This window comes from Lacerta agilis, chromosome 3 (assembly GCF_009819535.1).
Source record: "Lacerta agilis isolate rLacAgi1 chromosome 3, rLacAgi1.pri, whole genome shotgun sequence".
In the NCBI taxonomy this organism is placed as follows: domain Eukaryota; kingdom Metazoa; phylum Chordata; class Lepidosauria; order Squamata; family Lacertidae; genus Lacerta; species Lacerta agilis.
In genome coordinates this window covers 63,372,115-63,499,383 of record NC_046314.1, presented here as the reverse complement: position 1 = coordinate 63,499,383, position 127,269 = coordinate 63,372,115, and the positions used below count along the sequence as shown (strand labels likewise).

Here is a 127,269-nt window from a genome sequence, read left to right as displayed (position 1 = left end):
ACAAAAGCTTCTGCCGGGCCAATCAAGCTGCTCGACATGTATGTCTAAACCAAAGCATGGACACCTACACCATGGTGGACAAGCAGACTCTGGAGCTTTGTACTTTTGAGGAAGGCAACCAAATGGACAACATGTTGGTCCAGACCAACAAACCCTATAAATGCAACTTGTGTGATAAAACGTTCTCCACGCCTAATGAAGTCGTCAAACATTCGTGCCAAAGTCAGAACTCTGTCTTTACTCTAGACGAGGATAGATCCATTTTGCTAGGTGGTGGGGATGCTGAAACCACAGAGAGTGATCATTCGGTCTTAGACTCTATCAAAAAAGAACAGGAAGCAGTGTTGTTAGACTGACTCTGAGGCTCATATCTTATTTTTTTTTAAAGAAAACAGTTTGTCTTACTCATTTTTACTAAACCGATCCTCCTCCCCTCCCCACAACCATAACTACACTGACATGGAAGGAAGCCCGGCTCTGTCTCTTTTTCCAGCAAAAGTATAAAATTAATAAAGGGTGTTGTATCACATTATAACAATTGATTTTAACGAAGAAGAAAATGTATAAGGGTAACTCAGCTAACTATGTGAATAATGCTAAAATGCATCTGTAACATACTCTAAGCAAGTTCTAAGACTGTTTCTATATATATACTTGAATGCAGTGAGATGCAATGTGAGAAGAAGACAGAAAGGAAATTAAACATGTTTATTAAACTACAATATTTTCTCTCAACAAATAGCATTTTGAGGGAAAACCGAAGATACAAAATTCTCACGGTTACACACCTATAAGCTGTGTAAAGTTGTCATTTTACAAAAACTTGGAAATTCCCTTAATGAACCAAGAACACTATTTTAATCCACATGATTATTGTCAAGTGTTTGTTTCCAGGTAACTTCATTGACATTATGTCCATTAAAAATGTATTATTAAGGCTTGACTCCAAGCGCAGTGACTTGGTAGTCAACCCCACTAACTGCAGTGGGACTTAAAACTTCCAGATAAATGTGTTTAGGACCAGATTTTGCTAAAATAGCAGTAATAATGTGATGGCAATCGTTTTATATGCATAAAAATGTATGTATGTGTGTGTATGTACTTCAGGTAAATGCAGGTAAAATGTGTGCATGCACCCTTTCCAAACTGGCCACTGCTTGTAACGTCTCACAAATTGGTCCTTTTTAAAAGCATATTTACATTTAAATTGGTACAGGGTGTATGCATTTTTTTTATCCTGCTGACTAGTAATTGATAATGATGAACAGTGCTATCACCCCAAACTTGAAGGAAATCAGAGATCAGAAGAATTGTACATAGTGAGCCCTGTGCTAAATGTGGGAATAATAGATTTGAGCCTTTATAGTGGTAATTGAAAAAGGAAAAACGTTTCTTTATTTTATCAAAGCAGCAATCTGAGTTTATGTGATTAACATGTAGGAATTAAGGGAAAGGAAATCTGGTCTTAAATAATATTTAGCTACTGGCATCCTCTTGTAACATAGCAATGGTATAATGATGAAACTGTATCATGGTTGGTTTTTAAGTAACAGTGCAACATTGAGTGGAGAGCTATATATTCTTTATGTTCCTTCAATTTGGGCACCAAAGTATGCAAAAATAAATAAATAAAGGGGACACAGTGTACATTCAAGTTTCTGCTCTGGATAGTACCGTATACAAATTCAAAATCAAGTTGCTAATTTTTATCTTTTTAATATATAAATATAATAATATTCTCCAATAGTATAAATAACCTGAGAGGAGAGGAGGGAGTCCATTGAAAGGTCAATTGTCCTGGTTGGAAAGTTTCAAGAAACAGAGGCATTCCACCAGAAATGGGGGCAGTGTGTGTTTTGATGGGGGGAGAGAGAGGCAGATACAAATCTGCTTTTGTATACATGTTTTATTTGAGTATCATCCTATTTTGTGTCTAGTTACGTTTTCCAGTTTGTAAGTTTTTATACATTATTTTATGGAATAAAAAGGTATAAAATAAAATTTGATTTTTGTTAAGTCAAAGGTGATTGAATGTGAGCTGATCATATGCACTACTAGTACAGTACATGCTGTGCAGATCTTATAAATTGACTCAACATGCAGCACGAGGCTGTTTGGGGGCCAAAGCAGCAGGAACAACTGATGTGGGAAATGTGTGTGTTTGCGAGGGGAAAAGTCTATGCAGTTCGTGATCATGGGCCTCTTATGTCCCCAAATTAAGGCCTGTCACTGCACAGCCACTCTGGAAAGGGACAAACAGAATGTAACTGTTCTGTCATGGGCCTGTGCTTGCGTCAGATCAAGTGTGTGAATGGATAGAATTGAACTATAAGGCTTTTTCTTAAATTGAAGGACTAGAGGTAAGCATGTTCTTAAATAGTTATCAGATTTCATGGCTGCAGCTCAGAGTCCAGAAAGAAAAAACATGTAGTCACCATGTTCAAAGTTCCTGATCTAGGAAGCTGCATGTGAAGACCCATACACAGTGTGTGTCCCCACTGTTCCTACCCTTTACTCCATTATTGTTTGCTTGGACCCCAGAAATTTAAAAAGCACACTGTCTCTCACTCGTGAGAGCCCCACTCCAGAAAATGTCAGAGCTAGCCTATGTTTGAGGTACTAAAGTGGACTATACCAATTCAGACTACATGTGTTGCATGTTTAAACCAAGCTCCCTAAAGGTAAAAACCTGGTACAACAGGGAATAAGGGGCTAGTCCAGCCCCTTCCTTGCTGTGATATTTATAGGAAATAATTTACAAAGTGGTGCAATAAAATACACGTTTTGCCACCTGCAATTTCAAGTACTACAGGTTGGCTGTCCACTGTTAGGAGCTACTTAGAACCACACAGCCTCACTGAAGTCAATGGCACATATTACTTATACTTGCTGCCTGTTAAATTCCAGGCTCAATTTAATTTAAAGTGCTGGCATTAAGCTTCACAGCTCTATAGATTTTGGGGCCAGGCTACTTAGAAAGATCACCTGTACCTCTAGGTACCTAAGCTTTAAATCAGCTCTGGTTCACTGGTGAAAAGTTAATTTGGTACCGTGATGGCTGTATATCTGGAATGCCTTCCACAGGCTAATTTGAATTCCTACGCCTTTTGATGCACTCTAAAAGATCGACTAGAAGTCTATTAAATAAAAACTCAGAAGTTAAGTCCCACTGCTTTCAAAGGGTCTTACACATAGATATATGCAAATGATTGCTACCTAAGGGTTAAATTCAGTGAAGAGCCATGGAAAGGTACTTGTAGACTTCCCCAACCCTTCTTTTCCCATCCCCAAACCTGTTGACGGTTCAAGGCACTTGGTGAATGGGGTGGCTTGTGGCACAGTGAAGCTTGTGGAGGCGGTGAGATCTAAAAATCAAATGGGGTACTTAAGAGACACTTGGGGGGGTGGATTGGGATCAGGGACTGACCACATTCTGAATTTTTCTCTAAATTCAACCCTAAATCACCATTTTAGCTGGATTGGGTCAGTGTATGTTTACCTTTTGGTCAGTGATATGATTATTCTAATTGTCAAGTAATTGCCCTTTTGGCATGTTCATAAAGCTTGCATATTGTACTGAGCATCTCTTGTCAAGTCTATTGAGATGATGGGCTTGAGAGCATCCTGATCAGGTTTGCAGATGACACCAAATTGGGAGGGGTGGCTAATACCCCAGAGGACAGGATCACACCTCAAAATGACCTTAACAGATTAGACAACTGGGCCAAAGCAAACAAGATGAATTTTAACAAGGAGAAATGTGAAGTACTACACTTGGGCAAAAAAAAATGAAAGGCACAAATACAGGATGGGTGACACCTGGGTTGAGAGCAGTACATGTGAAAAGGATCTAGGAGTCTTGGTAGACCACAAACTTGACATGAGTCAACAGTGTGATGCAGCAGCTAAAAAAGCCAATGCAATTCTGGGCTGCATCAATAGGAGTATAGCGTCTAGATCAAGGGAAGTAATAGTACCACTATATTCTGCTCTGGTCAGACCTCACCTGGAATACTGTGTCCAGTTCTGGGCACCACAGTTCAAGAAGGATACTGACAAGCTGGAACGAGTCCAGAAGAGGGCAACCAAAATGGTCAAAGGCCTGGAAACGATGCCTTATGAGGAACGGCTTAGGGAGCTGGGTATGTTTAGCCTGGAGAAGAGACGGTTAAGGGGTGATATGATAGCCATGTTCAAATATATTAAAGGATGTCATATAGAGGAGGGAGAAAGGTTGTTTTCTGCTGCCCCAGAGAAGCGGACACGGGGCAAGGGATTCAAACTACAAGAAAGAAGATTCCACCTAAACATTAGGAAGAACTTCCTGACAGTGAGTGCTGTTTGGCAGTGGAATTTGCTACCAAGGAGTGTGGTGGAGTCTCCTTCTTTGGAGGTCTTTAAGCAGAGGCTTGACAGCCATCTGTCAGGAATGCTTTGATGGTGTTTCCTGCTTGGCAGGGGGTCGGACTGGATGGCCCTTGTGGTCTCTTCCAACTCTACGATTCTATGAAATAGCAGTGTTTGTTATGTGATACCCCACCACAGTTTCTATTGCAAAAGATGTCTGCATGCATAAGGGCAGGATCATGGGCATGCCAAACTCAAATCCAATTCTTGGTTTATGCTGCATTAATCTAATCTCATTTAATATTTGCTTTGTACTAGTAGGCAGTAAGGACTTGGCTCTCCAAAATCCTCTAGGAGTGACCAGCTATTTGAATGACCGTGGATTAAAGAGGAGGAACTAAACTGCACAGAGTGCAAATGCTATTGGGACAGATATTATCAAGACAAATATTAACGCAAAACAGAAATGTTTCCATTTCTAGATGTTCACATTCTAAGAAACTAAGCTGCTGCACTGTCCAGTAATGTGGATGGGTTACAACTGCTACACCATTGCACAATTGGTGCAAACACACCAGATGCTCTTCTGCAAGTCTTCAGAATTGCTGAACGTCCTCCATTGGTAGCAATTTTCATAAATGAAACAACTGCACAGAATCTTACTGTAGCTGCATTAGTGTGGATCATATGGTGGATTGCTTCAACAATGCTTGCTGCCAGTGTATATTTAGCAAGGGTTTATTTCATGGTTATTTGCAACAATATCATGAATTCTTTATATGTAATAAAAATGTAGATTATCACCTAACCCTAAATATATGTACATAAAAGCATGTTCCACTGATCTATGAAATTTATTTCAGAGTAACTGTTTAGGATTGCAAAAAAGCAAGTTGTACTAAAACTCCACAACCACAATTTAGTCTTAAACCAAAAGGTTTTGGTATTTCCAAGATGCCCAGGCTACAATTTGGCATTTAAGTAGTAGGGAATCCCATAGCTTTATGTACACCTGAAAATGCCTTTGCAAGTGGTTCTTGTCACAAGCCAAAGTCTGATTTTCCCTTACCCAGTTGGTGTGTTCCACCATTTCTTGGGATCAATGGAGTAATGGTGTTATTTCATGGAATGCTAGTTCCCTGGCTAGAAGTTCTCAAAAGTTGCTCTGCTCAGGTACAAATCCCTTCAGTGTGATGACAAAGAGACTACAAAGAACAGCAATTATAATAATGACAAAGGACACAGTGAGCATGAATTGTGTTTGTATTTTATTTAGTCCATGAAAATCTACCTTAGAAACAACATATAAAATCAAAGTATCGGTTAATCCAATACATTGGATTAAGAAGAAACTGCAAAAGCTTGAGAGTTGTGGCACAAGCTAAAAGTTTGCAGCCTCCTATTGAGTATTTCTGAGGCCAAAGCAATACACTGTAACAAAGCAGTATCTGTGTATGGAGACATGCTCCCTGCACCATGGAAAAAATCTATTGGTGCTTTTGGTTTTTGGAGACGGGTCAGTTAAAAGCAGAAATATTGGTAATATGATTTGTGTTCTTTGCATTGCTTAGAAAGGCCCTAGATCAGTATTTTTTAAAAAACAAAAACCAAGCAAGAACTAAGCGCTTGTTTCCCAACTTCTAGCCAGGTAATTTACATTGTGATTACTAGGTTTTATTTAAATGTTTAGGTAACTTTACATATTTATTAACAGCCTTAGAGCTATAAAGATTAGAACCAGGATAACATAGGCCATGCCATTGTTTTATTATTATTATTATTTAGCTTGTTGCAGCTACTGCAATATGGCTTTCCATACACACGTTACAATTCACAGCGGGTTTTCCATTTGCTTAGCACTAAAACAGGGCTGTGAAATTCACAGACCATGTTTCGTGGCCTGCCGGGTGTGAGATAAACTTCTTTCAGGGTCCCCTTCGGCTATGAACGGTTCATCAAGCATCTACTAAACCCATGACTGGTAGGCCACATGAAGTTCAGGGACAATGACTTTGACAGACTTGTTGTAAAGCACGCAATGAAAGTGATCAAAATAGCATTTGGCAATCAGAACAAACTTTCTAATTTATACTCTAACTGGGGAAGCTGCCACTAAGGTGGGGGAGAACCAAAGACTCCCCCAAATAATTTTGGAACACACCATGTTACTGAATGTTTTACACATTTGTACACATTGTAGACACGCACATGGAATACATCTAACCAATCCACAAACAAGCTCCTACCTGTATTTATTCTTCTTCTTCTTGGAGGCCCATTGAGCTTTAACCTTCAATACTTTTAAAGTTTCCATTTTGCACTGAATAAACTAAACTTTCTTACAAATTCATTCATATCAAATCACACTAAGTCCAGAAGGAGGCACATGCTAACTTGTGTACATACATACACCATCTACTTTTCAGGGAGACAGATTGCTGCGGTGCTATTCACCAGCTCACTGTTTTGCTTAGTAAAGAGGCTTCATGGACTAGCACCCACTAGGAGTGAAAGGGTTACTGGTTTTGATTATTCTCTCCTACCCTGTCTTACAAATATAAGACACATTTATCCCAAACTTGATCCAAACTGAACAAGCAAACTGCTCACAAAAGAGGTGTAATGGGGGTGGGGTGGAGGCCACCTTTTTGGAGAAAAGTTAGCAGATACATGGAGAGCCTTCAGTTGATGGGCCTAGGAAGGTGGATTGGGAGAGAATACTTTGCCACTGTTACACCGCAATCAAGAGACGAGAGATGGAGGAGGCTTACTAGCAAGCAGCTGCCATCTGTTCTGGCAGCAGTAAAGAGATGGGGGAACCCACGCACCGCAATTTACTATTCAGTACTTCCTGGCCCAACTCATAGGCTAATTTGAAAGCTAAACAATTATCCAGGTTGCCAGTTTGGCAACTCTGTAATCCAAAAGGGTTCAATGATTATACCAAAATGATGTTATTATTTCTTGCACTGTGACACCAGTGGATCTTCATCAGCGAAGGTAGTAACTGAAACTGAAAGAACGGCTGTAGATACCATACATGTTTAAAGAATGGCCACTCGCCTTTCTTATCCACCTATTTAAAATTACTTCAGAGTTATATTTTGAAATAAACTGATGTATTAGTGTTTCACTTTTCTGATGTTCAAAGAAACCCTGTTTCTTTATACCTTTTTAAGAGGGTTTATAAAAAGCATTGTTCCATTTTTAATTTTCATAAATTCTTCATACTTCATCACAGAACTGCAAATTTTGCAATACATTGAGAACATTGCATATTATTATTTTGCATTTTATTAGCAGAGCTGTTCCGGGTAAGTTAGATGAATTTTTAAAAAACTCACAACTTTCCATATTCTATCTGAAGAAAGGCAGTATTGTTAGCCAAAAGTATTTCTAAGCTACATTATGCATACAGCAACCACTAGATGGTACTATTAGACCAGTGACATTTTTCTTTCTTTACTCATTGTGCAGCTCCCCAAAGGTCTTATCTGGCTCACTTAGATAATTTTCAAATAAATTACTATACATGTAGGACAATGAAGCTGCTGGGCCATGCAAGACACAGCTGAGATAGGTACGAAGGCTACAAAGTGCAATATAACTTGACCTTCTAGACACGTTTGGTGTCTAGAAGATCAAACACTAGCTGCTTTGAATATTTTAATTATCTTTCAATTATTTAGCATTTCAAGCCTGCCCAGTTTTATGCACAACCTATACTGACCAGTACTAAACTCTGCAATTCTCCATTAACAAAACAGAAGAGTGACTCCTGCTCAATGTTTCCTAAATTGTGGGGCTTTTAAAAATATTAATTAAAGCACAAAGCTCAGTATAAGCCAAATTTTTGTTTAAATCGCTTTTCAGAAATCAGTTTTCTAAATGTACACAAGCATAATGAAATATACTTTCCTACTGAGGAGACACACATATAGAGCAAACATAATCCTTTACTCATCAAAAACTTTTTGAAAATGAATTGTCTTACTTCATGACATGGATGTTCCAAAAACAGGAGAGCATTAAATGTTACACTAAAAACTGAACCATCTTTATTTTTCTTGATAGCTTCAAACCAGTTCAGCATTTGCCTAAAGTTACGATGGGATGAGTGTTTCTTAAATGGACTAAGGAAAGGCTGAGGAAAATTTGAAGGGGCCATTTATTTGTCTGGCTTCTAAAGACCCTCCACTTTCCCTCAGAATTAAACTGTGAAAGTCCGTGCAGAATTTGGAAGGCTTAAGTACACTGAAATCTTTCTTTTTAAGTACGCCTAACTCTCCATTTGAATGTAGCTGACATATTTTCAACACACAATGCCATAGTGCCATGCTTATAAAAGGCAGTGGAAAATAAAGTCCTGTTTAGTAAACCAGTAACACAACTATTCCAAAGCAAAACTATGCCTTTTGAGTATGACTTGTAGCAAATCAAGACCCAATACAACATTAAACATGGTTCTCACACCATTCTACACCATGGAAAGCCAATGCAAATGTATTCTGATCCATCAGTGGCCAACTGTAGCTCACTCACAGTTCTTCCCTATTGGTCACATATTTTGTTTCTTTACTGGGTGAGACAAGTGAGATCATTTTCTTACGTTCTCTCTTTCTTTCTTTTTCTTTCCACATATAAAGAGGAGGAAATATACATTAAAATTGGATTTTGCTTGAAGATATACACATAAATACACAAAGAATTACAATCCAGTTTTGGAAGCACTGATAAAATGGGGAGCTTAAAAGATTTCAACTTCCTTCCCAGGTTAAGGTATGGACGTCATTTCAGCAAAAGTTAACACTTTCTGCCCCCCACTCCAACTCATCAGCAAAAAATATAAAAGAATATTGTGAAGAGCAAGTGTTGACAATCTATAGTAAAAGAAGGTGGTTCAAGCTCCTGATGGTATCTCAGGATTGTCAAGTATATTTCTCAGAATGACATCAGACATCTGTTCTCTGTTCCAAATCAGTGACCTTCAACCCAATTAAACAGAATCCATTATCTTCTTCTTCTGCTGCTGCTGCTGCTTCAGGAACTGGTCCCTCCAAATATAAAGACACAGGTTTTCCAGAACTGTGGAAACAGAAGTAAAGAAAAATCAACAAAATCTTGCAGCCCGAGCTTTTTATCCAGAGTGATGGCAGTACCATCATATTATAATGGATTTTTTTCTATGCATATCATGAACCAAATCTAGTTGCCACATCAATGGAAGCAGTCAGTAGTTAAGCATGACGCTGCTATGCAGCGGCTGGCAACAGTGGCACTATGTGGGAAACTGACCAGGCTGGAGATGACCCTGTCATAAGGCCTTAAAGGCAGGACAGATGAACCGTTCACCAACCTAAGGTAGCATTAAAAAGGGGCTAACGGTGTGTTCTTCAGCTTGGAAGTTAGCAAAATCTCATGACATAAGCAGCGTAATTTATTCCTGCCTCCAGCACCCAGCTATAAGGCCAGGCTTCCTCAAACTTGGCCCTCCAGGTGCTTTGAGACTAGAAACCCCATCATCCCTGACTACTGGTCCTGCTAGCTAGGGATCATGGGAGTTGTAGGCCAAAAACATCTGGAGGGCCGAGTTTGAGGAAACCTGTATAAGGCTGAATTGTTAACTTTCCCTTGCCAGAAAAAAAGGAGAATGCAGTGGTACAAAGGTGGGGAACCTGTGACCATCCAGATGTCAGACTACAACCCTTACTTGGTATTTCACCATGCTGGCCGAAACTGAAGGAACTGAATTCCAATAATATCAGGATGACCATAGGTTCCTCTTCCCTGCAGTAGTCAGTAAGCAAAAGAAGAAGCAGGCAAGCAGTGATTAGCTTTAATCGGTGTTTTGATTTTTCCAATAGTTTGCCTGTGAGGGTATGCTCTAAGCACAGCTGAGGAATATGCAGTTGACTCCTCTTTTTACATTAAAAAAACTATTGGGAGGTAGCCAAGAACAGCCTGGGCTGCTACCTCACTAGATCTGATTGTTGTGCCTGAGAGGACTGGTTTGGCTGCAGGAGCAGCCCGAAGATGCTGACTCAGCTCCCACCTGCATATAAGGCAGTATGTGGGATGGCGGAGGAGAGGCAAGCACACACAGCAGCAAACACAGCCCCAGTCACAGCAGATCAGATTTAAGGTGGGGACAGCTAAAACAGCATTGTGAGTGGAGCAACTACATGGTACTGGTCACTGGATATATCCTAGGGCGAGGGAAAAGTCTATTTTTTAAAAAAGTTTGGGTAGTGATTAAAACTGTACAGTTAAGCCTCACAGGAACCTTATGGTAAGAAGAGATTCATACCACCTTAATAAAGGGGTAAGAGACTCAAGTTGCTTCTACAAACCTGAGTAAACTTGGGGCTCCAAATATATCCTCTTAACCTGTTGCAACATTCAGGGGGGCAACAGACTAGGACAATGCCACTTATGGCTTTAAGTTGTGTGAAGGCCTCCTCCTCTAGGTTTCACTGTTCTTTTAAAGAACATCCTTTGAAAGTGATGGCAAAATAATGGATCTTCACAGGCTCAGTTCACACATAGTGCTAGGCAAAAAAAATGGGTTAGTATGAGCAAGCAAGTGTGCTGGTGCACATTTAGAAAACCAGTTGTTTTGCTCCTTTCCCAGCCCAGCTCCCATCGTGACATTAGGTGCTAACCAGGCCATATGAAGGCAAGCATATGCACGAGGAGCCAAACTTTGTCCCATAAACAGCCTGCATATTAAGGAAACTTGTTAACTGGAACAAGGTTAAATTCTGAAGTTCAACTGAATGCAAAAACGGCTTAGATATATTTCTAAAAAAATAAGTACAGTCTCTCAAACAGGAAACTGAAAACCTATTTTTAGCCACTTGACAATAAAATAATTGACCATAATTTTTAGTTCTGATAGCAAGTTATCTAGCACAGTTATCTAGCTTTAAAAGCCACTGAAAATAGTTAATTATTCTGAATTTAAATAGTAGATACCTACATTAAACCTCAGGATTCAGTGAGCTCTAAGCTTAGCTGTGGACTCTCACTGATGGTGTAGTCTTGATTATTTACATCTTTATCTGTGTATGTCTCCACGAATCCTGTTGATTGGCTGTGGTCATCTTTGTTTTTCACAGGTGTTTGTTGTTCTATAAACTGCTGTTGGATCTGAACAGTCTGCCCAGCTTCTACATCTGTCAGCCTTGCTTGGGCCACTTCAAGTGACTCTTTGGGTAGATCTCCTGAGGCAGTATCTTCTACTGCTGGTCTCTGAATCTCTGTTGGAGTGGCTGTATCCCCTTCAGAATGTAGCTTTGGTTCACCATTTTCTTTCTGGAAATCTGTCTCTTTTTTAATTTCTTTCACAATTTCATTCGGAGATTCAGGATCTTGTGCTAGTGTTGTCACAGTGCCTGATCGTACATCTGGTTGCAACATCAGTTTCACTTTAGCATCTTCAGATTTATCAGATGCAAAAGGCATTTCTTCTGCCACTTTGAAGGCCTCTTGATTCTCTGCAGATTGAGTTAAAATTATAGTTGATGGCTGGATCTCTAGATTTTTCTCTCCTCTGCCTTTTACAGGAAGAATCTGACCAGCCTGCAAACCTTCATGAATTTCAGATTTATTTACACCCATTAGAAATGGCTCACTCTGTTGCTTTGACACAGATGGCAACTCATCTGTTTGCTCCAATGTATCAACAGCATTCTGGATAATTTTCAGCACAATTTTTGTACTCTGTGACTCTATAGTCACCGATTGAACCACATCTTTTTGGAATTCTATATGAGTTAAAGTGGGGCTTCTTTCTGGAGGTGTCTTTTTTTCACCTTCTTGACTTGATTCTAATCTCTGAAGCTTCATTTCAGGGCTGGAATCCAATACAGACTTCTGGATCAAATCATCTTTGGTGCAAGTTACTGCTGCTAAAACTGCCTCCTCTACCACTGAATTTGCTTTCCCAGACCATGACACTGTATCCTTATCAGGACCTAGAGCCCCAAGTCCTGACTGAGCAAAGCTCACCTGCTGAACTGTTTTGAACGTGGTTTCTTTTGGCTCCTCCAGGAGGGACTGCAGGTTTTCAGTTAATGTTTCTGTAACTGTGACATTCTCTGCAATAACTTGTTCTTTGACTGTTGCAGCTGTTACAGAGGATTTATGAACTCCATAACTTTGTACTTCAGGAATGTCAGTGGTGATAACCTCCTGCTGCTCAGTGAACATTTCTTGATGCACTGGAGCTGCACAAAGTACATCAGCACCAGCAAGTTCAATTTTCCCTGTTGATTTTTCTGTTTCTGTTACTAGCACCTTCTCTGACAATGCTTGCCTTCTATGAGAGCTATCTGAAATTGTGGCAGATTGTGAAAGTGGAAGGACTGTTTCCAGAGGCAACATTTCACTCTGTACACAAACGCCATTTATACCTGCTTCACTGCCTTCTGTGACAGAACTCTCTCCTTTATTTTCTGAGAAGCCATCTGATAAAGCACCAGAGTTCAAGATGTGGGTGCCTCCACCTTTGGTCTTTACTGCTTCAGTTGCTACCATTCCTGTGAATTTCGCTTCAGTTGCTAGCTCTATGTTTTCAACCTCTTTTTTCACAGGATCCACAGTTGCCTCACTTTTCACAGTCTCATCCTCTGTTAACTCGGCCTCAGTGTGTTTTGATCCCAAAGTAAGTGCATCTTCCTTTTCATTCTGCACAGATCCTTCAGTTGCAGTTACAAGTGTGACATCCTTCAGTTCATTACTTTCTGGAACGTCAACTGCAATTCCTTCTGTGCCTTCCAATTTCAAGGTATGGCTGGCATCTGCTACATCCTTCTGGATGACATCCACTGCGTTTTGATCAGGTGCTGAGACTTCAATTACTCCCCTTTCCATAGATCTCTCAGCTACAACTTGCTCTGTTGATGTATTTTTTAGGGCAGGGTCATCTTCTACTTCATTCTTTGAAGGCTCCTCAATAACAACTGCATCAAAACATTTTAATTCTAAGGAAAGGGAAACATCTTGCATTTCTCTCTGCTCAGGAGCTTCAGTCTTGTCACTAATTACAGAGGCTTTATCAGAAATTATCTCAACACATGTTGCTAGGGAATCTGAAGTATCTTCTACCTCAGAGTTGAAACTGACCTCATTCTCCACATTCTGCAGGATCTCTTTTAGTTCTGGCTGTTTGGTGGCAGCGGCTTCTGCTTCCATAATTTCTTCTGACTGTTCTGAAAAGACCTCCTTATGCACCTTCTCAGGAGGAAATTTCACTTCCACTTTTGCATCCTCCTTCTCTGCAAAGACCTTCACACCAGCCTTGATGGCTACCTTCTCTATGGGGGCTTCTGTTTTCTCTTTAAGAATAATATCACCTTCTGCTTTTTCTACAGAGGATGCCACTTTTGTCTTCTTTGTGGAGTCCTCTGCATCAAACTTCTTTGCAGCAACCTCCACTTCACTCTTTTCCTTGGCAATCTCTACAGCAGACTCTATATCCACCTTCTCTGCAGGTGTTTCCTTATCTAGCTTTTCATCTGGCTGATCTGATGAGGCCACTGTTTCTGCCTTCTCTGCAGGAACCTCTGCTTCCACCTTCGCATCTGACTTCACTGTGATGGCCTCCACACAAACAGATGCATTTGATTCTTCTGCTGCAGCTTCTGTCTTTTCTATAGGGTCCTCTACTTTCATCATCTCTGAGGGAGCCTCTGATTCCTCCTTGTTCGTGGAGGTCTGCACTTCGATCTGTGTTTTGGAAATTTCAACTTCCACCTTTTCTACATCTGCCTTCACATCTACTTTTTCTGTGCAAGCATCCGCCTCCAACTTTGCATGTGCCTTTTCTGTAGAGATCTGTGCTTCTGTGTCTTTTATATGTTCCTCCACTTCTTTTTCTGATGGGGACACTGCTTCTGCCTTTGTGGAAAGCTCCAAGTCCTCCTTTAATTCTGCTTTCTCTGCTTCTACACTCTCTGGGAGGAACTTCATTTCCACCTCTTTGACAGGGCCATCTGTTTCTACACTCTGCTTATGGGTCTCAGTCTCTGCATTCTGCTTGTGGACCTCCACTTCCACCTCTCTTGTGGGCAAGTCTTTTTCTACAGTCTCAGCATGGAGAGGTTCAAGTTTCTCATCTACCATAGAAATATTAGTTTCTGATTTCTGCAGCTGGCCCTTGGGTTCCACCTTCTCTACGTGGGTCTCAGTTACCACAGAAACCTCTTTGTCTTTGTTCTGGATGCAGGCCTCAACTACAACATTCTCTGTGCTTCCTGGTAGTAAGCCAAGTGCGGCATGTTTGGCCATACCTAGGTCACTGACTTCAGTTACTGCACTCTGCACTGGAACTTCAGTTATCTTGCTCTGGATAGGTGCCTCAAGCACAAAAACTTCAGCACAGGGAGGCTCAGCTTCTTTTATTTCATCTTGCACAGGGGCTTTTACCTCATCTGCAGTAGTTACTAATTTACCAGTAGCTTCCAGGTCAGGTATGGTGTTCACCACTTGTTCAAGTTTATGGGAGAACTGAGGCTTCTCTTCATGTGATATTTTTGCCAATTCATCAACTGCTGGACCAGTATGGTCTGTAATCCCACCTTCAACTGCATCTTTTAAATTTGTTTTGGCTTCCTTTACTATGTCACCAACATTTACTTCTGGCCCTTCTTCAGGGGTTACTGTGATAATGACAAATCCTTCCTCTTCAGCAGTTTGTTCTTCAATGATTTCTTGAACAATTTCTTGTTCAATCTTTGAATCATGATTCTCATCAGTCTTATCCAAGATAACAGTTTCTTTCGAGCTTTTCTTCACCTCTACACAAATGTCATTACTCTTCTCCAACGCTTCCTTCGGACTTTCTTTAGCTTCATCTTGACTTTGACTACTTTCACTAATCTGGCTATCAGTCTTCTCTGGTTCTTCCTTTGAGGGTGGTTCTGCCTCTTGAAATATGACAGTAGTTTCTTGCCCGATTTTCTCTATTTTCTCAGGCAGAATTCTTACTTCTGATATCCTTTTACTGATTTCCTGTGCTTCACTGGACAATTTAACTCTTTCAGCAACTTCTTGCAGAATTTCCTGTGTTTGTTTATTTAGTTCTTCTAGGCTTTGCTGACTTTCCTCTACCTCCTGCACAGGTGTTACTATTTCTGTTGTATCAGGGGACTCAGTTAACCTTGAAACAGCTGAAACCATTTCCGTTGTCTCTTCAGCACAGGATACTTCAGCTGCTTCTTCAACACCTGAAGTTTCTTCTCTAGCTGTAATTGCTTCTGAGGTTACCTCCAGGTCACTAATTAGAGTGTCACCGCTAATCTCCTTTTGAATTTCTGGCATGACTTTAGTAACCACCACCATTTCTTCCACAATTCCAGTTTCAGAGATCTGCTCAGTATGTTTCTCTTCATCTTCCTTTGCATGTTCAATGGACTCTGTCACAGCAGCTGATATCCAAGATGGTGATCTTTCTTCAATACTTGTAACTGCTCTTTCTCCTTCTACCATTGTGACAGTAACTGCATGAACTAGTCCTTCATTGGATTGCTCAATAATCAAAGTACTTTCTGACTGGTCTGAAGTTTTCTTGGTTAAATCATCTTGTTTTGCCTTTTGAGCTTCAAACTTCTCTTGTTCAGCAGCATCATACTCTGATAAAGGAACAACGGCTGGAACATCAGAGTCGTCCTCATGGATTTCAGTCATTTCTTCTCCAGCTTCCTGAACAGGAGCATGTTCTGGTATTCCATCTGACTTCTTCTTCCTACGACCAGGCATTAGTTTTTTAAATGAAACCCATGATTCTTCTTTTCCAGACTCACCATCTGAAGTATAATGTTCTAAACTTGGAACTGTGGAAGATTCTTCATTTCTCTCTTCCATTTTTGTTTTAGATTTTCTTCTTGGGGTTACTAGTCTTTTAAAGGACTCCCATGTTGAAACTCCCTCACCTTCAGATGGGCTTCCAGCTTGTTCTGGTGAAAATCCTCCTTGTCCTTGATCACTTTCTTGTGAACTAGTAATGGTCATGCTTGGTGCTGTTTCTTTATTGGGCTCACTTTCATCTATTTTCTGTCCTTCTTGAGCAAGTCTTTGTCCTACCTCTTCATCAGAAGTTGATGATTTTCTGGTTCTTTTCTTAGATGAACCTACACAAATTAATGCTTCCCATGATACAGAAGTATCAACCTTTCTCCTGGGCTCATCTGTGCTTTTTTCTAATTTCTGTTCCTCAACATTTTCTTTTATATCATCCTGCTCTTCACAAGGTGCACTTTCAGTTGAAGATAGAGTAGCAGTCTTTGCCTTCTCAAGTTCTTCTTCCTTATCACTTTCAGAAAGCCTCCTGACCCGTTTCTTAGGAGTCACCATTTTTTTAAATGATGCCCAAGGTGTAACAATGTCTCTTTTCTTCTCCATATCTGAAGTAGAACTATCTTCAGTTTCAGTGGTCTGTGCTGCATCTGTAACTTTTCCTACAGATTCTGTTGTTTCTTCAGGGGAAGAAGCAGAGCTTTCTGCTCTTGGATCTTCTGGACTTTCTGCAGAATCAGACAACTGCTGTGCTTGTTCTGCTGCTTCCCCTAGCTTAGCTTCTTCTCTTTTTCCTTTATGTTTCTTTGCTGACAACTTCTTTAAGCTTGAACTTGTAAAAAGCTTTTTTAGGGGACTGCCTTGTATCTTGGCTCTTTCTTGAGATGAAAGTAATTCAACTTCATTTGTAATGACTTCTAGAGGTTTGATCGTTGCCGAGTCTCCACTGCTCGGTTCAGTTTGCTTGAGTGGCTCATTTACTAGTTCAACTAAGCTTTCTTTGACTTTTAGCTGTTCATCAGTGGCTTGTCCTTTAATCTCAGCATCAGTTTCAATGAGCTGTTCAGGAACAAGTTTTGCTTTTTCAGTTGGTTTTGGTTCTTCCTTCTCCACAGTAGTGCTAACATCAGTGCATATCTCTGTAGGTCTCTCATCAAAATTTTCTGTTGCCAAAGGAGCCTTTGGTTCAGATATGGCTTCAACTATTTCAAAATGCTCCTCGGGCGTTTCTATAGGCATTGGAGAAGCTGGTGCCGACTGATCTGTTTTTTCTTCAAATACTTCAGTTGCCAAAGGAGCTGCTAGTTCAGATTTTTTCTCAGATGACGCAAGAGGGCTATGTTCCAGGGCCATTTGACATTCTTGTGCAGGTTCCAAGTTTTCCTCCAAGTCAATCTTATTCAAGTTTATATTGGGTTCTATGTCTACACTTTCAGCAGACATTTGTGGTGATGGCTGTTCAAAGGCAGCAACAGCTTCCTCCTTATGTGTTTCTGTTGAGACATCTATCATTTTTGTTTCTTCTCTTTCTACTACAGCATCACTGGCTTCTATACACACTTCTGCCCTCTCTTTTTCTGGTATGGGTTTTTCTTTTTCTACTTCTTCAGTGGGGGTGGCTTCCTCTTTTATCACTCCTTTTTCTTGTTCCTGCATTTCTCTCTCAGTGGCTTGCTGTTCTTCTTCTTTAGGTTTCCTGAAACTTGTCCTTTTCCTAAACCCAGCCCAACCCTGGGTAAAGAACTTTCTTAGGGGTGATGCTGTTTCAGTAGTTAATGGACTTGTTGGAGACTCTGGAGACTTGCTACCATCACTTTTAATCTCTGTCTCCTTGCTTCCTGCTTCAACAGGAATTTCTGTTACCTTTTCAGGAGAAATTTCTTCTTTTGTCTGCTCAGTCTGAGTTTCTTGCTCAGTCTTTTCTATAGGGCAGGGCACCTCACTTTGTGTTTCTTCCTCCACTGTATCTAGCCTGATTTCTTTACAATCTCCAGCTCCTTCCGATAGCACTGCTGTCTCATCTGCTTTCACATTCAGCAACTGAACAGGTTCTGCTTTCTCAGTCTTATCCTTTCTGACGGTAAATTTGAATCCAACGAACTTAAAAACTTTTTTAAATCCAACATCATTTGATGATGGAGATTCACTAGGTTCTGCCTGCTCTTCCACTTTTTCTTCTTCTGATGGCAATTGCTGATCAGCATCTTGTGCATCTTTCTGTTCCACATCTATGTTAGATTTATCGGGTGATTCTGGTGGCTTGGTCTCCATATTTTCAGCTGGCTCTTCTTTTAGAATCACATTTGCAGTTTCTCTTTGTCCAACTGTAGGAGACATTTAAAAGCAATAAATAATTAGGCATTCTGTTATCACAATTTTATTTAAATTGCATAAGAAGTAGAAATAATCACTATTCCTCTAATCCTAGGCACATTTACTTGGGAGTAAGGCTGCGGGACTTAGTTCCAAGTAAACCCATATAGGAATACACTGCACTGTTATTAAAACTCAAATGCATTGAAATTAATGAGCTTAAACATATTCAATTTTGTACAAGATTGTGGAAATTATATACAGTTGTACCTTGGTTGCCAAACGCCTTGTGACTTGAATGTTTTGGCTCCCAGAAGTGAGTGTTCTGGTTTGCAAACGTTCTTTGGAACCCAAACGTCTGGTGCGGCTTCTTATTGAGTGCAAGAAGCTCCTGCAGCCAATCAGAAGCTATGCCTTGGTTTTCGTACATTTTCAGAAATCAAACAGACTTCCGGAATGGATTCCATTCGAGAACCAAGGTACAACTGTATGTCTTTCAAAATGCATGATAAAAACATATTCCATTATTTTAAGGGTATCTATGCATACAATTAACAAAACATAATTATATATAGAAATAATGAAGTGAAATAAAATCACTTCAAAATTTGGTTGGAAGCTTCATCCTGGAAAAACTTAGGGCATCAAAAGAATTTTAAATAAATTGTGGGTATTGGAAAACAAATATTTTACTTTCAAAATGTTGATAATGTAAAGCCAACCACACCTTGTTCCCAACCTGACATTCTACTTCCAAAATTTAAGGAGTTAATTTTTTTAATAGTATCAGAGTCAAGCTAGCAGCTGAGACCATAGTCGATTTTCATTAGTTAAGAGGCTTTTCTTGTTTTATATTTTTGTAAACCACATTGAGGTTTCTTACAATAAAGCATTTTATCAATTTTATAAAACAAACAATATATTTTGGGTGTGATTCCTGGAAGACCTGCTCCATGCCTTGCAAGCCTTTTTTCCACCTGGCCTAGGAGGGAGGGGCCCTGAATGACTGACTCCAGGCGGCTGCTGAGGTACTGTTTAGGGGTTTCTTTGTTGCTATTATTGCTGTTTAATCATAATACCTAAAAATAAAGATACAAAAATTATGTTGAAATTGTTCAGTTTGGTTATGCACTTTTTGATGTGTTTTATTTACTGTTTAAGATTACTTTTGCTTTGTTTGTAATTATATAAATCTTTTCATGTTGTAAGCCGCCTTGAGCATGGTTTTAACTATGGAAAGGCAGCATACAAATAAAATTATGATGAAAAATAGACTGTGCAGCAGAAATAAGCCCAACACTTGATCTCACGACAGCACAAATGCCTAGGTAAATAGGTATGTACCAAGTTGTCAACAAAAACTCCCAAAATGAAGCTATCTGATGTATCGCTAGAGGGAGCGAATTCCACAGGCAAAGTACCACAATGTTAAATAAATGAATTATGTGAAGAACCGTCCTGAATCTCCTTCCTGAGCATCTGCTGGATTAAGAAGCAGGAGTATTTTTTGACATGTTAATTGTATAGAAAAACAAATCTGTCTGCTTTCACTGTAAAGGACTCTTTTAAAAGTGTCCCTCTATTAAAAATGCTCCATATCCTCTAACAACTAAATCACATCTGATCTGATTTGCATTACATTAAGCACATTTCCTGACCATGATCAAACCATAATAAAGCAATAATCAATGGCAACTTGCCCTTCCATACAGATGGCTTCCATCTCCAGCCATCCCCAGAATAATTCCTCAAGAGATGTAAGCATACTTTCAGAGAGCACTAACATTTTATAGTCATTATCTGCAATGCAGACCCTTCCATATCAACAGGCCAAGCAATTCAAAGTTGGACAATTTCCAGTTACCTAAGAACCTTGACTATATATAATTGTACTAGATTTGGCCAAGTACAGTACTAGGACTCTGTTTCCCAGGCTTTTAACAGGAGGAGAAATCCACGTCTACTCCAACTGCTGTAATTGGACCGGCTTAATCACAAACACCTACCACTAGCAACCTTCAAACCATCCACTAGACTCCTATGATACACTGTATGCATTCAGTTTTACTTAAAATTGCAATGAGATGAAGCTGCAGTAAGCGGCCTGAGAACGTTTGCTTGTCAAAAGAAAAGTGTCCACATTTAGGATACTTCTGTGAGAAATCTATTATCCAGTTGCACCATAACTTTACTTTGAGACTTTCTGGTGAATGCTCTGAAGACCAAAAAACAAAAACAAAAAACCACCTCTACCCGAAGAACTGTTCAGCTACAATTTGTTACCAATTTTTCAATACTTCTGTAAAGACAAGATCTACCTTGCCAGACCTTTTGAGAATTTGGATTGGAAAATCTTATTATTAGGAATACATTTTAGTTGCTGCTGTTCTTTTAAGTGGATTGATTTTATGTTGTTTTATTCCATATCATAAGCCACCTTGAAGACCACATGGTGAAAAATTAGCTACCAAACTAAGTTCAAGGTGCTGGTTTTAGTGTATAAAACCTTATACAAATTGGAATCAGGATACCAAAATACCATCTCACCCCTAATATATCCAGTTGACCTCTGCAGGTGAAGAAGGCCTCCTGCAAATACTATTTTATTATGAGCTCTGTTCAGACCCCCTATCTCTGTTGTCTTGTTTGTGCCTACTAAAGACCTTCCTCTTCCTACAAGCCTTTTAGGTCGAGTTCTTTCCCAGTCTGCATCTGTGTTCAAATTGTTTTTAATGTGTTTTTATTGCTTGTTGTCTGCCACCCTAAACTCCTTTGGGAGGAAGTGTAGGATATAATTTCTATGAATTTAAGAAGAATGTAAGTTAAAACATAAATAAATTGATCCCAGAAAGCATTAGCTGTTGAGATACACATTCCTCTTGCTACTAACATAATGATTTGTGGAAACAGCAATTGTTTGGTTAGAATTTACACAAATGCTTAGGCCTTGTTCACACACCATTTTAAACTATGGTTTAAAGGTTGGTGCTGTAAGGACTTTCAGTGGTTGCTCATGAGAAATCAGGCAAACGCAAAACTTCTAAACACTAAGTTCTTTATTGTGCAGATATTTACAGTGGAGCTAAAATAAAGATGTCCAGCTCATCCCTCTGCAGAGTCCGGGAATGTCCGTTTCCGGTTCTTTGCCCAGCATAAAAGGCGCGGGATCCTGAACCCCCGCCTCCCCCCTCTACGTCCTTCCTCCCTGCTAAAACAGGGCGACGGAAAGGGTTCCTCTCCCCTCTTCCCGCTTGGTGCAGAGGCTCTCCATCCCTGCTACAGTCCCTGCTCCCACTTCCTGTCCCCATCTCCCCCTCCCCACTGGAAGAGCGATCACTTCCTCCGCTGGGGGAAGATGACGAGCTGCTCAGCAGCTTCGGTGAGGGCGATTTCCTGACAGGCGCATAGCATGTGGATGCATGCTGCTGAATGCACAGGCATTTCACTTCTCCTCTGCTCCTGCTATCACCATGCTGCTAGGAGCTAAGCCGTGGTTTGGCTTAGGGTTATGTTTGAACCAAGGTTTGTGGCTCGTTTTCCCCAAACAAGCCACATTCCCAGCAGAGGAGCAAAACTGCTACAGCAGTTTGCAGCTTTAAACCATAGTTTAGTTGTGAAGCAGACCAAAGAGAAATAAACATAATATTTAGAAATTAATGTGGATGGTTGCAAGTTTATCAGGTGCTGCCTTATTGTTCCATTGTCATTTGACATGTCAGAAGCAAAACCATTATCTTAAAAAAGAAAAACTAATTTGTTGACAAAAATGAACAGCAGAGGGCAGTATTTCATTGCTATTTTATTTAACAAATCTCGAGGTGTATGTGAAATACTAGGTGTGTAATATAGACGAGATTGGATATAACTACATTCAATGTATTTTTTTAAAAAAAATCAAGATATGCTATGCTTATAGCTTCATAAGTAAAAGCATGCTGAAACAAAATGACTTTCAATGATGCCTATGAATAGCAATGATGCCAATAAAGTAAAATTCACTGAAAAAGTATGATTACTGCTTTTAAGAGTACTAATTCCAATTCTAGATAGGTTTACCCCCAGATCAACTTGAAAATGCTGAAAACCACTTTGTGTGTCAAGGAGTGGCTCCAAACATCCAAATATTGTACCCAAAGGCTTCTTTAGCCACAACCTGTCCTACATCAAGTCTCCTCCATAGTTCCATTCTGTGAGTGCCCAACAACACTGCTCACTATTGAAAGAAGCCCTCCATTACTTTGCAGACTACCAGTAGCTTTATGTGCAGTTACATCAAAAGGATGATGTAAACAATGTTGTTTTCAGGTCCGAAAGACATTCAAAACTATCTGTTAACCAGAGAGAACAGCGTCTCTTAGTATAACTCTGCTGTTTGTGGTTTGCTTCTCTGAAATGCCAGTTCATACTTATATATGGCAGTAATGACTCAATGAAGCCAGCATTATTGACTTCGTAATTGTGTAGTGTGAAAAGAAGTGACGAGACAGCTTAACTGAATGTCACATGTAGACATGTAATGAAATTTCAGCTAGCTTTTTTTTCTTTTTTTAAAGGTTCCTTTAAGTTTCACCTCCCCCTGTGCCCCCAATACTTGGGGGCAGAGGAAGATTTTAATCTTAAAAAAATAGGGCCTTGAAGAAGGATCAACTCCAGCACTGTAATCACAATTTTAATATATACTTTAGACACCAGCTTGAGTTTTTCAGATTTCTAAGCTAACCAGAATACCAGGAGCTGAGATTCTCTCACTCCTGTACTATACCATTAAAAAAACACCTTAATGAGGCGTTAGAATGATTTAAGCCTTCCCTGTCACTGAATGAGAAGCAGAACAAAAAGCAAAAGGCACCCTTTCTTAGTCCTCTGTTCAAGCCAGGAAGATCTGGCAAGGTACGCATGCAGGTGGTGCAAATGAGAACATGCACATTTAAAATCATGATACTGATACTCCACAGGCTGGATGAGTCATAGGAATACACATTACATCTATGGCTACTAGCTGTTGCAAGTACTTGTACTCAATCTCTCTTCACTAGAACTTCCCTTTGTATAATACACAGGCACTCATTTATTCACACAGTTGATATTGATGTGATTGGTACTATAGAGTTCATCTTACTTAGAACGTGCTGTTAGAAATTTAGGTCCAACATTCACAGTCATTTGACATACAATGTAATAAGAAAACACTTGCTTATTACTCTAAATAAATGTGTTATTAGGGGAAACTCTATAGCTTGGGCCTTAAAGCAGTTGTTACAGTATATGACGATGCCCTGATTAGGAAGATCCATTCCAACATGAATGGAATCAAGTGAGTGTCTACTGCCACAATACCTGAAGAGTGTTACACATACATTTTACTTCTAACAAACATTTCAAACTTTTTCCGTTTCCTCCACCTTCTTACTCTCCTTACAAGAAAGTATTTCTCAGGCTGTAACAGTTAAATCTGAAACACCTCATGTGCTTGCAGTCAACCATGTCAACATCTGGAGCTGGTTGACTCCCCCCCCCCGCCCCCCCAGGATTTGCTGCCCTGCCCTGGATTTTCTCCATGAATTCTCTGCATTCTGTATCCATCAGATATGTGTCATACACACCCAGGTCTCTAGTGTTCCAAAATCCTCTATCCACTGAAAGTCTCCAAACAATTTTTAAAACAAAACTTGGAAACATCTAGGACCAGAATAGTCTTTCTATTTCATAGTTAATCCCACCACCATCAGTGTCGTTGATAGTGTTTAACTGAGAGCAGATCACTGCTTTGAAATATTTGGTTTAAACCAACTGCTGTTAAAAAATTCACAGCTCTATTTTGTAACTAGTGTTACAACATATTTAATATGGAAAGAAAATTGCTCACTGTCATGAGTCTAACAACAGCTGGTCCAACTGAACAATTTAAGAATGAATTTGAACTGCCATATTTCTTCACTCCAAGTATAAGCTGGCTTTTTGTTATAGGAATTCAATTGCTGGATACAGTTACACTGAGATTAGAAAAGGATATGCAGGGCAAGCTTTAAAATGTATTTTACCTATATTAAACAAATGAACTGACCTCTGTGGTGATGTCAGTTCAACCAGCACTTTTCAACTGTAATAGAAGACATTTTGGCATATAACTGTATATGACATATGGAGTTTTAAGATGTCCCAATTTACTATCAGAATGATAATAAACATATTAGCATTCTGAATGTGTTACAGTAAAGTCAAAACAGAATTGGTCTCTTTCGGTTATCCACATGGGATGCATATACATTCCACAGCACTGATATTGTAAAAGAAAAGAAAAAGTCATAGTTCTGTTTGTTGGTGCTAGTACTATTTAATGTTTATGAGAAAAGATCAAACAAAAATGACTAATAGGCAAAACTGAGGGGAAATCTCACAGAGATGCAGTAAAACATTTGCATAAGCTGAAAATATTTATTGCACATATTGCAATAAATATACTATACTGTCCACCATCACTGTTCTTTTTTCTATAAACAATGGAATGTTTCAACAAGCATCTCAGCAGGAAAGATAAAATGAAGTTTCTAAACCCTGGCACTTCTAAGTATTGTTTTTCAGCAACTGTTCCCAACTATTCCGCAATATACTGACGAGTTTCCAAAGGTCTTTGTTTCAAAAATTAAGTTGTAAAGGAGTTTGGTGGCAGAGGGGGTTATAGCTTCCCTCTAAGCACACTAATTAATTCACTCCAATTTAATGATTTTGTGTTTATGATGAGATCCATAGTCCACTTTTTAATGAATAAGATGAAGTGAGCAGTGATCACTTGAACTTCAGAAGTTAAAACAGATGTTTGCTCCATTATTTATGTAGAAAGGTTGTGCCTGGGGTCAAGGATAATGGAAATTAAGGAAAAGGAAGTTTACTTTTAAGACATGGGAGGTTGCAAAAAAATATGAAACCTAGGATCAAATGGCTGAGAGAAAACTCACAGTGTAAATTAAGTGAAATAATATGGTAATTAAATGACATGACTAAAGAGTAAATATAAACTTACAAGTTTTTAAACTTACAAGTACAGAATTCTCTGGCATTTGAAAGATCAAAAACAAGCAAGCTTCTGTGAGTAGAGAAGATACCAGAGAATATAAAGTACCCCTGCCAATATAAAATCACTAATCCTAAAGTACTTTGTAATCTAAGAAATCCTGTTGCATTTGAAATACACTGTTCTATAAATTAAATTTCCTAATTTAAAGTGTAAACATATAGGGAAATTGACCTAACTCAACCACATCAAGATGCTTGAGTTCAACCATACTGTATTTACACAGTAAATGTAACTGCAACAGACTTATTTCTAGGTAAGTGTGCATAGAGCTGCAGCTTTAGGATTTTAATCCAAAGGCACTTCCCCACTCCTATTTAAACATAAATTACAAGGTTTTAAAAGTTATTATAGCTGCAATACTTTGCCCACTTATCTGGAAATAAGCACCACTGAACTCAATGGGATTTACCTCCAGGTAGACATGTATAGACTGTGCTGTACATGGCTTAATAAAGAACTGCTCCAATATGTGTGTCACATGCTTGAGTCCTGGACAAAAGTGCTGCTGCAAAGAGACCATCACAAAGAGACAACAGAACCATCAATACAATTCAAAACGTAAACACTTCATACCTGTTAGAGTGATAGTGCCCAGCATTTTCTCTACCCTTTGGCAACCTGGATTTTCCTCTCCTCAAAGCCAGACACTCCTTTATTTTAATTTCTCCAAGTCACAGTGCAATCAGAGGGAGGGGGGTAGGAGGGAAGCAGAGCTAACCGAAACACGCTTCAGTCCTTCAGTGTCTGATGAAAAAAGCAGACTGAAGTTGTGTTTCAGCAGACTGGTCCTTGACAGACAGCTCTCTGTGGCCCATCCCCTCCTTGGCTGCTCATTGAGTGGGCAGGTTATATTCCTAAATTTAACAATGAGATCTCCACCCTCTGACCAAATCACATCCCCTATTGTTACAAAGGGCTTTATGCAGATCACTGGAAGTCCTTTAGATCAAGGAGGGTGTAACATAACTCTCTCTCATATTTACTACATGCCTACTAAGTGAAAGGAGAAAATTTTCCAGAACCACTTTCTATACACAAAAATAAGAATATTCAGCAACCAGACTCTTTCCTCTAGCAACTTTAATCTCATATATACAGTTTAATAGCATGCTGATTTATGGTCGAAAGTTCAGTGAAGAACTTTGCAACCTTGTGTAACACCTCAAATGCTAAAGCAATTATTATGGCAATTGTCAGACTGCAGACAAGCAAATTACATGTCTAACATTTTCATTGATCCATAGCTGTGGATACAAAAAAAACCATGGCTTGGTTCAGCATTATGTGTGAACATTATGTTAAATGTGTGAATACATTTAACATGTCTCGTTTTCTCTTAAATAACTTAGGGATATCAGGATCCTGTCAGCAGAGAGGGGATTCACCATGCCATTCCTATCACAGTCATAGTCCTGATGACTAAACTCAGGAAGAAAGCTTCTCTCACATGGATCCGTAATGGAAGGGAAAGGCTGAAACCTCCTTCCTTTGCATCTTGATCCCAATCCTACCTATCCAGAGGCTGTTATTTAAAAAGGGAGAAAAAAAATGAACACTCACACATTTAGTTTTACATTTCATTTGGCACAGAGTGTGCACTGTAGAGGAAGGTGAGTAATGACAAATGAGTTGTCCTTCAGACACTATCTGACATTACTATTCTTCTCACCGAACAATCCCAATAAGTTCCAACCCAGAATTCAAATAAATAATTTGAAAACCATTGACATGACAACCTTAGCAAAAACAAAACACAAAGCCAAGACTGACAAAGGCAACGATGCAACAGCATATGTCATGACTGTTTTTTCCATGGTGAATGTATCACATTTAAAACTATAATTAACAAGTAGAAGCTGCAACAAAATATTGCAGCATAGATTGCTCAAATTCAGGTTGCCAGTCAGCTATGCTCTCTCCATGACACTCCCCTCCAAAAAAAGCAAGCCTTCAGTGGTCACTGACTATTTCAAACTACTTTTGGAGAGAGCCTTTCTCAATGAAGCTGAAGGCTGGAAGTCTCAGAACAGACAAAAGAACAGGGCCGTCTCATCCATAGGGGCTAGCGGCGCGCTGCACCGGGGCGCCCCTGCGAGCCCGCCAGCATACCGGACGCCCCCTCCCCAACCCGTCCCCGCCCCCACGGGCGGGCTGTCGGCCGGGCGCTCGTGCACCGGCGGCGCAGCCGCTGCCGCCCATGCCGGTCCCGGGCTTTGGCTGCGAGCCGGCTGCCCTCGCCTCCCGTCCTGGGAGCACTGGAAGGGCGCGCAGAGCCCCGCGCCGCTCCAGCACCATGCCCCTCATCCCCCGCTCGCCCACCCCCCCGAGGGGCGGCAAGCGTGGGAGGGAGGCGGCATGCCGGGAGCGCTGGAGGGATCGCTGCGCCACGGTGGCCGATCTCCCTAAGACGGCCCTGCAAAAGAAAGTACTTATTCACAAAGCACATAGTTAAAACTAAAATTAACTCCCAAGTGGTAGTGATGGCCACCAACTTGGATAACTTTTTTTTAAAAAAAAATTGATAACTTAATGGAAGATAAGGCTATCAATGACTACTAGCTATGATGGCTATATTTTCTACCTTCTACCTCCATGTCTTCTACCTTTCTACCTATATTTTCTATGGTTGGAGAAAGTATGCCACTGAATACTAATTGTTGAGAATCACAGGAAGGGGAAAGCTGTTGTGCTCAGGTTCCACTTGCAGACTTCCTGTTGGCATCTGGTTGTCCACTGTGAAGACATGGAGTACTGGACTAGATAGGTCTTTAGCTTGATCTTTTCGGCTCCTCTTAAGCATTTATGCACTAAGGAAGCAAGCCTTATGCTTGTGTAGTCCTCTCTCCACTGTGCTCTGCTTAATGAATTATGTCTTGGTTTACAGCAAACCAGTTTAACATTATATCTGAACTGGGAAACTATGGTTTGCACTTGCCCTGAAAACCATGATTGTAAACTAGGGATATTTCTGATTCTCATCAAGACCCTCCAGAAGTCAAAAGTATATCAGAAAGAGCAAAAAAGAAACATGTGGGCTGTAATCTGAGAATGTCCAGAAAAATACTTCCTATTTTCTGCTAGGACTAGCATCTGACAAGCAAATGTTTGATGGAAACCAGATGTGTCTCAGTGGTAAAATAGAAATATGTCTAGCTAATCTCAAGATAAAGCAGGCACACATTTTCTGCACTTTCCACACCAACAGGTCCAGTTCTTCTGTAGGAAAAAGTAATGTGAGAAGTGGCCCTTTGACTCACTGGTAAGCCCTCTCTTGTATTTCAGTGATTTAGCTAGTCTGGAATGCAGAAGAATTTACCTGCTTTGTTTAAGAAAGAGTTCAGCTGCTCCTATTACCTTGTGAACATTTTCCTTCAATGAAATGCCCAGCCCCATACACCACCACAAACCAGTCACCTCTAAATCTAAGAGACTGTATTATTTTTTGAATCCACAATGTTGATTAGTTAAGTTTTTAATTCTTACAGACTTTTTGGTGTATAACTCTTTACAGTCTTCACCTCATTTATACCACCATCATATTTACAAAAAGGAAGATGCTGTTGTTGAAGGCTATCCAGCAAGCTTGACAGATACGCAGAAATTTGGTGTCCATACTAAATTTTCAACACTCTTACACATATTTCAGCACTTGTTTTTTGCTCCCCAAACTGCAAGTTATGCTATTGTTGTGAAGACCAACATTAGTGAGTCTCCAACTTTTATTTGTTTTGGTATTAAAATCCTTACCTGAGGAGTTCCTGATACCAAACATTCCTTCTGGTCTATGGTACACTAAATTCCTAAGCTTAAAAGGTCTAGGATGCCTACTGGGCCAGGTACAAGGTGTTACTATTGCTATATAAAGCCCTTAACAACTCAGGATCAGTTTACCTGTGAGATCACTTCATCCCATATAGGCCCACTCAATTGCTTTCATCTGCGGAACTGCCACTTTTACAGGTGGCACATATCTTTTGCACATTTGTAAGAAATTGTTTTTTTTTTTTAATGTGGCAGTGCATATACTTTGGAATTCCCTGTCAACCGATATAGCTGTACAGTCGTACCTTGGTTTTGGAACAGCCTAGTTCTTGAAGGGTTTGGCTCCTGAACAATCGAAACCTGGAAGTGACTGTTCCGGTTTTTGAATGTTCTTTTGGAAGCCAAACATCTGATGGGGCTTCTGTCCACGCTTTGATTTTTTAACGCTTTGGAAGTCGAACGGACTTCCGGAACAGATTCCGTTCAACTTCCAAGGTACGACTGTACTCTTCTTGCTGTCTGCTAAAATCAATTGTGTTTAGACACATGTATTTGGGTATCTAGGAGGAAGACCTTTCATCACCTACAAACAGCCACCCAATCTTAAACAACTCACCCACAATAATACAACAGGAGGACTCAACATGGACACTGGTACCAGAGCCTGCAATAAACCCAGATGCCAACTTTGCTGCCACATAAACCTGGACAACACTATTACTGGCCCCAACAACATCAAACATACCATCTCAGGACTATTTAATTGCTCATCTTCCAACATGCAATCAAATGCCAACAGTGCCCTTCAGCTCTCTATATTAGACAAACAGGCCAAACCCTACGCCAAAGGATAAATGGACATAAATCTGATATCAGGAATCACAAGACAGAGAAACCAGTAGGAGAACACTTCAATCTCCCAGGACATTCTATACAAGATCTCAAAGTAGCTGTCTTAATACAAAGAAATTTCAGAAATAGACTGGAAAGAGAAGTGCCTGAATTGCAACTCATTACCAAACTCAAAACCACGGGAAAGACCTGGTCTGAACAAAGACATTGGATTCTTATCTCATTATACATGACAAAGTATCTTTAGCCATCTCACCCCTGACATCACCTGGAATCCCAAACAAGTGCAGCCCAATCTGAAATAGTATACCCCAGAGTCCATTTGTGGATCCATGCGGTGTTTTCACCCCCTGCTGATGCCCAGAAAAGCTATTGCAGGTGTGAAGGGCAATTATACCTAAATGAGAACCCCACCCCCGAGGATTATATTTCTGTAGCCCACTGCAATGCTTTTGCAAGCTATTTTGCTAATAAAATTGCTCTAAACTGGCTCAGCCTGGATGCTGTTATGAAACTTGCTTATAAAATACATCACTGGAGTAGCTATTCATCAAAGTTGCTTTGGTCAATTGAGCTTGTTTTCCTTGAGGATGCAGACAGTGTCCTTCAGGCTCCTGAAGCTAGAAGTACCAAAGATTGGACAGAAAACAAAACCACTTCATATATTCACAGGAAAGAATCTGTAAATGTGATTGATGCACTATTAGTTTTGGTTAAGAATGCAGAACTGACATCAAATCTCAATTACCAAGCATCACCATTGGCTTCTATAGGTCATTTCAACTGCATTTCAAATAAGTGGCTGAATTGGCAAGTATGTATTAACGATTACAGAGTAATGTGTTCTAATGAAATGGGATCATCCTGATTCTACAGATTCATTTTAATCACAGTGGAACAGTTTGTGCTACTGTGCTAAAGAAGCACCCTCTCCTTCACTCCCAAGCAAGGTAAATTTGGAAAGTTATGTCAAAACCAATGTTTTGACCATTGACCTCACAGTTTTGTTGCATATCAGCCATGACACATAAAAAGATGGAATCACAGCCAAACCAGCAGAGTATAATCTTGGATACACTCCTCAGCTGCTTGCTTAACTACAGGTTGAGGCTAAAGTGGAAAGAGATTGAATTCTTATACTGGCTTAAATAACTTGCCAGTATGATTAGAGTTAAATATTTGAGGTTTGTACCCAAATGAGGAAATCTAGACTATAAACACAGCGTCATCCCTGACATTCTCCAATCAAACTATTTAAAAGCTGTCTTAATCAGTAGGACAAAGCTGGTTTTAAGAACATCAGCTTAATTGGACTGCGGATAAGGCTGCCCTGTACATTTCCCCTTCCTGACTCACAATTGGAATTAAGAGAGCTTTGCCTACACAAAATCATTATCAAACATGTAAAAAGTGAATATGTTGTCTTAACAACTGCTTTTGTATATAGAAAGAAGGAAGTAACAGAGCATTTCCTATGAGCCCAAAACTGGATAAGCTGTAACTGCAGGGAATGTGCATATGAAAGTTTTTGAAGTTATGCCTCTATATCAAAGGGTTTCTGAAAAAACAAATACAATCTTAACAATGGAGAAGATGAAAAGCTCTTATAACATCAACAGAAACCATATATACTGTTCCCTTTATAGCAAACAAAGAATGATAAATTTAAAACAAAAGCTACTGTTAGTACTACTTATTTAAATCCTCATGTGACTTTTTGAAAACTTGTATCAGTACTAGTATCAGTCAAATACACTAGAACTAGAAATCTGCACTTAAAATCAGCTGGTCAGTCGAAATCAGTATGTCAAGTTTCACCCTGGAGATTGTCAGGTTATGGCACTGAAGTGATGGGAAAAACTATAAATAATATGGGTTGCAAACATGGTTGGCATAAAGAACAGAGGCTGAAACAAATTTGGTGAGATTCTGTACTACCATCTATAATGAATTTTTTTTAAAAAAAACTTCATTTCTGAGCTATGAGGCCTGCAGACATTTGCCTTTTAAAAGTGTGATTCTATTAATGGACAAGATAAGAAATAGGCATATAAGAGGCTGTGGCTCAGCAGCAGGAGGTGTGCTCAGGCAGAAAAAGTTTCTCACATTCAGAGGTATCTCCAAATTAAGTAAGCATGTAGTCCACTTGGGTATATTAAACCAACATAAAAACACTGAAACATTTACAGAATGAATGAGAAACTCTTAAGAGTTATTTGGGCTTTTTGACAACAGGTTTTTCTAGTAAGCTAGAAAAAGCCACAAGAAATCAAAACCTAATTATATGTGGGTGAACTTGCTGCGTGTTTTCTTTGCAACACAAACAGTTTGTTTGGGGCCTCTTTATAGGTATCAACTATTAGTAAGGGAGTGAAGAATGAAAACATAGACTATTTCAAAAACACTGGGCCTAATCCAGTTCACCTTGGATACAACACCACACACAAGATTCCCATAGGGTTCAGAAAGCCCCATTTCTTCTGAGGGTTTGCACACAGGGGCTGTTGCAAGAAATGAAAGGTCCATGCATGGATATTGTGCCCCCAACTTGACTTCTGCTCATGTGATCTACAACTTGTATATGCTCCAGAACACAAGTAACTAAAAAGGTACAGAGAAATGAGGTTGGATGAGGATATGGGAGGAGCGCATGTGCTTCCCTTTCCCTGCAAGGGCTCCTTATATAGCCTACACATGTAAGCACTTAGGTGAAGGCAGGAAAAACAGAGCCATATTGGGCAATACAGGCAACCTATGCATGTTGGTACAGTACCTGCAGTGGAACTAGATTGAACCTTTACTATTACAAAGAATCAGAAACATTACTGATTATGATTGGACCAGGTGGTGAGGGCTGCTTTATCCAGGCACCTGCTCTTCTCCAACAGGTGGTCATTACTATCAAAGCTGAAAATGCCAATCATTTGTTTGGGGGAAGGCATCCCTAATTAAGGATCTTGGGTTCAAAATGTTAAATTAATAAAGTGAAGTATTGTACTATAGGAAAGGGCTCAAGGTACCAATTTCCTGCTGTGTCTTCCACAGTCCTGGGTAAACTTCCATGTCATTATAGGCATCTACTTACCATCTGTTATGACTGCTTCTCCCTGCTCCTTTTTCAGCTCTTCTGGCTTAAGGTTGAGCTCCACTTGTTCTTCTGCAATTCCATTAATAATGGATATCTGTCCATTCTTCTGTAAAAGCTGCACAGGCCAAGGAAGAGATTGGAGAAAGAAAGAGAGCAACAACATTTGTAAGTCAAGCCTTGTGCTGGGGGGGGGGGGATCACATTTACTTTTTTTCTTCATAGAGATGAACGTGCTTTATCATTCATAAAATACATTACGTACTACACGCTGTTTCAAAATATTGTCGACCCACATTTCAGCATAAAATGCATTTTTTTAACAAAAGTGTAATGCTAGACATCTCTAAAATCTTTAAAAAGTATGAAATACAGGACAGCAGAATCAAGGACAGATCAACTTGCTCAAAATAAAACATCAGGGGTCAACTCTCAGGATGAAATTTGTAGGAAGTCCTATGTGCAGATAGTATTTATACTCTACCTTACTGGCAGTCAGACCAAATATGGGCCTTGATAGCTTTAGATAATGGTGGGGTGGGTGTCATAAACATTCCTTGTCTCTCTCAGACTTCTATACTGCCATACAAAGAATTACATGATACAAGGTAAAAAGACAGACCCTTGATCTACAAATCAAGAATGTATTTAAAAGTTTAGGCTATTCCTCAAAGAAAGCACCAGGTAAAATAAACAAGAGTACACAATAAGTCATTATCTATGATGAATCTACAATGATACAACTGTAACCATAGGCAGGACAGCTATATACAAAAAAATTAAAAACTGTCAGAATATATTGTTTATCTTCTTACTGTGGAAAAAAACCACAAAGTAAAAGTTATGACAGCATATTTACCTCTCAAAGTATTTTTGCATTAATAAGGCACAGGCTCTTATGCAAAGGTACATTCTCCCACAGCACTAACTTGGTGGGTCAATTCAATCTGTCCCACTGCATTAGCACCTCAGAGCTACTTATTTTACTTTGCACTCACATTAACTGCCTCATTTCTCAGAAAGGTCTGTTCTGCAATTTAATCCAATTATGTCAACTATATTAAAGTAGTGTTCTCAATTCCATTTGGAATTACTCAACTCAGTCAGATTCAAAACAATTGTTTTGGAATATGGCTGAGAAGCACAAAAACTTAGCTAGGAACACGCAAATGAGGAATACAGGAAATAGCACTATGTCAGTTTGACATTAGAATCATAGAATCATAGAGTTGGAAGAGACCACAAGGGCCATCCAGTCCAACCCCCTGCCAAGCAGGAAACACCATCAAAGCATTCCTGACAGATGGCTGTCAAGCCTCTGCTTAAAGACCTCCAAAGAAGGAGACTCCACCACACTCCTTGGCAGCAAATTCCACTGTCGAACAGCTCTCACTGTCCTAATGTTCAGGTGGAATCTTCTTTCTTGTAGTTTGAATCCATTGCTCCATGTCCGCTTCTCTGGAGCAGCAGAAAACAACCTTTCTCCCTCCTCTATATGACCTCCTTTTATATATTTGAACATGGCTATCATATCACCCCTTAACCTTCTGTTCTCCAGGCTAAACATACCTAGCTCCCTAAGCCGTTCCTCATAAGGCATCGTTTCCAGGCCTTTGACCATTTTGGTTGCCCTCCTCTGGACACGTTCCAGCTTGTCAGTATCCTTCTTGAACTGTGATTATTTATTCATTTATTGACATTTTCCTCTACCTTTGTTGAGGAGAGGTCATACTATATTTAATCCTCACAAAACCAAAGGCTTATCCAAAGCTTCATGGGGGAAACACAGATTTGCATAACATCATTAAAAATGCATGCTGCATGAGCCAGCAATTTATTTACTGCTCATTTGACCTCTAGTTTATGTACTCTTTAACATTTGTGTACTTGGGTAACTTGTTTTCACACCAAGGATCACTTTCTGAAATTTTCATCCTCCCAGCACAAAGAACACATTGCTAAAGGTTCTTTGCTTGATGTTTGTTTACACTGCAATAGTCTGTTCAACACTGTTTTTTGCAGCTATCCAGACAGGCAGTTATGGGAAGCAGTGCACTGGCATTTATATGCATGTGCACTAGAGTCAAAATGCAACTTCTAGAAACTTGACCAAGAACTGGAATGAGAAGAATTCTATCTAGTACATGTGCACACACTAATGAGATATATCCCCCAAAGGCAAAATAGGGATACTTGTTTTAACAGGAAAATAAAGTAAAAACAGGGGCTGACTTTGGTGAGGATGGCTGAAAGCTATGAGGTTGCTACCAGATGACGTGTTTCTTGAAAATTCACCCCAGGTTACGTGATGCCGGGGGGTCAGCTGTTTACTGAACACTGATTCTGATTTGTTTGCAGGGAGGGTATACAAGGCTGCATCATGCAAGTACAGTACTTATCCCACATTCTCCAAAGTGTTTTCCTGTCGCTTACTTTACTGGGAAAAGTCTGATTCTTTTTTTCTTTTTGCCAAATCCACTTTAATTGTACAACCTGAGTTTGCCAGTATGCAACTGAATCCCATCCACAAAACAACAGTTTGGAAATGCTCAGAGGTCCAGGGTTATTCCTTCCATATTCATACAATACATAAAAACTATGGGAGGAACCCAACTGATGCTCTTGGGCTCACAGAAGAGCTTTTAATGTAGTGATGGCATCTGTTAACAGAAGATGAGATTTTTGCCTATTCTGCCTACAGTTCCTCAAATCCTCTTCCACCTTGCACCAAGTGTATTCCACCCTATTCTTATTTCCTAAAAGGAAAACAAACAATTGGCTTTAAAACACACAAACAATGAATTGTATTCAAATAGGTTGCATCCTTCTATGAATGGAAGGGGAACTAATTTCTGCTGACTTTCCATTCCCCTTGTGATCCCCTCAACTCACCATCTCCTCAAATATAGCATTCAGAAACTCAGTATTAGCGTGCTGATGAATGCAGCAAGCTTTGCCCATTATTCTCAGAGAATCAGGCAGATATAGCTATGTCTTCCTCCACTTCTAATCACCATCATTCCCAACATTCCTCATGCCAGACCCAGGATCATTCCAAAGATTCCACATTCCAGGCCCAAATGCATTAGTGCTAATTTTGCCTCCTTGTCTTAATCCTTCTACATCCGTTCTACTACAGATTCCTAAAATAAGCCAGATCCAGCTGTCTGAACAACTGATTAAACTAAATGGCATACTGAAATATTTTTCCACACTGTTAAAACGTTTGTGTTGATAGATTACTCAGCTGCACCATACCCTGTAACATTTGAAAATCCTTAAGTGACACGGTAGTAACCATTTCAGTATTGATTATATCACCCTAGGTTATACTGTAGACTGAAAGCAGTTCACCAGCAACTGACGGAGCAAAATAACAGCAAGAGTCTTCAAACTCACACATTATTTTTAAAAGCAACAAAAAACTAGCAGAAGAGAGAGCCTTTCCACATGAGCCCGAAAATCTAACACTAATCAAATCCAACCATTTCCCATAAAAATCAATCCATTGTAAGCAAGTAGTCTCCATACTGTCACTATAAAGATTTTACTGGGAAGAAAAAAACAGAACTGCTTCAAGATCAAATGAGCCCAATCTAAACAAAATCACACATTTCCTCACTTCTTGCCAGTTTTGCTTGCTGCAGCAGGCATGAGATAGGGAAGAGGAAGAAGAAGAGGAGATCAAGAGGGGGGAAAGTTGAATACCCCCTGCTCTCTCAAAGCTCTGGCAGTGGTGGCTGGGCAGTCCTAATTCTAAATCCACACCAAATAACTATCCTAGTTTAATAGTGAACTAAAAGAGTAACCTGAATAATATATCTCCATATTAGCTACCCAGGCACAAGTGCACAGCCCCAGTGAGAAAAAGGGCAACCACACCCAATCCACTGTTTGGGAATATTATTTACTGGATTTTTATATATTGTTTAAATTTTATTACAGTTTAATCAATGATTATCTTTTATATTCAGGTAGGTAGCCATGTTGGTCTGACGCAGTCAAAATATATATAAAAATAAAAAATTGTCCAGTAGCACCTTAGAGACCAACTGTGTTTGTTCTTGGTATAAGTTTTCATGTGCATGCACACACCACAGAAGCCCTGTGCTGAAGCTTACTTTTAAATAAAAAGTTGGTGAAGAAAGGAAGGTGTGGCAGGATTATCACTACATGCTTAGGTGCATGTTCAGGTTGCTTCTGTCTGCCAGCAGTAAGCACTTTCTTCCTCCAGTGCTGGGGCTAGCTGCAGGGTGGAAAAATGGGTGAGGAGGACTGGTGGAGACATCACCACATTCTCAGGCAAATGCTGCCTCTCAGAGGCAATCATCTCCTTTGCCCCATGCTGGTGCTTGCTTTAAAAAAAAATAAAGTTGGGGGAAGAAGAAAGGAGCAGCGGGAATATCCATTATACATTTTGGTTATGTATTTGGTCAATTAATGGAACCTAAAATTACAACAATCAGCATGTGGGGGTCTTGAGATTAAACAGGGGTCGTCATAAACATTGCAACCACTGGTCTAGACCCTAGAGCAGAGATTTTCAACCTTTTTGGGTCCATGGCTCCCATGACCAACTACATTCTGCAGCTCCCCTGTGGGACTCAGGAGCCCAGTTATGTCATCCCTTGCCTGCAGAGGTGGCAGCTTCTCACCCTTTTTTGAACACCCTTGTGGAGTGTTCCCTCAGCTTCCTCTTCTTTCCCTTCTCCTTGGGAGTCCTCTGGGCAGCCACTGTTGCTGCCCCTAGTGTCTGAACAGCCCCCCTTGCCCCTGAGGTGCCTCCTCACACTGTCCCACAGGGGCCTAGGACTTGTCTGTCCATTCCCAGCAGCAAGGAATGCTGGACTGGCTGGCTGAGCACCCTGCCCACTTGCTTGCTCTCATCCCACATCAACTCCTGGCAACCAAAACCCACTGGCCAGCCCCAGAGGCACTATTTGCTTGCAGAGCTTGTAGCCAGGGCTGCTGCACAAACAGCCATACAAGCCTTTGGGAGGCAGAGACATGAGAGGGCATCAGAGGAGAGAGAGAAGGAAAGACGGACAGAGGCCAGGGTTGCTCTCAGCACCCCTGACCATCATTCAAGGCACCCCAGGGTGCCATGGCACTGGTTGAAAACCACTGCCCTAGGGGCTTTAAAAAAATTGAGTGTTTTAGAGCCTTTCAATTAAAATCCTTTAGCCACACACAGACCACTGGTTGCAAATTTATACTGTCTTGAGAAGTAAGGGCCCATCTTTTTCCAACCACTTTTAAGTCACTATCCCCAAGATATGCACATATGTTGTGAAAAGCAAATAAACAGCCTAGAGTGGTTTGAAGGTTCTGAACTTTTTTTTTTCACTCAGGAACAGTTTCATTTCAATTCTACAGTTATATGCAGTCTGAGGGCACTAAAAGAAGTAAAAGTAAAGAAAGGTAAAGGTAAAAAAGATAAAAGGACCGCTGGATGGTTAGGTCCAGTCAAAGGAGACTATGGTGTGCACACTCATTTCGCTTCAGGCCAAAGGAGCTGGCATGTGTCCGTAGAGAACTTTCCTAAAAGAAGTAGGGTGTTCTCAGTGGTGGTACCCCATGTATAGAACTCCTCAGATGTGACCATCGCAATCTAATTTTTAAAACTTTCCTTAGACCATTGGAAGAAAGCACCACTGAATTCAATTGAATGTACTCTCAAGTAAGTGGACACAGAATGACCATCTATAACTTTCACAAATAGATCTCTATAGATCCCAAAGAACTGAAAAATCTGATACCATCAAATGTTTTAAAATTATTGTGGAACGTTGGTAAAAGCATAGTTCTTCTTTCTTAGGGATTCTTTTAGAAAGGAAAACAGAGTGAAATCCACATATGCACAACTTTAATTTTGGTGGGATCAGGATTTTCTCCACAGTAGCTGGAGGACAAGACACTCATTATTTCAGAGTTGTACATGTGTAGATTTCACTCTGTCAATATTTTTGAAGAACTGTTAACCCACAAAGAAGTTTGGGGTGGGGGGGGGGGAGAGAAAATAAGTGTTTCGAAATACTCTTTATTTTTTGTGGCATTAAGAAGCATTTTTCAGAGTCTGGCAACTATGTGAAAGTTTACTTTGGAACTAGTGAGCAGGAAGTGAAGCTAGGAATCATTTGAAAAAGGTATTAAAAATAAGGTTTCATATCACAAAATGCAATAAATCTATAATCCCAAGGATATTTCTACAGCAACGTGCAGATTCCATTTCTGTATTAAGATAATGAAACAAATTAACACTTAGGGCACCTTATCCCATCTTTATTACTATAGCCTAAACTCTGATGGTAATAAATCAGGAGAGACCACTTCATATATGCCATCTAGTGCCAATTTACAAATATACAAAACTTGCACGATTAGAAACATAGGAAGCAGGGACAGATAAACATTTTGACTCAGATGGTTGCATTGTTTTTGGAGCAAACTCTCTGGGGCTGGCCACATCTGAAAATGGACAAGCATGCAATTAAACACTATCGTGACAGGCCCTGACCCAACATTGGCCAACAAATCCTCTGAAGACCTTGTTCGCCTGATTCTCAACCCAGGTGACAGAGCCTCCAACACTAGCCCTGAAAGGTGTACCTCCAAGGATACCCTAGAAGGACCCTCTGGGTAGTTTCCTGACTTACATTTAGCATAGGAACCACTGGCTGAGTTAGATGTTGAGTCACATCCAGCCCTCGAGAGCAGCAATGCCAGAAAGTCCAAGCTCAGGCAGCTGGTTGATGATGGGAGTGCACATCTGAGAGCCCAATGTCATAATGTGACTGTTGAGGAAGCAGCTGCTTGTGAGTAACAACACTCCTCTCAAGGGTAGGGACTCATACAGCAGACTCCACTTGCAGTAGGTGTTGGAGGTGGTCTGAGAGACCACGCTATACCAGGCTTCAGCTGGAACCTGCCAGTTACTGAAAACAATGCAGGTCATCTAGTTTCTTACACCTGAATCTGACTCCTTTGTCTTGCCAAGCTTTTTTCTGGATCTCCTCAGTCGTTCATTCTTGGCCAGGGGTAGGCAACCTAAGGCCCTATCGCCTTCTCAATCTGGCCCACGGACGGTCCAGGTATCAGCATGTTTTCACATGAGTAGAATGTGTCCTTTTATTTAAAATGCATCTCTGGGTTATTTGTGGGGCCTGCCTGGTGTTTTTACATGAGTAGAATGTGTGCTTTTATTTAAAATGCATCTCTGGGTTATTTGTGGGGCATAGGAATTTGTTCACACCCCCCCCCGCAAAAAAATATACGGTAATCCGGCCCACCACATGGTCTGAGGGATGGTGGACCAGCCCACAGCTGAAAAAGGTTGCTGCCCCCTGTTCTTGCCTATTGATTCTACTCCTGGGGTTATGTTTACAAGGAACAAATAAGTACGGCATACATACATCTGCTGCAACCTTTCTGTTCATAGCACAAATCCAAGGTGGTTTTAGCACTGAAAATACATTCCCCTTAGCATTGTTCAAAGATAAGTTGACCTCATACTCATGTCTGCCAGAATTGATAACTTTCCCATTTTTTTTCTTTTTAAATTAGCACTCTACATTCTTAACAAGTTTAGCTAGTGCAAAACAAGGAAACGAGGGTGTGAAGTTTTGGTTTCTTTTTCCAAGCTAATGCCTCTTTAACAGCAGGAGTACACACATGTGTGCAACCCATCTACTAGGAATCATATTTTTATCGTTTCAGTTTGTCTTTTAGTAAAATGCATTTCCAACTGAAGTGTAGAGCTGGACTTGAGTAGCACTGTTTTACCTTCAATTTTTATAATGTTTCAAATATCCTACATTACATTTCCTTTCCTGTCTAGTAAAGAATAGCACTTGCCAGGTGAACCTAATGTCAAACAAGCAATATAATATTGCACTCTCTTTTCTTTGTAAATTTATAGATGACAGCTTTGGGATTCAGGCAGGGCAATAGAATTCTACCCACTCTGTGGTATAAAAGTATTGTTTCAATAGCTTTTAAAATGAAATAGTCCATCCATTATAAGTTTTATTAATGTGTAATGTTTTATTATGTTTTTATATAGGTTGGAAGTCGCCCAGAGTGGCTGGGGCGACCCAATCAGATGGCAGGGTACAAATAAAATAATCATAAGCATAATAATTCATTTTTATAACTATATTCTCAAATATGAACTCTTAATACGATGCAAAAGTTTTACTGTATGGTATACTGTACTCTGAACATGCTAAATTCACATTTCTTACATTCAAAATGTCTCTAAGTTAGGAAAGGCCTTGTTGTAATTAGACCACAGGTGTGGTAAAACATCACTATTAATTTATCATATGGAAAATATAATGATTCTATAAGCCAAATAATATTTTAAAATGTAACACATTCTTTTAATCTTGTTTTTGAGAATTGGTATGTAGTGCTAAACATGTGATTTATGATTCTGCGGTCTCTCCCACTTTTTTCCTGTAACAAACTGCAACCTGAATGAAATTATGCACTACAGGTAATTCACAACTTTCATGCGTTTAACATGTATGATTTCAAAGTTAAGCAGTTGAAGGCTAGGTGGTTGAAACTGCACATAGTTGAAACACATGGAAGGCAGAGCTTAAAAGCTCTTTTTGTGCATCTGGTTGACACAATAAAGCCACCAGAAGTCCATGTGGAATGCTCAGACATCGCTCCATTTTTGCAGAAGGAAGCAACAGAATGCCTGACAGCTATCCAAAATTAGGCCAGGAAGAAGCAGACACACTGTCATACCCCAGACTCCACTGGTTGTGTTCGCCAGGACACAAGGTGGAGGTGGGTTTTTCCATATTTGTGCTATGGAAGCTCCCATCTGGCATAGATGAGGGATGTAAGGATTGGGCCCTTGGGAGATCTGCAGGCACAGCTGCGACTTCTATGGAGGTTAGGAGAGAAACACTGATATTCCATCCTAATCCCTCCAGACATCAACATCAAGGGGGGCAAGGGATAGGCATGAGCTCAAAGCCACATTTCTTCATCAAGATGCATGTAGACAGTCTTACTAATGTTCAGACAAAGTAATTTATTGCCTGGACCAAATAACTCTGCAAAAGAATTCATTTAAGAATGGGCAGTATGGGAGAGGTTATGGAACCAGGATTTAAAGTTTACAATATGCGATACTGTGAAAGAAAACAATATGAAAATGGTGGGCTGTTGGTGTTTAACCTCCAGTAAATTAGCTAAAATGTATAAATCAAGATCAAATGCATGCTGGAAATGTAAAGAGAAAGAGGGCACCCTTTATCACATGTAGTGGGCATGTAAAATAGTAAAAGAATTCTAGGAGATGATATATAATGAGTTGGGGAAAATGTTTAAAATAACCTTTTCTAAGAAACCAGAAGCTTTTCTTTTAGGAATTCTAGGTGCCGAAAATCCAAGTGACCAGAAGAGATCATTTATGTACATGACTAAAGCTGCCTGGACTTTGTTAGCCCAGAGATGGAAAGAAAAGACAGTCCCTACCAAGGAAGAATGACAGATAAAACTGATGGGTTATGCTGAAATGACAAAACTGACTGGAAGAATTAGGAACCAGGAAGATTTATATTTTAATAAGAAATGGGGGGAAGTATATACTGTATCTTTTAAAAAACCTATTGTAAACAATTAAAATTGTTAGTGGGATTAAATCATTAGTAGGATTGATATAACACTTGTAGCTAAAAGCTGAATTATGGATTATTTATAGACTTGATAAAATTGGAGTAATAGAGGACATGCAGGAGAAAATGCCGGCACAAGGACCTACAAAAGGGGGAAGGGAAGTCAAAGGGGATTCAATGATTATATTTTAAATGTGTTCTTTCTTGTTGTTTGTAAACCTGAAAATGCAAATATGTTTGTGTTTGTGTGAACTAATTTAGGAATGGATGGGAATTTGTAGAATTAATTCAATTATAACTTTAAAAATGCATCCACATAAGAATAATCCTTGGTACAGTGGTGCCTCGCAAAACAAAATTAATTCATTCCGCGAGTCCTTTCGTTTTGCGATAATTTCGTCTTGCGAAGAACAGTTTCCCATAGGAATGCATTGAAATTTAATTAATGCGTTCCTATGGGCAAAAATGCGAAGAGCAAGCGGCCCTTGAGGCGCCCTGGGAGGCAGTGCTGCGGTGAGCGGAAGACGGACTGGCAGAGGGGATTCCCCGCCGGGCGGGACGCGCCAAGGAGGAGAGGCGAGGCAGGCAGGTTATCCCAGCTACGTCTACCAGCCTCTCGGCGCGGGGCACTGCGCGCTGCCGCTGCCAAACGAGCCCGACACGTCTCCCGCACGGAGGGATTGGGGCGTCGGCAGCCCAGCAAGCGGCTTCCGGAGGCGCGAAGAGCTAGCGGCCCCTGAGGCGCCCCGGGAGGCGGTGCTGCGGGCAGCGGAAGACGGACTGGCAGAGGGGATTCCCCGCCGGGTGGGACGCGCCAAGGAGGAGAGGCGAGGCGGGCAGGTGATCCCAGCTACGTCCACCAGCCTCTCGGCACGGGGCACTGCGCGCTGCCGCTGCCAAAAGAGCCTGACGCGTCTCCCGCACGGAAGGATTGGGGCGCGCACCGCGTGGTCACTGCGCAGAAAATCCTCTGGGCGGGTGCGGATGTTCGGCAACCTGCCAAGTGCAGTCTGAGAAGAGGTGGGCAGCCGGATGGGAAGCAGGAGGGGGAGTGTTGTTGTCGGGCAGGCTGCTCTCCCCGCTCTCCCACCGCCGCCGCTCTCCTTGCAGCTCTCCCGCCGCCTGCTCTCCCTGCTCGCTCTCCCACCACAACAGTGGTACCGTGCAAGACGAATGCCTCGTGGATGAATGCCTCGCGGAACAAAACGCCTTCGTTTTGCGAGTCACGGCCATAGAAAAATTCGTTTTGCGAGTCACCTAAAAAATCGCAAAACCCTTTCGTCTAGCGAGTTTTTCGTCTTGCGAGGCATTCGTCTTGCGAGGTACCACTGTACATCTGAATATATTAACTATGGGTGGATTCCAGTGCTGTTTTCATTGTGCTCGTGTAACACTGGGAAACCATGTGGGTGGGGATTTTACACACCTCTGTCCTATCTTCGTATCTATTTATTGTGTTTTAAATATTTTCCAAGCTACCTCAAGAATTTTGATTAATGGGTACAAATAAATATTCCTAAATAACACCTAAATATTTAAAAAGATACATTTCCCAGTTTTGTTCAACTGTTATATTCTTTTAGGTTTACCTTGGCACTAAAAAAAAATGGGGAGGACTAGCTGTAAGGGTGGACCACAGAGAATGTGAATGCAGTAAGAATGGCACTGCATTGCCTCAGCCACATCAGAATTGCTTACTAAGAAGGCTTTTAATTATGCATCTTCTCCAAGGTCAGCTAAAAATACCACATGCACCCTTCACATACAAAGAGGAGAGATAAACAGAAAGCAGGGGTTCCCTTAATAAAATATGTTTGTGTGTCTACAAGAAAATGAGAATGCTTTGCAGAGCAAGGGTGTGGGTCAAAGCGTCATTGCAAGTACTGGAAATAACAGTACCACATTCCAAATATAATTTGCCTGTCCAAAATCTGTGTTATTTTAATCATCAGTTACAAAACAAGGGGGAAACTAAAGTGACGGCACTGACTTCACCTCTGCTACAGCCACTAAAATGGATACAGACAACAGCCTTACAAGGAGAAACCACAGACAGGGAAGAGTTTATTGATTTGGATGTATTTGGACATTCAACAAAGGAAAGCATTTTCAGTTGTTCTGTAAACCCATGACTTAACTGTGTCTCTAAACAATCCATGTATTTAAGAAAGCAAATATTTACAAGGTAGCATATAAAAGATTCAAAAGAATGAATGGAATATATTTATTTTTCTCTATTTCATAACATTTATATACTGCTTGATTATATTGGGGGTATACAATTTTTTTAAGTTCTTCCTATTCCTTTTTTAAAAAGTCAACTTTCTTTCAAAAACAATTTTCCATTATATTTTCTATATATACATTTGCACAGAAACAAAGGTCTCAAGAATTTGTTTCAACAGTCTCTTCAATAAGCACATGTATCCTGTACGCGGGTTGGGGATTAAACATGACGAATTGTTTAAAGAAAACTGCCTAAACTTCAAATACATTTCCTTAATGTCCAGAATCACCACCAATTAATAAATTATTCCATATTTGAAAAATGAAGGCAGCTTCTCTTTGACCAATTCTTTTAGGAGCTGTTTCACTTAACATGAAAAAAATATAACCTGCTACTTGTCCAATTTTAGTAAAATATTTTTGACATATAATAAGACAGCAACAGAGGATAATTGTTTTAATGGTAATAAGTTTCAATAATGATTTAAGTGACAGACCAGCTGCTGGCATTCTTGGACAAAACAAATTATCGAGACCTGGTTTGAGGACTCAATCTACCCCAATGGATGACCTCTATTGGGAGAGGGACAAAGGTAGTGCAACCTTGCTTCTTTTGCTTGATCTCTCCATGGCCTTTGATACAATCAACCATGGTATTGTCCTGGACTGGCTCTGTGAGATGGATCCCAGGGACACTGTTTTATGGTGGTTCCGGTCTCACCTTCAGGGTCAGTTCCAAAGAGTGGCACTGGAGGAATGCTCATTGGCCCCTTTGGCATTTATGTAATTGGGTGTTCCAGGGCACCATTTTGTCCTCAAGGCTATTTAACATCTATTATGAAGCCACTAGCAGCAGTCATTATGGGATATGGAGAAAAGTATCATCAGTATCCCCTGTGAATGAATGTTTTTGTGTTTGGGAGGTACTCGCATCAGTACCATATTGCACTGGCTGCCAATATGCTACCAGGTACAGTTCAAGGCCCTGCTGTTTTTAAAGTCCTAAACAACGTGGGACCAGGATATCTAAGGGACTGCTCTGCCCACTACAGTGGTACCTCGGGTTGAGAACTTAATTCATTCTGGAGGTCCGTTCTTAACCTGAAACTGTTCTTAACCTGAGGTACCACTTTAGCTAATGGGGCCTCCTGCTGCCGCCGTTCTCAACCTGAAGCAAAGTTCTTAACCCGAGGTACTATTTCTGGGTTAGCGGAGTCTGTAACCTGAAACGTCTGTAACCCGAGGTACCACTGTATATTCATACCCAGCAAGTGCTCCCTCCTCAGATGTGCACTGATGAGAGTAGAATATACCCCAGAGATGCCTTTAGTTTTTTCCAGAAGTCAGGCTTTTAGTGTTCCAGCTCTCTGAGATTAATTAGCAGCTGAAATCAAACAGCTACCTAGAATGATGTTTAGATGCCTAATAAATATATTTCTGTTTAGGAAAGCTTTCCCTTAGGTGTAATCCAGTCATTTATGGAGTTATCAGTTTTGTAACTGATGGAATGGTGTCATTGGTTTTAGTTTATATGGATGGCTTTACTGTTTTAGAGCTTGTGTTTCTGCTTTTTATTCCTTTTTTACCCTGTACACCACTTCAGCAGCTTTATGCTGTGAAGTATTCTATAAAGTAAGTATGTTCCATATCATATGAATTCAGTACTAACAGTACACATGGATAAAAACAGACATCATTTGTTCAGTAAAGTCTTGGCACACATTTCTGAATAAAGTATTCCAGTTTTAAAAGTTAAGTACTTTCCAAAGCACTTTGCTTTAGCACATGCATATATACTGAAGTTGCCTTATTCAAAATTGAGATCAATATGGATAAACAACACATTTCTATCAACACTGTATAATCATCTGTCATATGTACTGCCTGAAAACACTGCTGTGGGAGTTTCAAACCAACATTAACAGTTTTTCCCTTGGGAACTTTACTACAGTGCATAACTGTTCAAGGCTGGAAGAAGACACAATATTCCCTTGTGTATCCATTTCCAATTAAGGAAAAATTTGAAAGAAAGGCAACTACTGCCGTGGTCATAATACAACTGCCAAATGTCAGAACAAATCACAGTCAAGTTATTCAATCCCTAAAGGCAATACAATACATTCTTTAACAGTAAAGTATTCTCATTAGACATCAAAACAACCCTGGATCATTGAGTTACTTTATTTTCCAAAAAATTACCAAAAAGCACCCCAGAGAGAAAGACTCAAAAAGCTTTGAAAAACATATTTCTATTATAGTCAATTTTGTAGCACTAAAACAAGGTGGGTGAGAAACCATTTCAAGGATATATGTCAAAAATTAATTTTTTTGGGGGGGGGAACATGTTCACTCACTAGCATAGACACAATTAAGTTAGCATAGTGGAAAGCAAAGGGTCTCAAGGATGTACGATCTCAAAGGCGGAACTATAGTTTGTCCCAATGCTTCTAAAACTGAACCACTGCTATCAGCGAGTACCCAGAAATGAAGGTAAAGCCCAAGTTTCCAGCACCCAGCAGTTAGAATAATGGCCAGCATAAAATTTTCCTTCCATAATTACAACTCCACGATCTGCTGTCAACTGTCCTCCTTCCTTCTCTTCTATACTATTTTCAGCCAAAGTAACTATATTTTTTGAAAAGCTAGGTCTTGGTAATAGAGCTGTTCAAATGAATCAATGAGTTGCATACTGAGAGTAGACCCATTGAAATAAACAGACTTAAATTAGTCAAGTCCATTGATTTCATAGGGCACATAGTGTTGTTAAGTATAGTTTTACTGAACACCCACTATCTTAATGTATTCTCTTTAAGCAGGGCCATTTTAAGATACAGCATTATGTAAACTGAATTTGAGTTATGTACTGTATATCCCAACTGGCATGAAACACAAAATGTAAAAGAAGAGAGAGAGAAGCAACCTATTCAAATGGAACCTTCTCACCCCTTGCTTTTTCCTGTAAGACCAATTGCAGTTGTTAACAGTCGTCAACAGGTTTACCACACCTATCAGCCAATCACCCATTCCCACCACCCTTCTGAGTAATACCCCTCCCCACCCTCTCACTATATATAAGGGTCTGGTGACTTCTGTTTCAGTGTATCTGAAGAAGTGTGCATGCACACGAAAGCTCATACCAAGAACAAACTTAGTTGGTCTCTAAGGTGCTACTGGAAGGAATTTTGTTTGTTTGTTTGTTTGCTTGCTTCGACTACGACAGACCAACACGGCTACCTACCTGTAACTGGAACTTTTGAATAGTCAGCAGTTGCAGTTTTCCCCATCTTATACTTCACCAACAAAAAGAACTAACTATACACACAATAATCATCACTTATTACTCGGACCACAATGTAAGCTTCGTAACATATACGGTAGATAATTATTTTTATTGCTTTTCAATGATTTTTAACAAATTGTCACCAAATTAATACAAATAGTTCAAGCAGCTTTTTATTTGAACAACTTTACTAATGTAAAATACAATTTCATTTTCCACTCTGGGTTTATTTCCAAAATTATATTTACTGTAAAACGCTCCAGTCCTTAATGACTTGGTTCAGATCCTAATCTAAACCATGGCTTAGATCACGGGTGTCAAACACAAGGCCCGGGGGCCTAATCCGGCCCGCCAGACCTCGTCATGTGGCCCGCGCGCGCCTCCCTCCCTCCCGGCGCCCGCCCGCCCGCACCGATAAATAATATCCAATAAATAATATTGGATTTTTTTTTATTTAAATTGGATTTTTTAAAAATAAAATGCTTTTTGGGGAAAATATATTACCATCCAAAGGTTATTCAATCATGAAATAAAGATTAGTTTTTTAATTATGTAGAATAAGGCTGTATATGTTTAATTTTTTGGTAAATAAATTCCATTAATCCATTCACAATGTCATTTATGCTCTTCCAGAGGTTTTTGTAAAATTATTGGGCAGTTTCTTTGCCTACAAGATATTATCACAGATGCTTGGTTTACTTTTGCAGTTCTCAAAACTGAATTTGACTCAGCAGAGATCACATGCCTCTTCTTCACAGCAAAAATGTTATAAAATGAACAGAGTTGAGAAAAAGACCTTAATCCTATTGTTCTACAAACCTATGAATACAGAATCAACCCCTTCAGTGTTAAGTTTCAAGAAGTTCAGTGAACAGAATAGAAACAATATTTTTCTGATTGTTTGGAGTGGAATGGATCTAATAAATCTATTTAAATTGTTATTATTAAGGTAATGATTATTTTTCTCCTTCCTAAGTACAACAGAAAAGTTGTCCAAATATGAATGATTAACCTATTAAACTGGGGATAAAAAAACTAATATGAAAAGTTGTTATTCTAAAAATCTTCATCTACTTGCATATTAAAGTTATACCAGCAAGAATTAGTCTTTATACCAACATCTAGCAAATACATCAATCTGTCATATAATATACTATCCATCTATATATTCCCTTATGTGTCTCATTCTAGACAAATCACCAATTCTGGTGGTATTGTATTGTATGGTGAGGAAAAGTAAGAAATGTTACAACATAGAGGGGAACGATATACAAATGACGGGGAGTCATTGTTTTTAATTTTTTTTTCATTGTTTTTTTGTTTTTTTGGGGGGGTTATTGGTTATCTTTTTTGTGATTGTGTTTGTATTGTATGATTTGCATTTTCTTTGTTGTATATTTGTGTGTGAATGTATTCTTTTAAAATATTTTGAAATAAAGATTATTTAAAAAAAAAAAGAATTAGTCTTTATGTAGAAAACTGTGATTTAAATCAAGCCTTACTGACTAGTGATTTAAATCGTGATTTAAATCAGTTTGATTTAAATCAAATCCACCCTGGAGCTCACCCTATCCTTTGTACACAAAAAGAATTAAAGTTTCTACCCTCATTTAGGCAATTGTATTTTTTCAAATTCTAGTTATAACACATTAGGACCAAACTGAGTCAAAGGTGAAAGTGGAAGATCCACATGCAAATGAGAAAAGAGAGCATACAAGACCAATATTCACTGCACATCATTCACAATACACGTTCCTCAACATTAGACTCCAGGTGTTGCTGGACACCTCCAGTCAGCGGTCAATGACAATGGGAGTTGTAGTCCAGCAACATCTGAGGACTGAAGGTTGAACAATGGTTTGATTTATCATCTGAACAAGACAAATATATCCTATCGTTAAAAGTTCTGCTGAAGTAAGCTGGACTTCATTTGACATAGAACCTTGGGAATCAAACTGTACCCTTGGCAAGGATGGGTGGGATGTGACTGAGGACTATTACAGACGTTCTCCAAAATCCTGTGATAAAAGCAACTTCTGCACATGCATTCCCCCCGCCCTTTCAGTGATTTGTGAGGTGCATGTGGTGGAGTATTTTGCATTACTAAAGATCACACATAAGCCCTTGATCAACTTAGCTCTACAGTAAAGGTAGGCAACTTGTTCACCACCAGGAGTCAAAGAGCAAATATACCATGATTTGGGAGTACTGCAGAGTATCAGCGCAGGCTATTTGCACATAATAAACAGAGAAGCAGTTCACAATAAGTACACTGTAGATTACAGTCATCTTGGACATTTATATTTTGCTGCTGTTTATTAAGACCAGTAAAAAGATGAAGCAACTAGTAACTCCATCACTGCTGACTGACTCCCCTCAAATAAAATATTTAAATGTATTTGACACGTACAAAAAGTTACTCTACCCCCCCCAAACCCCCCCCCCGATGCAGTGTAGTTAATCCTTCTATTAGCAATAAAGCTGCTTAAATCAAACACCATTCAACCTAGAGAGGTGTGGAGGGGTACTGTGTTCCAAGACAATTTGAGCATTTGCGTCACCTGTTTAGAATCTAATCCTGAAGCATTCCTTCCTTGCTAGTGAAAAATGCAAAGAATTTCTACTGCCTAGAATTTATCGGTGCATTACATGGAGGCTTGTAAGTTAAATGTGGCAAGTCATTAAAAAAGTCATTAAACAGGTAATGTAAATAGTGAAGTACTGAGGAAACTGAACAATGTGTTTGCAGCCAATACATAGTCCAAGAATTGAAATCTTAGAAGATGAAACACGTGAGTCTGGTACTAAACCTGGTACTAAAGCACCAGATCACAGGAATGGACATACATACTCTGTTGCTGTCATATATGTTTTCCCTCTCACAGGATCCCCAAAAATGTACTGTATCTGACCCCTAGTTGAAGTGCTGGCACAGGGGGAAGCTCAAGGTGTGCTGTAAAAGTGCTGATCTCCTTTCCCCGTGCAGCATAGATGTGCTATTCAAGCCTCCTTTTCAAGGTAAGAGATACAGCAGAGTCAGAGATGTCCTCTTAGTCAATACCCTATAGCAGGCGCGTCCAAAACGTAGATCGTGATCTACCGGTAGATCACTGGACGCCTGCGGTAGATCACTGGTACATCACTGGCTACCCCAAAGAAGCTCAACAGGTTTGTCTCCCCTAAGAAAAGCTCAACATTTTTGCCCTGAACCCCTAGAAGACTGCTTTCCTCCTCCCAAAAAATATCTCAACAAATTTGACCTGAACCCCCCCAAACAGGGGGTAGATCACTGCCAGTTTTAAACTCTGAGTAGATCGCAGTCTCTTGGGAGTTGGCCATCCCTGCCCTATAGTTCGTTTATTGGCCTAGGAATTGAGAACACTTGCACCACATTCCTTGGTTTCCCTGTAGTAAGGATGTTTTATGGGATGAGACAGCCCAGGACATCTGTGTCTAGCGTTAAAATAACAAACGACAGGGTAGCAACCACAGCAAAAACCACTGTTTTTCCTGTGGTAGTGATCAAGTTTCAAGAGTTAACATTATTCAATGTACTTTTATATTTTTAATTTTATTAAAAAAAACAAGTATTTTTAGAAGTTCAGTGTCATGTTATTGTGCATCAATACGGGGGTGTGTGTGTGTGCGTGTGTGTGCGTGCACCTATTGCCTGTAGTCTGCATAACCTTTCTAGCTAAGTAGAAGAAACTTAACCTCCTCTTTCCAGAAGGTTTTTAAGGATGTAGTGGCATTTTTTACTGGGATACTAGCTCAATGCCTGTTTATTCCACAAATGTCTGGACTGAATAGTGTATTGATTTTTTAGTTCCCAGACAATAGGATTGCAAGGCGCTTTTGCTACTTTATGACCTCAAAACCAGTAAGAGAATATAAAGCAGTAACACCTCCCACTCTATTGACTTATATTACATAGAATTAATACAAGCCAGGATTCCTGTAAACCAGAGAAGAGAAAAATATGAAGAGAAAAATAGGGTTGCAGAGAAATCTAGTTTGTTTTACCATGATACCACACAGAATTTCTCCAAAGAAGGAAAGAGAGTGCAATATCCATGTGGTTGCCTCCCCATTTGCAAGCCATTATTTTGTTGGGAACCAGCATTCTATCTGAATCACACCATAGCAGCATACATTATCTGCAGCTATATACCATACAACTGCCAAGGCTAGCTACAGGTTTTCATGAGCCATCTTTCCCACTGCACACAAATGAACATCCTAGGCATACACACACACACACACACACACACACACACACACAAATATATATACAGACAAGGTACAAACAACTCTTTTATTCCCTGTTTCTGACTTACACATTTCAAACAGAAGAGACTCTATGTCAGGGGTAGCCAATCTGGTGCCCTCCATGTTGTGGACTAGACTTTTGATTACTGATCCAGCTGGCTGGAGCTAGGGATGGACACAGACCCATGAAAGTCTGGTCCATTCCTGTTCTCAAAGTGGATAGCGTTAAGTTCTTTTTTAAGTCTTTTTTAAAAATGCTTTACACTGAAAAGCATTTATGTGTATTGTCACTCCACTCTACACCACAATCCCCCCCCCTTTAAACCCTTCAGAATAGTGCCATGAGCAGCTAGCAGACAGGGCTCCTTGACACTGTGCACTTTCAATGCCCATAGAGCATGTCCCCCTTTGAGTGATGGGACTTGTGTGGAAAAACATGTCTGCCCCTATGTAAGTACTGGAAAACCTTTAAAACAAACCTATTGATGGTGGATCTATTGATCTAAATGGATCTGAAGTGAACCAAGAAATCCAAAGTAGTGCTAAGGAAAGCTGGGATCCAGTTGGCACCAAGTAGAAAAATACTGAAGTAAATGGGAATGAGGAGGTGGACCCTACTTACCTGCATCCAATTCCCCATTAAAAACTTCTTCCAAAAACAGCTATTTGTCACTCAAGGTGCAACCACAGCAACAAGGGGTTTGCAGCAAGAAAATAAGAACATGGGGACGGCCTTTTATTAAATCAGATCATTCATGCATCTAGATGAGTGCTGTCTACTCTGACAGGAAGAAGCTCCCCTGTATTTCTGAGTGGGTTCTCCCAGTCCTACCTGGAGATGCCACAGGGAAAAAATGGTCAGGCATTGTGTGTGCTGCAATCACAAACCAGATTCTTTTTTGAAAAAGCAAACAAACACATTGCTTTCACTTTATTAGCATATCAGCTATTTGGGACCTGGTAAAAGTAAAAGGTGAAGGACCCCTGGACGATTAAGTCCAGTCAAAGGCGACCATGGGGTGCGGCGCTCATCTCACTTCAGGCTGAGGGAGCTGGCGTTTGTCCACAGAAAGCTTTCTGAGTCATGTGGCCAGCATGACTAAACCGCTTCTGGCGCAATGGGACACAGTGATGAGTGCCAGAGTGCACGGAAACGCCATTTTGGGGCCTGACTTAGTACTAATGAGGCTTACTACCAGGTAAATTTTATTTTGCTAAGAAATTGGTTTAATATACAAAATTAAAAATAGTTTAAAACTATCCTTAAGAAATAACTATAACTTCTGCCAAATTAATGGTCAGTGTCTGTGGAAGTTTAATGAACTGGTTTGGTCACTGTATTCATTCTATAGTTTAGTCAGGTATATATTAATAATAAGCTTCAAGGATCACTAGAACTTCTTGAGAAACTGTCATTCACTTTTGTATAGTTCTATTAAACCATGACCTATTTCCAAGATTGTTTAAGCATTCCCAGCATTCTTCTCCATCGCTGAAAGGCTATATACCAGCTGCAGTTCCACAAATGTCCAGGGATGGATGGCAACAGATTATTCTGTACAAATTTAGGAATGGATATCATAGTCTACCTGAGTTTAATATTCATGATGCTTCATACAGAATGGGAGCTTCAAAAATGAATTCAAAACACACCAGCATTATCAAAATAAAACCATTTTGCATATTTTCAGTGCAATTCACACAATTTGCATTATTCAGGACTGCATTCCTGTGCACACCCCTAATGAAAAGGAGAGTTCTTGTTTGGCAAGGCCTTTTCCTGTAGAGATCCAAAAGATTGCAAAGGACTGTGGTGCTCTTCATAAGCAACACTACATTTCAGTCTCTTATTTCTAGGAGGCAACATTTGCCTTCTAAATATTTCATGCCTCTGAAGATGGGCCAAGAAGACTCCACACCTTGTACAATATATGTTCCACCATTAGGATCCTTTTTTATGTGATGACAGGTCATACTGGCAACAGAGGAAGATAGCATGGAAGACCCACTTCTTATACAGCATCATGCTACATACAAAAGCATTGCCAAGGGTGTAGCAGTCACACTACTCAGTGCTACAAAGGTTGCTTACTATCCAATACTTGAATAGACATAGAAATCAAGAGTTGTATAACTCTTAACTGTTGCACAGGTTACAAATACACCATCTTCAAAAAATATTTTTCAGTTCATAATTCTAAGCAGGATTTGCTACCTATTTAAATGGCAGGGGGGGAAAGAAGACTGACTAGAATTTTAGGGAAATGTCAGGGGCGCTATTTTAAATATTCCATTCACTCCATGCTCTGTCTCCAAAATTATGGGACTGAGTTTTAAATACACTTATAATTTCACACACATTCCTTTCTCACTACATAAGAAACAAACTGGCCCGGCCGCGCCTTGCTGTGGCTCTCCCCCCCCCCCCCCGTTCTCACCTGGTTTGCCACACGTTATCCTGATGAACTTAAGCCTGCCTCCTCTCAGTCTTTCCTTCCCGTTTTTGCCTGGTTTGCCACAGCCTATCCTGATGAACTTCTGCGTAACTCCTCTCAGTCCCCCCCCCCCCGTTTTCGTCTTCCTCCCATTCACGTGGTGTGATTTGTTCCCCTCCCCCACACTCTCCGTGGTCACTCCGAAACTGTGTTGATCTCCTACCTCCCTTCTCTCTGGTCCCCACCCCCCCCCCCCGGTTTTGCCTGGCTCTCCACAGCTTGTTCTGTTGAACTCCTGTGCTGTGATTTGTTCCGTCACCTCCACACTCTCATGTCTGTTGCTCACTGTTTTAAAATGGGAATTGGCCAAGCCTGAGGCAATGAGTTGTTATGGCAGTGGTAGCTAAAGGTTGGTTTGGCCCCTCCCCCACCAACAGCCTATTGGCTGAGACGACCTCAAGTTCTGCTCCCCCTCCCACTCTCTTCTGAAGTCTGTTGTTGTAAAGCGTGTGTTCCTTTGACGTCCACTGGAGGGTGCTGTTTTTTTGCACAAATTCATGGATTTACCTGGGGAAGGTGTGGTATTTTTGCAATCTAGGTACCTAAGAACCTTCCCATATGGCCAAGGAATTTTGCATCCAAATTTGAAGGCAACCGGTCAAGCAGTTACAGAGCAAGGCCTTCGCATCCGCGCACCCATCTTGAACATATATATATATATATATCAGGACACAAAAGCTGACTCATAGAATACATTAACAAAATCAGGCTTAACTAAACCCTGCTTACATTACATTAGCCTGCTTAATAGGATTCCTGATAACCAAAGATGATCCTATCCATTTATTTCACTGATGCTTATAAAGCATTCAAGGTGAAATTTGGTTGGTTAATAAAAGCACTGAAATTCTGTAATTTACACATGGCCAACATATGTAACACGTGCACTCAACAGATTTTTTTTTTAAATCACTATAGTCCTACAGAGAAAATATTTACACTGCTATTTCAAAAGAGGCTGGTATACATTATGCATTTCATGTCCAGGGCAGGGGAGGCAGCTCAGAGACCAGGGGCGGCAGCTGCAGCTGCCCAGGACTCCCAAGGAGAGGGGAGAGAAGAGGAACACTCCACCAGGTTGTTCAAAAAAGGGCGAGAAGCTGCCAGCTTGCAGGCAAGGGATGTCATAACTGAGCTCCTGAGCCCCACAGGGGTGCCGCAGAAATAATGTAGTCAAGGGAGCCATGGACTCAAAGTCGAAAACCTCTGACTTAAGAGTAAAGAATCCTAGCCACATACAGTGGTGTCTCGCTAGACGAAAATAATTCGTTCTGCGAGTGTCTTCGTAGAGCGATTTTTTCGTCTTGCAAAGCACCAATGCAAACCGCTAGTTTTCGCTTTAAAAAAAATTGTCTTGCGAGGCAGTCCCATTGACTTTTTCGTCTTGCGGAGCAGCCTTCCGCTAGCGAATGCCATTCGTCTAGCGAGTTTTTCGTCTAGCGAGGCATTCGTCTAGTGGGGCACCACTGTATACACTTAATGGCCTAATTGACAGTGACTAACCAGGAAGGGGGATTTTGAGATCATTGAGCTAGGCTCAATGAAAATGTCAACCCAGTTTACTGAAGCTGTGAAAAAGACAAATTCCACGTTACAGATCATTATGAAAAAGACTGAAGGTGAAATGACTGACAATATAATGCCATTATACAAATCTATAGTGCGCCTATATTTGGAATACTATGTACAGTTCTAGTCACCAAACCTCAAAGTATACTGTAGGTACGGAAAAGAGCAACCAAAATGAACCAAGAGTAACTTCCCCATGATGAAAACACTGGGGGTTTTCCACTTAGAAAAAAATACAAGTCTGGGGTGGGGGTGGGGGTGGGGGTGGGGGGAGAGATTATGAAGTGAGCAAGATTGAAGCTTTTTCTCCCTCTCACAAAAAAGTCATGAATTCTGGAAGATTCTGGACAAAGGAAAATATTTATTCACACAGTGTACACTTATAAACTATCATAGCACATAGTTAAAACAATGAAATTCACTCCAACAAGATGTGGTGATGGCAACTACTTCGGACAGTTTTAAAAGGGAATTAAGTAAATTATTGACAAATAAAGTTTACTAGTAATGATGGCTGTGTACTACTGCCAATATACCTCTGGAAGAAAAATTGGGACAGCGCTGTTCTGCTTATGTCCTACTTGCAGACTCCCCATGAGAATCTGGTTGAGCACTATGGAACAGGATGCTGGACTAGATAGGCCCTTAGTCTGATTCAGCAGTGCTCTTACTGGGTTCTTAGCTTAAATTTCCCTTACATTATTTAAAACAAGAGGAAAAATAAGGCACTGAAATTCTGTGAATACACTTGTGTTGACAAGCTTGACAAGCTGTGCACGTAAATATATACGTGCTTCCTAGGGATAGGCACATAGGGGGCATTACAAGATTGACTTTATATTTGACTCATTGTATCTATTTCAGTTGCCCAAATTAACTTCTATTGTTTTCAATTATTATGCAACTAATTAATTGTATGTAACATTCTAAAGGCAATTTTTGTGTGGGCAAAAATACAGTGGTAGAAAATCCCCCCAATATATGTTCACAATCATTTTTAACAGAATAAATGTATGTATAAATGTAAGTATAAATAAATTTGTTTGCTAAGGTTCCCAGGTCTATTATCTATTTATTGTATTTATATTCTGCCCAAATACGCAAGGTGGTTTACAATTTGAAAATATTAAAATAAATGACAGAGTGTCAAGGTAAAGATAAAGAGTAAAGTTTGAGGGGGGGCAGTCTGACCAAGGTAGGCCCTAATGTTTTTTGCCTGCTTCCCTCTTTCTCTTCTTCCTTCTCACAGGGCAATTGGTGTATAATGGCCTTGTGAGGAGAGGCGACTATTTATAAATCTGCTAGAAAGGAAACAGAAAAAGTCCTTTGTGTGAGCAATTGTGTCTCTGGCTATGTAGTCTTGAAAATCATAATATGTTTAGGATAAGGTTGCAAACTGCATGACTCAATGAAAAGGAAGAACTTCCATTAACATCTACCAATCAGAGCCCTTATATGAAAGACTTCAGCTTCTGTGCTTGCTAAAGCTTTCACTAACACAGTGGTTCTCAAACTGTGGAGTAAGCTCCCTTTGAGACGACAAGAAACCTGAAGCAGACAGAATAGAATGAATGGAATGAATGCCTCCTGTGAGAGGACCCTCCCTCATCCATTTAGCATTTAGGGAATAATATTCTCCTCCTACCCCATTCTCTCAACCAGGTTTAGGAAAAAGAACTGCTGCTTTGTTCTAATGTGTTCTTCACGTGTCCTGTACATGGTCCACTTCTAAAGCTGAATACCTCCCATTCACAGATATTCACATTTGCTGCACATACAAAACTACACATGCTCACCTGTGAAACAAATTAACTGGTGCTGCTTCAGGTAAATTCTGAAGTGGGGTCCCAGATTGAAAAAAAAATGAGTATTTCCATAAAAACATCTCTTTTGTTTTTGCATGATAATGTTGAGTTCCACATACCTGTATTTTTTTATACTGTATTTTTATATTGCGAACCACCCTGAGATCGTTGGATGAAAGGTGGTATATAAATTTAATAAAATAAAATAAATACCATTTATAAAGATAGAAAATAAAATATTCATTTTGCTATTTTCATCTTCTTTTTTGTAACTATTTCTCCAAAGACAAAAAATAAGCTATAGTTAGGTACTGTACATTAGGATGCAACAGCTTGCTGCTCCGCCAATACAACATTTGGCATACAGTATTTACAATTACTGTTTGGAGAACACATACATAGAAGATTTCATAAATACACCAAATAGTAACTTCATATAAATTCAGTAACAACGTAAACTTAAGTTTCATAATGAAGTGTTACGGAAATTAGGGGGGGGGTGTCACCTAAGCAAAGTCTCCTGCTGAGTAAACTCATTTGGGGTATGGAGTGATGCCCTTAAGGGGACCCATCTCTCTTCCATGATCCAGCAAGAGAGACCATGTACACAGGGAAATGCCTCAGCAGGTAATCTCTGGGTGCTTCAGGAAGCCACTGGGCTAATATCTCTCAGCTGGAATCCCATTGTTCTCTCCCAGATAAGTGCTCAAGGTATCCTTGCCAATACTTAACACCCATTCACATTGGCCCAGGGCTATCTCCCTGATATTGCTCTGTTTCCCCCATATGCTAATCTTGTTTTTCCTATATGTCAATCATGTATAACCCTTCCCTTTCGTGATGTAGTGATGATGTAGTAATGATGTTTCCAAACTGTATTCTGGGATATGATAGGAGTTTTTAAAAGTTCTTGTAACGCTGCTCTGGGTGTGCAGTTTGACTGTAACCTATTGCGCAATAAACCCTGTCTTGTCCCTGCTCCAGTGGCTGGACTTCTTTTATTTAATTCCGCAGAAACCAGTGGGCTTATCCCTAAGGGCCAGGTGGCTGGGCAGTTCCACACCTGGGATTTTCCGTTACAGAAGTATTAGCTATTTCTCACTAAATCTCTTTTTTTTACCATCCCACGCACTAAAAAAAGGTTTTCCCCATTGTTTTAAAACTTATTGAAGTAATATATCTCTGCAATGGGAAACTGAGAGAAATGTGATATGGTTTGCAGTCTGTTGTTCAAATAAGAAGCCTCAACACTTCAAAAGTCCCAAGTTCTTTGGCAGGCCAAAGCAACTTTTTAGACCCCAACATAGTCATTGGTTTCACAAACTTTGCAAGTACTATATAGATATTATTCTCTAGTTCCGCTACATTGATACACTATATTGGAAGATTAAATATGCAAACTATGAAAATAGACAGACTAAAGTAAAGTGCTAAATTACTTCCTTCCATATTGCTGTTCACTTGAATGCGCAAAAATAGAATCCTGGAAGCCTAAGTAGTTACATTAGCATTAATAATTAATTCTGCTATTATTACTGCAATTTGGAAAACAATGTAAATGTCTCACAAAATGTAAGTCATCTTCTGGACAAACATAACAATTGGTGTATTAGGCTGCAATACTATACACACTTGGAAGTAAGCACCAAGGAGCTTAAGTCATCAACAGGATAAGGTCTCACTTCTATGCATAGGACTGTGCTTTTAATCAACTAAGAGTTGTTGTTTTTTTAAGTTATATCCTACCCTTCATTCTAAAATCCAAAGTAAGTAACAACAATTCATACATAAAGCAATTAATGAAGAAAACAATTAAAATCACCAATGTTCTGTTTTCCTGTAATCTGTCTGTGTCCTGGAACCCAGGCATCCTTCTAGTCAAAAAGCAAATCAACAGATCTTCAGTTGGTGCCTAAAGATAAACCAAGCTGGTGCCAGTCAAGCCCCTAGGGTGACTGCAAACCACAACTATGATACTAATTCTGTGAAGGCCCTTTGGCAAGTAATAAACTCCAGGATGTCCTTTAAAGCTGGAACTACCAGCAGGGCCTTCCCAGTAGATCTCAAGTCAGGGGAAGTTCAATATGTGGAGTGGAGTTTCCTCAGAGTTGATAGCACGATCATTGATAATATCAGAATCCACCCTGTCACTCAAAAGTTATATTGCATCTTGTAAATATATTTCATCAGAATAAATTCCAGAGAACTCTGTTGTGAGGTGGATTCACGTAACTAAATAGTGCAGAATTTACCATAGGTTCTACCGAGGAGTGACTACTTTGAATATATTATTGTGGTTTAAAGGCAAATGAGGAGCAACACCATGGGATATGGGTAAACATACTCCTGCAACTTTGGCCAGGAAAGGCAGCAGCAGTAATGTGGACCGTGCTTGTCCTCTACCACCGTTCACTGTTTCAATGTGCAGTATTTTGAGGATCAATGGGTGAATGAGCTTATTGAGCTTAAGTCATCAAGCACCTGACTTTACATTATAAATCATTTTAAGAGAAAGAGCTGAAAGTAAACTTCTCTTATATTGAGAAATATGGGAACAGAACCAGTGATTCAGAACCGGTGATGTATTATGCTGAAACTGACCTGCCAACTATTTCTTAGTTTACAATGGCCTAAGAATGCTGCCAGAAGTTGTGAAATAATGACTTTAAATATTTTGTACTGATACATAGAACTACTATTTGAACTATTAGTGGATTTTCAATAAATTACGATGTAGTAACTAAAGTACTGATGCTATACACATTAAGGATGGTTTCAGTGTACAGTGGTACCTCCGGTTGTGGACGGGATCCGTTCCAGTGGTCCGGTCGGATCCTGAGGTTTCCGCAACCTGAGGACCATTTCTGCGCATGCACACGTGGCGAACCCCAGTCAAATACTTCCGGGTTTGCCACTTTCACATCCTGAAGTTTATGTAACCAGAGGGTTACGTAACCGGAGGTACTACTATACTGAAAAGTTCTACATTTCCTAGATTTAAAAGGGTGAAAGAATCTATAAGGCAGGTCTTAATTTTGAAGCCAGGATAATACAAGTACTGTACCGGTATTTCTATACAGAGTGATATCCAACTCATACACAGAGAAGTCCCACTGAAGTGAATGAATAAGTCCAATGATCTTTTGAGTATCGCCCGCCATACTTAAAATTAATAACTAGACTGTTTTAAACAACATGAGGGAGATTTAGTGGGGTGAGAGGGATGGGTAATTGCAGAGGAATTGATTAAACTTTTGCCAGTGCTACAGAAGTACAGGAACATAAGTGATGCGTGATCATTAATTACAGCAGCTCCTCATCTACGCACATTTGAGACATGCACAAGCGCGCACATCATTGCAAACCCCAAAATGGCATGAAAGGGGGCAAAAACAGTCCTAAAAGAGCATATAAATGGATAAATGGCACGAAAATAGCATCTATCAATCCCAGGAGCTTTTGCAAATGCACTCCTGGGGAGCCTTTGCACCAACCTTTGAGGCCTGTGGGGAGTTGGAGCTTGAGCAAGGAGGTTTGGAGGGAGCAACTGTGGTGGAGTTTTTGTTTTCTGAATGGTTTTTCCAAGAGTTTCCAGAGGTTCAGAGGCTGTTTGCAGCCTTTCACAATGGTGTTCCCAATATACACAATTTTATTTAAACGTGCAGTGCCTCGGAACATAACCCCCACGTAAATGGGAAATTACCTGTATGTGTATCTGCTTGCAGCATAAAATATTTATTTTACATTTCCATAATAAGAATAACACTATAAAAAACTAACCTCAATAAATCAAAGATAAGCAATACTGGTCGATTGGGGATATGTCTGCATGTACAGGCAATGACTGATTAATGTGCATCCAAATGATGCACAATCGTGCACGGCGCCAAACCAGGAAGTAAACTGGAAACGTCACTAAACAAGTCATTAAAGGGTATGTAATGGAGGTGGAGTGGAACGTGCTTATACGAACTGTGCTGAAACACACAGGGGCTGAGAAAAATGGTCAGCTGTACTTCTCTAAATTCCTGCTCAACTCCCAACATAAACTGTTTTCATTGTGCAGTACCTGAATTTATTCTGTGCACTTTTAAATGAAAAAGCGTATGTGTATCCCCTTTTATTTAATGTGTGATGCATATTTAAGGTCACTTAATACAAATTATTTATCCCTTAACCATAACCAAGTATATTAATTTTAAATGTATGAAGTATGGATTTTAACCTATGTTAGAACCAGGAAACGTAGCTATTCCAGAATAGCCACTGCAGCACTTAAGGATATTGAAATACAGTAGCTGGAAAAAACTGAAGCCTTTTACATTTGATTTTTACCTTATCCCCTTCACACACACACACACACATACACACACACACACCCTAATAACCTGCCATTGTCATTTTATATTCTATTCTTCCTCCGATAACAGATTCTCTCTCACACCCTTCCTTTCTATTACTAATTTATTTTTATCTTTATGGTTATTAATAATAAACAACTTTTAATCTCACTTTTTAATGGCGTTCAACACCTCCAACACTTTTAGAAGAGATGTCTCCTCCTCCAACTGCTACCACACCACCTCGTGCACTCTTACTCAATATGCAAGGTGCTCCTGATGCTGGCATTGGTTCAACTAAAAGGCTATGGGGCACAGTAGGCAAGTGGGGAGGCCCCGGTCAGCCTGAGGCACTGAGGTTCACCTGAAAGTGGCACAAGGCCCACTGCACTAGACAGTTATGGTCTCTCATTAGTGCATAAGGCAAAACAATTTCCTTCACTACTGGCAATATAATATGCATTCTAAGGAATGGCTCAAAATTACTGCAACTCAACCTGCTAAGTTTATATGGATCAAAAATTGGGTATAAGCATATACCCTGGGGTATGATAGGGAATTTCCAGTGTACATTCTAAAGCAGTCAGCAATATTTCGCTTTGCATCGTGTTAATTAAGCACCTTAAAGTTACATAGAAGCATAGCATACCACTTCTATGATTCCTTTGTGTGCTGCAGGGGACTGCTATCACAAACTCTCAGAATACTTGTTAGAATCCACATATACCAAAGCAAGTTCCAAAAAGACAATTCTCTTGTCTCAATTTTACCTATGCTCTAAGACAGGGGTAGGCAACCTAAGGCCCGTGGGCCAGAAGCAGCCCAATCGCCTTCTCAATCCGGCCTATGGATGGTCTAGGAATCAGCATGTTTTTACTTGAGTAGAATATGTCCTTTTATTTCAAATGCATCTCTGGGTTATTTGTGGGGCATAGGAATTTGTTCATTATTTTTTTTCAAAATATGGTCCGGCCCACCACATGGTCTGAGGGACAGTGGACCGGCCCACGGCTGAAAAAGGTTGCTGGCCCCTGTTCTAAGAAACAGCATCCAGGCCATGGTAGGGCTTTGTAGTTAGTTGCTACTATGCTTCTCAGAGATTCTCTCTGAGCTTTACTGGACAAAGTAAAAAATAAATAAATTGCAAACTGGGACTGTTTAGATGGAAACCTGCTTCTCATTATAGGCACTATGATAAGCAGGGACTTGGGACAGTTATCCCTATCCCAATGTGTGCATTTATTTTTTTCTATACAGATTAATGGCTATCTTTCATTCATTCACTCTCTCTGGAAGGCGAGAGAAAGTGTGGCACTTGGGTACAAATCTGAAGGGCAGGCAAAGTCTTCCAACCACCAACAACACTGGATGGCCTGGTTACCACTAAAAGAGTCACCATGGGAGGAGCAATACTTTTCCTCCCCAATGTCAAAAACATAGGCAGTATGTCTGATTATTCCAATCAGCCATAAACATAGAATTAGCTTATGAAATCCATCACTGCAAGATGTGATATCCTCTAGCTTTGATGGCTTTTTAAAAGGGTTAGACAAATTAATGGAGGATAAGTTATCAAAGGTTATGTTCAAAGACTGTGTAATAGCAGCTGCAAAAACAGGGATGAGGAACCTGTGGTCCTTCAGATGTTGTTGGTATGCCATCTCCCATCAGCCCAGGCCAACTTGGACAATGGTCAGGGATGATGAGAACTGTAGTCCAATGACATAAAGAGAGTGCCTGGTTTACCACTGCAATGCTAAAATAATGGGAGTGGGCCATTTATTTGATACTATGCTTGTGGGCTTCCCAGAAACATCTTGTTAGCTACCATTTGCAAAAAAAAACTCAGTGGAATCTAGGTGAACCCTTAGTCTGATTCAGCTGAATGTCTGATGAATATTATAACCAGGGGTGAAGAAGGAAATGTGCAGCCTCTTTCCCCAGAACAACCACAAACAATTATTCTGGGTTGGTAGTGGGGAAATGTTCCTGGAGGCTCCATCGGGAAAAACAGAAAGAAGGAACAGGTTTGAGAAAACAGGCCTGGCCATGTCTGGCTCTGCCGGAGACACTGACCTAAACAGTGGACAGAAGAGTATGGAAGGGATGGGAGTGGAGTTTGAGAAAGCACCAGAACTTTCCATTATTTTCGGTCAGTATAGAGTGCTTTTGTTAGCAGCTCATGCTTTTTGGTGCTTGAACATGTTAAGGAGGTGTGGTATAATTGATTTTATGTAGTCTTGAGCAGGAGTAGCCAAAACGATGCTCCCAATATGTTTTGGACTACAACACATATCACCCTGCATACCAGCCATGCTGGCTGCGACTGAGGGCAAGTTACAGTCCACAATATCTGGAGGGCACCATGTTGCCTATCCCTGGTCTAGAAGATTTCATGCAAACAACTGCATTTTAAAATTTATTATTATTGGCTAGATGTTACTTAAAATAATATATTTATGTTTCTGAATAAACATTTTCTGATTAATTCTTTCTAGACACTGGCACAGCTAATATTAAAATAATCATAGTTTATCTTTCTCCCAACAACTGGAATCACGTGGGTAAAATGCTTAAGTCCCTTCCTGGAACCTAAAGTACAAGAGGATTCGAAACATAGTAAATAATTTATGCTTTTTCACATAGCTTAAGAGATGCTGGCTTGACCTTCTTAGCAGGAATTTTTCTTTCTCAAGCTTGAAGCCAGCATTATTTTATCATCTTGGTCGGATACTTTGGTCACATTTCATGATTTCTGCAGTTACATTTCTGTAGCTGAATTATCTCACAGCAACAAACTGTGCGTACACTGTGAAATTTTACTTTGGAAAGGTGTCACCAGAAGACATATTTCTTCCAAGTTGTTAAAACTATTTGTTCCATTTTAACTTCTTTTTTAAAACACTTTTGAAAATACCACCCTCAACAGCAAACACTGTAGGACAGTAGCTATGGAAAATTCTTCCTGGGAGTTAAAAATCTTAGACTCAAGGTCACAAAAACAAAGTCACAACCAGTTCTCAAGCTTTAGAAACACCCACACATTAGATTAGGAAAACAGTGAGCTTGAAATATTCCAGCTAGAGTTTAAAATAAGTATATAAATGGTTTTTAAAGAACTTTATTGAGCTAAATCAGTGTGCTTAATAAACCTATTTTCTAAAAAGTAAAAAAAAAATACTTATTGGAATATTGGTGGGAAAATAGCATAATGCAAGAAACCATCCTTATTCTAAACAAGAAATTTTGTTTGTAAGATTACAAAATGTAACTCAAAAAAGTGCACAGAAAATGTGTATTAAGAGAGCCTTTTTTGCTTCTCTAAATTCTCTGTTGCTATTTGTATGTGTAACATTTATGAGAATATTCAGTAAAATTATTTGGTTAGTTAAGGATACAGCTTTTTACTTATAGGAATGATCTGTAGTTTTAGCAACTTCAGGCATTTATTTACAAGTATCTCGCTGCAACCAATGCATACACATTATTCATATAATATGCAACACTGAAGAATGTTCAATAACTTGTCTATTCTGAACACGTGCTGTACTTTGAAGCAGGTCGATATGAGGAGGGGGCAGGATAAAGCTATTTTTTAAAAACACTTGTCTGTGCAGAAAACACCAAGGGACTAGTCCTGGGTTTCCCGTTTGTTTTTCTACTCCCACTCCTCACTTTCGGATTACACACACCTCTCACTTTCATCCTCTGAGAAAGAAAAGAGGCTACAACTGCAGCAGCCCTGGGTACCACCAAGCCCTGGCTGACTGCAGGACTGCAGTCCTGGCACAGCACAGTCCACTCCCTGCCGTCCGGCCATAGGGTGGGGTCTTTTCCCACACCAATCTGTACGTATACACAAAAGGAAAACCAAGAGGGGAGGCTGCCTTAACTCGCTCCCCCCACCACCACCGCAATACCTTGCGCACAGGAAACTAAACTAGGCGAGATGTAAAACAGCCAAATACAATAGGGAGCTCCCAATAGCGCCCAGGGAAGAAGGCATGAGGTGATCTGCGGGGGGTGGGGGGGGCGACGCCAGGCCGCGCTCCTGGGGGGCCTGGGGGCTCCCAGAAGCGCCTCGGCGGCTACTCATCCGCCCTTCGCCTGCGCCAAGTACTTTTTTTGGCCGCCCTTCTGACAGACAAAGGGAAGAGAGGAGTTTATTACTGCGGAGGTGCCGGTTGCGCAGTTCCCCGCCTCAGGAGAGCCGAGCCGAGCGGACGCCACGCCCCACCCCGCCAAACTTCACCCATTTTTGGGGGGTGGAAGAGGACGCGGGCGGTTGGGGGGGCGAAGGGGAGGCAGGTGCCCGCCAGTCCCTTCGCAGGTGCTTAGGCACCCGTCTAAAGTTTGAGTTGACTGAGGTGGAGCGGCCTCAAAACACACAAACACACACCTCGGCCCCCCTAGCACTCTCCGAGACGCGCAGCATGGCACCGAGGCTCGTACCTTGGCGGGATCCTCTGGCTGCTCCGGCTCGGCCCCCGCCCCCGCCGCCGTGGGCGCTTCTCCCGCAGGGCTGCTGGGCTGGGATTCCTCTGCTGCAGTGGCCCCGTCCTGCGGGCTCCGCTGCTCCGCAGAGCTGCCGGCTCCCATGGCTTCGCTCTCTTCGGTGCGTGGCTGCTTCGCGACGCCGGTCTCTCACCTCCGCCGCCCAGACCCAACGCTTCCCGCCCAGGAATGATAAAAGAGATGAGAGCAATAATGAAGCTGTCCAGGCAGCTGCGCCCTTCGCCTCAGTCTCGGCCGCTCAGCACAGCGCTCAAGCTGCGACTGAAGGAAACCAGTAGCTTTCTGCAAACTCCTTTAGAGGGGGGGGGGGGAGAGGAAAGAACAAGCTCCTCTCTGGTCCTCCCGCCCGCCTCTCCCTCCTGCTCCATCACATGAGCAGAGCCTCGGACACGCCTTGCAGCATCAAACCTGGTCTCGAGAAGGGGCGGGGGAAAAGAGAGAGAGACAACATCCCGCCACCTCTGACCAAGGTGGCTGACCCCCCCCCCCGGGCCTTCTTTGCCCCCTCCCCGCCACAGAGATAGTTCTTTGACTTTTCTAAGTGCCCCTTCTAAGGAAGAGTCGCTTCCCGCTCTCGCCATCGCTTTAGATTAATAGGCCTTAATTCCATTACCGAGAGAGCTGGAGGGAAAGTGGCTCTGCAGATTACGTCTCCGTGACCTTCAGCTGACGAGGCATTTTTGATGTGCTCCCCACCTCCCACCCGAGCAAAGGCAGGCGGCCGTGCCTACTGTAGTACTCGAAGCATAAATCACCAGGGACTAGAATTGCCAAACGTCCCTTATTTCAATACTTCCCATGTAGCAAAACACAGGGTAGATCAAAGGTGGCCAGTTTCTATTTCTGCAAGTGTTCCATACCTAGGCTGCTTTGTGCTGTTGGCAAGGAACTGTATCAGTGCCGCCACCACCCTTGTCTCTTGAACCCTTGGCCGGTCAACAGGAGGGAGCTGAGGCGCCCAGAGGAAACTGTGCCCCACCTGGCACACAGGCAGGCGGGCTCTGAGCCAGAGTGAACACATTTTGTGTGCCTGGGCCTGTGCCATTGGCGGCCAACAGCAATGTAACAATACAGAAGAGACTGGTAGACCTGCAGGCCTGATTCCTATCTAGGCCCACAAGCCTGGTTTTCATGTTCATGTGTAGGTGCCCTGTCCTGTGCTATCTATGTGATAGTCTACTGCTGGCTAGTGACTTGTCTAATTAATTCTTCTGGGGTGTTTTTTTGTTGTTTTTTGGTGGGGAGCAAAGTGGAATAGCATAAGAACTGCTAGATTTGTCAGTAAAATAATTGCCATTAACCAGTAGCATTGCAAAGCCATAGAGACAGGCCTAATCTGAATCACTAGGATCGTATATTTGGAGATTTTCCAAAGATCGACAAGAAAAGTGCAGTTGCTGAAATGTACTAAAATAAAGTATGTGGACCGAGAACTCCCAGAAGTGCAAGCTGGATTTCGAAGGGGCAGAGGAACCAGAGACCAAATTGCAAACATGCGCTGGATTATGGAGAAAGCCAGAGAGTTCCAGAAAAACATCTACTTCTGCTTCATTGATTATGCAAAAGCATTTGACTGTGTCGACCACAGCAAACTATGGCAAGTTCTTAAAGAAATGGGAGTGCCGGATCACCTCATTTGCCTCCTGAGAAATCTCTATGTGGGACAAGAAGCTACAGTTAGAACTGGATATGGAACAACTGATTGGTTCAAAATTGGGAAAGGAGTACGACAAGGCTGTATATTGTCTCCCTGCTTATTTAACTTATATGCAGAATACATCATGCGAAAGGCTGGACTGGATGAATCCCCAACCGGAATTAAGATTGCCGGAAAAAATATCAACAACCTCAGATATGCTGATGATACTACCTTGATGGCAGAAAGTGAGGAAGAATTGAAGAACCTTTTAATGAGGGTGAAAGAAGAGAGCGCAAAATATGGTCTGAAGCTCAACATCAAAAAAACTAAGATCATGGCCACTGGTCCCATCACCTCCTGGCAAATAGAAGGGGAAGAAATGGAGGCAGTGAGAGATTTCACTTTCTTGGGTTCCATGATCACTGCAGATGGTGACAGCAGTCACGAAATCAGAAGACGCCTGCTTCTTGGGAGAAAAGCAATGACAAACCTAGACAGCATCTTAAAAAGCAAAGACATCACCTTGCCGACAAAAGTCCGTATAGTTAAAGCTATGGTTTTCCCAGTAGTAATGTACGGAAGTGAGAGCTGGACCATAAAGAAGGCTGATCGCTGTAGAATTGATGCTTTTGAATTATGGTGCTGGAGGAGACTCTTGAGAGTCCCGTGGACTGCAAGAAGATCAAACCTATCCATTCTCAAAGAAATCAGCCCTGAGTACTCACTAGAAGGACAGATCCTGAAGTTGAGGCTCCAGTACTTTGGCCACCTCATGAGAAGAGAAGAATCCCTAGAAAAGACCCTGATGTTGGGAAAGATGGAGGGCACAAGGAGAAGGGGACGACAGAGGATGAGATGGTTGGACAGTGCTCTTGAAGCTACTAACATGAGTTTGGCCAAACTGCGAGAGGCAGTGAAGGATAGGCGTGCCTGGCGTGCTCTGGTCCATGGGGTCACGAAGAGTCGGACACGACTGAACGACTGAACAACAACAACAACTAAAATATTGATGGCTTTTTATTTCTTCATAATATGATACTAAATCGGCAATGACTGAACTGCCTTTCAATAAAATTGAAAACAGATATTTTGTTTACTTTGAGTTATTTTTAAAAGTCCTAGCACTTTATACCCTGCAATCCAATACATGTGTATACGGGAGTAAGATGCTCTGATTCAATGGGACGTACTTTTGAGTAGACATTGTAAATATGTCACACTTGGTTTTCCCCAAAGAATACTGGGAACTGTATTTTATCTCTCATCATGGAGCTGTAATTCCCAAGACCCTTAACAAACTACAGTTCCCAGGATTCTGGGACATAATAGTTGGATTTTCTCATAGCATATAGAACAGTTTACATTTCTTTTGTCATTACGTATTAAAGTGATAGCAGTATCTGCCACTCACCCATTTTTACTAAAATGTATTTGTTCAGGGTTTTGTTTTCCAATGAAAGACTGCAGCTGCAGGGCACTCCCAGCATTAGACAAAGAGGTGGTCACCTCAGCTGGCCGTTACTAGAGACAGAAAGTGGTAGCAAAATGTTGGAGGACAAAGCTGTGCCCTTCTCTCGCTATTTTCCCCTTGTTGTAAGAAAATACTGATTTATATATATGAGACTTTAGAATTCCTGTAACACCCTAAGCAGCAGCTCTTGAGTGTTGCCACCTCAACGTTCCTGGATTTCCTAAGCAAGTCTGTTCCCCTTCACTGTGGTGGGAGATGCTGTACTACTGAAGTAAAGTTCACTCAGCTTCCGTAAGGAAAATGAAAGGGGGGGCATCTCCTTTGTCTGAGGTAGTAAACTCAGCCCAAGGTGAAATGCTTTGATAGCTAGGTGTGGGGCTGCAGCTCACACAGTGTGTTTATTCATATGCACTTATGCTAATAGTTACCTGCTCAAAGCCATGCAATAGTCATGACTAGACTAGACTGAGGAAGTGGTTACACATTTATTATGTAAGCAATCTGGACCCTAGAATGTATTTGTTCAAAGTTGAACCTGCAACTCTAAGCACACATGGAATAAGGTCCATTGATATTAGTGGTTTACTATCCTGAAAGTATGATTAAGTGAAAATGTAAAATATATGTGCATTGGTACAGTGGTGGAGGAAGCAGTAGGGCTGCCCTATCCCCGCGGCTCGCTCGGTCGCCGCGGGAGCAGCGGCGCCGACTCGGATGCACGGCTGGGGCAGCCCCACAAGCCACCGCTTGCTCAGCGGCTCGCTCGGGAGCAGCAGCACCGACTCAAATGCATCCTGCCCGGCGCTGCTGCTCCCGCGGCAACCGGGGGAGACGCTGGGCGAGTGGCGGCTTGTGAGGCTGCCCTGGCCATCCTTGGAGCAGCACGGGCGGCAGGGAGTGGCAGGAGGGGGCCGCCAAGTGTCACCCCCCAGAACACGGGGCGCCCCGCCCCCAGCGCCCCGTCCTTGCTACACCACTGCATTGGTATATTTTTAAAAATCCAGTTAAAGGTGCAGTTTCACTCACAGCTTTGCAGAGGAGCCTATCTAATCCCCCCCAACATATTTTTCTTCCACCAAATTTCAAAAGGTATTTAAAGAGTGTTGTTAGTTCTCCTAATATCTGATTAGTGAGGTTCTGTTCAATGGAAAGCTAACAAAAAAAGAAGCCAACAAAGCAAGGCCTCAACCCCTAACGCTGCATCAGAATAAATACAGATTTATTTTCATGCAAAACAGGTCCTTTATGCTATTTCCAATAGCTCAGATTAAGTTACAGTGGTGAACAAAACAGAATAAGGAACATAGGATTGTGTGTCCTGATACTGAATTAATTCAGCTTCCTTTCCCATGGTGCAGTAGTTGGCTCAATACAAGTACCTAACAAATTAATAATTGCTGTTTAAGTAAAATTTCAGCACAAATACTTGACTCACTGATAAAAGTTTAAAGCATTTTAAACTATATTTTAAACTATATATTAATAGTACAGATTTTTAATCCTTGTGGTTATTTACTTTGGGTTAATCCCATTCCTTTTTTCCTACATCTAAACCTCAGAGTCATTTCAACATTTATTTCTGCAGTTGTTTGTAAGACCAAACATTCATTGTTCCAAGGTAATCATTTCCACTAATACATTTTTTACTATCACCTTCCCACCACTCTTCACACTGTAAGAGCTAATACAGTTCCTCAGGATAGGAAATTATTATTGTACCATTACAAAGAGGATACAGGGTGGGTTGCCATGATTTAGTGATAAAACAGTTATTTGTTGGATAACTGATATGCCATCTTAATCCTATTTGTAAGCAAGTGTCACCAAAACAAAGTAAAAGTATTTAGAATCAGGGGTTAACGGGCAGTATTTTTATTCTGTGTCTTACTCAAAACATCATGTTAAATAATTGAGACAGTTAGAACAGGATAGTGAATTATTGATACTATTTTTTAAAATTGGAGGAGAGTATGTGTAAGGTTTTCTTTAAAATCTTTGTAATGTCTAATCCTTCAGTACTCATGTATGCTATACTTTTGTTTTCACCAATCTTTGATTCACAGAGTTCTCTTTTCATGGGCTATCCTGCCTTACATGCATTTCGGTTAGTAGTACTTAATCCTTGAGTCCCTTTCTTTATTAACTTCCTATTTTCTTTGTGCACTAATAATGAGTTTCAAAAGGTGAGAGAACAGCACATCAAAGTGCAAGTAGATAAATAGGCACCGCTCCGGCGGGAAGGTAAACGGCATTTCCGTGTGCTGCTCTGGTTCAGAATACTGGCCACATGACCCAGAAGCTGTACGCTGGCTCCCTCGGCCAGTAATGTGAGATGAGCACCGCAACCCCAGAGTCAGACACAACTAGACCTAATGGTCAGGGGTCCCTTTACCTTTTTAATTGACTGTGTACCAACCCTGCATCTTCCAAACATATCCTAGGAACTGCAAAGCATTCAAGTCCCTGATTATGTCTCATTTTCAGTTGTGTTTGCAAGAATGTGATTATGTGTTAAAAATGAGTTCATTTTCCTGTTATGTTCCCAACACATAACAGTACCTAAATAGCTGATAAGAGTTGTAACCAATCTGACAGCTGGGAAGCAGTCTGACAATCAGTTGCAGTGGCATAGTGTGGGTTGCCAGCACCCAGGGCTGCACGGGGGGGGGGGGGTTAATGATGATGATGGGGTATGCATGCACATTCAACTGCCTAACGGCGTCCGCATCACCCAGAACATTTTAACTACAGGATTAAGGAGAGTTGTTCTGTTGTCTGGAAAGGTCACTTCCTGGTTTGAATGGAGAAGTTGTTTTCAACAGAGCCCCGTGATGGAAGCACACAGCTGTATTGAGGCACCACCAGGTGTTGAAATTTTGCACCCCTAACAATTTTGTCCCCAGGGCAATCAATCACCCCTGTGACTCCCCCATGCAACATCACTGTTCAGCTGCACTACTCACAAGGAAGCATCCCAATGAGAAGTGGGATAACAACAGCTAAACAGTAGTGGAGCCTTTTATATTCACCAGGTTCATTTGCTGAGGTTTAGTGTGCTGAGAAACGGGTGACACAGGGAGAGTGGTTAATGGACCAGCTTCCTGCACTGCTCTCTTCCAAGATCAGACCAAGGAAATGTAACTATGGGGAACCTGTAGCCCTCCTGATATTTCTGGATTAGAGCACCAATCAGCCCCTGACCATGGGCCATTGTAACTGAGGCTGATGGGAGTTGCACTATTATAGCATCTGGAAGGTTTCAGGTTCCCCACTCAGATGCAATGTATGCTATGCAACAATTGCTTGTCTTAAAAAGTAATGCCAAAGGCAGCTCTGAAACTAATGGCCGAAACATTAGCACGCAAATACATTCTTGTGCTGTTGGTTTCTTGCCACTGAACTTCCAAACAGACTTCCAAATCAATGTTTCAAAACATGGTAAAACGTAATACAAATACAACACCAACATAAAACATCAAGGTGATACTCCGTTATATATAAAAACTTACCCAACCTTGTGAAGCTGTTGGAATACCACCAAGGGGAGATAAAAGCTCCTCTGCTTGAACAGATTCTTTTTCCCTGCCCACTGATGGTTTTGCTGCATTCTTAACTGCTGTTTTTCAACTGTCACAACTATGCACTAGAATGTTAGAAAAGTCCAAATGAAGCTCACTTTTTAACAGGAGCCTATAGCTATAGAAAAAATAACAGGGTGTGCAAAATCAACACCTTTACCATAGACAAATTCATATAAATATTTCTAATTCCCCTATACCCCCCATTTAGCATCTAGGTATGTGTGGGTGGCGCTGTGGGTTAAACCTAGGGCTTGCCGATCAGAAGGTCGGCGGTTCAAACCGACGAGGTGAGCTCCTGTTGTTCGGTCCCTGCTCCTGCCAACCTAGCAATTCGAAAGCACATAAAAGTGCAAGTAAATAAATAGGTACTGCTCCGGCGGGAAGGTAAACTGCATTTCCATGCACTGCCCTGGTTCACCAGAAGCGGCTTAGTCATGCTGGCACATGACCCGGAAGCTGTACACCGGCTCCCTCGGCCAGTAAAGCGAGATGAGTGCCGCAACCCCAGAGTCGCCCGTGACTGGACCTAATGGTCAGGGGTCCCTTTACCTTTATGTGTTTGTCAGCCATAATCATCCTTACCTCACTAATTCATTGGCCGGGGGGGAGGGGCTAGTTGTCAGACACAGTTTTACTGCTTTAACACCATTGTTGTTGTTCTTTTCTATACTACTACCCTTCAACCAAGAATCACATTGCTATAACGATATTTCTATGAATGAAGTTTCTTCCTGATTGGGGTGATAAAATTAACCACACATTGTGATCTTCTGCCTCATCTAATAAGAGGTTTCTGTGGGCTAGAGAAGTAGGAGGGAAAGGTAGTCTTTCTCTTTTTCAACTTCCTTGTACTGTATCTCAGTGCTCTGCTATGCCAACCTCAGATTGTATTAACAATAAACCTTTGATGACAGAATGACAAAACATATGTTTACATCAAGGAAGATGTTTAGATAGACTGACTAGGGATCCAGACGAGTCATGCTTTAGTCCCTCTGAAATCAATGTGACTTAAGTTAGTCAATTTATCCTATTGATTTAAATGAGGCTAAAATATACTGTACCTACCCGGTAATTTAGTCTGGAACCAGTATCTGTCTGTTTGTCTCTTGTCTGTTTGCACACATTAGGGACCGTTCATGGTTACAAAGAGATATGAAGGTGTGGTTTGGGAAAATGTTATCTTTCTGATCTGATCATAGAGAGATGCCTTTACAAGATTTGTTTACCTAGCTCAGCTGCCTGTACTTAATATCAGATTAAACCATTGCTGTATTTTACTGCTTTTTTGAATTTTAAGTGATATGTTATTTTATCTGCATGCTGGAAACCACTTTGAGGTCACAGTGTGACCAAAAGCAGTCTATAAGCACAATCAATCAATCAATCAATCAATCTCATTGAAACAACTGGAAACACAGTTTTTTTGCCCTTTATTCAGCATTACAAGATACTTAATTTTGCAGTCTGCTTCTCCACGTACTGTCTGTCTATTCTGTACAAATGTCTTTTTGAAGAAGTAGGTCTTTGAATATAAATGGCTAGGTGACAAGCAGGGAAGGAGGGATGAAGCCTTCATGTCCTACAAACCCCAAAGCATCTGGCTGCAGAATGCTGGATGTTAAATATGCTAACCTCTGTATATTTTTATAGGTTTATAGTATATGTGCTGCCAAAGTGAGCTTTAGGGTGTTGAACTAGATGGGTCTTTGGTCTCATCCAGAAGGCCATCTTAATACCTTTATGTGTTTAGCTTACTCTGAAATGATTTCAAGATGATTCCTGAATGTTTTGTTAAATAAATAAAAATAAAAAACAAGAAAAATGTGATTATAGTCAACACTTGGTAATTTAATGCTTCTCAACAAGCAAGAAGATTCAAATGTGGATGGAAGGAAAGGAGGGAAGCAAGTTTTGTTGCTCAGGGCAACAAAAAACATTGAACTGATTCTGATCACTGTATACCATTAGGAGTGAACAAATAAGCCTTAAAGTGTTTGGGGTTTTTTGTTTAATTAGATGTATACATGTTTTGAGAACTATTGTCCTTATAGCAATAGAAAATCAAGACCTTCCCATTCAAGATAATATTTTTTTTATAGCAAGAGAATCACACAAGGAATCAATGCAGCATACTTCTGATTAGATGTATCACATTGCATATTTATTTAAAATGGTGATACTGAACATTAATCATAGATCAGATATCTTGTAGGTGTTGTTTAGCACATCAGTGTTATACTTATGACTATTGAACAATTGAATACTTGATGGCAACTGGACTTATCTGAGACAGCAGTGTACACAGATAGTATGCCAGATTGTTGTGATGATTGGTAGTATCTGAGACATCAAAATTAAAGGCATATCACGGAACACTCAAAGTGCCAGTGCAATGAATGAGAGGACATAGCACTGAGAAAACTACCAGTAATCACTGGAATCCTGTAGGCTTATGCAACATTGTGGCACTATATAAATATCAAGGTTTTTTTTCCCATATATAAAAAAGTGTCATGGAGTTAATCTTTTAAATACTGTACTAAGAAGACTCTCTCCTTTTATTAACAGTTTTAAATAACAAATGCATTAATGGGTCAGCCCAGTGAGTGCTCTTTAACAAGTCACTTTTGTTTTAAAAAACACTCTCACTACTGGTGTTATTTTTACAGCCAAGTGAATGGCCCATATGTCAAGCGATACTTGGTAAGAATTAAAGCAGGAAAAAGTAAATGAGCAAGAATACTTCCTTGGTTGACCTGTCAGCTTCTATTCTACTGTTTTTGGACTTGAATTTCTCAGCAAGATCAAAACTAATTAGGAGCTGTTTTCATATCTGATACAATTATTGAACTGGGGGTGTTTTCTGAACTTCTCTAGTCAATACATCTTTTTTTAAAGCAAAAGTCAAATGGCATATTCACTAAGACTTGCACAAATGGGTCATCTTCCTTTAATAACTCTTCTTATATTTTTCTGTTTTGTAAGATACACTGCAGATTCAAAAGTCTTAGCCAATAACAGTCTTAATTGCAAGCAGAGGGTGGAAGACCATATGATCTTCTCATGATCTCTAGAATTCTTTTTCTATGCTAATTTTTATAATTGTTTGCTACCCATAAACCAGGCTTCAAACCCAGCAACAGACTAATGTGCAGTCAGGTACTTTGAAAGGTCGGATTTCCTTGTGCTCTGAGCCCAATTAATATGCTGCGAGAACTGCTTGCTGGAAGGCATGTTTTCTGTAGGTATCCAACAGCTGCAAAAAAGAAACAAAGCTACTAACAGAACAAGGAATAAAAACAACAACAACAACAATATTTTGCTCTTGAATAGGAGCTTCAATATGAAGATATCAAAGTTCCTTTAGGAATAAATGTCTTGTTAAACTGAAATCCAAAGAAGTTTACTGACTTGCCAAAGTTCACAAAGGGTGATTTCCACAGGGCATGAAACATTTCCAAAACCTACATGTACAAATTCTAGTCTTACCATACCAGCCTCAGCAAGAATCAGGGCTTTCTTGGTGGTAGCCCCGGGTTGTGGAAGAGCATCATATAGAACATGCATCACAGCAGAACCATAGCAGCACTTAGAAGGAGATTAAATATACATTATTTTCAGGAATATGTTAGGAATTGATGCCGGGGGAGGGGGGTTGTACTGGACGTAATTGATGCAGAACTGCATGCGTACTACATAATGTTCTGCAATACTTTTAGTATTCTAGACACTGTTGTAAGCTGCTTTGGTCAAAGGATAGACAGAAGAATAATATGATAAATGAATGAATGAATAAAACCTGATGGGGTTGATGAAATAATTCTCCTAACTTCAATAACAAAACCGCCCCTTTCTTTGATCATAGATCAATAAATGTGGAGGAGTGATACAGCCAACTAGGGACATATGAAGCTGCCTTATACTGACCACTGGTCCATCTAGCTCAGTACTGACTGGCAACAGCTCTCTATAATCTCTCCCAGCCCTACCTGAAAATGCCAGAATGTGGACATGGGACTTTCTGCATGCAAGAGACACTGCCCTTCCCTAGTTGGTCCTGTGCTTGTAATCACTACCTTAGATTAAAAGCCCACTTCTAGAAATCTACTCTCTTTCATCACCTCCTCATGAATAGAAAATGGTGGTTTAAAACTCCATCTCATAGTAACGAGTGTGCAGAAGGTGATTTTGATGGATGCAAGAGCATTTATCCAGTGTAACACAAAAGGAGGAAAACCTTGGTGAAAGATTCTATAGCTGACAGATGACACCTGCATACAGTAGTAATCAACGTGAGAAGAAATAGATTCTAAAAGACTCAAGAACTTGAACAGCAAAGAAAGACAATAGGCATGAGAAAGGGAGAAACAGCAAAGGGAAGAAGAACAGAGAACAACTGAGATGAGATAAATGAGTGGGAAATGGTAACAGAGAGAAAATCACAAGGGGTAAGACTGAGCTGATGCACAGTGAATGAAAACAAGGAAGCATATGTAATTTTGCAAATATACAACAATTAATACACACCAATTTGTTTAGCAAAATTGAGCCATATGCAGACTTTAGAGCTTTTACTTAGTCTGCTGTTTAGCTTGTTTACTGCATGGCTGAAATTTCTAGTCCCAGGCCAGGCTGTTCTGGGTCATCAAATTAAAGACATCAGATTCTTGCAATGTGGGTGGACATGTGTTAAAAGGCATGAGGAGAAAAACCAACAAGAATCATATTTTTCATTTATAGAGGCTAATAGGGCATTTCAGGGCATACTTCATGTATGCTACCTCAGTAATTCTTATCAGCCCTTTTCTGAGAATTATTATCACATGTTGCAGATGGAGCACTGAGAGACAATAGCTTGCCTAAGGCTGCAATCCTATAAAGCATGGGTGGCTAACATTTTTTGACTTGAGGGCCACACTGAGAGTTGGCCATCCCTTCAATGGTTGTATGCTAAAGTGTGTGCATGCACTTAACATATACTGTACATACACACACTGCGACGGGCGGGGGGGGGGGAGGAAACACAGGTAAGTAGTTTGTGCACAAGCACAGATGCAAACACTCAGAGCTGGAGGGAGACAAACTCAGCGGCCGCTCAGTAATACACACACTCCCCAGGGAAGCTAGTACTACCTATGTCATTAGTAAAACTCTACTGATTATAGGCAAGCAGTTGTTTTTATTATTATTTTTATTTTATTATTATTATTATTATTATTATTATTATTATTATTATAGAATGTTCTGAACGAGATAGTATTTCAAATTGTAACTCCCCTTGGTTTCAGGAACAATGAAAGTAGGTCAATGCCGGGTACTTTTTTATTGCTTAAGTATAGTAGGAAGGAGATTCAACAAAGCTTTCCAAGGCAGGATACTGAACTGCAACACAGTCAAACAATGACATCCCAGGCTAGGGATATTACATCATATGAACAAACACACTTGCTAATCGCACTGTGCAAGGCAGTGTGATACATTGCCCATTAGCTTCCCAGTGGCTCCTTTTCATGGATGCTGGCACATACAACGACGCAAATCTCTCTGAAGAGGTGCCTCAGAATCCAAGTTTCCTTTATTAAATTATCCTGTATTGCAGTTTTCCTGAAATGTCTGTTACTTTCACTAAATCGGGAAGACATTTCAGAATTTCCCCTTTATCCTACAACAAATATATTAATAAATAATAAATCTGACAGTTGTAAGATTCAACCCTACATTTCATTTTTACTTATTTTTTAAAACTTTCAGGAAAAATATAATATGTTTTGATTTCTTCTTCTTTAGCGATCACTCGTAGCCGAGTAAGATTGTCTCCCATAAACACGGTTTTAACAATGAGTCCGTAAGTGACTATGGAGGCCAATTCTGGATCCACACGTCCTTCCACAGTGGGGCCATTGGTTTCCCAGTGGGAGTTGATCACGGTGTGGATATGCCAGGCTTGCCTTCCTATTAGCACATTTCTCCCTTGCGTCCTGAGTTCGAGTGTCTTCAAAGCCCATGACAACTTTGGTAAAGGCTGTTCTCCAACTGGAGCGCTCGCAGGCCAGTGTTTCCCAATTGTCAGTGTTTATACTACTTTTTTTTTTTAGATTTGCCTTGAGACAGTCTTTAAACCTCTTTTGTTGACCACCAGCATTACGCTTTCCAATGAAGTTGATGTTGAAGAATCATTGCTTCCACAAGAGATGCCTACGATAAATGACTGGCAGATAAAGATGTTTGAATACATGGAACTTGCCTAGATGACTGGAAGGATCTGCGACCAGAAAGAGGAGAAGGTGAAAGAAGACTGGAAGAAATATAGAGAGTATTTGAATAAGTATTGTAATATACCGGTATAATGTATCCTTATGGAAGTGCAGATAGGTTTCTGGTAACATATATGATTTAATTTTGGACAGAATTGATTCATTTTCTTTTTATTAAAATTTAAGATTAGAGAAGAGGAACCTGCTATAGGAGATAATTGAACAATGCAGCTCAGAGAGGGGGACTGAGGGAAGTCCCCATACAATGGAAAATAGCAATGATATGGATTATGATTTTTGTGTGTTTTGTTTGTACGTTGTGTTTTGTTTGTTTGTTGTTGCTGTTTTTAAAAAATGCAAAAAATATTATTATTATTTTTTTTAAAAATAATCATTTCTTCAACACTGGTGATCTTTGCTTCTTCCAGTACACTGATATTAGTTCACCTGTCTTCCCAAGTGATGTGTAAAATTTCACAACACTTGGATCTGTAACTGGAAGCCAGCCAAGGTCCCCTTTCTGTTTCCTGGTGCACTCCCCACTTTCAGGAGAAGATGGCTTTCTAAATAACCCATGATGCAACCCAACTGTTTTGCCTTGGGGAAAGCTGCAAAAAGCCCCCCCCCCTTGTGAAATTGACAAATAATTGCACCCTCGTACCTAAGGGACCGCCTCTCCTGGTATGTCCCGTGTAGGACCTTAAGGTCCTCAAATAATAATATTTTGGAGGTCCTGAGCAACAAAGATGCTAGGTTGGCCTCAACAACAGCAACAACAGCAACAACACCACAGAGGTTTTCTGCTAAAGCAGTTAAGTTCAAAACTGATCTATTTTAAAATGTTGATTTATGCTCTGCAAATGTGGCTCAAGCAAAAAAACACTCCTTTCCCTGCCAATTCTTCCTGAAGGGCCAATTATATTATTAATTTTATTTTTAGTACAGCTGTTTTGTGCAAGAGCAAAAAAAATCTGCTTTATTGCCTTTACCAACAACCAATGTGAAAGGCGTGCCACATCCTTTCCTTTGGGCTGATAGAAGTAGGCTGGGTGGAAATAGATACCACCCAGTGAATTGTCACTCCCACAATGTGCTATAGTACATCCACAGCTATGTAAAATGCACTTTTATATTCAATTTTCTTCATTAGATTATCCACGGCCTGGGAATATCTGAATTAATTGGGGAGAAAGTGCATGTTGGATGAGGAGGTTGTGTAAAAACAAAAACAACAACCCTGTGAAACAGGCACCTTTAAATCTAAATTCAACTCTCATCTGGGTGAGACCACTATAAATTGTGATCTGAAGCAATAATAACACTCAAATAGTTACCATATGTGGCTCTGAACCTCAGCACTCAAGTGATAACAAAGATAACAAAGATGACACGTAAATCTCATGAGAGGTAATCCACAACCCAGAAAAATACTGGGATGAAACTTGTTTAAATAATGTATTTTGTCTACATTAGGCTATGGTTCAGTTTGTGTTTCAGATAAATATATTAACTGATAAGACATAAGTTATAGTTGGATCCTGAAACCCGCACATGAAAGGGCTGTGGCAACTGGCAAGGCTATGGAGAGAACAGGGTAGGAAATTAATTTTCTGTTTACCTCATTTGACAACTTGCAAACCAACATCAAACCTGAGGTTACGTGATCTACATTCACAAACACACACGACATAACCGGTTGCACATAAATAATGCTCTTCAATATATAGCAAAGGCAAATAGAGAAACTCTCAAGGATGATTCATCCTTGGGGCATTTCCATTCCAGCCTAAGGGAATGCCTTTGTCTCTTTAAGGAAGAATCCCTGAAAGATTAGCTTTGCAGCTATGCCTTCTGCAAACTTCATGTCCTCAAACTTTGTGTAGTCCAAGTGGGTAGGGTTCATTTTCTGCTACACAATAGAGTTTGCAAAGAAGCTCTGCTGACATTGGTCAACTGGATTTTATTACCATAGGTGATAATATAGTCATTGTGCAGTCTGCACAAAAGCAAATTTGCACTGAAGCTATTTTCACATTCTTTGCTATACTGAAATTCTGTTCAAACATATTTTTCAGATAAGATATTGGTAATGTTGGGAGAGAGAAAATTCCTTAAAAATTTGAGTAATGTTGGGAGAGTAGCAATTCCTTAAAAAATTGAGTGGAGATTATACTGGCAGGTAGGGTTGCCATATTTCAAAAAGTGAAAATCTGGTTAGAAAAGTTGCTGAGGTTTTTTTTTTTTTGGCAAAGTTTTTAGTTTTGACCTAAGTTGGGTTGTTGTTTTTTAAAGCTGCCATACGTCGGGACTTTCTCAAACATATAGCCGATTTCCATCCAGACACTGCTTGCAGCTGCAGTATTCCATATATGTCCAAGAAATTCCAGACGTATGGCAAGCCTACTGGCAGGGCAGTTTTAACAAATTAATTACATGATTACATGATTAGTTTTCACAAACAAAATTAAATAAATGGCTCAAACTGTTTTTTTAATAATATTAACTGCTTCCTGTCTTATCCTTCTGCTTAATTAGGAGGGTTTCAAGATCATACAGTATTCACTCTAGTACCTAGTCTTGTGTTTTAAGAGAATCCTTAGAAGGCAGATCTCGGGTTCAGTTCCTAGCCTCTCCAGAATTGGATCAGGTGATGAGAGCAATTTCTGACTATAACCTTGGGTATGCTCTGCTAGTCAGAGTAGACAGAATTGGGCAAAATGCACAAAGAATGTGAAAAGTCTGAGAAGTTGTTCCCTTTCAGATCTTGTCACAAAGAACAGTCAAGATCAGGGGTCAGCAACTTTTTTCAGCCATGGGCTGCCCGGTCCACAGTCTCTCAGACTATGTGGTGGGCCGGACTATAGGTTGACTACCTCTGGTCAAGATTCTTGAGACAGGTCCTCTGCTAGGTATCTGTGGAGTTTACAGGTGATTAAGAGGTGAGAGACATTTTGTCAGCTTTTCCACAAGGCTTTTGGCTTCATGGGGGTCATTTAACAACAAATTGTGAGCTATGAAAGCACAGAGATTCTCCCACACTGAGCTGGAATTATTCAAGGTAGTAGACAGACCAATTTGCATTGACCTAATCAATCAGGTGGTGCTGTGGTCTAAACCACAGAGCCTAGGGCTTGCTAATTGGAAGTTCAGCAGTTCGAATCCCCGTGACAAGGAAGCACGTCAAAGTGCAAGTAGATAAATAGTTACTGCTCCAGCAAGAAGGTACTGCTCTGGTTCGCTAGAAGTGGCTTAGTAATGCTGGCCACATGACCCGGAAGCTGTACGCCAGCTCCCTCGGCCTATAGAGCGAGATGAGTGCCACAATCCGAGTCGTCTGCAACTGGACTTAACGGTCAGGGGTCCCCTTACCTTTTAATCAGTCAGAAACCTGGCTACTTTGTATGAGGATCCTGGAAACTGAATTTAAATGACAATCCCACCGAATTTGAGATCTCCATTTCAACAATACTGTACTTAAGAAACATTTGCTATACAACCTTTAAAAAAAGCACCAACTGTTCTAAATCTAGATACATTTTGGTTTTTTATTAGGTCTTACAAACAGAAGAATGTTGCTAAGCAAAACACAACTCTCTTCTTCTGCAACTTCCAAGAAACAGGTAAAAACAGCTACTTTAGCTGTTTGTGAGCCTACTTATACAGTATTGGTGTAATTTTCCACCAAGTCACACATTTCAAATAAGCCTCAGATATCAAACATGTAGCTTGTACATACTGATCTTCTTTCCTCCTGTTAAACAAATATGGTAAACTATGCCCAGGTAACACATACTGTTCAGCAGTTATGCAGCTACTTTAATAAAGGATTTTCTGATACTTTGCACAAGAGTGCTTATTCTTCCCACATCTCACTGCTGGTACTTTGCAAACAACAACAACAACAACAACAACACCAAAACATAGGAAATTGCATTCTGTCTATAGCAGGGGTCCCCAAACTAAGGCCCGGGGGCCGGATGCGGCCCAATTGCCTTCTAAATGCGGCCCGCGGACGGTCCGGGAATCAGCATGCTTTTACATGAGTAGAATGTGTCCTTTTATTTAAAATGCATCTCTGGGTTATTTGTGGGGCCTGCCTGGTGTTTTTACATGAGTAGAATGTGTGCTTTTATTTAAAATGGATCTCTGGGTTATTTGTATGGCATAGGAATTCATTCATATTTTTTTTCAAAATATAGTCCGGCCTCCCACAAGGTTTGAGGGACAGTGGACCAGCCCCCTGCTGAAAAAGTTCGCTGACCCCTGGTCTATAGGAACATATTAATCATTTAGAGATACAGCATGAGAAAGGATAACTTTGCTTGATGTCTGACCTTCAAAGTAATTCTCCAGGATTACTTTATAGTCCTTTTTTATTTTTGTGTTAATTATGCAACTTGGGTCACTAAACGTTCATGGCACTTTACAGAGATGAAACTGAAACGTATTTGAATCTTAAATTAATGCTTTAATTAGTTGGCATGTACCTTTGGTAAGGAAAAGATGATTTCCAGAAGAGGAACCAAAAGCACCTTAAAGTTTAACAAGCTTCTTTGGATAGATGTTTTGGACTACAACATCCATAAGCACTGACTATTGGTCATGCTAGCCAGGGATGATAGGAATTGTAGTCCAACATCTGGTTGACACCAAGCTGAGAAAGCCTGACCTAGGCTATAGAGAAGAATCAGAACTTTAAACTGGTTGAAAGTTGTTGCATTGACAGCTTGGAGCAAAATTGTTTACATTTTTTACTGGTCTATTGCTGCAATTATATCCTCTGCATGGAGTCAACTTCTCTCCTCACCTGCACATGGCATGCATCAATCCTGTATGAACTCTTTAAGAAATCAGCCACTAGATGAGTACAAAGATATGCTTACACTGAACGTATCCAATGAAGAAACATGCAGCTGTTTCGTTTTCATCTGTAAAAATTGTAATCAGAAATCTCTTCTGAGCATCTACACCTTAGGAGAGAAGTTTGCAGTAAAACTGCACTGATTTCCTCTGCTGTCATTCCTGTTGTTTTACGGTTTGCTTTTTAAGACATTTTGTGCCTTAATCTTGATAGAGGGAATGCTATCAAAATTGTGTGAGAGTTGACAGCATGTTACACTGGAGACATAAAGGGAAATCATATGAGTGCAGTCATACTCACAACACTGTCCCAGGATCCTACCTGAAACCTATTCAGATGACTTCTTTGCTCATGAACAATTCTCAAAACCTTGACAGTTGATATGGATTGCAAAATAATAGCAGCAAACAAACTTCTGGCCAAAGTATTAGTGTGTGCTATTTTTGTGGGCATGTTAACAGATTTGTTTTTGTTCATTTGTTTACAAAAATCAGACCTTGTGGTTTTCTGCATTGCTCCTAACTAGAAGCTGAAGTTTCAGATTTTCAAGTTAAATTAAACACAGCTTTCTCAGTTTGTAAAACACCCAGTGGCCCCTATTGTGTAATGAGAAAAAATTGTTCTGGCAATTAAAATACCTATCCAAATCAAATATATTCTTCTGAATTACATTTTTCAAAAACTGTTTCAACCCAGGATGGATTTATTTTAAACAATCTGCCAAAGTAACTTTTCTGGGGAATTCCAGATTCCTGGCTGCTGCTGAAGTATGCGGTAAAACTGCACTTGCAGAACTCTATTTGTTTCCTCCGTTAAGATAACTGAGGATCACCAGTCAAGGCATAGATTCATATTGCTTAAAACACATTTGTTTCTTGTCACTATAAGAACTAGATTTGGGAGGGGGGCACTGTGCCCCCCTTGTACAATCTAGATCCTTCTCCCTAAAGATATATCTCTTTCACACAAATTATGCATTTACATACTGTGGTATCTTCCAGCACTTAATGTAACTAAAATGAAAGACATCTGGTATCAAGTGTGCCTGGAAATTAAAATCTCTAAGCTGGAAACCTTCCCTGTGACTTCCACAGCTGGTCATAGCTGCTCAGTGGATAAAGAAAGGCACACAACAGATGTTTAAATGCACCCACCTCTTATTATTAGAGCACATATTCCAGGGGTAAACCTAGATGCTGAAAATAGTTTCTAGGGATAATCTCAGCCCTGTAGTCAGCCTTTTTTGTTAGGAGGGACATTTGGGGGGGTGGGGGTGCAGAGCACGACTAATTCCCTCCCCATATACTGTTGTAAAGGTAAAGGTAAAGGGACCCCTGACCATTAGGTCCAGTCGCGGACGACACTTGGGTTGCAGCACTCATCTTGCTTTACTGGCCGAGGGAGCCAGCGTCAGCGGAAGCGAGGGGCGGGCCAGGGAGGGGTGTCAGCGGCCCAAGAGAAGCGTCCCCTCCTGCCCCACCTCTCCACCCGCAGCCCGAGTGGGAAGGAATCAAAGCGCCGAGTGGGTGAGTGAGCAAGCTGTGGAGCGAGGCTTTTTACCGGGCGGTGGGGCAACAGTGCCCCCCGCCTCCCAAGCCTACAGTGAGCCTGGGGAAAGGGGGAGAGCTTTGCCACTTTGCCGGTGGCCCGGATGGGCCATCATTGCCGTCGCTCACTGTAGGCTTGGGGTTTGCAGGCGGGCACGCCGAGTGTCACCCCCAGGGTAGCACCCGGGGTGGACCGCCCCATCACACCCCCTTGCTCCACCCCTGAATGCTTAGTTTGAGCTGCATTCTACGGTCACTGGAGTATTTTACCAGGAATACAACTTGCAACCCACCCACTTCTTTTTTCATGTCACTGTAAATCTGCTCCAAACTATTAATGGTGGCATGAGAAAAGTGAACTGAGCATCCTCCTGTGAAGAAATTACATGACCAGCTGTACACTATCTCTATAACTTCATCAGACCAGCTGGGCTGTATGACTTGGTCTAAGGCCCAGACCAAATTGAGACAATAATTTATGATATGCTAAGTAGACAGGAAGGGGGCAGCTAAAGCAGGGATGGGAATCCATGATCCTCCTAATGGTGCTCAACTACAATTCCCTAACACTGACCATTGGCCATGTTGGCTGATGCTGGTGGGTGTTGGGTTCAAAAGCATCTGGGGGCTTCTCATCAAAGTTCTAAAATGAATTGTCCTTCCTCACATAGAATCATAGAATCATAGAGTTGGAAGAGACCACAAGGGCCATCCAGTCCAACCCCCTGCCAAGCAGGAAACACCATCAAAGCATTCCTGACAAATGGCTGTCAAGCCTCTGCTTAAAGACCTCCAAAGAAGGAGACTCCACCACACTCCTTGGTTGCAAATTCCACTGCCGAACAGCTCTCACTGTCAGGAAGTTCTTCCTAATGTTTAGGTGGAATCTTCTTTCTTGTAGTTTGAATCCATTGTTCCGTGTCCACTTCTCAGAAAAATATTATGATGATGTAGCCAATCTTAATCTTATTCAGAGTAGATCCAATGAAAATGACAGACATGACCATAAATTTCAGTATGTCTCTCCTGAATAGAACTTGGTTGGATATAATCCAATCTTCAACATCAACAAAATCACACCCGCCATAGACTATAAGGACCTACAGCACATGACAATGTAAAAATACAACTGACTGGCTCTACCTACCTTCAGAAAGTCAAGCATCTAATGTTCATACAGAATCTATATCAAATAATTGACAGCTCTTAGCCATCTAAACTAAATTACAGTATATGTTTTACCAGTTTTTAAAATAAGGGTAACTATATAGACAACAACCTCTGACCGCCCCCATCTTTTTTTTTTTTTTTTTTTACAAAAAGCAGGCAATCAACAATAATATTATTTGGTATGCAAATATTTAGTGATCATGAAAACCTTTACTAATCCCTTATAGCCAAATGGTAGACAAGCCAATCGCACTAACTGATCCTTTAATTAGAGTGGAGGTTTATCTTTGCTAAGTAGAGAAGTATAGGAGACACATTTAACACCAAGCATTTAACACTAAGGTGAAAAGGTCTGGGTTAGTGATGTAGGAATGCAACCACTGCTAGTAGAACACTGCTGAATGATCCTTGAAATGTAATGTTTTGGCTGAACGACTATTGGGAATTTGGCGATAAGACAGAGATATACTGTGCTTGCTTAAGGCATTTTTCATTCATTTCATTGAGGATTGTACAGGAGAACCTTCTGGTGAATTGTGCCCTATGTGAGTCAAGAAATGAATCACATGAAAGCACCAGTGTGATAAACTATTGCAGGGAAGAGGCTTCAAGGATAAAAGGTGACATTTTGTTTGCCCCTTTGTAAACACACTGATCCTTTGTTTTTGCTGTGGCCTTGTCTGTTAAAGTAAAGGAATGCAAAAGAAAAGAAGTTACCATGCTGCAGTGTGGTATAATCGTGGAACCAAAGGATACAACGAAAAAATTGTGCGGGCATTTGTAGAACACATTTGTAAAACGTATTATGCAAAAGCAGCATTATTGCAAACTTGTTTACTGATGTAGATTTTGAGCGGATTCAAACTTTTCTCAGACTTATGCTAAAACTCTGGCGAGGGAAGCAAACAATAAGTAACATATTAAAAATAATGACTCCTCTCTGCATTTTATTTTTGCATCCTTATTTTTTTTCAGGCGAAGGGAAAGGCGCTTTGGTAGACAGAGAAACCACACTGCATATCACAGTTAGTGTTGCAAAGTAAACTTTGGGCACAACCCTCTGGGTTAAAGTCAGTGTATAGCAGTAGCATCCTCAGTTGTATATCTGATACAGGCACTGTGCCTGGAGAACATTATAATGTATATTTGAAAGTCCTCGGGTCATGGAGATATATGATATGGAACAGCAGCAGATAGTGTGGTAGCATGGGTGGGGCTGTGTTGCTCTGGTTTATCAAGAAGGAAAAGAGCAAGTTATTGGGGAGCTTGGCCTGGGCACAGGGGTCAGGAGAACAGCACAGCCCCACCCATGCTAACCTGCCAGTCATTACTGATACAGGGTACACCAAAGCTTACTTTGGTATTCAGGGACATAAAAAACTTTAATTGTTTTCTAAGTTTTCTGATTGAGATGCGTTTCAAAGTTTTGCACAAATAAAAATTGGGAGCCAACTTCTAAGGAAGAACATTTGATTTTGCCATTGAAATACATTGCTTAACTTTCGCTGGATCATTTCCATGGTTTCCATGGAATATTACACCCTTGTAACTTGTAATACATGAAAAATAGTTTCAGATTTTAATATACTGTTTTTAAAATCTTTCTGTAGAATTTCCTGTCTCAAGTGGTGGTGCGGGGGTGGGGGGCATCCCAAAGTTATGAGGCTTAAAGGTCTTATTTCATAGTCACCAACAGCTGCTCAAAATTTATTTCTGAAGAAGGAAGACAGGCACGGTACACTCCCACTCCAATGGGTCCTCATGCATGAATCTTGAAGCAACTGGCTTGAAAATACTGAGGTCTGTTGTACTCAAATCCAGATTCAAAGAGTAAAGAGTGAGGTGTGATAATTTAACAATATGAACCCAATATATAGAGATAAATAATTTTCCCCCAACTCCAATTAAAATTAAAACTGAGCCAAAAATGGATTTCCATTTTTAAAGATTACTGTGTGAAGTGCACCTTTTAAGTGATTGTTTGGGAAGACCTGTTCACAGGGTGAAAATGCTCACTTGTTCAGAGGGGTTTCATTCTGGTTTGGCTTTGTGGCATTCTTACATAACCAAATGTGATTGAATACTTGGCAGTCTCAAGAGGTCTACTCAAAGTGAGGGCAATGCTTCCTGCCCACAAGCTGAATTGGGTTTTTGACGTTCTGATGCAGCCAAATCTGATTAGTTGCATAGTTGCATGACAGTGTAACATCATTACCATTCTACATGACCTCTACTTGGTTGTGACTGCCCAAGAAAGAAGTTTCTGCTTTAAATATACCGGTACATCAGTGCTGCAGATCAGGGAAGGAAGCAACTCTGAATGAAAAAGCCAAGTGAGGTATTTTTGGATATACTTTTCAACTTCCCAATGTTTCCCTTTTAATTCTTGTACAGCAGTTTCCCAAACTTAGGTACCCAACTGTTTTTGGACTACAATTCCCACCACCCTGACTACTGGTCCTGCTAGCTAGGGATGATGGGAGTTGCAGTCCAAAAACAGTTGGGAGACCCAGGTCTGAAAAACCCATTGTAGAGGAAAATTTGGCACAACCATATTAATAACTGTTGATATATGTAAAAATATTATTTGGCTGTGACAAAGGAAGTAAGGCAAAATACACATCAGAGCAGTATTTTCTATCATGAACAACCAAGATGTAACAAAACAGAAAGCAAGCTAGAATTCTTCATAATCCTAGATGTTAAACAAAACATTGGGGGAGCACAAACTGGCATGATAAACTCACATCTGTAGAAACTATCGTAAGGTGAATTCCAAGAACTGTGGTGCAGGCTTCATAAGATTACCCTCTGCTAGGCACTAAACAAATTTTCCTGGCTGACCCTCGCCCCTATTTAAAAAACATTGTTGTTTGGACTTGTCTGTTGCAGATAAGCAAAAGCTGATTTCAGATAACATTCCTCATCAAAAAACTGTTCCTCCTTAAAAACTGTTTTATCTTCAATAGGCTTGCATAGACCTATATTACTCTCTGCTAAGGCAAGGAATTTGCAGTCTTTATTGATCTGAAAGCTAGCAGGTCAAGAAAAAAAAGAGGTCTCCCAAGAGCACAGGATAGCTACTACAAATTGAAGATATTTTGACCAATAGCTCTGTACAGTACAGTACTCAACCACACACGTCATAAAACACAGGCATGTTGTTTTCAGAAAATGTCCTAAAAAAATGCAGCAACCTGGTTCAAAGCTTGACATGGAGTACCAGGGAACCCATTAATAAAATAATTCCACAGACATCCAGGGCACTTCCAGATGGGGGTTATCTCTCACAAGTGGGTGGGTTTTTTAAATCCAGTTTTGCTGCATGCAGGATTGATGTGCAAAAGTCCTCACATTTTGTTTGAAGTCCTAACGTAAGTAGGCTACTGTTATTACAGTCTTCTGAAAGAATAGGTCCTCTGAATTGGTTTGTTGAAATTCCATATACCTTCAGCCATCAGTGAAACATGTACCCTTGCATCTTTTGAGCCACTGGGGGTGGGGGAATGACTATGTTGTGCTCAGGCGAGGAGCAAATGGAAGTAGGAATATGATCATACAGGATAATTAACTATGAACCCCAAAATTTGGCATCCCACAAAAACTTCACCACATCTAACAAACCGGTGACCCTCACTCCCCCCAAACAACAACAACAACAACAACAACAACAACAACAACAACAACAATTGAGTGTTGACACTGGCAGTGACTGCAGAAGTGTAACAGGTGATTTTTATTTTACTAAACATGTAGACAGTGCAAAAAAGCCGGTGTGCACGAGTAGTCTGGGCTGCAAGTTCCTCCACCACTGTTCTGAGCTGGGGGGATGGGAGGTTTTTAAAGAGGGTATTGCATTGGTGATCCTGCAGCACTTTGGGCCGCACTGTGCAAGTAGACAGCACAGATCACCCAGAGGGAAAGTGGGCCGTGGGGGTGGTGGTTCTCCTTCATTACCCTACCCCTCAACTCTCTCCCTGATTTATTTATTTTTAATTACTTGACAATACTTCTTTTCTCTCAGCTAAAGTAAAAGCATCATAAAATGTTATTTATCTATTCAATATATAAATAATAATATGCACATCATTCATTTTCAGTTTCACACTCAGATCTTCCAGTTATTTCAGTTTGGGTATGCTTTCTTGGTTACTTATAAATAAAGAGTGGAGATCTCTAAAACTATAGGTTGCTTCACATATGGCATTTTCCTACATGGAGATAGACTAGTAAGAAATTGCTGAACTGTGGTAACTGAAAAGCAAACACAGACGTGTCCCTTCAGCTTCCTCAAACAATGTTGTTGTTTAAGCAGGTCACGTACTGCACATATTTGATTATTTTTTAGCTTTAGGAGTTGGATTTTTTATGCTGCAGGTTGCTGAACAAAAGCACAGAGGGGAGTTCATTAAGGATATTTTCTAGAAACAATTATAATCTCTATAATTATTTTCCTTAACTGCTTAATCAACTGGAATACAAACCAGCTTTGCTGGACAAATATAATTTATACTACGCCTCTGTTCAAAAGGATTTTTCTCAAGTTTAAAAATACATTTCACATAGAGAGATGCATTTTAAATACTGTACGTGATTATATGTGAATTTAAAAGAAAAAGCTTTGATGGAGAATGTTACCAGATCTCATGGAAATATCTTACTCTTTTGATTTCAATCACATTTTGGTTTAAGCTTAAAATGAACCACATTAAGATTCCAGTCTTAATAAATATTAAGCAATTTAGTGAGACTTACTTTCAAATAAATGTGCACAGGGCAGACTTAGCCAATCATCCACATTTTGTGTGTGTGTGTGTGTGTGTGTGTGTGTGTGTGTGTGTGTGTATCTATATTTTATTTGACACATCTAAACAGAACCTCCACAATGGGCCAAGGCATTCCAGGGAAGCTTACTAAAGTGGTACCTCAATTTTCAAACAGTTTACTGTAGTTCCCAAACAACTTGGAACCCGAATGCTGCAAACCCGGAAGTAGGTGTTCCAGTTTTCAAACTTTGCCCCGGAAGCCGAATGTGCTCCTGAGCTTCTGTTTCTACTGTTGTGCAGCAAATTTGAGTCCCCCACATAGTAATTAAGGCTTTTTCCGTCCTGTTTTTACCCTTAAGCAGCAAATTGAACTGTACCCCCCATTGTACTGAAGGCTTTCCCCCTCTCGTTTTACCCTTAAGCAGCAAATTTAAGTCCCCCCTCCATCATAATTAAACCTTCCGTTTTTGATTGCACTGTTCTGAGGTGATATTTGCTGCTTTTGTTGTTGCTATTTTTTGTGTTTTTGTGTGGCTTTTTCATTTTTGTGTCTTTGGCTTGTTTTTCATTTTATGATTGATTGATTGATTGATTGATTGTGTGACTACGGAAATGGATAAAAGCCCCCCCTCCCCATCCAAACAATGACTATCATCAGTCCAGGTAAGAAAAAAAATAATTGTAATTTTTATCCTCTGCAATACTGTCTTATTTATTTTATAGTACATAACAATGATTATTGCTTTCATTTTGTGGATCAATGGTCTTGTTAGATAGTAAAATTCATGTTAAATTGCTGTCTTAGGGTTTTTTTTAAAGTCTGGAACGGATTAATCCATTTTGCATTACTTTCTATGGGAAAGTGCGCCTTGGTTTTGGAACACTTTGGTTTTGGAACAGACTACTGGAACGGATTAAGTTTGAGAACCAAGGTACCACTGTATGTATAATTATCCCAATTCTCTCCAAATAAATACCTGGCCTTTTTTCAGGAAAACACTTAGGCATTCAGTATTCAGAACTCAACTCAGGGTTACCATCCAGTTAGTTTTTAACTAGCAGCATCAGATTTTCTACAATAAACATTCTTTAGCTTTACTTTTTTTTAATGGAACTGTGACCGTCTTAAACAATAAAGATTGTAAATAGATTTTTGTGAAGATAAAAGTTGGATAAAGGCCTTAAGGTTGGATAAAAATGTGTGCTTATGTAATAAACAAATACATAAAATATATGCAAACTCAAAGGCACCAATACAGCTCTAGTAAGCGGTGTTGGGCACAAATACAGTGGTACCTTGGGTTAAGAACCTAATTCGTTCTGGAGGTCCGTTCTTAACCTGAAACTGTTCTTAACCTGAGGTACCACTTCTGCTAATGGGACCTTCTGCTGCCACCGCACCGCTGCCACACATTTTATGTTCTCATCCTGAAGCAAAGTTCTTAACCTGAGGTACTATTTCTGGGTTAGCGGAGTCTGTAACCTGAAGCGTCTGTAACCCGAAGTGTCTGTAACCCGAGGTACCACTGTAGTGGTTTCAGATAGTGTTTCAAATGCGTACCTGCATCAACACTAGCATCCATAACATTAAACCAAGTCCTGATGAGTATCATGTCACACTAGCATCTACATATATACAATTTTCATTTGTTGCACACTCCTCTTGCTGGATCAGGGAGAAACAGCTGCAACCTCAGTGATACAACACAGAATCTTGCAGCTATAAACCATTAGAAAGTAAACATCTGATCTTGATTTCTATATATGAGTGAAAACAGAATGTATGGATTACATTTATTAATTCAGTAATCTAACTTTCTGTGGGAAAAGTTATGACCTGTTCTTATTTACTACCAAATTGGTGGGGAAATGTGGGTTAAGTTAAAATTACAGTTGAAGCCATTTATCAATTAGTCAGTGATTAATTGGTTGATCTGTTGATTACAGATTAAGTATACAGTTGTAATTAATCAGCATAGGCCATCTGAACTCTCCTGCTGCCACTGCTGTTACCTGAGTCTAAGGCCAATTTACTGAAGGAATAATGCAAAGCCCACAGCAGAGTAGCTCTTAATATACAGGAAATCATTTTTACCCTGGGAGGCAGACTGTTTTACAGTTATATATAGAACAGAGAACAAAAGAGCTGGTTCACATGTTGTCCTATATTTTAGAATGTTTGAGAAGAAAGGTCATCTTATTATCAGTTATTGATTAAGAAATAGGAAGCAGCAAGCAAGAATAAATGGGCAATAAAATGGAAAACACAATTCAATGTAAGCAAGTGGAAAAAGAAGCATACAGGTAATGGTGCAAAAAAATCCTAATTTCACATATGTATACATGATGTCTGAACTGGTTGTGACAGACCAGGAAAGTGACCAGGAAAGAGTCAATGAAGAAGTTGACCCAGTGTATGGCAGCTGTGAAAATGATGTACCAAGCTAGATGGGGTCTTTAGGAAAGAGATTGAAAATAAAACTATCAGTTTCATAGTGTCATTATTCAAATCCATGGTATGGCCACCTTTGAAATGCTGTGTAGAGTTTTGGTCACCACACTTCCAAAAGTTATTGTAGAGCTGAAAGAATGATCAGAAAAAGGCAACCAAAATTGTCAAGGAGGTGGAGCAACGCCCCTATGAGGAAAGGTTACAGGTTTTGTGTTTTCTTCAGTTTTGAGGAAAAGTGAGTAAGAGGAGACACGATAGAGTTGTTTAAAATGCACAGTGTTGAGAAAGAGGATGGAGAAAAGTTTTCTTCCCTCTTTCATAACAGCAGAACTAAGAGCCATCCACTGAAGCTGAATGTTAGAAGATTCAGGAGAGACAGAATAAGGTACTTCTTCACGCAGCACATAGTGAAACTATGGAATATGTTCCCACCTGATGCAGTCATTAGTGAGTACTAGCAACCAGTGGGACTCCTGACAGTTCTAAGTGCTGATTACAGAGAGGGAAAAGGGTGGGCAAAGCAGAAGGGAGCTCAGCATGGTGTGGCCGCAGCACTGGGTTGGGTCTGCCACTGCAGGCATGCAGCACAGCCTCTGCGCCCATGCAGCCTCACCAGCTGCTACTGGATGAAGTGGTAGCCATCATATTGAAAGACTTTAAAACAGGATAAGACAAATTCATGGAAGATATTGCTGGAGACAGTATGACTCTGAATACTAGTTGCTCCTCTTAACTGGATCATTTTCTCTGCCATCAGTCCCAACACTGTATCTTGGCACCTGCTCAGGAGCTCATTGAGATCTGCATTAATACAAATCATACACATGATTTGCTTAATTGTCGCACCTGCCTAATTTTTTTCATCACCCAACATATTTTTAATGGTATGCTTTCATACCTTCATGTACTGTATTCCCTTAGCATTTTGCATGTGCCCCCTTTTGAAAGGGTTAATAATTACTCACAAACCCCTCGTGTTGCCTAACCTGCATGGAACTACTACATATTCTATCAGTCAATAAGCACATCTTTATATTCTCTTAATTTTTTGTTGTTGTTTAGTCATTTAGTCGTGTCCGACTCTTCGTGACCCCATGGACCAGAGCATGCCAGGCACTCCTGTCTTCCACTGCCTCCCGCAGTTTGGTCAGACCCATGTTGATAGCTTCGAGAACACTGTCCAACCATCTTGTCCTCTGTCGTACCCTTCTCTTTGTGCCCTCAATCTTTCCCAACATCAGGGTCTTTTCCAGGGAGTCTTCTCTTCTCTTGAGGTGGCCAAAGTATTGGAGCCTCAGATTCAGTTTTAGTTAAATAGAAATTATACTCAAATTTGTAAATAAGAGGGCAGAGCATCTTTTTAATGAATGCAATTACATGGCTTTTGCCTTCGGCTTCAAAATGGTATGATTTGAATAATGTCATGGGTGTTGCCAAGGCAGGCAGGGAGGGGCAGCTGCTCCCCATCAATAAAAAATACATAGCAAACTGAGGTTCTGCCCCCCTAACAAAAGGCCTTCCCCCCTCCAACAAAAATCCTGGCTACCCCCATGAATACTGTTCAGTTCAAAGACAGATATAACAATAATTACAACGCTGCACTCCTCTAATACAAACTGCTAGGATCTTCAAGTTCCACAATCGGTGCTGTTTCTCCACCCCAACAAACGATTTAAAATATTTTTTTTAATTTTTATTTTTTTTACAAAGGAAATGTGGCTGACCACTTCCAGTTTGCATTCCAAACAAAACCTTGCTACAGTTAAACAGTTTAAAACATTTGCACTTGCCTGTAACAAGATTAACAGTTTGGGCTGTGGGGAGCCTAGCAGGCTGGAGTAGTTTCAGTTTCAGTTTCCCTTGACCAAAAGCTCTTCGGGTACAACAGGCCCCACAGGAAAATGGTGCCAATGACCTGAGCAGGAAGGGGAAATGGGATTCCCCTCAGAACAATAATGTACCTGGTATCTGAATAAGTGTGTATGTACATGAAAGCTCATACCAAGAACAAACTTAGTTGGTCTCTAAGGTGCTACTGGACAATTTTTTAATATATTTCTACTGCGTCAGACCAGTACGACTACCTATCTGAATCTAGTACCTAGGATTGTAAGCAGATACCCGGGCCATTCCCCGGCAAAACACGGCAGCTGGGAGGTATGTTAAACAGGTGTTACTCTGGATATTTCCACCAACTTCTAGGGTTGATGGTAGAGTAATCTGAAGAAGTGCATCCTGCCTGAGTTACCTGATGTTTTGGAATATCCAGAATCTCCAAAGTTTACTTGACCAATAAGACACGTTCCTGCCTGTGCACAATAACTTATAAGTTCATCCTTATGGAGTGAAGCAGGAAGTGAAAAATACTTCCTCAGATACTGTTTCTTCGGCAAACAAGATGGATGAACAGGGATGACCCCATTCCAACAGATCTAATGCCTCTTCAGAAGGATACATGGAATGAAGGTTGGTTGATTTAAGCATTGTGTGCAAACGACACATCCAGTTGTATGCTTTTGCCCCTTGATTTCTTTCCTCTTCCATTGTAGCCATGAGACATATACTTTTTCCGACCAGTCCCCTCTCTTTGTTCCTCTGGACAAATAGCCATGTAAACCTGAGACTTCAATTTCAACCGATTTGTATCTGTTCTGCCAATTGCTGCATGCTATAGAAATAGCCCATTGTACACAAACTGGAGCAGATCAAAAGGTGCTTCTCTGCAGGAGACTGCACATTTACATAGTCTTACGAAACTAGTTTGGCTTAATATGTTGCGCAAACCAGGTCAGTCACTGATTAGAAGGCTCCTTTTTGTCACTGGAAAAAGTATGAAATAAGCCCTAAAATCTTCCTAAATTGGTGCTGGGATAGCTGGAAAGTGAGAGTAGACATCAATAAATTTGTCAGTTGAGTTGCATAAAAAAGGAGTAATCTTCTTTGTTTGCCTCTTGTGACTCCCGTAGAACCTTTACAAGACTGATCCTTCTTTAGCAAGGAAGACCCTTTGGCCTAGGAATTGGAACAAAGCTCAGTGAGGGTATTTTTAAAAGTCATGTATGAATAAATATGCAGCATTATGTTGCAACTCTACTTGGTTGAGCATTACAGCTGAATTACACCTTTTTACAGCCAAGGGTGAAACAATGAAAGACTGCAGAATTAAAGTGAGGAGACCTTTTTTATTGTGTTTTTTATTAAAGATTTTCTTGATTTACAAAAATATGTGCAATATCTCTTGTATTTTTTCTATGCAACATTTTTACAAATCAGTTTCATTTGTTGGAAGAAAAGGGGGAAAGAGGTGGGCGGGATGGGGAGATGGGTAGGGTCAGGTGATGATGTTTCTATTTTACTTAATATATGTAGGGTTTGGTGTCAGTGTTGCTTGTGCAGGTTCTCTGTTGTTCGCTTGTGTTCCTTTGGTGGTGAGAGGTTGGGGTTGGCCTAGGGTGTGGTTGTTCATTTGTGGTTGGCTGTGGTGGTCTTTGTTTTCATGTGTGAGTAGTGGAATTCAGCAGTTCTTAAAATATGCTCCATTAAAATAATCTCAATGTGAGTGACATAGGGGCTAAATGTGAACTGGGACGTCTTTGAATATTATCTCTGTCAATTCATTTGGTGGCCTTGGTCAAGTCTCTCTCTTTTTCTATCTCAGCCTAATATTTTACTTCTGCAATTTACTTCTGGCCTAATTTCCCAGGTATACAGAGATAATGCAATGATAATGCAATGATTTCCAATGATGACCCTCAGGGTCCCTTCTAAGTGTACAATTCTATGATTGACCTGGTTTTTTGATGCTGGTTTGTGAATATTATTATGTTAGTAGATCCAAAGTGCAGTTGTTTGCATAATATCATCTGAAGCTTGGCTTGATTTATGCTTTTTATTTTTAGCAAGGGAAGAAAAGCACAAAAAATAGGATTTTCCTGGAAAACAATCTTGGTTGCCAAATTAGATTTATCCAGTCTGACTCCCAATTTGATAAATCAGCTGTGTGGTATCACGAGTATGTGCCCTGCATTTTCTAATTCCTGAGTGCATGAGAAAGTAGGAGTCGAAAGACTGGAAAGAGCAGTTTGCTTCAAATGGGGAGAACTCAGCATTTGAAGTGATGGACCATGATGTTTGGGAAAACCTGCTATTCATACCTGCATTTATGTAAACATATAGGGTACACAGTATGCTGGCATGTTCATCTATTATGCACAGACTTGTACTATAGCCAGCTGAGCTTAATTTTGGTGTTCATATTTGAAAGTTAGGAAGTCCATTTTGACACTATTGAGTTTATGTAGTGACAGAGATGTTTGTTTAAGAGCACAGCAAATTACAATGAAATCCTAACCATCTATGTTCCTAATCCCACTTACTTGGGAGGAAGCCCCACTGAATTCAACAGGGCTTTCTTCTAAGTAAAGTGGGATTAGGAACATAGCCTCAGTGCCAAACACTGCAAGTCAGCCTCAGGAGATAAGCAAGACTATTGGTACTTCCAAATCTAGACCATTAAACCACAAAAATATACCAGAACCCTACATAACCTGAAAATGAAGGACAACTTTTCTAAAGTTTACCATCCATTTACTGAATACATCTAAGTAAAGGAACATGACTGGCAGCAGGCAATCTTCTATGAGAAGATTATTTTAGAAAAACATTCTTGGATAATTATGCTGCTGTTTTTGGAATGCTACTGCTCTCTCCTTGTATCCTTCCTTCCATTCTCTTTCTAGCTTTGATCTCTTCATTGTTTTTATTGCTTTTTGTGTATTAGAAAAGGAAAGTAAAAACAACTGGAGGGGAATGCATCCTCTGTCACCAGCTTCAAGGGTTATATGGTAATTGCATTGCATTTCTGAAACTGGTTGAAACGTACAAATGGAGTGAATATTCAATTCAGTTTGGGCAGAGGTCCCCTGCAGTAAAATCATTCAGAAGTCACTTAGCTTTATCTAATATTCTAGCATTCAAGGACCTTGCCCCCACTGAGGTAATAAATTTGCGCAAACCTGGTTTGTATTTATAGTACTAATTCATAGAACATAACTTCAGAAAGACTGAATGCGCGCCTGTGAGCTTTCAAAATTTGCTGTTAACTTTTCATTGATTTCTCTGCCTCTCTCAGGTACAATGTGTGTAATTGGTTGGCTTTCTGGTAACTGATGAGTTAATCTACAGGTAGATTTTTAAACAAAAGACTCAGGAGGTGTGATAAATACTTAGGAGAATTGTGTTTTATTCAATAAAATCAAATCCCCTCTTCCTCCCGAAAGAGCTGTACTGATTTAAAATAAGTTACTAGCTTTGTGGTGCTTCCTAAAGAATTGCAAACAAAAAATCAAATTCACACACACAAAGAATTTAACTTTCTTTGATAGTAATCAACTACTAAGCAAAATATAAGCCCATCTGCTCAGCTACAGCTATCTGTGAACAAACAATTTATCATTTTTGTTGGTTTTGCATTAATGACAGCTGCAGGGTTCTGGCTTAGCTTCAAGGTTTCTGCAGAGACATATAGAATGACCCATGTGTAAATGTATCTGACAAATGCCAGTGTCTGGTTCAAGAAGAAAGAGAAACATTTAGAGATATATATCAGCAGCCAACCATTTGTAAATTGAGGCTGGAACACATTTATGCAACTGGACTGGTGTTTAAATAAAGTAGGGAGAGATTAATTGAATATCTTGAGCTTCTGAAGTCTGACTTACAGCTTTCTAAGATTCAGAAGATTGATTCATTGCAAAACCAGATTTGACAGGTATTTGCATGGTAACACACATGTAGGATCCAGTCATGCTGTTGTGTCCACAGAAAATCTTCCACTAGGACCAGGTAAAATGAGTGGAAAGCTTACAATATATTATATTAGTGGCTTGAGCTGGCCAATTCTCTCTCCATTCCCCACCCTGCTTCTGCCTGTACCATCTCAGTATGTCATACATTCTGGGAACTCATGTATCCTTGCCAGGCCATTTTGGTGGGGCGTTTATGCAATTTTTAATTTTATTCAAGCATTTGGTACACTGCTTTTCATCAAGAAAAAAGATTGTAACAGCTCCTATATCCACCCTCCTTATACTATACTAATTTTATGCACCTGTGTACTCCTCTGTGAGTTACGGATGGACAGGCTCTGGCAGATTGAGTGGTTGGATGGAGCCCTGTATTTCTCTTTCCAGCAATTCCTGCAGCCAAGCTGGTGCCAAACCTATTACTCTGCTTTCCTTTGTACCACATTGGTGAGGCCAAGAGGAGGGGCGTCTTGTCATCTGGGAAGCCTAGGACCTTTATACACATTGCCCAGGCTTGGGCCCCGGGAGGCGCAGCAGTTTGACTTCACCCTCAGAGGGAGTGTCTAATGATCCCTATCCCAGAGTTAACAACTGCTGTATTAGGATTTTTTGCTTAGGGGAGTTGATCTGTATAGAGGTGGTCTACTTCAGTGGTTCCGAAGCCTTTTTCTTCATGAACCATTTGAAAATTGCCGAGGATCTTGATGGACCATTCAGTGATTTTTCTGCTTGTTGTAGCAATTGTAATGCACTGTGCTAGATGCTGTATGACTATTAACTTGTATTTTATTGCTTCTTTTATTTCTTACAAATCCAGTGCTAGTCCTACACAGAGTAGACCCAATGAAGTTGACAGACATGACTAAGTTCATTCATTTCAAAGAGTTCCTCTGTGAGGAACTTAGTTGGATAGAATTTAAATTGAAATACAATATAAGGTATAAAAAGCAATAAAAATACAATTAAAAATCAATATGAATATTTAATTCACGGCTGTACCACCTCCTGTCTTCAAACACAAATTCACAGACATGCCATCATCCACCTGAATGAAGCTTGTGGACCACTGGCTTTCCATGGACCACAATTTGGGAACCCCTGGTCTACTTTAAATGGTCTGCAAGACACAGCAGCAGCAGCAGCATTAGAAAAGCTGGAAATTCAAAAGGAAACTATTAAATACTAATTGTTGTGGTTTGCATAAAGGAAATATATATATATTTAGAGTTCCTATAAATTGTATTCATGAACATTTTGTTCTATGTTCATATTGCACACGATTCCATTTCCCCATGCTTTTTAACCCTCAGAGTGATTCCTCTTTTTTTGCCAAGTCCTTTATTGTATGACAGCTTATGCAAGTTAACGTCTTCCAAATGTCCTTTAAACTTTTTGAATGAAAAGGTTTACTTTGGGAATAAATATTTGAGCTTTTGCATGAAAAACACTCCAGCAAATGTACATTAACTCACACACATTATAATGTGTATATACAATGCACTGCAGTTTGGATTACTGTTCTGGGAGTTGCAATTTTGACCACACTTGTAGAAATATTTGACTGCAACTGATTAGTTACACAAACAAATTGGTTGCAAACCAACAACGTACAATTATCCAGCTACACCCCAACAGCCATTTTCTTGTCACCAAATGTTTCTAAATGGAAAGTCTGCTTTTCCACTTTATGTTGCCTGTAATTCAGCTTATTTTTCTAAAAGGTGGGGAGGGGAGCACACATATCCAGGAGAAAGAGCTGTCAGCCATGCAACAAAGATACTGCAGTAAAAATCTGGAAATCAAGGATAGTGTTTGGAATAGCGCATCAAGCTTTGCTGGTACTTCAAATTGGTTTAATTCTTAATGAATTCTGTTTATGAAACCTTGAGAGTTTTAGTTTTGCAGGATGCTTGAATCCAAACTCTAGAGCCTCTTACCATAAACAAGTGGTTTGCCTCACCCCTTTTAGTCCACCAACTCCCACCAAGTTTGCAAAAGCAATTTATTATGGCATTTATATCCCACCTTTCCTCAGAGCTTAAGGTGGTGTACTTGGTTCCCCCCCCCCTCACCATTTTATCTTTACAACAACTCTGTAAGGTAGGTTAGGTTATGGGACAGCAACTGCCCTAAGGATACCCAGTGAGCTTCATGAGAGAGTTGCAGATTTGAGCACTTGTCTCCTAGGTGAAATTCAACTGGCACTTTTTGAGCAAGTGTTTTTCCTACGTCTTAGCTGCTGTCACAGTGCTTTACTTCTGTTGCTTTCTTTCCAAAAGCTTTGCATACAGCCTCATTGTAAACAGAAGAAGCAGATTTAAACTTGGATGCCCTTAATCCTGCTCTGTAGCTCTTAAAAGCTCATAGTTCTCCGAAGGAACAGGTGAAGATTTAGTAGACTATCTTGACAGGGTTGTGCATTCTGTTATTAACATGCTTTCACCATCCTAAGGATACCCTCAAATCATCAAGTAGATTTGCCTACCACATCCAGGGGTCAGCAACCTTTTTTAGCCATGGACCGGTCCACTGTCCCTCAGACCACGTGGTGGGCTAGACTATATTTTGAAGAAAAAAATGTATGAATTCCTATGCCCCACAAATAACCCAGAGATGCATTTTAAATAAAAGCACGCATTCTGCTCATGCAAAAACACCAGGCAGGCCCCACAAATAACCCAGAGATGCATTTTAAATAAAAGGACACATTCTACTCATGTAAAAACATGCTGATTCCCGGACCGTCTGTGGGCCGGATTGAGAAAGCGATTGGGCTGCCCCCGGGCCTTAGGTTGCCTACCCCTGATTGACAGCATGAAATTTATCTGAAGGTAGAACCAGTTTCTTATAATGTGTGACCAGCAGACAAAGCAATTAGCAGTTTTTATTAAGTCTCTCTGCTCCACCCAGTTCTGTATTACAGGGGTCTAGAAAATGAACCATATTTTTCTTCAAAAGCGTCACACTGCTCTAACCAAATCATATAATTGACAAAAGAAATGGACACCCAGTATCCAGAAACTCAGTGATGCAATTTTTGAGGATTAAAATTGAGTTTATTTTCAGGCACTTGCCATATGTTTACCAGATTTCAGACAATTGTGTGGGATGGATTGTTGATAAGCCTCTGAATGAACGGAAGACCGTGGTGCCTGCCTGGAGTTAATGCAATCAAACTGTTTTCAATATGCAATAGATGTTGGAAGGGAAATACTGTGCATACTATCACTCACACCAATAATAGTCATGAGAAACAATATTACAAAATTATCTGTCAAAATAGTGTGCTCTGTTAACAATCTGTCAGCATAAACTTCATGTCAATGCATTTTAGATTTCTGAAAGCGCGCCAAAGTTTTAACATCCAGACTAAGGTATTGTGGTGTTTAATTCACTGCTAGATGTCTGCTCCTGCAAGGAGGCTTCCCAAGCCTTCCTTTTCACTGCAACTTCCTAAGCACATCACCAAGGGAAGACCTAGGATGTGCTGCAATAGGATGGGAGAACTGCTTAAAAACTGACTCCAATTCTTCCCTCTACTGCACTGCCTTGCTCCACTTTCCAGTTTTTTCCCCTATGTGTCCCTGGTTTTTCAAGAGAGGTTTTTTTTGGTGGGGGGGGGGCACAGTAGGAAAGAGAGAATGAGAGGTACCCTTGCATATATGCTGTTCTACTTACACAGCGCTGGATACTTGACTGACAGTGCCAACTGCTGACTAGAAAAAGCAGGAAATACATCATCCAATAGACAATAGTATTTTGGTTCCTCCTGTTAACCTAACACTATAATGCAGTACAGTTATGTTAAAGTACTATCCAAAAAAAGGGCAAAGCTTCTTTCAGAAACCCAATACTGTACTGAACCTATGTACCGGTACATTTTTTTTTTGAAAGGGAGAGTTGCAGGCCTGCACTTAAAGATTTACTTCTATTGGCTGTAAAAAGAAAGAAAGCTTTTTGACATTTGGTATACAGTATTGAGGGGAGTACAAAGCAGTAAGCCAGAAACTTGAACTCAATTGCACAGACCAATAACAGTGAGATAAATGAAGTTATGAACATTTCACAGCTGTTTGGCCACATGGGAAAACAACAACACTTATTTTCAATTTCTATAAAATTCCTGGGCTATTTTATGAAATGAGAGATCCTGCATTTGAAACCCTAGCTTCCCCCAACCCCAGTAGGTAACACTGAAAGACAGCGCAGACATTCCCAGATAATTTTGCTTGGTGCTACAGCTGTTGAATTCAAGAAGCTGCAGTATATACCCCATAAACTGCATTAAACTGCATCAGATAGCATTATTCTTTTAACGTTGATTTTCTAGGCTGATACAAGTGAGGTAAAGCACCTTAAATAGTGAATCAAAATATTTAAAAGTGAAAAAGAGATATTTCTGTATCATTTCCCCCTACCTACACTCACTAGTTAGAATGCAGGCAATAGCATGTCTTGAAAAACATTCCTTAATACTGCCACTTTACAATAAATTAGTTAGTACTGGTTTTTGTTGTTGTTGTTTTTTTAAAAAAGTTCTTGCTTTGGTTTTTTTTTTTATTACAGAAAGGTTTCAAGAAATATTATATTTATTTGCTTTGGTGTATTCCAATATTGTTGCAGAGGTACATGATAGGCATTCTTCAAATTCATGCTTGTCATACTCCAGGAAAACATGGAAGCTGCAGAAGTCTGGAAAATAGAAAAAAAGTTAAGTATTTGAAGAATTCCTTTTTTCATTGTTTGAAGAAACATGTCTTTTTTTGATTCTCTCTCAAAAAAGGATATCAGACTGCAAATTATCTGTAACATTACTGTGCTTGAATTATTTTGCCTGGAGGGTAAGTAAAGCAAAACACTTAACTGTTCTACATGGTGTAGTGTACTTTCTCCTAATATAGACAGATCCCTAATGTATTATCCTACAGGGCTGTGTATGTTAGAGCAGTGAAGAAAAAATTATTCTCATCTTTCATATTTATGTCAGTGCAGCTACTCGAATCTCATACACAGAATAAGTTTGCGAATGCCTTTTTCTCAATCAGAATAATTAATTAAACTATTACCAATGCTACAGAGAATTATTACCAGCTAAGGTCCAATTCTACATATTTTTTCTGCACCCTAAATTTCTGTCCCAAGAGTACATCATTGATCCTTGGAATCTGAGGTTCTGTTATGTGATTGTGGCCAGAAATAAAAGGCATGCAGCAGCTCACTGCAGCCAACATGCTACTACCCTGCAGGCCAGGGTGGAGATTTTTTTTCACCCCTGAGGACTGTATTCATTCATGGGAAAGTGGTTGGGGACCATATGCAGTGGGTGGTGCCAAAGCCTGAAGTAGGTGAGACAAAAGCCCATTCACATACACTGTTCTCTTTCGTAGCTTGGCTTCCTTGCTGTGTGCTGAGAAAGGAGCACAGCGAAGAAATGTAGAAAGGAAGAGATCACCAAGTGATCATCTCTCTCCATTGTGAGCTCTCTACAGGTCAAGTAAGGAGGAGGTGAAGGAGAAGGGATATGGCTTGGGGGGGAAATGAAAGAGGTTGGATTAGGAGACTCGTGGAGCAGAGGTTCCGCATTTCAGCTGTAGGCCATTAAAATTGTGTTTTCCGCCTCCCCTGGCAATTCTGTGCATGGTGTCACTGGTTTCTTTTATCAGATATAGATGTATTAGCTATCATTTTGTAACTTCAAGGCTTGAAAACAGTACTGCACTCTGAGGAGGTGCCTATTATGATGGTCTGCAAGCTTCAGATTGGTGCAGATCATCACAAGCTGATCCTTTATTTTGTGGGGGGAGGAGAAATGCTGAAAGCACCAATGTTTCCAGCATTACCTTCTGGGTTTATGATCAAAGTGCTGGTTATGATCCACCCTTAATGTCCTAGTTGCTGTTGGAGTGACTGCCTCTTCTCTTACATCCCACTGGTATCTCTTAAACCTGATGCTTGCTATACTCTTATTTGAATATGCTGCTTGCATATACACCCATACCCATAAGCAAGGACAAGTGCATTACATTCCACTCGCACCCTGCATCCCTCCCTGTCACCTTCCACAAGTTGGAGGGCCAAGTCTAAAATGAGGGTTGGGTGTGTGTGTGCTCCTTTGCACATGGAGGCATGTATAGGCCAGCAGCATGTCTGAATAGGGCTTACGTGTACACTGAGTTTATGACCACAATGTCTGTAGAGATGTGGTCTGAACAGTGGCTCTATAGTTGTAGAATTCCCTTCCCCCTGAGTTTATCAAAGTCCAAGCATATTTCAGGAATGTAGGACTGGGTGATCCCAAGTAGCTGAGATCTTAATAACTGCTTTCCAAACTCTTTAGCACTTTATGTGCAATTCAGAGTAATTAAAATCAATGGTTGTTTTGCAATTGACTTTAATAGCATGCGACTACATCCTTGGAGTCGTCTTAAAATAATCCACGGTGAATTTGCAAGGAAGGCATAAACTTGTTTATTCAATACTTGCTGGAATTCTCTGAAAAATTCAGGCAGTACTTTTTGTACTCCCTTTAACAAGAAGCTTGAAATGGGAACGAAAAGTGTAATTGCAAAATGTACCGGTACTTCATAAATCCTGGGCACAGAAGGTTACACAAAAGGGCTTTTGATATTCCTATAAGAGAAGCTGGACCAAACATAATATTTTAATTTTTTATTTTTATTTAGCAGCATTTATATAGTGCTTCACCATCCATAAACTGTAAGTGGTTTACAATGGGTGAAGAACTGGATGTCACCTATAAGATTTTCTTTAGCCAATATCTGAATTGTTGCCATATTATGGAATGTTTTAAATGCTGATGGGCAAGATGTCGGTAACTAAACTTAAACTATGGTGAACGGAGTGGAATATCAGCTTAACTCAAAGAAACCTGTGTAGGTGCTAAGTACAGGAAGAGCTGTGTGATGCTGTCAGGAATTGGGGAGGTTCCCCCTCCCCCCGCTGAATCCTTGGCATGCGAGATATTAAACGTTGGGCCTTATTCAAGCACAACACGAGGCTCTACCACTGAGCTATCTTCCCCAAAGAGGTTAGAAAAGGTTGGGGTAGAGAGCAGTATATATATTTCAATAGTGAATTAACTTGGTGGAACATATTCCCCCAGCCTTAATTCCCCATCTTCTAGGGATACTTACTATATGTGGTGAGGGACACAGCAGGCTACCTCTGGCCCTCCCTGACTAACCAAGTCTCAGCTGCTCTCAACTGTAGACTTAACTTAGAGAGTCATGCAATTTGCTGGACTTCGCTGGATCCTGTTTCTTCCTCCCCACCTCCTCCACCCCATGGTGAAAATGAGAACTACCAATAGAAAACTGATGGAGCATTGGAGGAAATGATAAGCACTTAGTTGTATGCTTTGGAAGGTCAATCTAAATTCACTATCAGCAGTAAAACATAATCACATTCAAATTTAAATAAATAACATAAGTGATTTCCTATGAAACATCCTTGATATACCAATTTATTAAAGATTTGGGTATGACGTGGATGAAAGCCACAAGATGTGAGAAAAGAAACATTAAAAGTCCATTTGAAATATCTTCAGTTCATTACTACTGTCAAACACCAAAGGGACTCATATTTAACAAGAACTTCCACTCACCTTATTTTTGTGCTTTTATTAAAACAACCCCTTGACTTGTTCCGTTTCAGGGTCCAGGTCAATGTCATAGAAGCAAGGCCTTGTAGGCAATCCTGGCATTGTGCTCATCTAGGGGAACAATGAACTAGAAGTTACGGTCCTGCAACTGTAAGCTGATAACCACACTGTGCATATATACCCATGATGAAGTGAAAGACCATATTGTTCTTCGTGGGCTCATAATTTCACATGTATTGAAATGAAAAGAATCAAGCCATCTGTTACTCCAATCCCTTTTGCTAAATCAGGTTCAGAAACCTTAAACAGATTCACTTATGCCTCAGATTGCTTACAAATGTGTACAAGAACTTATGGAAAAGCAAAGTAAAAGCTATACTGTGTGAAACCCTGTGGTGCAGAATTTTAGGAAATGGTGCATTCTTCAGGAGGAATATGGCAAAGGAAGTAGGAATGTAGATAGTTAACAACAAAGAAGACATTCAGATAAATGCTGTACTAACGGAGAGGCCTGCTTCTCTAGCCAACACACATTTGAAAATGAGTTATCAATACCTAGATGTTAATTAATGCACATGTAGAGGTTATAGGCAGACAACAGCATTTTCAACATCAAACGTTCTGTAAACAGAAACAAACTTCCATAAATAATAAGTTAACTCATTACACAAGTAACAACAATATTATACAATATTTTATGATTAGTTGAAACTAATTTTGGCCCTGATAGTGTAAAATGGTTTAGATTAATTTGTGTGTCAGTGAAAAGAAAAAGTTAACTATATGAAGGTTCAACACAAATTCTGCAGATGTTCCTACATTTAAAATTATGCTGAATGAGAGGAATGCTTAACCCTTCCCAGCTTCCCCTGCAAATACCCTCCCCATTTTATCCCATCCCCATAAGCTCTGAAACAGGAAGGTAGCCCAGCTGGAGGAAACAAGTCCCTTGGGAGGCGTTTGCAGGAAATTATGTCTCTCTCTCTGTGTGTGTGTGCAACAGGGGGCTAAGCACTTCTCTTTCCTTTCCATGAATTTTTCCTGCAAGTTTTCCTCCCCTCCATTCCCGTTATGTCAATCCTATAGGGTTGGGACGATACATTTGCTAAGAATGTCTCTTAGCTCCATTCTAAGATCATAATGATGGGAAACAAGACCCTTTCTCTCAGTGCACAAGCTGTCGCCGGCAGAATTCAAAACCCCTTACTAAAAACTAGATTAATACAGAATTAAAGAGAACCACTGCCAATTTAGAACAGCTTGCCAAGCATAATCTCTTGAAATAAAATGTCTGCTTTCACTAAACGTAAAAGATTTCTTTTTTTGGCAGAAGTGGGAACACCACTTGGAACCTCCAGAGATACACATTTAGAGCATGTGTGCAGCGCCTCAATTTGGATTTGGATGCCACGCAGCTAATTTTCCTTGAAAACAGAAGCTGCCAGCTTAAGCATGCTTTCTTAAAAGTGTGCTTAATATGTTTACGGTTCAATTCTCAAATTCATAGCATGCCATTGTTTTGTTAAAACTAATGATACTTTGTTGTTTTCTAGTTGAAGTTAAATCTATTTCTTTTTAGGTTATTCCAGAATAAAAGATTCTGTCAAATTTCCCCTCTGATTTTTGTGTCTAAATGAAAAGTCTAAAACATTTCAAAGTGCAGGTTTTGTGCCACAATCATCTCTAAACCAAAGCCAATACATTTGCTTTTACAATATCTCAGAAAAGTGGGGTTACACAGATCGATACAGTATCTTCTAATCGCCTCCTTCCCTCAGCACTGTTGCCCCTTTCCAATCAGCAGTGGCAATTTATAATTTAAAAAATATTAACTGCAGAGCTCCCATTTATTTGGTTCTTAGTTAAGGGCTTTCTGCAGGCACTGCTCATACATATTCATTGTCCAGTATCAGGGCTCTTTATTTGGCCCCCAAGTCCTCTCTCCAACAAACCGTGGCCACCTGCCCCACACCTGTTGACACATATAAGGAAAACAGGTAAAAGCGTGGCTGCAAAGGAATAGTTGGGAGCTTTAAAGGGTGCTCTGCTGATCGCTCCTTGCCAAAGTTAGGCATGTTCTTAGCGTTGATCAGCAGTCCCATAGAGATCAGGAACGCTGTAGAGCAGCCAGTCTTCCCTAAGCAGGGCTGGCTGTAAATGCCAGTCAGCTGAACGGTGTGTATAGCCAGCCCCCCTGCAGGGAAACGCTTCCTTCAGCAGCATGGTTCAGTTTCGCACTGTGCAGGCAAAGGGTGTGGGGTTGGAAATTGCTGCCAGTCACCACCAGCAGTTGCAAACCTTGCCACCTTTACCCACAGTTTAAAATTAAGCCATGCCAGCAAAGGAAAACACTGCATTATGGTGACGTCAGCTGGACCCAGTTCCTCAATCCTGTCCTGTATGTCAATAGCAAACTCATTCTTCAAGTGTAGTTCCTGATATGGGGGTGCAGGGGAGAAACCATTCACACACAAGAAGAAGGTATCAGTAGGCTTGAGAGAACTCCAAGCTTTGCAGAAGTACAGAAATGTTTTTAATAGCAAACACAGAAGGAAGAGGCATCACAAGAATAACTGAATGAGATTAAGCTTGCTCAGTGGGCATGGGATGCTGTCTGACTTTTAGGCTGATGTAGGAACGGGAGAGGGAGGGGAGAGAGGATGAATGGAATAGAAAGAAGTATCCTGGAAGAAGGCATGGCTAACTGGAACCCTGGACAGCTCCCCACACTGCAACGTTTTGTTGCAGACATCACTTGTGGAGAAGAATAAAGAATTTGGTGAACGCAGAAGGTCCACCTGATATTCCGACGCTTCAGCAAACCCTGCCTGCATTGGACAAATTGCAGCCACAATTAGCAGAAGAGCGGGTTTTTATTTTACCTTTTGAAAAATGGAAACATTCTCAAACGACAAGGTGCACCACAGCTTCAGCACAGTGAAGTACACAGTACGCATACTCTGCAAATAAGCATATTTTCCCCAATAGTCCTGGGACTTTAATCAGTTACTTAAAATGGCCCAATAGATTTGAGGTATCGTGTTCCCATAATAAATGTCAGCACTCCTTGTTGTACTCAGTATGACTGGGAAATGGTTAATGCTTAAGTAAAAGGAGAAAAATTATGTGAGAGGGGTATAATTTAATTAGGCTTTAGTAGTATAGTAAAGGGCATATATACTAAAGCTATTTTCAAGATGGAATTGGTTGTCATAGGCAATCCTCACAAAGCTCCCTTTCCTACAAAAATATAAAAACAAAATCCCAAAACCTCAGATTGAAAAAACAGATGCTTGGGGCAGGCAAGATGAGGCTGCCTTGGAAAAGAGTCAAGATTTTAAGAACTCTAATAATTTCAGACTTTCAGGCAACATTCTTTCCCCAAAACAATTGATAATAACTAAACAATTCTTTAAAAACTTAATCTTGCTGTATACATTTAGTACCTCAAATCAAATACATGGGTTTATGAAAGCCATTAATCACAATTTTAAGCAGTTGGGGTGGGGTGGGGAGATTAATAATGCGCTTTTCTGAAGTTCTACTTGGATTTGACTACATTTTTAGCCAAAGGTAAGAAGGTACTACTAAAACCACCACCACAGGAACCAGATTAGCCATGAATCATGGATACGGGGGGGGGGATGCTATCAAAACCCCACCCTTCCTATCCAGGTATTTGTTCAGAGATACTTTATAAAAATCAGTTTCATACAAAGATATGTAAATATTTAAATAAAGAGTTACTATGACATTTCTCAAGTACTAGGCTGGGCACAAGTGAGATTCATGAGCTGCCGCAATCCATGCATTAATATAGTGAATTTTACAAGCATAGTAACATTTGAAAAGCACAAAATACATTGTGCCAAATAAAGTTAAGAGATGCTTCTATACCCTGTTCTCTTTATTGTAATCTGTTATGTTTTTAATATATTTTAAAATTGTTATAACATGCCCTGGGACATTATGGTGAAGGATGGGTAAGAAAAAGAAGTAGCTTATATGTAGGAAATCAGAGTCTTCATCTTGAAATTAAGCAGTTTGTGTAAGAATTTAGCAGTGTCTGTTTTTAGCCAAATTCTGGGATTAGAACACAGTTGGGGTCACTTTTCATCTGTCACTGCACATCTGTTAGTAACAAGCTAATGACAAGAAAACTCATTTATTAGGCCTGTTAATGTGAAGAAAACTAATTGTTCCCTGAAGTAGCAATTCCTGAATACAAATGTTCATATTTAGCACTAGTCCCCTAACTGCTTTTCTAATAAAATATTATTTTACTATGTTTTTTGCTAAGCATCCAAATAAAATTGTTTTACTAGAACAGCCAAAGGAGGAAACAAGTGCCTATGTAATCCCAGCCACTGTAAAGAACATACTTCTTCCAAGATCTCAACTTAGTTGTGGACTTACTGGGTGACTAAGGGAAGTTACCGTTATGTCTGAAATTCTGCTCCCCAATCAGTTAAACAGAAAAAGTACTCTCCACCTCTCCTCACAGGGGCATCCAAAGAGTTTTTGGCACCCATCTGACTTGAGAGACAATGGAGTAAGCCTCAGGGGGTGAAGTGAAACCACTGTGTTACCAGCACTGAAGTGACCTCCCTGGGGCACACACACTCCAGGGAAAGCCTTTTTAAACAAAAAGTCTTCAATACCTGCCTAAATATCAAATTGGTAGTGATTTGTCTAATTTCAGTTGGTACCAGGTTGGGCCTACAACTCTAAAAGTCCACTAAATGTACCTGTAGGGCATAAGCCATACTCCCACCAGAGGAGACACAATTGCTCAGCTGGTGAGGTGGTCACATTAGTGTTTAAAGCCTTAACAACACCAGCCCAAAATATCTGAAAGGCCACTTCCTTCCCTATAGACCAGGGGTGGCCAACTTCCAAGAGACTGCGATCTACTCACAGAGTTAAAAACTGGCAGTGATCTACCCCCTTTTTGGGGGTTCAGGTCAAAGTTGTTGAGCTTTTTTTTTAAGAAGGAAAGCCCTGTTTTTTTTGGGGTTCATGTACAAGTTGTTGAGCTTCTTTAGGGAGGAGGAAAGCGACATTGAGCTTGTGTTAGGAAGGAAAGCCCTGTTTTTGGTGGGTCGGGACATTTTAGGGGTGGAGGGCAAAGATGTTGAGTTTTTTTAGGGGAGCCAAAGTTTTTTTAGCTTCTTTGGGGGGAGCCACTGATCTACCAGTGATCTACCACAGATGTCCAGTGATCTACCAGTAGATCACGATCTACCTGTTGGACATGCCTGCTATAGACCTTAAGTTGTAGAACTCCATCCCCACAGAGGTGTGTCTGGGAACTTCATTATGCCTTTTCCCATGAATGCTGAAGATGTACCTCTTTACCATGGCTTTTAAGTTGCTTTTAATGTTGCAGGTGAAGGGTGGGTAATAAATCAGTAATCTGCAATCTTACATGCTTGTTCTCTGACCCTGCCTATTCAATACTGTGGTGACTGAAGCTATCCTGAGCCAGCATTGCTCTGACAAAGTTAGAATCATAGAAGCATAGAGTTGGAAGGGACCACAAGGATCACCTCGTCTAACCACCTGCAATGCAGGAATCTTTCATCCAACGTGGGGCTTGAAACCATGGCGCTGAGATTATGAATCTCATGGTCCCAACTGAGCTATCCCAACTGTTAGAATCAGAACGCATCTTGCAGTTATACTAGTTTATTCATTCTCCAACTACCAAGTAGTCAACATAGTACCTTCCAGATATTGGACCACAGTTTCCACTGTTCCTGGCCATTGGCTATATTGACTGGTGCTAATAGTAGCTGTAGTCCAACAGCATCTAGAAGGTGCCATATTAGCTGACCTTGCCCAAACATCCACAGCTGGGGTTGGTAGTATAACTGAACCATGAAATAAACATATTTAATAAATTGCTTTAAAAAAAACAACAACCCGGTAGGTTGAACTGATTCAGGTTTCAAACAAACAAACCCAAAGGATGATGGATCCATTTTTCTTAAATCAAAAGGAGCTAATTTCTGGTGAAGCATTTTTGGCACAGAAGCCTTTCTACATCATCACTGTTTAGCCAGAGGCAAAATCAGCCAGGAATCATCTAGAGTTCAGCTTGCCTCCTATTACTCCCCCTCTTCTGTGACCTCAAGTAAATTAAAGCTTTCCATCATGACAGGGTCTCAAATAATAAGCAGCTCAAGAGTTTAAGAAATTCTTCAGCATATTTAAGGAAAAGTGATGCCATCAACCAACTAAAGTATTTTCCCACAGAAGGCATCCAAGTAAGTTCACAGTCCCTCCTAGAACGTAACTCCTTGTACATTGCTGGCAAAGCATGCATGTTCAAACCCAGCCAGCATTTCCAGCAATAGCTTATGTTGAGCAATCTTTTGATTACAGAGAATAATATTTTGACATTACCTTCTGCTGCAGATTTTTGTGCTTAAATGTACAACATAGCTGTGCAGAAATGGTTACTACCTTAAATACAGATATCGTTAAAAGAGCAATCATCCACGCACTTACTACAAGTAGTCCCCTGCTACATGACTACGAACTGCAGCATGTGACCCTTGGAGGGGTTACTTAGGAGCAAGTTTAAGCTTAAGCCTCTATTAGTTTCCAAAGTTCTGAATATAATTGATTTTATTCCACAGCTAGTCAATAAGAGTTAGTCAATATGAGACTCCCTCCCCACCCCCTGCATACCCCAAACCCTCCCCTCATCAAGTCAGTGAGGATAATACTTTACACATCTGAAGAAGCAGGCCTGAGTTCATGAATGCTTGTGCCGCAATAAAGCTCGAACCGAAAAGTCAATTTAAGAGCAGAGTTGGTGTGGCGAGATGGCTAAAATGTTAGGTTTGAATGTGGCATTATTCAAATCCCTACTACCCCTGTGAAGTCACGAGCCAGTTAATGTTATGTCCCCTGCATCCACATCCCAGTAAGGGAGGACTCAGATTCAGACGTCTCACAAGTCACCCCTGCTCAGTGGGGAGGTGGAACCCTCAGCAACCCCTTCTACCCCATCCTTGCCTGAGGACACAGCTCTTCCAGGATCCTCAACTCTGGGGATGACTCCCCTGTAGCTTCTCTTGTTCCACAGCCATGCAGGAGCATGCAACTAAAATGAGCTACTTAAAAGATTACACCCAGCTCACCCAAGAGGGTGGAAGCACTAGAAGGGAAGCCTTGGCACTCGTCAGACAACTTTGGCTCTCTGCTGAAACACCACCTTCCAAAGCTCAGCCAGAATAGTCCATTGGGAGTAGCTAGAGTCCTGATAGGGCCTGGTTTTACAGGAAGAGACTTTGGCAATCTCTATCATTTCCCTGGTGAGCACCAAGTCCCAGCAGAACATGATAGTGAGCCACAAGGACGAATGCACTAGCTTCACACCACCACCACGGTTTGGGTCACATTCCAACTTGTGACTTCTAAAATGGGGAACGTTCCAAATTCATGAAAGCTCCCCATGCATTTTAGAACTCCATAGTTCTAAATATAACACTGACTGTATATTGGTTTATAAATTATGACAGTAAAAGTAATTGCAATCCTATGCCAACACAATACCTCCAGAAGGTAGGAAGCATCATTTTATCAGGTACTCCAGGGCACAAGAAAAAAAATTGTGATCTATTATTGTGAGGTCAAGATACCAAAACCGGCATGCTGTGTAAATAATAGCCTAAATTACATATTTCAAGGTTTCCTTTCATCTGGGTTACACACATTTGCTGGTTTAGTTATTGGAGTTTGGGGTTCCAGCTACACAGCTGAAGTGGTGCCTGGGTTCTCTACAGCATACCGTAATTAAAAACCTTTATTTCGCCTGCCCCCTGTGTCTTCTGTGGTTACCTGATGTATGGCAGAGCATAACAGCCCAGTTTTAAAGGAGATGGAAGATGGAATTTAAAGCAAAATGGAACAATGATCTAAATACACAATTTTTAATATATCAGTATTTTTTTCTAGCACAAAGTGTTTTATGTTAGTTTTGCACATGAGGCAATCAGGCTCTGAAAACAGAGTTGAAGGTAGTATTGGCACAGCTTGGAAAAGTCAAGATTGGGATTTGCACAGATTTGTCGCACAACACCTTTTCACAGAGCCAAAGAGATAGTCTGATAAACAGCCATTCGGTATAGAAGGGACAGCACAGGCTGAGTAACTTGCAAGCTGAATCCTTTCCCTTGTATACTTCTTGCTTTTGCAGCTGTAACAACCATTTAAAAACTAAATCTCTTGTTAGGGATATTTGCTACAGAGCATCTTATTATGCATTGAATTGTTTAGGTGGCCTCAGTGGCCCAGAGTGCCTTCCACCAGCTTCAGCTGGTGGCCCAGCTATGCCCCATCTGGACAGGGATAGCCTAACTATTGCTGTCTATGTTCTGGTAACCAGTGGCGGAGGAAGCCTCTCCGGCACCCGAGGCGGGGTGCCGCAAGGCGGGACCAGCTGTGCACGCATGGAGCCCATATGGACGGTGCACGAGCGCCCTTGGCTGCTCTACAACTGGGGGGAGGCAGTGGGCCATCTTGTCACCATCCCCGGGTGGCACCTGGGGCACACCGCCCCCACCCCTCCTTCATACGCCACTGCTGGTAACCTCAAGGTTAGATTACTACAAGGCGTTACACATAGGGTTGCTTCTGAAGACTTTTTGGAAACTTCAGCTAGTGGGGAATTCAGTGGTCAGGTTACTCAACAGAGCAAGATGGTTTGAGCATATTACACCAATCCTGGTCCAACTGCACTGGCTACCAATAAGTTTCCGGGTCCAATTCAAAGTGCTGGTTTTGACCTAAAAGGCCTTAAATGGCTCAGAACTGCAATACCTCAAGGACCGCCTCTTTCCATATGAACCTACCTGGACCCTGAGATCATCTTCTGAGGCCCTCCTTTGTGTGCCTGCTCCTCAAGAGGTCCAGAGCATGGCAACACAATAATGAGCCTTCTCTACAGTGGTTCCCTGTCTGTGGAATGCTCTCCCCAGGAAAGTTTGCCTGGTGCCTTTATAATACACCGTTAAGAGCCAGACAAAAATGTTCCCTTTCAACCAGGCCTTTGGTTGATTTCACTGACATCCTATGCCCCTTTAAAATGTTTTTTTTGGGGGGGTGCTATTGGGTTGTGTTTATTTTGATTATGTATTTTGTGGTTTTATATTTTGATTTTATTCTGTGAACCACCCTGAGACCTCCAGGTATAGGGTAGCATAATAATAATAATAATAATAATAATAATAATAATAATAATGCATTACATTAGTCATTTATTAATTATTATTTTTATTATCCTATGTTATCCTATCCTCCCAGGGGAGCCGAAGGTGGCAAGCAACAAGTGCGCTCTCTCTCTCTCTCTCTCTCTCTCTCTCCTTTATGGCAATTATTATTATTTCTGTGTATTAGGAAATGAAAATATCTTTTTTAAAATCTAAAAAAAAACTTACAAACCGTTCCAATACACATGCTGACTAGGAAATATCTCAGCTTTCTTTTTTGAAAGAAAAAGAACTTCAGTAGACAGAAGACATGAGAGAGAGAGTACCTGTCTAATATTCAGGGGCAGGGGATTCCTATAGCTATGATTCCTGTGTTGTGTGGAGTAGACCTCTGAGTAGACTGAGTAGGTCTGAAAGGAGTGAGACAATCTTTCAGGTATCCTGGACCCAAACTGTAAAGGACTTTATACACCAAAACCAGAAACAGTAGCTAATTGTAAGTCAATGCAATTTTCTCAACAGCAGGGTAACACGTGGTAATATCCTGCCCCAGTGAGCAGTTGAGTCACTGCATTTTGCACCAGCTGCAGCAACCCACCTAGAGTGCATTGTAGTAATCCAGCCTGGAAGTTACCAGCACATGGACAACAATGGTCAGGCTATCTTGGCCCAGAAACAGCTGTCGCCGTCTTATTAGCCAAAGGAGACCCAGAAGCACCCACAGATTGCAAACCTCCAAAGCAGGCAGTTGTCCAATTATCCTGATACAGGAAACACCCACCCATTGTGCCTCAATCTTACCAGGATTCAGAATCAGTTTACTGGCCCTTATCCAGCCCACCACCGACGCCAGGCTTTGTGGCACCTCACAGCACAGCCAGGAGGGCAAAAGAAAATCACCCACAGCTATTCTCTGAAACTGACCCTGAAGACAGTATTGGAACCACTGCTAAATTGTCTCCAACGCCCATCTCACTAAGTTGGCTCAGTCAGTATTATCAAAAGCTGGTGAGAGAACAAGAAACAATAACAGGGTTGCAGTCCTTTGTGCTTATTCCAATAAAGGCCGTACGTTAGGGCAACCAAGGCTGATTCAGTCCCACAATCATGATCCAGCTTTCTATAATTTGATTTACATTTAAGGTACTGTATATTTAAAACAACCACTAGTGAAATGCAAAAATGTGTGCCCCATGCAGAAACAACTTAGCACAGTAAAACAGTAAATCATTTTGACTTTCTCTTACTATATGCTAACAACATGGAGATAATGGCATGTTTTTATTTTGCTTTTTTACCATGTTTCTGAAAGACAAAAGGTTAACTTGTACTCATGTAACCTAAAGTCTATATCCATCTTCATCCTTTTGTGGGGGGCGGTGCACATACCCCCTTGAGTCAACATTAATGCTGCAATAAGTATATTTATCTCCCTTTGCCAAACAGATAGCTATAATTTCCTGCACAATGGAGGGGAAAGATTGGAACTAATATATCTGTTTGGATAGCTGTGTAATGCATTCCTCTTCTGTTTTCCCTGTACTGCATTTGTAATCAGAGCTCTCTCTCAAAATTCAATTAAATGGAAGCTAATAAAAATTAACTAACTTAGTCTTTTGACAGCAGCATCCCATGGAAGGAATACCTTATTCAATCAGAGGAAAACAGTATAGTAGAAAAATACAAAGCACATTCTCTCTTGCGTTCCTGCTTTGACCTCACTTACAAGTCCTTTCTCAACATTACCTTTGTGATTTAGGAACAGCTGCAGCAGGGCATCTCCTCATACCACAAAGGGAGCCAGGAGCCCTGGCCACATGGAAGGATCTACTGGCATGGCTTTCTCTCTATTAGCATTAAGCCAGCTTCTGAAAGGGGCTATGCTAACATGGAGAGGAATAAAAGTTGAAATTGCCTCCTGCAAGTTTATTTCTCAGGTTATAACAAAATAAAAAATTCTTTCCAGTAGCACCTTAGAGACCAACTAAGTTTGTTCTTGGTATGAGCTTTCGTGTGCATGCACACTTCTTCAGATACACTGAAACAGAAGTCACCAGATCCTTAAATATAGTGAGGGAGTGGGGAGGGGTATTACTCAGAAGGGTGGTGGGAATGGGTGATCAGCAGATAGGTGTGGAAAACCTGTTGACGACTCACCTGTCTCAGGTTATAGGCAGGCTAATGCCAAACCTTGGTTGAACAAAACTATGCTTTAAAATAATGACGTCAGATTAACAGAACAGAGAAGAGGAGGTATATTGATATTATAAAACAGAAAACTGAGCTGTAAAAACAACTTATTGTTGCTTGTGGCTGCACTGCATTGGCAGCCAACATCAGTGTGTATATGAGAGAGAGATGAATGGGAATTACCATATCCATGGGGACTACTGGAATACTTCACACTCATGAAGCCTGTTGGAATAAAAGGATCCTAATGTGACATTGTGACCTGAGAGATAGCTCAGTTGGTTGAGCATGAGACTTAATTTCAGGGTTGTGGGTGAAAAAATTGGGTGAAAGATTCCTGCATTGTAGGGCGCTGGACTAGATAACCACTGTGGTCCCTTCCAACCTGCTTTCATAACACTGAACATGCTGGTGACTTACAGACTAGACTGAACAAAAAACCCAAAAACTATAGGGTGTGGCAACCACATTGTAAAACACTACCAGCTAGTAGTACTAGTGAACTGAACATTAAGATATTCAAACATAAATTAGTGACATTGTCAAAGTAGACAATCAGTGAATGCTATCAAATCAAGAAGAACTAATTTCGATGGTAAAACTTAGATTTCATACATGGAATCTGGGTTCTGTTGTCAGGTACCAGATCAATGGCATATCTACTCTTATCTCAGAGTCAAGACTAGGAGTCCCCTGACACTGTGAACCACTCCAAATCACATCCTGCATTGGTATGTTTGAAGGAGGATACTGTAAGGCATCCATGGGAACTTGCATAATGTGAGAATGCAACTTGATCATTAATTGCTCAGGTCAGTCTCTGGATACCTGAAAGTGTACAGCAAGGCAGTCTACTGTAGCAGCACCTGATGCATTTCAAAAAACATATTTATGGTACTTATCAGATTTAAATGATTAATCAACATTTAGGGACTAAAATGGCCAACTAGTAACATGTAAGTTATTTGTACAGCTGTCCATTCCTTTCTCCTTTAATAACACTGTATTTAATAATATATTGAACTTTTTAAAAGACACACACACATGTTGTTTCTAAATGTGTATTGTTTGTTCTCCTATTTATTATTATCATTAGTAGTAGTAGTAGCAGCAGTAGTGGCATCAATTCTATACAATGTATATAATGTAAGCTAGCTACTTACTTGAGTTACTGAGATAGATTACCTGGAGTTACTTTTCTATTCTGTTTATATCTGAAGGATAACATCTTAAGCAGTGCAATGCAACACATTGATTGTTTTTCTTTGCTAACTACAGTAAAAAGCAGAAGAGCAAACAATGAGGAGTAACTCGCTAAAGATAGAGAAGTAAACTGAATTACAGCTAAAGCAGGAAGTCTAAAATATGTTAGGGGGTCATTTGGCTACCAAGCCAGGAAAATAATATTATGGTAGAAAATTAATATTCTGCAACAGTCATCTTGCAAAGGCCAAACACAAACAAATGCATCATTAAGAGGTTTTAGAGCAAACCAAGGAACCACATGAGATAATAATTTAGGTACTTCTAATATGGAATTTTAGGTTTTCTGGTTGTTGTTCACTTTTAACGTTCTTTCTTCTAGCCTAAACATACCTGTTGTCATAATTTTCAGGCATGCCATGCATTCTAAATGCCTCCTCCTTTTCCCTGCTCTCTTCCAAAGCCACTTTAGTCTTTTTTTTTTTAAGTGTCATGACTAGAACTGAGCACAAAAACACCATCTGACATTTCATGGAAATGAAAATCAACTGACAGATCTGAATGTGATCTAGTACATAAATGTTATAAACATTCAATTATATCTCTTTCAAGTATCTCATGACTCAAGTCTTTCACAAATAAAATTCACCTTTGATCTGTTGTGCTTTGTTTTGCTTTTCAGGAGGTGCATTCCTGCATTCTGGATAACTTCATAGCATGGGTTATAAAAATTATTTCTAATGCACTTAGTGCTTCTTCCTGATAAGAAGATATTCCTGATAAACAAATACTTCAAAATTCCAATCACCAAATTCCAATGGCCCCACCATTAGGTTTCTTTTTCCTTTTTATGAATATTTTTTTTTACATAAAATACATAAGAATCAAACTAGTATACAGAACAAGAATATTAAAAAGCTGAAAGATAAACAAGAGAAAACAGGAGAGAAAACGGGGGGAAATACCTATAAGGCCTTTTACCATATTTACGGCATATTTATCCTCTCATTTATCTGCATGCAGAGAGTGTTATACTGAGTCCAGCCATGGGTCCATCCAACTCACTATTGTCAACACTGATGGCAGCAGCTCTTCAGGGTTTCAGACGGGATATTCCCTGCCTCACCTGGAGATGCTGTGGACTGACCCTGGCACCTACGTGCAAAGCAGGTGGTCTACCACCAACTTAAAGCTCTTTCCATTTTCCACACAAGTGAAACACTGGGAATTCTTTTTAGCATTGATTAATTAAAATACGTTAGCGTCATAAAGGGCCAGGTGAAATTGCTTTTGAGGTCAGAACCAGCCTTTCAGTTGATCACCTCTCACATCAATGTTCAAAAGAGACTCCCCCTTCCTTCTTGGCTTTATGCTTTCAAAAAAGGAAGGAAACATGGTGATCTGGTTTGCCTCTACACCAACATCTGTAGGCACAGCATACATAAAATGATCTGATTTAATGAATGATACCCAATACATTTTACAAACTATGTCAGATACCTGTAATAATGTGATCAGTTGAATAAGAGATTGGTATTAATATTAACAGAAACGCACCAAATTTAATGGCATGCAATGACTGGTACTTTAGTCAAAACAAAATAAAAAAATAAAAAAATTCCTTCCAGTAGCACCTTAGAGACCAAATAAGTTTGTTCTTGGCATGCACACGAAAGCTCATACCAAGAACAAACTTAGTTGGTCTCTAAGGTGCTACTGGAAGGAATTTTTATTATTTATTATTTTGTTTTGACTATGGCAGACCAACACGGCTACCTACCTGTAACTGGTACTTTAGTGTGAGTCTCCTGGAAGCCCATCTTCCTATGTCCAGTGCAAAGATAAGCACAACTCACTCATTCTCCCTAGTTTCTAGTACATTTGCAAATACATCTTCCCTTCAGACTCCCCCAAGATCACTGTAAGCATTTTTATTTTTTAAAAAACCATTGAAAGAACTGTAAAGTACAGCTACAGCTTCATTACAATTCCTATGGACCCCATCTTGGGATGTCATCTGGATTGTGTCAGCCTTTGGAACTTTCATTCAGACATACATATATATTGAGTGGTCATTTGTTGGAGATTAAGGGATTAAAATGGAAAATGACAAACAGCAAATACACTCTCATAATTAACCCTGAAAAGCAAGGGCACTCAAGCAAGACACACTCTGCGAACCTTAAAATGTGACACCCCCATCCCCTCTCACTGCCTAGAGGGGGAGGGTGGACTAGTCAAAGCAGAGTAATAACAGCTGCCACCCCCCCCCCCATCTCCTTGCTTCAAACAGACTCAATCGACTTGTCATTCAACCACCCAGCAATGATTTTTGCCAGCCTTCTGTGGCTGCTCCGTGGTGTAATGTTTGCTCACTCTTTCCCTCTGGGTAATGAAGTAAAAAGTCTTACAAAAACCCTTGCTGGATGGTCAAATGGAAGTCTGGCTGCAGCAAGGAGAAAAGGATTGTGGCAGTGAGTAGAAACAGCAGCAAGCTGGCAAAAATACACATTCGCTGCAAATGAAGCAGAGCCTGACCTGTCAGGCAGCAGCTGGAGATGAGATGAGATTGAATGCACAAGACAACAGATTGATCAGTGATCAACAGCAGCAGTGGCTTCAAACTTGCCTATCTAGACATGTCACTATCCTTGCCACCAGTGTTGTTGCCATGGGTAGTCTTGGAGCGGCTAACAGGATAAACAATAGTGAACAGTAGGTTTGGTAAATGTAGGAAGTTGCTGTCCTTTAATTCCCTTCTTTCCATGCCCTGTCTGGAATCCAAAGGAAAGGAGTAAGCTTAGTGGTGCCGACAACTTCCAACATATTTCGAAATGGTTTCACCCTTTCACCAAACTGAAACTCTCCATTGTTCTGAGGTTGTGTAATCTGTGCATCTCATAACATGGTCATAAGATTAAGCTTGGTGAGCCAAGCTATGGGAGTAAGCAGATGATAGACCATGCTGACCCTTAATGCCTGACGTAGTTATCAATATTTAAAACAGATGGTTCCCTCCACTTGCCCCCCAAAGAACTGCTACTGAACTAAATTGGTTTGGTTGTGATGAAAGTGAAGATCATGGTTACATATAAAAGGTTTTGAAGTAGAGCTTTTTGCTTTGATCACGCTTGTGTTCAAATGATGAATAGGACAAGTTTCAGAGCCAAAAGATGGCATTAGTTCAACCAGATTTTCAAAGCCACCAAATGATCTTCCCAATTCTCATTCAAACAGCTATCCAATAGGTGTGCTGAGATCACCTCAACATCTTTGAAAATATATCAGACTATGTGTTGCATCATTTCTGTCATCAGTTTCTTCCCTCTAAATAGCCGCCTTCAAACTGTAAGAAAGCAGCGTTTTCAGATGATCAGTGAACTCCAAAAGAGCGAAGAGATCTCATAATATTGTAAACTTATCTGGAATTCATAAAAAATGAGGTGCAGCAGAATAGTTTTTCCTTCATTCTGCTGGGTTACTTTTCCCAACTGCCTACACTCTTTAAGAAGCAGCCAAAAAACTAAAAGACGAAGCCCTAATCTACTGAAAGCAGATGTGCTTAGGGTAGGCCTACTTAAGACAGAAAATTGTTCAACAATTAAGCAAGTATATACAAAATATTTGTGCCCTGGTCCAGTCATAGTGACAGACAACCAGCACAATGGCGTGCAAGCAGAAAGCACCTCCACATGGAAGCAGGAGTATCACACCTTTCATGAACCGCTCTGGGGAGAGACAAAGCAACTGACATTTGGAGGGAGGTATTTGAAAAACCTGTGTGTGAACAGTCACCTATTAGTAAGTAAAAAATAAGGACTCTTCAGCCACCAGAACCACCCCCACCATTTGTCCAGGTCTACAAGTTCTAGTACTTTACCACACAACAGAATTAGAATCATTTGTATATATTAAAGTGGGAAATGATAAACCAGGGTAAACAATTTATTTTCTTCCTTCAGGCATTTATTTTTCAGATAGTTCCACGAAACTCTGAAATTAGCCCCTTTCCACTTTGTAATGCTCCCTCCTTACATTCCTTTCTGAATGAACTGGATAAGAGCAAAGATGGCTGGCTAGTAATGAAAAAAGCAAGAAGAGGGACTCTCCTGAGGAAAGGAAAGCCTTCACATCAGTATAAAGGCATGCCAAAACTTTCTAGCAACGGATTAGATAAGGAATGTGAGCTGACAGTTTTCCTGGCTGTAAGAGAATGGAGAACAAGCAACAAGATATGATCAGTAGAATAAAGCAGCCAGACCTCATGGGTATGAGAAGCTTTGGAAATGATTCAGGTAGGATTGGTAACTGGCAAAATATATAACAAAGTAGTATATACACCAGTGGAGGCCGGTCTATTAGGATGGATTATTAGAATTATTACTACATTTGTTAGTCTTTTTTTCTTGCTCAAGGCAACCCAAAGCAACTTACAAACAAACAACACCCCCCAATCCCACATACAGTGGTACCTCTGGTTACGTACTTAATTCGTTCTGGAGGTCCGTTCTTAACCTGAAGCACCACTTTAGCTAATGGGACCTCCCGCTGCGCCGCCAGAGCACGATTTCTGTTCTTATCCTGAAGCAAAGTTCTTAACCTGAAGCGTTATTTCTGGGTTAGCGGAGTATGTAATCTTAAGTGTATGTAACCTGAAGTGTATGCAACCTGAGGTACCACTGTAGATACTTGAAAACCAAGAAAGGTACATTAAAAGCATCCCACCCACTTTTTGGGAGAAAAGCAATGACAAACCTAGACAGCATCTTAAAAAGCAAAGACATCACCTTGCCGACAAAGGTCCGTATAGTTAAAGCTATGGTTTTCCCAGTAGTAATGTACGGAAGTGAGAGCTGGACCATAAAGAAGGCTGATCACCGAAGAATTGATGCTTTTGAATTATGGTGCTGGAGGAGACTCTTGAGAGTCCCATGGACTGCAAGAAGATCAAACCTATCCATTCTCAAAGAAATCAGCCCTGAGTGCTCACTAGAAGGACAGATCCTGAAGTTGAGGCTCCATGAGAAGAGAAGAGAAGACTCCCTGGAAAAGACCCTGATGTTGGGAAAGATGGAGGGCACAAGGAGAAGGGGACGACAGAGGATGAGATGGTTGGACAGTGTTCTCGAAGCTACTAACATGAGTTTGGCCAAACTGCGGGAGGCAGTGAAGGATAGGCATGCCTGGCGTGCTCTGGTCCATGGGGTCACGAAGAGTCGGACACGACTGAACGACTGAACAACAACAAACCCACTTCTAAAAGGCCATAGACAGCTAAAGGCCAAAAGCCTGGTTACTGAGGGAAAGTTTTTGCCTGGTGCCTAAAGGCATATAATGAAGGTGCCAGGTTTTCTAAAAGGGCAAGTATGTTAAGAGAGAGTATGCTTCCCCCGCCTATATTGTTACTTCCTCCTGATGGATTCCTCTCATTTAGACATATTCTTGTGTATAGTCAACGAATTCCACTGCAATTCTGGTTCAAAGTTGCTTTTGCACTGCAAGTAACAAAGCAGCCCACGCTACCAGAGACATTGTACAATGCATATCAGTAAATAAGAATTTTAAAATGTTCTGGAGGAGAGAATGACCAAAACTTCAGTGCCCAAAGTCAGAGTGTGTCCCTTAAACTTTCCCTCTGATATTTCTGGCCTCCAAAAATGAACACATTCCATTCTTTATGTCAAACTTATCAAAATTAAACTACCACCAGCTGCCAAAACAGCTACGGGGGTGGGGTGGGGTGGGGTGGTGGGAAGCATTGTTATTATATTATAAAGTGCTGCTAGCTAGCTGTGGGACTTTTTCCCATCCACTACAACAATACAGTATAATAAAGCCCAACATATGCAAAAATATTGCACTGAATAGTACAGTACACATGGCGATTAAATAATAAACATGTATGCTACCCTAACACATTATATAATTAGAACCAATTGTCAGAATCAACTGAAAGTAGTCTGGAATGTAAAGCAGGAAATGAGAATACTGTTTTCCTATTGGACTCAGCACAAATGACCTTTATAATGCAATTATACTGAAATAAAGCCTACTTCACCATTGTGCTTAAGGTTATTATGAGAAAGTTTTCACACATCCAAACACAACTAACTATACAACTT

General features: G+C 40.4%; 3 protein-coding genes and 1 long non-coding RNA gene across 7 annotated transcripts in view; 2 read left to right on the top strand and 2 right to left on the bottom strand.

Moving 5' to 3' along the window:
• The window catches only part of ZBTB2 (zinc finger and BTB domain containing 2), a 7,374-nt gene extending 5,373 nt beyond the window's left edge, over positions 1 to 2,001 (top strand). For both annotated transcript variants that reach the window (XM_033143995.1, XM_033143996.1), the window contains exon 3: positions 1 to 2,001. This exon is cut by the window's left edge and continues 1,010 nt beyond it. In XM_033143995.1, the coding sequence (XP_032999886.1) occupies positions 1 to 356 (356 nt within the window). In that variant the 3' untranslated portion in view covers positions 357 to 2,001.
• Positions 2,002 to 5,598: 3,597 nt separating this feature from the next.
• Positions 5,599 to 74,110, bottom strand: AKAP12 (A-kinase anchoring protein 12). Of its 3 annotated transcripts, none has more exons than XM_033143993.1 (4): positions 73,989 to 74,110; positions 33,231 to 33,348; positions 11,327 to 18,467; positions 5,599 to 9,432 (listed from the first exon to the last, which is right to left on the bottom strand). In XM_033143993.1, exons 1-3 carry the CDS (start codon positions 74,079 to 74,081, stop codon positions 11,335 to 11,337), a joined length of 7,344 nt encoding a protein of 2,447 aa, XP_032999884.1. In that variant the 5' UTR covers positions 74,082 to 74,110; the 3' UTR covers positions 5,599 to 9,432; positions 11,327 to 11,334. The 3 variants fall into 3 exon arrangements, with proteins under 3 accessions (XP_032999884.1, XP_032999883.1, XP_032999885.1); XM_033143992.1 differs by lacking the exon at positions 73,989 to 74,110 and adding an exon at positions 67,302 to 67,685; XM_033143994.1 differs by lacking the exons at positions 33,231 to 33,348; positions 73,989 to 74,110 and adding an exon at positions 26,105 to 26,319.
• A 31,373-nt stretch (positions 74,111 to 105,483) lies between these two features.
• MTHFD1L (methylenetetrahydrofolate dehydrogenase (NADP+ dependent) 1 like) overlaps positions 105,484 to 127,269 on the bottom strand; it is a 106,171-nt gene continuing 84,385 nt past the window's right edge. The window contains exons 27-28 of the mRNA XM_033143991.1: positions 108,537 to 108,644; positions 105,484 to 105,604 (exon numbers count right to left, since the gene is read on the bottom strand). Of these exons, the coding sequence (XP_032999882.1) occupies positions 108,555 to 108,644 (90 nt within the window). The 3' untranslated portion in view covers positions 105,484 to 105,604; positions 108,537 to 108,554. The remainder of the gene's footprint in view (positions 105,605 to 108,536; positions 108,645 to 127,269) is intronic.
• Positions 105,526 to 108,872, top strand: LOC117043858. Its single transcript, XR_004426244.1, has 2 exons — positions 105,526 to 105,622; positions 108,587 to 108,872. It is a non-coding gene; the product is annotated as an uncharacterized LOC117043858 (long non-coding RNA).

What these genes read in the sequence shown, in the direction of transcription:
- AKAP12 (XM_033143992.1), bottom strand. Translation starts at nt 67,448, where the DNA reads ATGGGAGCCGGCAGCTCTGCGGAGCAGCGGAGCCCGCAGGACGGGGCC. An exon ending in AGCCAGAGGATCCCGCCAAG is followed by an intron (nt 33,349 to 67,301) that starts GTACGAGCCTCG and finishes TGGCCTGTGCAG; the next exon opens with CTTTTACAGAAGAATGGACA. An exon ending in AGAAGCAGTCATAACAGATG is followed by an intron (nt 18,468 to 33,230) that starts GTAAGTAGATGC and finishes TGTCTCCTACAG; the next exon opens with TTGGACAAAGAGAAACTGCA.